The sequence below is a fragment of the Prionailurus bengalensis genome, chromosome E3, assembly GCF_016509475.1.
Source record: "Prionailurus bengalensis isolate Pbe53 chromosome E3, Fcat_Pben_1.1_paternal_pri, whole genome shotgun sequence".
Classification (NCBI taxonomy): domain Eukaryota; kingdom Metazoa; phylum Chordata; class Mammalia; order Carnivora; family Felidae; genus Prionailurus; species Prionailurus bengalensis.
In genome coordinates, this window is record NC_057357.1 from 10,368,582 (window position 1) to 10,509,463 (window position 140,882).

General features: G+C 47.0%; 4 protein-coding genes across 10 annotated transcripts; 2 read left to right on the forward strand and 2 right to left on the reverse strand.

Moving 5' to 3' along the window:
- Positions 1–1,360: 1,360 nt before the first annotated feature.
- POM121C (POM121 transmembrane nucleoporin C) lies at positions 1,361–55,167 on the forward strand. Of its 3 annotated transcripts, none has more exons than XM_043559838.1 (14): positions 1,361–1,431; positions 8,234–8,370; positions 30,765–30,980; positions 31,510–31,668; positions 33,320–33,400; positions 34,873–35,044; positions 46,395–46,486; positions 47,128–47,201; positions 47,638–47,762; positions 47,881–47,983; positions 48,414–48,590; positions 49,433–51,046; positions 52,334–52,456; positions 52,887–55,167. In XM_043559838.1, exons 3-14 carry the CDS (start codon positions 30,916–30,918, stop codon positions 52,982–52,984), a joined length of 2,883 nt encoding a protein of 960 aa, XP_043415773.1. In that variant the 5' UTR covers positions 1,361–1,431; positions 8,234–8,370; positions 30,765–30,915; the 3' UTR covers positions 52,985–55,167. The 3 variants fall into 3 exon arrangements, with proteins under 3 accessions (XP_043415773.1, XP_043415772.1, XP_043415771.1); XM_043559837.1 differs by lacking the exon at positions 1,361–1,431 and adding an exon at positions 1,697–1,889; XM_043559836.1 differs by lacking the exons at positions 1,361–1,431; positions 8,234–8,370 and adding an exon at positions 27,349–29,841.
- NSUN5 (NOP2/Sun RNA methyltransferase 5) lies at positions 55,164–68,399 on the reverse strand. 3 transcript variants are annotated; one of them, XM_043559840.1, is made up of 11 exons: positions 68,250–68,399; positions 68,033–68,155; positions 67,386–67,563; positions 67,176–67,284; positions 56,918–57,056; positions 56,720–56,835; positions 56,184–56,362; positions 55,789–55,999; positions 55,575–55,715; positions 55,378–55,483; positions 55,164–55,287 (listed from the first exon to the last, which is right to left on the reverse strand). In XM_043559840.1, the coding sequence occupies exons 1-11, from the start codon at positions 68,340–68,342 to the stop codon at positions 55,273–55,275; spliced, it is 1,410 nt and encodes a 469-aa protein (XP_043415775.1). In that variant the 5' UTR covers positions 68,343–68,399; the 3' UTR covers positions 55,164–55,272. The 3 variants fall into 3 exon arrangements, with proteins under 3 accessions (XP_043415775.1, XP_043415774.1, XP_043415777.1); XM_043559839.1 differs by having other exon boundaries at positions 56,720–56,859; XM_043559842.1 differs by lacking the exons at positions 55,164–55,287; positions 55,378–55,483 and having other exon boundaries at positions 55,600–55,715; positions 56,224–56,362; positions 56,720–56,859; positions 68,250–68,385.
- Positions 68,400–73,922: 5,523 nt separating this feature from the next.
- On the reverse strand, positions 73,923–82,780 carry TRIM50 (tripartite motif containing 50). Its single transcript, XM_043559843.1, has 7 exons — positions 82,630–82,780; positions 81,490–81,900; positions 78,320–78,415; positions 77,147–77,377; positions 77,034–77,056; positions 75,818–75,942; positions 73,923–74,898 (listed from the first exon to the last, which is right to left on the reverse strand). The coding sequence occupies exons 2-7, from the start codon at positions 81,886–81,888 to the stop codon at positions 74,309–74,311; spliced, it is 1,464 nt and encodes a 487-aa protein (XP_043415778.1). The 5' UTR covers positions 81,889–81,900; positions 82,630–82,780; the 3' UTR covers positions 73,923–74,308.
- A 5,076-nt stretch (positions 82,781–87,856) lies between these two features.
- On the forward strand, positions 87,857–116,254 carry FKBP6 (FKBP prolyl isomerase family member 6 (inactive)). Of its 3 annotated transcripts, none has more exons than XM_043559846.1 (9): positions 87,857–87,976; positions 88,070–88,187; positions 88,601–88,690; positions 89,420–89,622; positions 90,844–90,963; positions 99,458–99,652; positions 99,780–99,889; positions 101,217–101,309; positions 116,143–116,254. In XM_043559846.1, exons 1-8 carry the CDS (start codon positions 87,920–87,922, stop codon positions 101,305–101,307), a joined length of 984 nt encoding a protein of 327 aa, XP_043415781.1. In that variant the 5' UTR covers positions 87,857–87,919; the 3' UTR covers positions 101,308–101,309; positions 116,143–116,254. The 3 variants fall into 3 exon arrangements, with proteins under 3 accessions (XP_043415781.1, XP_043415780.1, XP_043415779.1); XM_043559845.1 differs by lacking the exon at positions 116,143–116,254 and adding an exon at positions 115,388–115,494 and having other exon boundaries at positions 87,877–87,976; XM_043559844.1 differs by lacking the exon at positions 116,143–116,254 and adding an exon at positions 105,789–105,912 and having other exon boundaries at positions 87,877–87,976.
- The last annotated feature ends 24,628 nt before the right edge of the window (positions 116,255–140,882 follow it).

Sequence of the window (140,882 nt, forward strand, 5' to 3'; positions counted from 1 at the left end):
AGATTCTGTGTCTCCCTCTCTCTCTCTGACCCTCCCCGTTCATGCTTTGTCTCTGTCTCAAAAATAAATAAACATTAAAAAAAAAAAGAAAGCATGCACTGGGGCACTGGGTGGCTCAGTCAGATGAATATCCCAACTCTTGATTTCGTCTCAGGTTATGATCTCACGGTTGGTGAGATCGAGCCCCGCGTCAGGCTCTGAGCTAACTGCACAGAGCCTGCTTGAGATTCTCTCTCAAAATAAACTTAAAAAAAAAAAAAAAGAAAGCATGCATCTACAGAGGAGTGATGGCATGATTCTTTGGTTTTCACCGGCAATGTTTAGAATCTCTGCAGCCAGACTGGAGAGAAGACACAGGCTGGTTTGCAAGGGATGGACATTGGCCAAAAGGGCAGAGTGAAAACTCACTGAGGTGAGAACTGGATCGGTCAGGATATCCAAGCCATTTGGGAAAGGAAGAGAAGCCCAGAGGGGGCTGCTGGTTAGAGCCAAAGAGACCTGGCTGCCATGAGGGTGAAAAGTCTATTCATAGAAGAACTGGAGAAATGTGAATTATGCATTAAAATGAAGGAGCAAGAGAGGTAACAGAATCATTTTATGGGAGGAATGAGAGATTGCAGAGTTTGACCCCCTCCCCTTCCCCCGGATGGCTTTTCTTTAATGCTGAGACTGGTAGAATAGGTGTTAGCTACTCAGTTTCCTCCTTGCGACAGAATGATTGTGAGGGGGTAATACCCCTCAGCTATTGTAAAGAAAGAAAAAAAAAGGTGCCCTTTGGGTCTGCCTTCAGTCTAATTGTGCCATTTTCCGGGCAGTCTTTACAAAGGTCTGAGTAATTTACAAGGGAACAAAACAAAAACCTGACAACTAGCCGTGGGAGATCTCCAGCTACTTGCCGGTGCTCTGTTCCTGGGGGTCCCAGAGAAACCCTGCACAAGCAAAGGGCAGAGCCGCAGGAGGATTTGGGTTCTCAAAGAGCCACACAGCCTGGGAGGCACACACCACCCTAAGGGACGCGGGTCACTGGACGTGAGCGGATTCCCTCCTCCCTTGGGAAAGAGTCACCGAATGGGATCCCGCAAGTCTACAAGGCGAGGACGGAAGGCGGGAACGACGGCCAGCAGGAGCTCTTCCCTTCCTGACCCGAGACTCCCGAAGCCCACTGCGGGTAGGGAAGCAGCCTAGAGCGGTTGCCCGGCAACCGGCTCCCTCGCCCGCTCTCGCGGGAGTCGCCCACAGTGACGCGAGACGCGCGTGGTGCACGGCGGGACCACGCGGCGTTCGCCTGCTGGCGGCGGGCTGGCTACGGAGGTTGGAGACGCGTCCTCACGGCCCAGGCTGGACTACGACGTGGCCTCCCGGGCCGCAGCCTCCTGGGCTGGCCGCTTGCCGGGGCCGTGGATGGGCCACCGCCTGGAGGTGCGCCGTGGGGTAAGCTCCTTCCGCGCGCTCTGGCCGCGGGACCTCGCGCGTCCCCGTCCTTGAGGCTCCCTTTGGGGCCGGCCACCAGCGCTTGCGACTCCCGCGAGGTGGGGGCCGCAGGACGCTGTGCGCCTGGGTGTGTCGGGCACGTCATAATGGAAAGGCAGTTCGGAGCATAGTAGGTGCGCGGCGTTTGCTGCTTAGCAGGCGCTCCAGCGGTCGATCCTGCGCCTTCTTCGCCGATTCCTGGGCCCCCGTGGGTTCCATGATGCCGCTCCTTCGATGACATTGGGTCTCCTCTGCCTGCTGCCCCTTCCTTGGTTTCTGCTCCTGAGCATTACGTCTCTGTTCAGGATTCCGTTCTTGGCGCTCTTTTAAGAGATGTTGGCCAGCCCTCCCGTCTCCCTGATCACCCAGGTTGTTCACATGGCTCCTAAATGCTGTCGTCGTCAGACAGGACTTCTCCTGTAAGTTCTAGGGCTGCATTTCATCTCTTTGTAGGGCAGCTTTGTGCCTTTTTCCCATATCGCAGACTCTGCCTGAATCTGGCCTCGTGATTTTCGCTTGTCTCCCAGTCTCCCTCCTCCTGTGTGTTGGCTGACTCAGTTCACAACAGTCACTAAGGCATGAAACCGTCAGATTTGACTCGTGACCAGCTCTTCAGCGCCATCATTCCGTGAGGTGGCGGATCCTCTAAAGCCGTCCCCATCCTTGGGTTCCCACGGGTCTTTTCGGGCCCTGTTCCATTTCTTCGTTTAGTTTTCTTCAAACCGGATACTTTCAAAGGACCGGTCTTCAAGTTTGCTGATCTTTTCTTTTACTTCTCAGATCTGCTGCTGAACCCCTCTAGTGAGCTGTTCGTTTAATGTACTCTTCAGTCCAGAATTTCTGGCTGGTTCGTCTCCGTAATTCTTTATTTTCATAGATATTCTCCTTTTGTTCATCTCTTGTTTTCCTGATTTCCTTTAGTTCTTTGGCCGTGATTTCCTGAGCTCACTGAGCACATTTAAGATGGTTGGTTTAAAGTTTGTGTTTAGTAAGTGCAATGCCTGGGCTTCCTTGGGGATGGTTTCAGCCAAATTCTTTTTCTTTTTTTTTTTTTTTCTTTTCCCTGGGAGTGGTCTGTACTTTCCTGTTTCTTTGTGTGTTTTATCATTTTTTTGGTGACAACTGTACATTCAAATGTTATAACGTGGTGACTTTCAAAATGTGATTTTCTTAGTCATCGGGGATTGCTAATTTTTGTTTGCTGAGAGCCGGGACTGTGTTACCTTTCCAAACTAATTTTGCAAAATGTGTATGCTTTGTTTTTGTATCATCACCGAAGTTTCTGTTCCGTTTTCTCTGCAGTCAGTAAGTAACCTGCCATAGATTTCCTTAAATGCTTGCCTCTAAGTTGGGAAGCAGGGGAAGGGAATGCTGTCTCTTCAGGTCTGATAGATGCTCCCCGGGGAAGCCGTTGCCGCCAAGAAGGTCAAATGCACAGTAAGTATCTGTGCTGGTCGTCAGGGATCTGTCAGAGTGTCCAAAACGTGTAACCCCAAATTTACGGAGGACGAGGTTTCCACAGCCTGCCCTGGGGCCAGCAGATTCTTCAGGAATGCAGGCTGCTACCCATACAGCTGCAGCATGTCTGTCTGAGGAACGGGGGATATTGGCTGGTTTCCACATGCTGCTCGCTTGCGAAGAATCAGCAACCTCTCCGTTCATTTTGGAAGGACTCCTCTGGTTGTTAAAAGTCTCTGGTCATGTTCCAGAATTCCAAAATAGTTGACTCTAATCATTTTTCCCAGTTCAGTGGTTGCTTTGGTGAAGGGACCAACCTTTAGAGCTTCCTACTCCTCCATTTTGTGTGCTGTCACGCTGGGTAGTTTGGTTTTTTTTTTTTTTTAATGTTTATTTATTTTTGAGAGAGACTGTGAGCTGGGAGGGGGCAGACAGAGAGGGAGACACAGGATCTGAAGCAGCCTCCAGGCTCTGAGCCATCAGCACAGAGCCTGACACGAGGCTCGAACTCATGAAGCACAAGATCATGACCTAAGCCGAAGTGGGACACTTAACTGACTGAAACACCTAGGCATCCCTCGTTTTGTTTTTTTTTTTTAATTTGACAGTCTGTGTTTTAAATTGGTCTGTTTAGATAATTTACGCTTAATATAAATTTTGATTGGTTAGGATTTAAGTCTGCAATTTTACTTTTTTCTATTTGTTCCCTCTGGTTTTTTCTGTACTGTCTTGCCTTTTTCCTTCCCTGTTGTGTGATATTTGAACATTTTTTTAGTATGCCATTTGAATATGTCTGGAGGTTTTTAAAAATTTTTTTAACGTTTATTCATTTTTGAGAGAGAGGGAGGGAGGAAGCAGGGGAGGGGCAGAGGGAGAGGGAGACACAAAATATGAAGCAGGCTCCAGGCTCTGAGCTGTCAGCACAGAGTGCCGTGCGGGGCCCAAACTCAAGAACCGTGAGATCATGACCTGAGCCGAAGTTGGACGCTGAATCAACTGAGTCACCCAGGCGCCCCTGTCTAGAGGTTTTTAATGTAGCTCTCATTTTATAGGTTTTAGTGGTTGCTTTAGAGGTTGTATTATACATACTTAGGATAATTTACTAGTATCAGTCATTTTACCAGTTCACGTGGAATGTAGAAATTTTACCACCTTTAGGTCCCTTTGCCTTCCTTTATATGAGGCTTTAGTCTTAAATATTACCTCCGCACACATTGAGAACCTCATGAGATGATGTTATAATTTTGCTTTCAGCCATCAAACATAACTAGAAATTCAAGAGATTATATTCACCCAGATATTTACACCAAAAAATGCTTTTTTCTTCATTTCTGTCTGATGTTTCAAGTTTCTGTTATTTCTTTTTCATTTGAAGAAGTTTCCCTTGATGACTTTAAAAAAAAAAAAAAAGGATTTTATTTTTAAGTAATCTCTACACCCAACGTGAGGCTCGAACTAACAACCCTGGGATCAAGAGTCGCACGCTCTTCTTTTTTTTTATTTAAAAAAAATTATTTTTAACGTTTATTTATTATTGAGAGACAGACACAGAGCGTGAGCAAGGGAGGGGTAGAGACAGGGGGAGACATAGAATCTGAAGTAGGCTCCAGGCTCTGAGCTGTCAGCACAGAGCCCGATGCGGGGCTCGAACTCACAAACTGTAAGATCATGACCTGAACCGAAGTCGGTCGCTTAACCAACTGAGCCACCCAGGCGCCCCAAGAGTTGCACACTCTTCTGATTGAGCTTGCCATCCACCCCCCTTGATCACTTGTTTTGGAGCCAATCTGATGGTGGCAGATCATTTCATTTTCCTTTATTTCATAATGTCTTTATTTCCCCTTTGTTCCTGGAAGATATTCTCACTGGATATAAAATAATGGCTTTTCAGTTCTTTTCTTTCAGCACTTTAAAAATATTTGCCACTTCCTTCTCTCCTCATGATTTCTGATGAGAAATTGTTATTCCTTTGCATTGTTCGTCCCCTGTAGGTAGTATTTTCCCCTGTCAAGGTTTTTTTCTTTATCTTTAATTTTCAGACATTTGATTATGATGTGTCTGGGTGTTGATTTATTTGGGTTTATCCTTTTACGGTTTGCTCAGATTCTTGAATTGATAGGTTTATGTCCTGTGCCAAATTTGGGATATTTCCAGCCATTATTTCAAGTATTTTTTTAACTTTTTTTTCTTTTCTTTTAATTTTTTTTAATTTCCATCCAAATTAGTTAGCATATATTTTTTTAACTTTTTTTAATGTTTATTTATTTTTTGAGAGAGAGACAGAGCGTGCACAGGGGAGGGGCAGAGAGAGAGGGAGACACAGAATCTGAAGCAGGCTCCAGGCTCTGAGCTATCAGCACAGAGCCGGATACAGGGCTCAAACCCATGAGCCGTGAGATCATGATCTGAGCTTAAGTCCGATGCTTAATTGACCGAGCCACCCAGACACCCCTCAAGTTTTATTTGTTTGTTTGTTTGTTTATTTATGAGAGAGAGTGAGAGAGCATGCATGCACATGCACAAGCTGAGGAGGGGCAGAGGAAGAGGGGGAGAGAGAATCCCAAGCAGGCTCTAAACCTAGCACAGAGGCTTGATCTCATGACCATTATATCATGACTTGAGCCAAAATCAAGAGTCAGATGCTTAACCAACTGAGCCACCCACATGCCTCTCTTCAAGTATTTTTGTGTCCTTTACTCTTTCCTCTCTTTCTAGAACTCCAGTAAAATGAGTAAGATCTTTTGTTATTTTCCTGTAGACACTTGTTCATTTTTTCTGTTTTGTCTCTGTTGTTCAGATTGGATCATTTCTACCGATGTATCTTCAGGTTCACTGATTCTTTCCTCTGTTAAATCTTCATTTTGTATTAAGCACATCCTGTGAATTTTTCACTTACTGTAATTTTTCATTCTGAAATTTCTATTTGGGCCTTAAGATATTTTACTTTGATGAGGCTTGCTATTTTCTGGTATCTTTCAAGAGTGTTCATAATTACTTCTGGAAACATTTTTGTGATAGCTGCTCTAAAATCCTTATTTAATAAATCCAACATCTTGTCACCTTAATGTTGGCATCTGTTGGTTTTCTTTTCTCATTTGAGTTGTTTTTCCTGGTTCTTAGTATGAGGAGTAGGTAATTTTGTATTTTATCCTGGGCGTTTTGAATCTTCTGTTTTGAGGCTCTAGTTCCTATGTAAATCTTCTATGTTAGCAGTTAGTCAGTATGTTTATATTCAAAATGCACATTCTGGTCCCTCTATGTAGCCTCTGGTTTGAAGGTAACTTTGTTTTTCAGAACCTTTGCAGAGCTGTTTTGGCCTGCCCCACTAGTGTGCTACCCAGAGGCCGGTTTGAACCCTCAGAGTATTCCACATTGTAGTTCAGTTCTCAGAGCTTCAGAGCTTTTGCTGTGTTGATGCTGGTGGGTTTCACACATGGGCTGCTTAGGGAGGCATGCCCATTACTTCATACCCATATTTAAAGAATCCCTTTTTCTAGATCCTCGCTGTCTACTTGAGAGGGGAGGGGGTGCCAGCTTTTTTAGTATTATTCAGTTAGTGCAGGTGGTGGATGATGGGGCTCCTCCCCAGTCTCCTCAGTGCCTGGTGGGGAGGGGAGAGGCTCTACCTCTGCTTTGTTGGTGCAAAGTGGGCCTGGTCTACAGGGCTTCATCCCACAGTCTCTGCAGTACCTGATGGGAGGGGAAAGGCATGGATTCTTTCCCAGTGTTTGCCTGGAGTAGGGTGGCTGTAGTCAAAAGGGTACCGTCCTGCAGAACTACCCTCTTCCTGGTCGTTTGGCTGGAGAGAGTGGGCTTTTCTTGGCACTTTCGTGTTTGGGGTTGCGGGGGTGGGGCCAGGGCCTGTTGGCGTATTCTGGTTGCAGACTGCTCTGTCACCAGAGCCAAGATATAGAGAAGGCAAAAGAGACAGACCACCCAGGGAACTCACCACTGGGTCTCCTCTCAAGTCCCTAGCCAGTCAGCCTTCTTTTTTCCACCTTTCAAGAGGTTTTTCGATAGTTGCCTCATGTATTTTAAACAGGAGTTTCGGTTGTAATTAGCAAAAGGAATGTGATGGAATGTCCTTACTCCTTCTTCTGCGGGGCCAGGAACAACATCAGGCGTTTTTAATTGTTTTCTTTATAAGTTTTAGAGTGTTACTCCTCATTTTAGCAGTGATACATTTGCTGCCGTGTGATGAAAATTCCTATCCATGTTGTGTGGGGGTGACGTCTCGTGGCCCCGTGCTGCGGCAGGCAGTGAAAACCCGACCCCAGTCCACAGTGTGCAGAACTCCACTCTCCAGCCCCTCTGCCTTTGGACCCTGGCCCATGGGACCTCTCCAGATCTCTCCCCTCATTTCGTCCATCCATTTGGGCCCTGTTCTCCCCGTGACCAGCCTCAGCCTTGTCACCCTTTGCTGGACTCGCAGTAGTAGGACTGGCAGGAGGAACAGGTGGATAATACGTGTCAAGCACTTAGAACAGCAGCTGGCCTGGGGAAGCAGTCATTACGTGGTGGTCGGTGGCTGTTACACCCTTCAATTTTGGCATAGTCTCCGCTTCAAGTAAAAGACAACCCAAAGTGTCTGTGCTCTCCCACTGAAGTAGGGGAGTCGGATTCTTGTTAGCTTCAGTTTGAAGATGAAATTTTCACTCCTCCAACCGTCTGCAGACATTTATTGAGCGCTCACGATGTTGTGCAGCCAAAGACGGACAAATAGTATATATGTGAATGTGCACAATAAAGTAAATAAATGCAGTGAGGGGTGCCTGGGTGGTTCAGTTGATTAAGCATCCGACTTGCACTCCGGTCACGATCTCACGGTTCATGAGTTTGAGCCCTGTGTCAGGCTCTGTGCTGATAGCTCAGAGCCTGACCTGGAGCCCGGAGCCGGCTTCAGTTTCTGTGTCTCCCTCTCTCTCTGCCCCTCCCCCGCTCACACCCTGTCTCTCTGTGTCTCTCAAAACTAAACGTTAAAAAAATAAATGCAATGAAATTAGTCTGTACTAGATAGAACGGGGACCCCAGGGCAAGCGTGGCCATATGTTTCAGGTTGAGGAAGGGTTCACAGAGGTGGTGATGCTCAGGTTGAATCTTAGAACATAAGTAGGTTTTCCCCATGTGAGTAAAGGCATTTCATGCAGAAGCAGACATCATTGTGGCAGGTAGTTTAGTGTCCACATAATCTGTGTCATGTCTTCAGATGGATTGAAATTGTACGCTTAGAGAGGCACACGAGACAGACTCTAACCTAATTTACGAGGTTATGATTCTGGTTTTATCTCTTATCATTTGCATACAGATATTTATAATTTTGCCTGATGGAAAGTATTAATACTTGCACAGTGATACACAGTAACCATTTGAAAGACAAACTTCACGGATCTGACTCTGCAGACAAGACCAGCAGCCGTACACGCATTCAGTCCCAAGTAGAAGGTGAGAAAAAGACCCACTGAGTCACTGATCTGAATGGAGGATGAAGGCAAGGAGTACGGGGTAGCAGATGCCTAAGTGATAGCAACTTGAGATTTTACTGCAGACGTGCTGGATCTCCCCGTAGCCACTGGGCTGCTGATACACCTGTGCGGTCTCCATTTTTAGCTGCCTCGAGCATCTGTTAGAGGCAGAGCCGTTTCTCCAGATTTCCATTGCTTTGTCTGGATACAACTTGGCCAGATTCCATTTTATCTTCCATGTGGGGGCCTCTGGGGTGGGATGGCAGCTAAACCGGGCAGCTTTCACCGCACTGTCACCGGTCTGCTGCTGTCCTCTCGAGCTTCTCTTTTCCTAGGACACTGCTGCCTGAAGGCTGCTGCTAATATCGGGGGGCAGCACAGAGGGCCTGGCCCAGAGGCCTCGGAATCTCCCCTGTGTATCTTCCTTCTGCACCACTTTTTCCTGCCTCTGCTTTCATCACAGCCTCTCTTTGGACTGCAGCCTCTCACATTCCTCCACCTGAAACTCTTCCCCAGGCTCCTCTTAGCCCCTGACCCCCTCTGCCTAGGACAAGACTTCCTCACTGAGGCCTTTGCTGGCTGACCTCTTCGGCTAAGTTGTGCCCCCACTGCCCACCCTCTGCTGTCATGACAGCCTGGGGCAGATTGTATTCTGCCCCAGGATACAGATATTACTTTGTGCCACACAAGATACAGCACCCCGCCTGCTCTTCTTACCATATAACCTTACTGCTGCTCCCGTCACATGATGGTGGCAGTACGTCTCTTCCCCTAGAACCTGTGCACATCTTTGAGATTGCCTTGACCAAATACAGGAGGACAGAAGTGATGCGTGGTACTTCTCAGGCTAGATCATCAAAATGCCATGCACGTCTACCTTTCTCGCCAGGAGTGCTCACCAGGAGTACGGCCAAGCTGCCGCACTCTGAGGAAGCTCAAACTAACCAGTAGGGAGAGACAACAGGCAGAAGAAGCATGTAGCTGTAACGGCCCACGGTTCAGCAGAGGTCCCAGCTGATGGCCGGCACCAGCCTCTAGTATGTGAGCTGTGATACCTCTAGATGATTCCAGCCCCCTACCGTCAGCCACCCCTAGCCTTTGAGTCTTCCTAGCTGAGTTCCCAGACATGGTAGAGCAGAAACAAGCCAGTCCCCTGGAATCACAGAATCCCTGAGGATCATAAAATGAGTGTTTTATAACCACTACGTATTCTGTTGGTTTCTTACGCTATTAGTAACTGAAGCAATCCTTTTCTTTTCTACTTCTGTACTTTTCGGTGCATTTCTTTTGGTTTAATGTATGCTCCTTGAGGGCCGGTACTGTGTCTGTAGTGGTCATTGCTGTATCTTGTGTGGCACAAAGAAGGTGGCGGGTGCACAATAAATAATGAATTAATGAATAGGAGCTATGTGTTTCTTCTTTTGATGTGGGTAGACACGTTGGTGTCTGTATGTGCAAGCAGGCACACACGTGTTTCTGCTTCCAGGGTAGCTTCTGGCCTGTGGTTCTGTGCTTAACGTGTTAGTCCCTCCCTCCCCAGGCATCTCCTCTCCCTCCCCACCCTGACTGATCTATTGGTGTGAGACGTACTTGATTGTTTCTGCCACCTGGTTTTTTTTTTACTTGACAGGTGGTGCCTGTAAAGGTTCACATCACCACTGCAGGGACAAGGGGAGAAAAGGTGAAGAGATAGGAGGCTAGGAGTTCCAGAGACAGACTGGACCTATTTCATAATTTTGTCAATGACTGTCTTGAGAGAATAGATACGAACCTTAGGTTATGTGGTATTTTGTCCTTCAGGGCTGGTCACAGGTAGTACAGACTGTGGGGTTAACAGCCATTATGGAAAAGCTTCAGCCTGCCCTCTAGTGGGAAGTAGCGCAATCCTACTGTAAGTAGGGAAGTCGTAAAATCCTACTATATTCCACTCCCAGGCAACCTGGATCTCGGAACAAAGAAATTCGAGTGTAGGGGCCAGTTCTGTCTTGCTGACGATAATCGGGGCCTACGACATTATCTGGCATTTAGTAGGAGCTCCACTAAGATTTCCTGAACAGACTAAACAACGTGCACTGTTTATGAATGCCAGCACATTTCTCAAGAGCCTCCTGTGTTTAAGACATTAAACCAAGCACTGTAGATGATAGAAATCAGGGCCAGGTAGTTAATATTTTGGGCGTAGAGGCCATGTGGTCTCTGTCCTACTCAACTCTGCTGTTGTGGTAGGAAAGCAGCCATAGACAATACATAACCTAATGAGCGTGTCTCTGTTTTAGTGAAATTTTATTTACAGAAACAGGTGGCCTGCTTGCAGGCCATAGTTTGCTAATCCCAATATAAATGATAGTATAAATAATAAAAATGGGGATGTTTCTAGTTGGGTTCACCAGTAACTCCCATTGCCAAATCCGCTAGATCCTTTAAAAATGTTTTTTTAGTATGAAGTATTTCAAATCTCAGAAATGTACAGAGGACAATATAATGAATACCTCATTCATCTATCACCCAGATGTACCAAATGTTCATATTTCTCCATGTTTCAAATCTTGAAAAATAACAATACATTATAGGTACAATCGAAATTCCTTTGCGTAGGCCAACTGGATGCCATTCTCTTCTTTCTCTTCCTGTCCGGAAGTGAACATAATGTTGAAGTTTTGTGTTTTCTTCCCATGCATGCAGTTACGTTCTTAATATATATGTAGGTATTCATATTAGGTATATTATTGTTTAGCATCCTTTAACTTCGCATGCATCGTTATGCCACTTTGCTTTTCCACTTACCATTGTTTTTGACATTGATCCATATACTATGTGTACAACACTGAATTATTTTCAATGGGAAGTGCTTTTTGCACACTAAGAAATCTTGGCCTCTCCCAAGGTCACAAAGATTATCTCCTATGTTTCCTTCTATATGTTTTATAGTTTTACCTTTTGTTAAATTTTCTGATCCATTTTTAACTAATTTCTACATCCATGTGGGGCTCGAACTCATGACCCCAAGATCAAGAGTCATATGCTCTACCAACTGAGGCATCCAAGTGCCCCTCTCTGATCCATTTTCAATTAATTTTTGTGTATGGTGTGAGGTAGGGGTTGAGATTAATTTTTCCCATATGGGTATCTTGTGTGGGCATTTTATAATATGTTTACAAATTCTATGATACCCCTGTCTTCAAAAGATAGAGCCCCATTCTCTTCTCTTAGGTGTGGACTGTACTTAATGACTTGATCTTAATGAGTAGAATGTGATAGAAATGATGTTATGTGACCCAAGATTAAGGCATAAAAGGCATTTTGGCTTCCCCCTTGCTCTCTCTCCTTGATGATTCACCCTGTGGGAAGCCAGATGTCATTATGGAGAGGTCCACATGGTGAAGAACTAGGCCTTCTGCCAATGGCTGGCAAGGAACTGAGGCCTTCTCTAAATGCTAAGTGAGTGAGCTGTCTTGAAAGCAAATTCTACAGCACTAGTTGAGCCTCCATATGACTGCAGCCCTCGCTGATGTCTTGACGCCCACCTCCTGGAAGATTCTGAGCCAGAACCACCTAGCTAAGCCACTCTCAAATTCCTGACTCACAGAAACTGTAAGATAAGAGATGTTTGTTGATTTAAGCCAGTAAATGGTGGGAAGCTATGCAGTAATACATAACTAATAGGTCCAATGTCCTAGCATCTTCCCCTTTGAATTACAATGGTGCCTATATTGAACACCAGTTGACTACATATACATTAGTCTTTTTCCTGGATTCTCTATTCTGTTCCAGTAATCGATTTGTCTGTGTTTATGCCAATAACATACTGCCTTGATTGCTATGACTTTTACTATAGTCTTGAAGTCAGGTAGTGCAAGTCCTCCAACTTTGTTATTGTTATTTCTTTTGTCAAAATTGATTTGGCTATCCTGGGTTCTTTTGCATATCCATATATATTTTATTTTATTTATTTTTTTAATTTTTATTCATTCATTTTTCGAAAGACAGAGAGAGACAGAGTGTGAGAGGGGAAGGGGCAGAGAGAGGGTGACACTGAATCCAAAGCAGGCTCCAGGCTCTGAGCTGTCAGCACAGAGCCCAACATGGAGCTCGAACCCATGAACCGTGAGATCATGATCTGAGCCGAAGTCGGACACTTAACCGACCAAGCCACCAAGGGGCCCCTCCATATATATTTAAAATCAGTTAGTCCATGGGGCGCCTGGGTGGCTCAGTTAAGCGTCTTTGGCTGAGGTCAGGATCTCATGTTTCGTGAGTTTGAGCCCCGTCTTGGGCTCTGTGCTGACAGCTCAGAGCCTGGAGCCTGCTTCGGATTCTGTGTCTCCCTCTCTCTCTGCACCTCCCCCGCTTGCACTCTGCCTCTCGCTTTCTCAAAAATAAATAATCAGTCCATTTTTACAAGAAAAAAAACCTACTGGGATTTTCATTGGTATTGCACCAAATCGATAGTTCAACATGAAGATAGTGGCTATCTTAGCAATATTGAATCTTCTAACACATGAACATATATCTCTCCATTTATTTAGATCTTCTTAAATTTCTCTCAAAAACACTTTGCAGATTTGTGTGATGTTTTAGTATAGAGGTCTTGTACATATTTTGTTAAATTCATTGCTGTTTTTCAAGTTTCTATGCTATTATAATTGGTATTGTATTTTTAAGTATAAAATTTTAATTATTGCTAAAATTGATTTTTATATATTGACACTTTTCATGTACTTTTGCTCAGTTCACTCATTAGCTCTAGCAGTCCTTTTGTAGATTGGGTAGGATTTTCTTGGAACACAAATCATTTTCTCTGCAAATAAGGTACACCTTTGCTTCTTCCTGTCCAATTTGCATGTCATTGTGTTCTTTTTCTTGCCTTGATTGCCCTGGTAATGTTGAATAGAACTGATGAGAGTGGACATCCTTAACTTGTCCCAGTCTTTCCTCATTAAGTGTAGGCTTAATTAAGTGTACAGCTCATTCGCTGTAGGCTTTCTAACATGTCCTTTATTAGGTTGAGGAAGTTCCTTTTTTTCCCTAGCTCACTGGGAAATATTTTTACTTCATCATAAATGGGTGTTGAATTTTGTCCGTTGCTTTTTACTGACTGGATCCTCTGCCTTTTAATTGGAGTGCTTCCACCATTAACTTTAATGTAATTATTGACATTTTAGGTTTGCTTTTATCCTCTTGCTGTCTGGGATTTGCTCTTTGTTCCTGTTTCCCTCTCAATTCTGCATTCTTTTGGATTAATCCAGTACTTTGTGTTATTCCATTGTCTCCTTTGTTGACTTGTTAGCTTAATTCTTTGTTTTGCTACTTTAGTGATACTTTAAAGGTTTTAGTATTCATCTTTAACTCATCAGAGCCTACAAGTAATAGGTGGGCACATCATATATATGGCTTAAAAACCTTTTTTCCCCTGTCTCCCCATCTTAAAAACTTTTTAATATTATACTTTCATCCCTACCTTTATGGCCCCTTGTGCTATTGTTATTATGTATTTTACTATTACTCATGATACAAGCCCCTCAATACATTGTTATTGTTTTTCCAAGATTTATTGAGATATCATTGACATATTGACAAAGTTGAAGGTGTACAAATTGATGATTTGAAACATGTATATATTGTAAAATGATTACGATAAAGTTAGTTAATACCTCCATTCCCTCACATAATTACCATTTGTGTGTATGTGTGGTGATAATATGTCTTAACAAATTTCAAGTATACAATACAGTATTGTTAATTATAGTCATCATAATATACACTAGATCACCAGAACTTGTTCATCTTACGGCTGAAAGCTCTGACCAACATCTCCCCATTTTCCTCACCTTCCGGGCCCTGGCAATGACCATTCTATTCTCTGGGAGTTTGATTTTTTAATATTTATTTTTCTATGTTTATTTATTTTTTTTTAATTTTTTTTTCAACGTTTATTTATTTTTGGGACAGAGAGAGACAGAGCATGAACGGGGGAGGAGCAGAGAGAGAGGGAGACACAGAATCGGAAACAGGCTCCAGGCTCTGAGCCGTCAGCCCAGAGCCCGACACGGGGCTCGAACTCCCGGACCGCGAGATCGTGACCTGGCTGAAGTCGGACGCTTAACCGACTGCGCCACCCAGGCGCCCCTTATTTATTTATTTTGAGAGAGAGAGTGCAGGCAGGGGAGAGGCAGGGAAAGAATCTCAAGCAAGCTCTGTATTGTCATCACAGAGCCCAGTGCGGGGCTCGAGCCCATGAAGTATGAGCTCTTGACCTGAGCTGAAAATCAAGAGTCAGACGCTCAACCAACTGAGCCACCCAGGTGTCTCTCTATGAGTTTGATTTTTTTTAGATTCCACATATAACTGTCTCTGACTTATTTCACTTAGCATAATTCCCTCAAGATCTAGCCATGTTGTCACTAAAAGCAGGATTTCTTTCTTTTCATGGCTGAATAATATTTCCTTCCCTGTCCATACCACATTGTCTTTATGCAGTCACCTGTAGATGGACACTTGGGTTATTTCCATGGCTTGGTTATTCTAAAGAATGCTGCAGGGAATGAACATGCAGAAACAGCTCTCTTCAAGGTCATGATTTCATTTCCTTTGGACATACACCCAGAAGTGAGATTACTGGGATATATGGCAGTTCTGTTTTGTATGTTTTTGAAGAACTGCCAAACTGTCTTCCACAGCAGTATTTGAGGGTTCTAATTTCTCTATATCCTCACCAACACTTACTTTCCTTTTTTTATTATTATTATTATTATTATTATTATTTATTATAGTCATCTTAGTAGGTGTGAAATGGTATCTCATTGTGTTTTCATTTACATTTCCCTTATGACTAATGGTACTGATTTCATGTCCTTGTTGGCCATTTGTGCATCTTTGGAGAAATATCTGTATGAGTCCTTTGCTTATTTTTTAATTGCACTATTCCTTTTGTTGTTGTTGACTTGCAGAGATTTGCTGTATATTCTGGATGTTAAACTCTGATCAAGTACCTGATCTGCACATATTTTCTCCCATTCTGTGGACTGGCTTTGCACATTCTTGATAATCCTCTTTGATGCACAGGGTTTTTTGTTTCTTTGTTTGTTTGTTTATCTTGTTGAAGCCCAGTTTAGCTCTTCTTTTGTTGTAATGCTTTTGGTATGAAAGCCAGTGTCATGAAGAATTTACCCCTTTGTTTTCTTTTAGAAATTTTATGGTTTTAGCTTTCATATTTAGAATTGATTTCTTTTCAGTATTGTTTTGCATATTTGGAACCCTTGCAGTTCCTTAGGAATTTGAGGATTGACTCTATTTCTGCAAAAAAAAAAAAAAAAAAAAAAGCTACTGAAATTTGGATAGGGATTGCATTGAATCTGTAGATTGCTTTGGGTAGGATTGCCATCTTAACAATAAGTGTTCCAATCAATAGGGGTGTCTTTCTATTAGTTTAGGTCTTCTTTAATTTCTTTCAGCAATATTTTTTAGTTTTCAGTATGCAAATCTTTGGTAAAATTTATTCCTAGGTATTTTAGTATCTTAGATTTTACTGTAAATGGAATTATTTCCCCAGGTTTTTTTTTTTTTTTTTGATTATTTATTGCTGATGTATACAAACAAAATTTAACACAATTGATTTTTGTGAGATCTTATATTCTACAACTTTGTTGATTTTATTAGCTCTAGTGACTCTTTTGTGAATTCTTTGGGATTTTCTGTATAGGATTGTGCCATCTACAAATAGAGATGGTGTTATTTCTTCCTTTGGAATGTGGGTGTCTTATTTCTTTTTCTAGTCTAGTATCTCTGGTTAGAACTTCCAGTTCATTGTTGAATAGCAGTGGCTAAAGGCTGCATCCTTGTTCTTTATTTTATGGATGCTTTCAGTCTTTCACCACTGAATATGCTATTAAATGTAAAGTTTTCATAAATACCTTTTGTCACCTTGAAGAATTTTCTATTTCTGCTTTATCATGACAAGATGTTGGATTTTGTCGAATGCCTTTTCTACATTAATGGAGATGAGTATGTGTTTTTCCTTTATTCTATGAATGTGGTGTATTACACTGATTTTCATATATTGAACCAGCCATACATCCTTAGGATAAATCCTACTTGGTCATGATATATAATACTTTTTATATGCCAGATTTGGTTTGCTGGTATTTTGTTCAGGAGTTTGGCATCTCTTTTTTTTTTTTTTCCAAGTTTTTATTTAAATTCTAGTTAGTTAACACATATGGTAGCATCTGTCTTCATAAAAGATATTGGTCTATAGTTTTCCTGTGATGTCTTTACCTGGTTTTGGTATCTGCCCTCTAGAATGACTCGCAAAGTGTTCCTCGTCTTCTGTTTTTTGGAAGAATTTGAGAATAGTTGGTGGTAATTTTTTTAAAAGTTTATTGTATTTTGAGAGACAGAATGCACGCAGGAGAAAGGCACAGAGAGAGGTAGAGAGAAAATCCGAAGCAGTCTCCACACTGTCAGCGTGGAGCCCAATGAAGGGCTCAAGCTCATGAACCATGAGATCATGACCTGAGATAAAATCAAGAGTAGGACGCCTAACCGACTGAGCCACCTAGGCACCCCATTGGTAGTTCTTTAAGTATCTGGTAGAATTCACCAGTGAAGCCATCTGGTTCTTGTCTTTATTTGTTGGGAGGTTTTTGGTTATTGATTCAGTCTTTTTACTTATTTTAGGTCTATTGAGATTTCTGCTGCATCTTTAGTCAGTTTAGATAATTTGCATATTACTAGGAATTTGTCCATTTCATTTAGACTATCTCATTTGTTGGTGTACAGTTATTCATAGTATTCTCTTATAATCCTTTTTCATTTCCATAAGGTTGGTAGTGTTCCCACTTTCATTTCCGATTTTAGTTATTTGTGTCTTCTTTTTTTGTCAGCCTGTCTATAGGTTTGCACATTTTGTTGATATTTCCAAAGAACCAACTTTTTGGTTTTTATTGATTGTCTGTTGTTTTCTATTCTGTACATTAATCTCCATTCTAATCATCATTATTTCCTTCTGATAGCTTTGCTCATAGTTTGCTTTTTTTTTCTAGTTCCCTATAGTATAAAGTTAGGTTATTGATTTGAAATCTTCCCTGATTTAAATTTTTTTTTTCAACTTTTATTTATTTTTGGGACAGAGAGAGAGAGAGAGAGAGAGAGAGAGAGAGAGCATGAACGGGGGAGGGGCAGAGAGAGAGGGAGACACAGAATCAGAAGCAGGCTCCAGGCTCTGAGCCATCAGCCCAGAGCCTGACGCGGGGCTCGAACTCACAGACCGCGAGATCGTGACCTGGCTGAAGTCAGACGCTTAACCGACTGCGCCACCCAGGCGCCCCATAAAATGTAGGCATTTACAACTATACATTTCCTTATGAACACTACCCTCACAGCATCCCAAAGATTTAATTATGTTATCTTTTCATTTGAATTTGTCTTTTTAAATTTCCCTTGTGATTTCTTCTTTGACCCATTGTTCAAGAGTGTTAATTGTTTAAGAGTTTAATTTCCACCAACTTGTGCATTTTTTCAATTTTCCTTCTGTTATTGATTTCTACCTGTGTTCCTTTGTGGTCAGAGAAGATACATTGTATTAAAATCTTTTAAAATTTATGGAGACTTAGTTTGTAGTCTAACTTATGCCATATTCTGGAAAATATTCCATGTGTATTTAAGAAGGATATGTATTCTGCTGTTGTTGGGTACACTGTAGTTTTATAGTATTGTTCAGGTGCTCTATTTCCCTGTTGAGCTTCTGTGTAGATAGTCTATCCATTGAAAATAGTACATTGACTGTTACTGTAGAACGGTCTGTTTCTTCCTTCAATTCCTTCAATTTTTTGCATCATATAATTCAAGGCACTATGTTTTTGTTGCATGTATGTTTATAATTATTGTATCTTCTTGATAAAATTGGTCCTTTTATCAGTAGATAAGGTCTCTTTGTCTTATAATAGTTTCTTAGTCTTTTTTGTGTGGAATTAGTGTGGTTGCAACTCCCAGGTCTCTCTTGGTTACTGTTAGCATGAAATATCTTTCCTTTCCAATCTTTGATTCTCAACCTATTTGTGTCTTTGCATCTAATGTGAGTCTTTTGAAGACAGCACCTAGTTGGATCATGTTTTTTCTCCATTCTGCCAAACTGCCTTTTGACTGAGATTTTTTATTTATATTTAAAGCAGTGACTCATAAGGAAGGCTTTCTTTTCCTTTTTCCTATTTGTTTCCTGTATGTGTTATACTTTTTTTTTTGTTCTTCATTTTTTCTCATTACTGCCTTCTTTTGTATTTAGTTACTTTCTTTTATAGTGAACCACTTTGATTCCCTCTCATTTCTTTTTGCAGGTATTTTAAAAATATTTTCTTTGTGGTCACCATGGAATTACATTCATCATCTTAAATGTATAACAGTCTAGTTTGAATTGATAACAACTTAAGCACACAAAAATTCTGCTTCTATACAGCTCTGCCACCCATTATTGTTGTCACAAATTACATCACTATATATGGTGTGGCCAATAACACAGATTTACAATTACTTTTTATGCATTTGTCTTTCATGTAAGAAATAAAACATGGAACTACAAACCAAAATACAATAAGGTTTTTGTATATGCCCATTTAGAGATCTTTGTTTTTTCATACAGCTTTAAGTTACTCATATCCTTTCATTTCCATCAAAAGGACTTACTTTAGCATTTTTTGTTAAATGGGGGTTTTAGCGTTATCAAATTTCCACAGTTTTTGTAACTATGAATAAGTTAATTTCTTTTTAATTTTTGAAGGAAATTTTTCCTGGATATAAAATTCTTGGTTGACAAGTGCATTTGTTACCACTTAAAAAAAAATTGAGGTGTAAACATAGAACACTGTGTAAGTTTAAGGTGAACAGTGTGTTGATTTGATGTATTTGTATATTGCAATAAGATTACCACCATAGCTTTAGCTAAGACTTCTGTCATGTCACATAATTAACACTTTTGGGTTGAGAACAATTAAGTACTAGTCTTTGAAGTTTATAATACAGTATTGTCGACTATAACCACTGTGTTGTGTGTTAGATCTCCAGAAGTCATTTTTCTCTTGGTTGCAAGTTTGTGCACTTAAAATAACATCTCCTTGATTCCTCCACCCTCCAGCGTCCAGTAATCACCATTCTACTCTGTTTCTAGGAGTTTGGATTTTTTTGGATTCCACATATAAGTAATATCATATAGTATTTGTCTTTCTCTGACTTATCTCACTTAGCATAATGTCCTAAGGGTGCATCCATGTTGTCTCAAGTGGCAGGATTTCCTTTTCTGATGGTAAATAGTATCCCCTTGCATGCATATACCACATCTCTTTTATCCATCCTTCCACTGATGGGCACTTAGGTTGTTTCTACATCTTGGTTGTTGTAAATAATGCTGTAGCAAACATGGGAGTGCAGGTATCTTTCAATGTACCATCTCTCTGCCTTCTGGTTTCAGGTGGTAAGTCAGCTGGTAATCTTACTGAGGATCTCTTGTACTTGACAAGTCACTTCTGTCTTGCTGCTTTCAAGACTCTGTCTTTTTTTTTTTTTTTTTTTTTTTTTTTTTGCAGCTTCATGGTTTGTTTTGGCCAAACTTTTTACTTAGTATTCTGTAGTTGCTTAACACACACTTAAATGGTCTTACTGGGGGAGGGGAAAGGGGAGGTTCTTGTAGATTCCCAAGGAAATGTCAGAAAGGCAAAATATGGCCAGCATTATCCATTTGCTTTTTTGGATTTACTGGGTGAATAGCACTTTCCTTACATAAAAACATCTGATCTCAGGTTTTACATACTGAGAACATGGAGATTTCAGTTTGAAGACACTCTGAAATCCTAAGAGTAGCATATCCCGACCACCCTCTAATAGCTAGCTTGTTTGTATAGGCAGAAGAATTCCACCTCTCCATTTTAGATGGCTAGATGTTTGTGGAAGGTCCTAGAATTGCTTGCCTCATTTACTGGGAAAAATCAAGATATAGGAAGTGACCTTTAGGGACACTTTTACTTGGAAAATTACAACACTAGTACACAAGTCAAGTCTTAAACACATTTAACATTTGCTTACTGAAAGCAATGTCATAAAGTCAAATAAGATTAACAGATTTTACTTTTTTCCCTCACAAGAACATAAAAATTATGGAAGGGGAATTTAACAGGAAATTTAAGAAAGGTAACACAATTTTTCCTTTTAGTAGTCCTTGGGTAGTTATGACAGACAGAAAAGGTTCCACTGTTTTGTTTGTTTCTTTGAACGGGGATTTTGGTCCAAAGTTTTGTTTGCTTTTAATACCTGCTTCTGCCTCCCCCTCTATCAGATCGGCTTCCTTCACGGCCACCACCTCTTGGTGCTCCGTGGCTTGAACTGCTGTAGGAATCACGTGGAGGAGGGTACCCCCTTTCCATAGAAGGGGGAAGCCCTCTTTCTTGTCTGCCAACCCGATCATGACCACTTGAAGACTCTTTGTCTTTATACAGTTTGATTATAATGTATATTGGCGTGCATCTTTTTGAGCTCATTTTATTTGGAGTTTGTTGACTTCTTGGATCTGCTGACTAATATCTTTCACCAAATATGGAAGGTTTTCACTATTACTTCTTCAAATATTCTTTCTGCCTTTCTCTCTCTCTTCTTTGAGACTCCCATAATGCATGTGTTCGTCTTCTTGTTTTTGTCCCACAGGTCTCTTAGTCTCTGTTTATTTTTTTCTCAATCTTTTTTCTTTCTGCTTCTCGAACTGGATAATTTCAGTCAAGTTTAGTGATTCTTCTGCCTGCTCACATCTGCTCTTGAAACCATCTAATCAATGTTTTATTTCAGTTAATGTACTTTTAGCTCCAGAATTTTTTGGGTTCCGTTTTGTAAGTTATCTCTTTATTAGTATTCTCATTTTGCTTAAACAGCATTTCCCTGATTTCCTTTAGCTCTTTGCCCATAGTTTCCTGTAGTTCTTGAGCAGATTTAACACTGTTCTTTTAAAGTCTCTGTTGGGGCGTCTGGGTGGCGCAGTCGGTTAAGCGTCCGACTTCAGCCAGGTCACGATCTCGCAGTCCGTGAGTTCGAGCCCCGCGTCAGGCTCTGGGCTGATGGCTCGGAGCCTGGAGCCTGTTTCCGATTCTGTCTCCCTCTCTCTCTGCCCCTCCCCCATTCATGCTCTGTCTCTCTCTGTCCCAAAAATAAATAAACGTTGAAAAAAAATTTTAAAAAAATAAAATAAAATAAAGTCTTTGTTAAGTCCAAGGTCTGGAAATTCTCAGGGCCAATTTGTGCCAGTTTATTTTTGTTACCTTGAGTGGACCACACTGTTCTGTTCCTTTGCATGACTTGTGATTGTCATCGAAACCTGGACATTTGTATAAAATGATATAGTAACTCTGGAAATCTGATCTCCCCCTGCCTTGCTGTTTGCTGGGGTTTGTAAAAATTAAATCACTGTTAAATCACTGAAGGTTGTAATAGTCCTCTTATTTAGTGTCTTTTCCAAACTATTTTTGCAAACTGTATCATTGTCATGTGTGATTGCTGAAGTCTGTCATGTTGACTTGTATCCAGCTAATGTTTTGACAGAGATTTCCTTGAATACCAGAAGCTAAATATGGACGGGAAAAAAAACCCACTTCTAGTCTTTGTGGATTGCCTCCATGCTGCAGCTTTTCTTCAACACTTGTCCAGGCCTACACTGATCTAGGATCAGGCCAAAGTGAAAACTTCGGTCTTGTCAGATACATTCTGAGCATGCATCTTGCCTTGGGCATGCATGTGGCCTTCTAAATCCTCTGTTATACATGGGTGGTTATGAATGCCCTGATTTCCCATAGAAACTCCCACAATTTCCCTCCCAAACTTTAGTCAGTCTGTATTCATCTGTTAGGGGATTGCCATAACAAAATACCACAGACTGGATGGCTTAAACAATAGAAATTAATTTTTACACAGTTCTTGGATGCTGAAAGTCCAAGATCAATGTGTTGGTAGGGCTGGCTTCTCCTGAATCCTCTTGGTTGCAGTTGTCTGTCTTCTGGCTCTGTTCTTACATGGTCTTTGTACACAGACATCCCTGGGGTCTCTACCTCTTCTCATAAGGACACTGGTCATGCTGGATTAGGGCTCCACCCATATGACCTCAATGAAATTTAATTACCTCTTTAAGGAACCTGTCTCCAAATAGAGTCACATTGAGGATTGGGGTACAGCATATAAATTTGGGGGGAACAAAATTCAGTCCATAACAGTGGTTCATTGTGTGTCTCAACTGTAACCTTTTGCTCCCATGCATCTGTGGTTGCTTGTTTCCTTTGCAATGTTTTCAAGCAGTGCCCGCTGTTTTTCCAGCCTGAATGAGTTCCAAGTTTGGCAAAATAGAGATGAGTTCCTGCATCATTCCCTCAGGTAGCCCCCATATAGAGCAGATATACATAGTAATTTGCAAATAAGGTCTGCTGTGCTTTGTGGAACCAGGAACCAGGTCCCCACACTAGGAATGCAGGTTTCTGTCTTGAAGATTACTGCCAAGATGGGGAGTAGGTGGGAGAAGGGCAAGTAAAAACATTACAAAGATTTCCACCACTTTAAAATTGCAGTTTTTGGGGCGCCTGGGTGGCGCAGTCGGTTAAGCGTCCGACTTCAGCCAGGTCACGATCTCGCGGTCCGTGAGTTCGAGCCCCGCGTCGGGCTCTGGGCTGATGGCTCAGAGCCTAGAGCCTGGAGCCTGTTTCCGATTCTGTGTCTCCCTCTCTCTCTGCCCCTCCCCCGTTCATGCTCTGTCTCTCTCTGTCCCAAAAATAAATAAACGTTGAAAAAAAAAATTTAAAATTGCAGTTTTTTTGATTCAGCATTTGTTTCATTGATGTAAACCTTTGATTGTTTTCCAGAGTGCTGATAAAGTTGGTTCTAACAGTTACTGCTAGTTTTGTGTTCTGTTTTGTTTTCATTTGTTTGCTTTTGATGTTTCTGTTCGAGGCTGGGAGCTTGAAGCTGTCTACTCTGCCATTTTGCTTATGTCACTCAATTATGTCTTAAAGAGATTTAAATAATGGGGGGGGAGTCATAAATATCTACCTATGTAGTTACCATTTCCAGTGCTCTTCATTCCTTTGTGTAGATCCAGGTTTCCATCTGGAATTATTCTCCTTCTCCCTGAAGCACATCTCTTATACTGTTTTCACTTGTTTATATTGTTTTACTGTTTATAACATTTCTTATACTGTTAGTTTGACACTGACACTAAATTATACTGTTAGTTTTGTATGTCTGAAGACCTCTTTTAAAAAAAGATATTTTCTGGGACGCCTGGGTGGCGCAGTCGGTTAAGCGTCCGACTTCAGCCAGGTCACGATCTCGCGGTCTGGGAGTTCGAGCCCTGCATCAGGCTCTGGGCTGATGGCTCAGAGCCTGGAGCCTGTTTCCAATTCTGTGTCTCCCTCTCTCTCTGCCCCTCCCCCGTTCATGCTCTGTCTCTCTCCCAAAAATAAATAAACGTTGAAAAAAAAATTTTTTTTTAAAGATATTTTCACCAGGTATATATATCACTCTAGATTTAGTTTTTTCTCTTAGTACTTTGATGTTGTTACTCTCCTGTCTTCTCTCTTGCATTGTTTCCAACAAGAAATTTGGTTATTACCTTTATCTTTGTTCCTCTGTAAGTGACATGTGTTCTATCTCTAGCTGTCTTTAGGGTCTTACCTGTGGCACTGGTTTTGAACAATTTGGTTATGATGTGACATTACCATGTGACTTGTTATAGTTCTCTTTGTTTCTTGTACTTGAGGTTGAGCTTCAGATGTGTGGATGTATATTTTTCATTATGTCTGGGAAGTTTGAGGCCATTATTTCTTATATTTTTCCATATCTGTAGTTATCTTTTTGAACATATGAAATACAGTTAAAACAACTTTCATTGTCCTCTGATAATTTTAACATGTGTGTCAGTTCTGGGTCAGTTCTGATTGATGACTCTTCTCTTGGTGAGTCGTGTTTTCCTGCTTGTTTATATTCCTGATAATCTTTGTTTGGATGCTAGACACTGTGAATTTTATCATGTTGAGTACTGGTCATTTTTTTATCCCTGTACATTTCTTAAACTTCGTTTTGGGATGCAGTTAAGATCCTTGAAAATAGTTTGATCCTTTTAGGTTTTGCTTTAATGATTTATAAGGTAGGTCCAGAGCAGTACTCAGAATAAGGCTGATTATTTCCCATCACTGCGGCAGCACCTTCCTAATACACCCCTAGCATTTAAAAGAAACTTAGTCATCTTCTAGCCTACCTTGTTTCTGATGGGAAGCTGTGTTATTCTCTTAGTTGCTTTGTTTTTTTTTTGTTTGTTTGTTTTTTAATTTTTTTTTTCAACGTTTATTTATTTTTGGGACAGAGAGAGACACAGCATGAACGGGGGAGGGGCAGAGAGAGAGGGAGACACAGAATCGGAAACAGGCTCCAGGCTCTGAGCCATCAGCCCAGAGCCCGATGCGGGGCTCGAACTCACGGACCGCGAGATCGTGACCTGGCTGAAGTCGGACTCTTAACCGACTGCGCCACCCAGGCGCCCCAGTTGCTTTGTAGTTTGTTCAACTTCATGGATCTTTATGTTACAATTTCATCACATTTGGGAAATTCAGACATTATCTTTTAAATATTTCCTCCTGCCCCAGTCTCATTTTTCCTTGTTACAGTCCAGTTACACAACATATGTAGACTATTTGATATTGTTTCATAGGTCCTGGAAGGTCTCTTCATTATGAGATTAGTTCTACTGATCTGTCTTTAAGTCCACTGACTTCATTTTGCTGTCTCCAATCTGATGTTAAGCTTATCTGGTAAAAAATTTCAATTATTGCTTAGTTTTAGTATTTGTTAGTTTCTTCCTTATAATTTCCATTTCTCTGCAGATTCCTTATCTGTTTACTCATTAAGACCATACTTTCCTTTAATTCTTTGGGTGTATTTATAATAGTTACTTTAAGATCTTGGTTGGCTAAATCTAACATTTAGACCATCTTGGGTTCATTTCTGTATACTGCTTTTTTTCTTTCTTGACTATGGATCTCATTGTTTTGTTTCTTTGTGTGTCTCAATGGCTTTTCATTGAATATTGTATGCTGTCAACAATACTCTGGAGTCTCTTATCTCTCCATGAGATATATGGATTCTTGTTTTGGCAGGTAGTGTAATTACTGGCTAATGACCTTATACTTGTTTACACTTGGTTTTTTGTTTTGCTTTTACAGATACGGCCCCACTAACTTGGTGAGACTCAACCTCCAAACTCATTGCTTGTGGATCTTGTCATGGTTTGATTTTAGAATTTATTAAGGCAGACCTAGAGTAGGTCTTACTCTAGACTGTGGTCCTTACCTCAAGTTGTAGCCTTTCTGCTGTTTCAGCTGGATGCTAAGGATGTTAAAAATGCATTTATGAGATCTCTCCATTTTGGTAGGGCCAGAACTCCCCTGGCAATGCTCTTACCCCAGGATTGCTCTAAGTCTAGTATTTCTGTTATAATCTTAACCCATTTAGTGCTTTGCTTTCTGGTAATCCTCAGGTGGTCTCTCTGTGCATATACAGCCCAACTATATTATTCAGGGTTCTCCAGAGAAACAGAGCCAATAGGATGGATACACGCGTGCACACACACACACACAGTATTATTAGGAATTGGCTGAGAAGTCCCAAGATCTATAGTCAACAAGCTGGGGGGACCCAGGAGAGCCAAGGGCATAGTTTCAGTCCAAGGCCAAAGGCCTAAGAAGCAGAAGAACTGATAGTGAGTTCCAAGTTCAAGTCTGAAAGTAGGGGAGAGAAGACAGACGTTCCAGCTCAAAGCCAGGCAGAAAGAATTCTTACCCAGGCCTTTTGTTCTATGCAGGTCTTCAACAGATTGGTTGAGGCTTACCAACCAATTCCCCTGTGGAAGGGGAATCTTCTTTACTTAGTATACCAATTCAAATGTTAATCTCATCCAGAAATACTCTCACAGGCATCCCAAAAATAATCTTTAACCAAATATCTGGGCACACTGAGCCCCAGTCAAGTTGAGACATAAAATTAACCATCACTCCAGCCTTCAGCCACAGATTTTTGGGGAACTCCCACAAAGACTTCTGGAACTCCCTGTCTGCATGACATCCTCCTTTCTCTTGCTCTGCCCAGTGGTTTCCAGCAATTTGAGCAATCCTGAAGTCTGATTTTTGCCTCCTCAGCCCTACTCTAGCTGTCTGCACTGAACTTGGGCAATTGTCCCCAAGTAGAGGAACTAGGTGGTTTTCAAGGCTCACTCAGGAGCGTCCTCTCAGGGATCAGTCTTGAGCTTTCTGTTGTTCTCTGTCTGACAGTAGTTGCCTCATAAATTTTGTCCATTTTTATAGTTGTTTATGGTGGGAGGACTGGCCTGGAATCACTTAATTATGGCTAGAAAGGTGGTTAATTTTTCAGCGGACTTTATAGTATTTTATGATATGAATTATACACTGTCCATCTGTTCTTGGGTTGGTAGGCATTAGACATTTAGGGTTGTTCAGATTGCCGGTAACGCAAATGATGCTGCAATGGCTGTCTTTGTACCCAGAAGTGGAACTGCACACTTAGGAGGTACCTGTTTCTTCACTCTTACTAGATATTGCCAAATTGCTCTCCAAATCATAGTTTTACGAATCCACAAACAGTATGTAAGTTCCACTTGTTCCACATTCTTGCCACAATTTGATCTTGTTGAACCATTAAATTTTTCTCCTTGAGCAAAGGAATGCAAAATTTTTACTACTGTAAAGCCTTCCTAGATTACTAGTGAGATTAAACATGTATGTATACATACATATACACGTATGTATACATGTACATATATATTATTACTACCTATTTGGGTTTCCTATTCAATGAATTAATTTTTATATCACTTGTACTTTTTTACATTTGAGTCTTTTTGTTACTGATTCCTTATAAATTTCATTTATGTGTTTTTTTATATGAGGTTTATTTGCTTATATGAGAGTGGTTTTTTTCCTCTGTCTTAATTAGCTTCTCTTTTGGCACCTGTGTTGTCTTTTCCCATACAGGAGTGTTAACATTTTAATGTAGTCATACTTATCTGTATTTTACTAAATGATTTGCAGGTTTTGTGTGTCCATTTCTTCGACTTGAAAACACTGGCGTGCCCTGGGGCTCAGGTCTCAGACCTCTCTCAATCTACATTAATTCCAAAGTAATCTTAGTCTCCCAACATGTATACACTGATGGCTTTTATGTCTGGCTCTTCCTCTGAATTCCAGTAATATATGATAATTTAAAGGACCCTTGCTGAGCTAGATACTTTCTTTTTCCTTAGTATCCCAATTCTTGAATGGGAAGTCTGCAGTCACTGCCTCCATTTCCTCGTCTTCCATTTCATTGTTTAACTCACTGCAGCTTGGCTTTTGTCCTGCCATTCCGCTGCTGCTATTGACATTTGTTCCTAAATAACAGCCCATCCCTTTGCTTGTCAAATGAAGTCTTATGTGAAATCAAACAGAAGCCGAATTGCCCTTGCAGTGGGTTGGGGAGAACTGCGTGCCTTTCTCATCTCTTCAAATTGCTCCAGAGGCATCTTTACCGAGTCCTGCCTATCTTTCCAACCTCTTCATTCCCTCAAACTTCCCAGTCTCCAGCCACGTTGAACTGTTCGGAGACTCTTGTATCATACTCCTTTCCATCTCTGTGCCTCTGCACAGTGCTCCCGTATTTGCCTTGAACTTGCTTTAGCCAGTTCTCTCCCCTCCAGTAACACCTCCCAGCCTATCTACTTCTTTATCATTCCCTCTCTCTTTTGTGCGTCTGTTACCACACTGGCCACACTGTATTGTAGCTTTCTACTTACACCTATTTCTTCTCTACTAAAGAGAAGGCTTGTAGAGATCAGAGACCCTGGCTTTTCCCCTTTCATCTCTTCAGTGCAGATTAGCAGTGGAGTGAATGAATGGTCCAGGAAGCTCAGCTAGTTCAAAATCTGAATTGGCAGACCACTAAAGGTTTCTTTGTTTTGTTTTCAGCGGTTTTATTAAGATACAATTCACATGCCATACAATTCACAGGATTCTGCAACAATCACCATAATCTAATTTTAAAAATTTTGTTGCCCTTCAAAAAGAAAACTCTACTTTTTAGCAGTCTCCATTTTCCGACCCCCAACACACTCCCCAGCCCTCGACAACCACGAGCCCACTTTCTAAGACCACCACATTTAACATAGGTAAATTGATCACAAATCCTCAAAATCTCCCCGATTCTGGACCCGATGTGAAATTTGGTAGATAACTGTACCACTGAAACAATTTGTACGGCAGCAACTCCGACTCAGGTCGCAGCTTAAGGTTTGATCCGCAATCTGTTAGACTCTTTGTTAGACTGCTTGAGCGGGAATTTATTAGAATTAGATGAACATTTAACAAGGGTGGTTGGTTTGGGTTGGTCTTGCATTTCAGTGTTGCTGTAGAAATAAACCCCCTTGGGCAGTAAACAGGGCAACTGAAAAAGCTCACTACCTCTGGTAACACTGTTCCGGGGACGTTAGTCCCCTAGAAAATAACATGGATCAAACATCACGTCGCTTTCCGGAGCTTTTATTCTTAACGCGACTCTTCCACAGGCTCACCTCGGTATGGGTGGGGTGCGGTGCGGTGCGGTGCGGTGGACGCGCGGAACCCGCAAGAAGACGAGCACCGCGTTTCTGCGAGACCGCCTTTGCCGAGCTGCGTCGGGTCTAGCGCGTTGCCGGGCAGCAGCGGCGTTGCCCGCGGCGGTAGCGCGTCCGGGTCGCGCGCGCAGTGACGCAGCCGGCGCGCGATGACGCGGCGCGCGGCGCGGTGCACGCTGGGATATTTAAGTCTTCTCCGCGGCGCGGAGCCGCGATGTCTCCGGCGGCTGCGGCGGCTGGCGGAGGCGAGCGGCGGCGGCCGATAGCGAGCGCCAGGGACGGCCGGGGCCGGAGCGGGGGCTGCGGTGGGTCGGCCGGGGCGGCGCTCCTTGGCTTGTCGCTGTTCGGCCTCGTGCTGTACCTGGTGCCGGCGGCGGCGGCGCTGGCCTGGTTGGCCGTGGGGGCCACCGCGGCCTGGTGGGGACTGAGCCGCGAGCCCCGAGGTTCGCGCGCCCTCTCCTCGCTCGTTCGGAGCGCGCGGCGTCAGCGAGCACTGCACGCTTCGCCTCCGGCCAAGTCGGCGGTGAACGGAAGTCTCCTAGAGCCGCGGAGCCCGCTCGAAGGACCCGACCCGGCCGAACTGCTCCTCATGGGCAGTTACCTGGGCAAGCCCGGCCCCCCGCAGCCTGTCCCCGCCCCGGAGGCCAGGGACCTGCTGGAGAGGCCTGGCCGCCGCTGCGCGTCCGCGCGCGCCGCGTCGCCAGCGCACTCGGCGCATCGCGCTCACCACATTCACCCTTCTCTCCCCACTCCTCTTCTCCGACCCTCGAGGAGGCCTTCCCACCGGTAAGATACGCTCACCTTCCCCAGACCCTCCTCTTTGTCGACCAGCTTTGAATTGAGGGCTTAACTTTTAAATCCGATTTTCTTTTTCGTTAAGTCAAAGTGGATTCTGTGTCGCTTTGTCCTCTTTAAACACCTTGGTGTGTGTCAGCCGCCTCCTGCCCTCCTTGAACCTTTGGGATGAGATGTGATGGCAGAGCTGTTTCCTTCCTTACAGTTTTTAAAACTTAATTTTAATACGGCATGGATTTCGCAGGATACTTAATAAGCTACTAAAATATCCCACTTCTGGTGAAAATATCTTGTTCTTTCAAGAATAGTTTAGATCGTATATTTTGTTACATTTTTTCCTTTCGACCAGTAAGGGAAGTACATCAAAGCGGTGTTCCCAGGAGACCCCTCTTTGATAAAATTTGATGATAAATATCAAAGAGGCATTTCCATTTAGTCCCAATAGCTGAGTGACACAAGGAAATCCAAAACTTTGGTGAAAATATTAGATTATGGATAAACACATGTAGTTGAAAGATCAACTTTAGGTGGTAAAAATGTTTGACTTTGGGTGTATATTACTTATGACTCAGCATAAAAAACTGAAATGCTTTGAGAATTCTTGAAAAGTGCCGCCTGGCATGCCCTAACATGCACTTTCCTTCCATTGTAGTTTTCCTTGTGTGGGCAGGGTTTTCAATTTCCCTCTCAAAATTGTTGAAGTCCATTGTAGGGACAGCTGTTCAACAGCTGCCACTTGCCACCCTTAGATGGAATGGGGGAACGTTGCCATAAAAATGCTGTTTTGTGTGGCTCAAAAAGCGGTCCGAGCTCTCTGGAAAATAACCGAACCCACGTGATGCTTTAGGAGTCTACGTTTTCTGCAATTCTTTTAAGCTTCTTTGATTCTGTAGTGTGTCTCCCATTCTCCATAGGGATTGTGGGACTTTATCAAACCGGTTTGTCATAACACCTCGAAGACGATACCCAATCCAGCAGGCCCAATATTCCCTTCTGGGGGTACTTCCTACAGTGTGCTGGAATGGTTATCACAAGAAGACTGTGCTATCTGCTCGTAATTCCAAAATGGTGTGCAGCCCAGTGACAGTGAGGATTGCTCCTCCGGATAGTAAATTGGCTCGTTCGCCAATGTGAGTATTACTGCTGGCAGAATGAACTCCGATTTATTTCCACTTATTCTTCTATAGCTACTCCTCTGATAAAACAAATGTAAAGCATAAAAGGGAAGAAACTGCTTATTTGAATGAGAAATCCCTAAATCTGGTCCTTGAACAGTTTTTTTATGTTTGTTTTGTTTTGGCCTTAGGCTGTAGCTTTAATTGCTAGGGGCAGTTTCTATCAGTGGATACGTTTGCTTATCGGTTAGCTTCTGATTTCCAGCGGCTGAAGTCTGTGCTGTATGGCATGATTATTTATTTTTTTAACGTTCATTTATTTTTTAAAGAGAGTGAAGGCGGGGGGGCAGAGAGAGACAGGGACAGAAGATCTGAAGCAGGCTATGTGCTGACAGCAGAGAGCTCGATGTGAGAGAGCAGAGAGCCCACGAACCGTGAGATCATGCCCTGAGCCAAGACAGAAGCTTAACCAACTGAGCCACTCTACTGTCCCTGACATGGTTATTAAAATGTGTTGATGCTAGAATATTATCTTTCCTTACAGACCAGAGCAGATAATCAACTCCACACTGTCCTCACCATCAAATAATGCCCCAGACCCATGTGCAAAGGAAACTGTACTGAGTGCCCTCAAGGAGAGAAAGAAAAGGACGGTGGAGGAAGAAGACCAAATATTTTTTGATAGCCAGGAAAATAAAAGAAGGTAACCAGCCCAGCAGAGTATTAAACAGGCCTCCCACATGGACTCCTGTGATTTGTTGAAATACAGATCATTGCCAAAAAGATACAAAGGCCAACTCCAGTTTGTGAGCTTTATATTTATAGTAGGCTTCTTTGGCTTCTGTGGAAGAGCTTGGTAACAAGGGCTTTAATGTTCTTAGTTTTCTAAGATACAAGTTAAACTTTATAATTTACCTTTTCCATAAGTGCCAGAGATAAGCGGACAGCTGTTAGCCATGTTAGCCTCATACTTTTGATACAAATGTGCTGAATCTTATTTTTTAGAGAGAATGCTAACAATCTTTCCCTCACCAGCTTGTGTTGTTCAGTTATTTGGGTAACCCCCATTTCAAATGTCTTACTTTTGCTGAAGAAACATTTAGCAGAGAAGGGTGATGACTGGAATGTGGTAGATTTATCAGTAATGAGAGTAAAACCAATTTCATTGTTTGATTTCTGATATCTTAATGAAAATGGAATAAACAGTCTGTCTCCTGAGTGTGGAAAGAGTAGAGGCTGAAGTCACTAGTTAGGATGCAGAACTGCTTAAGGCTTTCCAAGAATCAGTTCAGGATTCCAGTCTTTTAATTCAACAGATTGAGCACCTTCTTTTTGCCAGGGCCTACTGCAGGTACTGTGGATAGGGCAGCGAGCAAGATGGAGTTCCCATGGGACTTGGATAAGACGATGAGGAATTCTAGATTGTGTCTAGAGGTTAAAAAACAAAAAAAAAAAAAAAAGAAGAAACAACAGGGTGGATCTAACAGACTAATTAGAAGGGGGGTTTTCTTTATATTAGACAAGGAAGCACTCTGAGGAGACAGTGGACCCCATACTTGTTAAATATATTGTTTCTATTACCTAGACTAGATTTTTCATCTCCTACAAGTTCAAAGATGGCCATCTTTGATACTGCCAGTGGAAAATTAGGTAGGGAAATATTAATAAGTGGAAGTGTTTTATGTGATGTGGGAAGATATGATGGAGAGATGATTTACAGGTGAGCACTTTGAACTAATGTTAGCTGGCTAAGCAGGGGTGGCGAGTGGGGGTTGGAGGCAGGAGAAGGACTCTTTTTTTTTATATTCCCAGTAGGTCTCCCTTGTTCTCCAGTTACAATTTTTCTTCACCCCATGAGCCTATATAACTGAAGACCCTGTTATCTTTCTCACACTTGGAGTAAGTGGTGATTATGGGCACCATGCATAGGTCCTTCTTATGTGTGTTATATGACATTTTTCCCTAACGGATTTGCCATATTAACCTTTAGAACACTATGCGGTGTGTGGGTTGGTCCCTAAAGTGTTCATTGGTTTTTTGTTTTTAATCTGTGGATGGTAGAGTATCAAATTTGTGATTGTAAAACTTTGGAGAGAAGTTAGCAATTAATTGATACACCTTAATAAGGTCAAAAGGTCTTGAAGCATGTTTATACTTCCCTTGCTATGAGGACAATCTTAGAGTAAATTTACCTTTCAGAATCTTTAGGATTTGAAGCAACTTTTCCTTATCTAGCGTGGAACTTATATGCCATGGAACTAGTATAAGGTTCCAGGAATATGAGAAGATACTCTAAGAAAAAAAAAACAACAACAGTCATTTCATTTAATTGAGGGTTTTTTGATTTGTCACAGGCGCCATGATAGCAGTGGGAGTGGACATTCAGCATTTGAGCCCCTGGTGGCTAATGGAGTTCCTGCTGCTTTTGTGCCTAAGTAAGTGAGACTCTTATCTGAATGAGATAGACTGTTGGGGAAAGGGAACCCTCAGAGCTGTTTTCCTGTAGATTTTACTCTGTGCTTTTTTGTGATGCTTTATTAATTCAGGTTCAAATCTTTGAAATTGGAGAGGAACATTTTGAGTAATGTGCCACAGTATCATCTAATTTCTTCTAATATTTTTTCATTACTATGGATAAAATATGGTAAGGCTAAGAGTTTGTAAATGTATTTAACCACATATGTAAACAGGTTTGTGCAGTGGATAAAATGCAACAGTGTAGAATTTAAGATAAATGTTAAGTTTGTACGTGTGAGTTGAAGTATATTTAAGGAAGAATTGGATAGGAGGGAAAGTGGCTTAGAAATTGGTGAGGTACTTGGGGTGACTTACATGCTTATTGAGTTAGTAGTATGATAAGGCTGTCAGAAGAGCGGATGTGCTCCTAGTCTGTACTGACAAAAGAACAAAGATTAGCATGGAGCAGGTGAGAGGCAGTCCTGCTTCCCTTAATTCTGTTCAGATCATCCGTGCAGTGCTGTGCTTGCTTCGATGTCCTACACGGTAAGAGAAGATAAGCACAACCTGACATTCATTCCACGTGAAGCAATTATAAGATGTTAAGGGGTGGCGGTGGCACATGAATGGGTTTTTAAAGTACTAACCCAAAGGAGAAAAATCTCAAGGAGAATAAGGAAATGAGGGAGGGGAGGCTAATGGTCTTCAAGAACCTCAAGGACAGTCGCATGGAAAAAAAGAAGGAAAACAGTCGCTTGGTTTGGCTCCAGATGGGAGTCCCCTGGTGAAATAGGTGGACCTTAGGGGAAATACATTTCCTCCATCCCGTGTAAGAGTGGCTAACAGTCATCACTGTAGGAGATCGTGAGTTTTCTACATTGTAACAAATGTTGGATGACTATTCTACAAGAAAGATGTTTAGAGAATTTTTGTTTCGGTTAGAAGCTTAGAAAAATTGGTTGGTTCCTCTTAACTCTGATTTTTTTTTTTAATAGCTTTGTTGAAGTATAATTGACATTTATAATAAACTGTGCCTGTCTAAAGTGTACAGTTTTTGATAAGTTCTGACATGTATACACCTGCTAAACCATTGCCACAATCGAGGTAATAAACATAACTGTCACCTTCACAAGTTTCCCCGTGCCCCTTAGTAGCACCTCCCTCCAGTCCTGCCTCTATCCCCAGGCATCCACTGATCTGCTTTTTGTGCATTTTCTAAAATATTTTTTTTTCTAAAATATTATTTAAGTGGAATCCTACATTTCACTTTTTAAATATTTGGCTTTCCCTTCCTGCCTTTGTCAGAGATATTTAGCTGAAGTGGTAACAGTAATATTAAGAGCCTTATCCTTTTTTATTAAGTTTATTTAAGAAACATTTTATGGCCACGGATGAAAGCCTTCAAAGAATGTTGCCTTGCGCACCTCACTGTCCTTTTCTCTTGTATTAGGCCTGGCTCTCTGAAAAGAGGTCTCAATTCCCAGAGCTCAGATGACCACTTGAATAAGAGATCCCGCACCTCTTCCATGAGCTCCTTGACAAGCACGTACACAGGTGGCATCCCTAGCTCCAGCCGCAACGCCATTACCAGTTCTTACAGTTCTTCTCGAGGTTTCTCTCAGGTACGTTCATCCTGTGCTATGGGAGAAATGCGTTCCAAGCATTAATTAGTTGATTAGCCAGTGTTTACTAGGCACCTTCTGTTTGTCAGATATTGGGGTTACCTCTAAGCTAAACAGAAGATACAAACCCGTGAACGGTAACGGTAGACCCAGGGATGGACTAGAAAGCCCAGAAAGCAAGCCAGGGCATGTGGCACAAAACAGCCAGTATTGCAGACAAATAGACAAAAGGATGAAGAATTCCATAGATGATACTAATTTAATTGAAAAGGTAGATTCAGTCCCGACTGCACTGGGTCTTAGAAAAGAAATTCACCCTATTGTCATTGAGAATTTAGTGAAAGTTTTTTAAAATATTGTCATTAAAAAAATTTCTTTTTTAGAAAAATTTGCGATTCTTTCTTAGTAAGAGGAAGTAGTGTGGTCTAGGGAACAGAGCAAGCTTTGCTACCAGACAGACTTGCGTTCAAATCTTGACTCTTGACTCTTAGTCCCTATAGGGCCTTGGGCGGGTAAGTCACTTAAACCTTTTCATCTCCAAAAGATTATTACAAAGGTTGAGGGCAATGCTTGGAAAATGCCCATCACAGTGCCTGTCAGTAGTGGACACCCTATATATAGTAGCTAGAAAAAAAAATAAGGCATGTGTGAAAGATTTTTGAGAGGAGACCGTTTTTGAGATAAGATAATCCAGAAGGTTCTTAGGGTAATACAAATGAAAGATGAAGGCCTAAGCCAGAGCAGCCGTGGGAATACAAAGAATATTAAATAATAACCTTTACCTGGAACACTTACTCTGTGATAGGCCCTGTGCTGAGCACTTTACGTAACTTTCCTCACGTAATCATCACAACGCGCAGATTTAGGATAATTCTTAAGGGCCCTAGGATTTTCAGAACGGTCAGTGAGCACTGGCTTCAACTTGAAGTCACCAGCTGCATTCACCCGTGACAAGAGAGTCGGCCTGTCCTTTGAAGCTTTGAAGCCAGGCACCGACTTTATAGTTACAGAAGTCCTGGATGGCCTCTTCCAACGTAAGGCTCTCTGTACTGAAAATCTGTTGATTGGTGGAGCCGCCTTCATTAATGACCTTAGCTGGATCTTCTGGATAACTTTGCTGCAGCTTCTCCATCAGCACTTGCTGCTTTGCCTTGTTGTGCAGACAGCTTCTTCCCTTAAACCTCATTGAGTTGGCCTTTGCTGGCTTCAGACTTTGCTTCAGCTTCCTCACCTCTAAACCTTCGTTGAATTGAGGAGCTGGGTCTTGCTCTGGATGAGGCTTTGGCTTAAGGGAATGTTGTGGCTGGTTTGGTCTTCTGTCCAGCCCACTGAGACTTCCTCCATCTCAGCAAGAAGGCCTCCTCACTTTATCATTTGTGTGTTCCTTAGGGTAGCACTTCTGATTTCTTCAGTACCTTTTCCTTTGCGTTCACACCTTGGTTATTGGGTACGAGAAGCCTAGCTTTCAGTGTCTCGGCTCTTGACCTGTCTTTCTCACTCAGCTTGATCATTTGTAGCTTTTGCTTGAAAGTCAGACATGCGACTCTTCCTTTCACTTGGACACTTAGAGGCCATTGTAGGCTTGTTCTTGGTGTGATTTCCATACTTTTGTATCTCGGCAAATAGGGAGGCCCGAGGAAAGGGGGAGAGAGGGTGGGGGAAGTGCCAGTTGGTGGAACAGGACACATGCATTTACCAGTTCAGTTTGCCACCTTACACGGGTATGGGTTGTGATGTTCTAAGACAGTTACAGTTACAGTAAGAATATTGAGGATCACTGATCACAGGTCATTATAACACATAGGATAATAATAAAGAGTTGGAAATATTGTTAGACTTACAAAATGTGAGACAGAGACATGAAGTGAGCACATGCTGTTGGGGAAATGGCAGCAATAGACTTGCTAAAAGCAAGAGTTGCCACAAACCTTCAAGTTTGTGAAAAACAGTATTTTTTTTAAGTTTATTTATTTTGAGAGTGAGACAGCGTGAGAAGGGGAGGGGCAGAGAGAGAAACTCCCAAGCAGACTCCACACAGGTGCTCTTACCCCAGTAGTTTTTGATAAATAACTTCAGTGCTTTTTAACTTAAAAAAAAAAAAAAAAAAAAAATCCTTTGTGTACATTTCCAACTCAAACTGAAGTCTCTTTTTCAGACAGCCTTGGTTTCTTTGAGTTGGAAATGATATTTGTAGGTACAGTCTCTAGGACCATTAAGGTATGCATACCCTTTAGAAAGAGGACGCTCAATCGTTAGTTTGTACTGATATTTCAAATTCAGATTTAGGATTACAGAACTTTTTACGTAATTTCTTTGATTTTATATTTTTATGTATTCTTATACAAAAAATGTTGCTTCATGATTACTTATTTGATTGGTCCCTAGTACACACGATTTCAAAATAATGATATCAGTGCCATTACAAACAATAAGACAAACCAGCTTAAGAATTACTTGTGACTCATTTTGTTGTTAGTATATATTCTTGTATGGGTACTGGGGAATATACAATCAAAATACGTGTTATAAAGTAATGTGAATTCAGTGTTCTCATTTACAGCACCAACTTGATATACGGTAAGGTTTATTCAGTATATTTTAATGTTTTAGGGATTTCTTTTATTTTTGAATACAGTTTGCTTTTAATTATGTAAAATAAAATACTTAAATCGTCCGAAGAACGTGTGATAAAGCAAAATACACTCAGAAGTCCAGTTGCCACCTCTTTCTACTCCATGTTGTTCCCTTCCTGTTTTATTACTTTCTGATCGTCCTTCCACTGTTTTTTTTGTTTCTCCTCAAAACCATATGCAAATCCATGTCTATCTGTAAACCCCACCTTCTAACCTTTGAGGCAGTGATAGGTGCAAGTTTGAGCCTTGCTTCGTCTTTCCCTCTACACCTGCATAGTTACTCTTTCCCTTTGGTGACAAACATTGGGTTGTTTCCATCTAATGCTGGGACAGATGGTGCTGCAGGCAATGCTCTAGTTCATGTGTCATTTCACACTTTGGCCTTTACACTTTTAGGATAGCTTCCCCAGAATATAGATTTCCAGGCCAAAGGTTAAATGCATGTGTAGTTTTGCTAGATATTGTTAACTTCCCCTTCTTAGAGTATGTACCGTTTAGCATCCCCATCAGCATCGTATGAGTCACCATTTTTCCATAGTAATCAATAGATGAAGGTTGTCATAGCTTTGGATTTTTACCAGTTAGGTGAGGAGTAGTATTTGTGTCTCTTATGAGTGAGTTTGGGCGGATTTTCCTATATTGGAGAAACAGGATTTAAATGTAAAATAAAAGTCATGAAAGTATTTGTGAAAACGGTCTTCTTGTGCAGTGCTGGTGGGAGTGTCAATTCATACAGTTCTCTAGAGGGCAGTGTGGCAGGTAATTACCAATATTAGAGATGCAGGTGCCCTTGGTCCAGCAGCCTTGCTTTTCGGAGTTAATTCTACATATACACTGGAAAACATGTACAAGGATGTTGATTGTAGCATTTTAACAGCAGAATCTTGGAAACAATGTAAATGTGCCTTTGGGGGGGGGGGGGAGTTGAATGACAGTATTTCCATAAGTTGAAATACTATGTAACTATCCAAAAGAATAAGGTACCTTAATAGGCGCTGATGTGAATGATCTAAAAGATACATGACAAAAGCAAGGTGCAGAACTGTGTCTATGGTATCCTCTGTTGTTTGTGCTGCTGGTTTCTTTAATCTTTTAAAGTGCATAGAATAATTCTGACAGATTTTATAAAAAACTGGGAATAACTATTGCTGTAGGAGGGGAACTTTTTACTGTGTACTCTTTTTGTTGGAATTTGTAATACCTGCTGCAAGTAGTGCATTTCCTGGTTTCAAAAAGGTGTTCAGTAAAATAAAATTCCCCTGACCTGGGTGTCCCAGTCTCTGTCCCGTAGTACCTGTTAACATTCGTGCTATATGCAAACACAGATAATACACAGAATTATTGGTCTCTGTTACACAAATGGGATCATCACGTGTGCTTTTTTTGAAAAACATCCTTTTTTATCATATATTGCATAGCATTCTGTGTCATATGATCCATGTTGAAAATATTTTTTTAAATCAGAGTCTAATGTAGAAAAACAAGTATCGTGAGTGTTTAGCTCCATGTAACCACCACCCAGGTCAAGTAATGAATCATTTTCTTTTTATTTTTTTAACTTTGTTATTTTGAAAGAGCGAGAGCACAAGTTGGGGAGGGGCAGTGAGAGGGAGAGACAGAATCCCAAGCAGGCTCTTTGCCATCAGTGCAGAGCCTGATGCCAGGCTCGAACTCCAGAACCGTGAGATCATATCCTGAGCAGAGATCAAGAGTCAGACGCTTAACCACCTGAGCCACCCAGGTGCCCCAGTAAATTTTCAACGCCCAGAACGCCCTCTCATACTCATTCCTTCCTTCTTGAATATTAGCACCATATAATTTTCCCTGTTTTAAAAATTGATATATAAATGGAGACCAGAATATGTTTTCTTTGGTATGTGGCTTCTTTCACTCACCATTTTCTTTGTGAGATGCATCCATGTTGTTGCATGTAGCAACAAGTCTTTCATTTTCTTGCTGTGTTCATTTTTGTTATATGAATATACCACAATTGTTTCCTCCTCTTGTTGGGACATGGGGTTTCCAGTTTGGAGCTGTTATGCATAATGCTACCATGGACATTCTTGTATTAAATCTTTTGGTGCACGTATATAAAGTATGTGTATTCTCAGTTTTAGTAGATTATATTGAACTGTTTTAAAGTTATGTTTCAGGGTGCCTGGGTGGCTCAGTCGGTTAAGTGTCTGACTTCGGCTCAGGTCATGATCTCACGGTTCGTGGGTTAGAGCCCCGCATTGGGCTCTGTGCTGACAGCTCAGAGCCTGGAGCCTGCTTTGGATTCTGTCTCCCTCTCTGTCTGCCCACCCCCGCTTGAGCTCCGCCTCCCCCCCCCTCTCAAAAATGAATAAATGTTAAAACAAAAATTTTTTAAATAAATAAATAAATAAAAATTAAGTTTTGTTTCAAGGGTGCCTGGCTGGCTCAGTCAGTTAAACGTCTGACTTTGGCTCAGATCATGATCTCACAGTTAATGAGTTCAAGCCCTGCATTGGGCAATAAACTTTAAAAAATATATATATATAAATAAATAAATAGATGAAGGGAAGAAGGAAGGACGTTATGTTTCTGTTGATACTCTTACCCTTACCAGTGCAGTATGAGATTTTGTTCCTGTGGTTACACAGCCTCACTGACACTTGGTGTTACCAGTCTTTAATTACCCATTCCAGTGGGTGTGAAATAGTATTTCATTGTGGTTGTAATTTCCTAATTGTAATTTGTGGTTATAATTGTAATTGCTGATTGCTAATGAAATACAGGTATGAACTGTTCATTGGCCATTCATACTTCCTTTTTTATGAAGTACCTATTCAGGTTTCTTGGCTTTCTTCTATTTAGTTGTCTTTTTTTTACTGATTTATATACATTCTTCATATATTCTAGATGCAAGCTCTCTGAATTCTATGTATTGCAACAAATCACTGTCCTATTCTGTGTCTCACCACTTGGTTTTCTTCAGATTTACTCTTATGGTTAATGTATTGTGTGCACTGTTTAGGAACTTTTTGTCTACCTGAAGTCATGGTGGTGTTATGCTACCTTCTAGAAGCGTTATTATTTTTCTTCTCACATTGGGATCTATAATCCACCTGAAGTTGATTTTTGTATATGATGCGAGGTACGGATCAAAATTAGTGTCTTTCCACATAAATATCCATTGGACTTAGCAACATTTATTGAAAGGATGGATCACCCTTTCCCTCTTGCGCTGTGGCACTGCCTTTGTTATAATTTAAGTGTCCATATGTATATGTGGGTCCATATCTAGATTCTGTTCTATCGGTCTGTTTTTCTGCCCTGTACCTGTCTTCTTTTCTACGCTATGCCACACAGTCTTTTAGTTTTGGTGTGTAGTAGAATAAGTCATCCAACTTTCTCATTTCTTTCATTCCTCTTCAGAATTGTCTTCGATCTTGACCCTTTGCATTTTTCTGTAAGTTTAGAATTAGCTTGTTGATTTCCACCTAAATAAAGACCACTTGCTGAGATGTTAAGATTGCCTTTAATCTGCCAGTTATTTTGGAGAGAAATGACCTTTTTACAGTGTTGAATCTTCCAGTCCATGAACATGGTATATCCTTCATTTACATCATCTTTAACTTCACCATGTAGTTGTTTTACATATTAAACTTATTCCTAGATACATGTGTTTGATACTACTATAATGGTGTGTTAAAATCTGTTGCTGATGTATAGAAATACAACTGATTATTGCATTCAGGAAATTTGCTAAATCCCATAAGCATCTATATATTCTTTAGGACTTTTGTGTGTGCATCACGTTGCCTATGATAATGACAGTTTTTTTTCTCCCTTTGCAGTCCTTATGTTGTTTGCTTATGCCTTAGTACATTTGGTTAAGACCTGAAGTACAACGTTGAATAGAAGTGATAGCAAACATCCTTGTCTTTCCTCATCTCAAAGGGAGCGCTTTCCACATTTCCTGTTACATATGCTGTTTAATACAGGTATTTTGTAGATAGGTACTCCTTATTGGATTAAGGAAGTTCCTTTTTCAAGGTTATGTATCAATGAATTTTAGAAGTCACTCTGTTTTATGCTTTCCTTTTTCTTTAATTTCTGCCCTTATAGATATTACTTCTTTTTTCTTTTTCCTTTTTTTTTTCTTTTTTCATGTTTGATTTGTTGGGATTTCTTTCTGGCTTTTTAATCCAGATTCTTAGATCACTAGGGTTTTTCCATTGTTTTCCCTTTTCTAATATATGTATTTAAGGTTACACAGTTCCTACAAACTTAACCGTAGCTGCATTTCCACAGCTTTGTAATAGAGGAATTTTTCATATTCATTCTTTGATTCATGGGTTACTTAGAAATTCATTGTTTAATTTCAAAACCATTAATGCCTTGTCTTCTTTGTTACTGGTTTTTAGCTAAATTCCATTAGCTTACAGGATATACTCCTCTATCCATTCTTGTTTTGAGATTTGCTCTGTGCCTGAGTACATGTTTAGTTTTGGTAAGTGTTCCAACTTCACTTGAAAAGAAATTTTATGAAGTGCTCGTTCACAGTTTATATTCCTTGGAGTTTGTCTTGTGGCTTGATATGTTTTGAAAAACTCTCAACCTAATATTATCTCTTCAGATACTGTTCTGCCCTATTTTCTCCCCCCCCTCAGTGTTCTAGGGCACATGGTAGACCTTTTCCTTTTGTCCGTGTCTGTCTGTCTGTGTCTTCCGTCATTTTGTCTCCACCTCTAGTCTTCCTTCGTCTAGTTTACTGATTTACTTTAGCTTTCTGTCATCCACTGCCATGCATCTTAAGTAGTTTTGATTCTCTTTCTTACGGTTGTTGTTGGTGTGCCAGGATTCTCCATATTGTCATTTAAATTCTTGTATAACAGTTCTTCTAAGGTTTTATTCAATAATTCCAGCATTTGAGTCTTCTGGTCTGTTTTTGATGTCTGATTTTTTCCTCTGGGGTATTGGATAACTATTACTTTCTTACATATTTTTGTTGTTGCTTTATTTCTGTGTCAGACAAAAAAAAAAAAAAAGTAATGGTGACTTAAAGCTCTGAATGATGGTGTCTTCCTCCAGGGAGGTTTTGCTTTTTTACTTTACCTTGGGCAGTAGTTAGGATAGTGGCAGGTTACTTCTGTCCAGGTAGAATTGACATGGTTTTGAGTTGGTTGTCTGTTCTCGTTGGTTGTCTATATCCTCGTATGTAGCCTTTGGGATCCCAACCAGAAAGCTTTAGGTCTTATTAAGGACCCTCTACTTTGGAAGACCCTGAATTCATTTTTGTCTTTCCAGCCATATGAGACTGCCAAAAGCTTTTCCGTGCCTCTCAACTACAGCTTTTGCTTTTGGAATTGGCATTCACCATGAGAGAAAAAGTAGACTTAAATATGGGGGCTAACCCTTGGCTCCTCTTCCCTTGGCTCCACGATGTCTACTGCCCCGCTGGCTCTTCCGTACTGCCATACCTTCAAACACACGTAGGTCAGACCTTCAGCATTTGCTTCTTGTCTCTGGCGGGAGTGTTAGTGTAAAACAACACGGTCAGCCTTTGCCTGGAAGTGGGTCAGATTTTAAGCAGCCTCATTTGTGGTGGAGCCTTTGACCTGTTGCAGGAAATACACTCCCTGACACTAATAACTGTTTGGTATTGTTTTAAGTAGTTACTGGTCCCCTCTCTGCTTGTCCCCTGCTCACATGCATGCACTGTCTCTCTCTGTCTTTCTCCATCTCTCTCTGTCTCTCTAAATAAATAAAGTAATATTAAAGTTCCTTTTTTGTTTATTTATATTTAGAGAGAGAGACAGCATGAGCTGGGGAGGGGCAGAGAGAGAGGGAGACACAGAATCTGAAGCAAACGGGGAGATTATGACCTGAGCCATAGTTGGATGCTTAACCGACTGAGCCACCCAGGTGCCCCAATATGAACGTTCTTTATGTTTCTTTGGAAAAAAATGTACTGAGGTAGTGATCATCTCCAGTAATCAATTTCAGTGTCAGTCCTTACATTTGGTGCAGGTGGTAGTAGAGGTATTTAATTTAACTATATTTTTCCAGGGGAACACTAGTAAATATCCACATCTACAGCTGTCTACACTGGAAGTCCTAGCATTGATACAAAATCATCACAGATGTTACACTGGTACCAGTTATAGAAAAAGTAAACTGTCCTCTGACCTTTTGTGCGCGGCGTTGATATCTCCCTGTGTCTTACCAGATTTCTCATTTTCCAGAGTAGGCGTATGTATTTACCCTTGCCTTCAGCACTTCCAGACCTAACCTGCCTCTCGCCCTTGTGCCCCGTAACTATGTTCTATGTTGCAGCCAGACCGTGACATTTATTATCTACCAAGAGCACTTCCTACCTGCTGCCTTCCCTTGCTTTGTTCTGGTCTCCCTCTGGAATAACACGTCCATCCCACTGCAGGCACTCTTCAGGTGCTTTCTGTTAAGTCATGAAAGGCTGTCTTGTCTTTTGGCTGTTACAGTCGATTTGTGTTCTTTCCTCTTTTTCACACTGTAAATTTCTTGATGGAACCGTCTTGCTCATCTTGGCATTCTTTGTAAAGTAGAAAGGTCTAGAGCCTCTGTGAAGTGGGGACTCTGCAAATCAAAGTTGAGTTATAGCGCAGAACTAAATTGACTGTTAGAAGTATAGATTGATTATTTTTTTAATGACTCTCCTTGTTACATCTTTTGCCTGTTTTTCATTTGATATGTTCATTATATTTTTGTGGAGTTGCAGGACTTGCATTTTTCATGTTAAGGATAATAACTCTTCCTGAAAATATTTGCCTTTTAATTTTGTTTATAGTTTTTGTTTGTTTCGGGGTGTGTTTATTTCCAGCCTACATAGATTTTATTTCGATTTTATGGAAATGTGAGCATGGTGGAAAAGACAGATGGCACATAGAGTCTCCCTGCTGCGCGTGATACTTTTCCACAGAGAGGTTCTTTACGTAGCGATTTTATGTGACAGTCTGTCAGTTTTCTGTCTTCTGTCTCTGGCACAGACTTCTCCCTGGCCCATAGTATGGAACAGCTAATCTGGTTTTTTTTAGTCCTTTTGTGACACTTCTTACATGTAAACCTTGGTCACATCTGGATTGTGTGTGTGTGTGTGTGTGTGTGTGTGTGTGTGTGTGTGTCACCTGTGACAGACATAGTGGGGGTACAGTATTTCCCCTTAAGTGTTGAACCAGGTTGTCCTTAACCCTGGCTAAACATTGGAATCATCTTTGGTACTTTATTAAAAATGTAAGGTGTGAGGTCCAAGCGTTTAGTTTTTGTTTTGTGTTTCTTTCCCTGAGTGCACGAGCATTCCTCTCACACCCGTTCTCAGCCTCGGGTGTCCTAATACTGGTCTCATGGAGCTGCCCTGTTTCACCACTTTCGCCACCTGTCTCTGAGTTTAAATTCTTCTTTACCTCCTCAGACTTTTATTAAAGATTGCTGTCTGCTTGTTTGTGCTTATATAACTGTTACTGAGTAAGAAATCACTAGAAACTTCTGGAAGAATGTCTGCAGTGATAGGTTATTAGTATTTTTGTAATTAAGCTAAAGACTTCACGAAACTTTATAGTGCTTGCTCTTTGTCAGTTATCGAGGCTGCTTTGCATGAGGGGAAGGTGAGAACAGACCTTCGCTACCAAGGAACCGATTGCCTGTGTTGGAAGAGACAGGTGTCTGGATAATAATCATGTAACAGCAAATACCATAGATACTGCATAAGTCATAAATGTCATGATAGCACATCTTAAAAAAAATAAAGTTGAAGCAGGGGGCAGCTGGGTGGCTCGGTCGGTTAAGCATCCGACTTTGGCTCATGTCATGATCTCATAGTTTGTGAGTTCTAGCCCCACATCAGGCTCTGTGCTGGCAGTGCAGAGCCTGCTTGGGATTCTTTCTCCCTCTCTCTGCCCCTCTCCACTTGCTCTCTCTCAAAATATACCTAAAAAAAAATAAAGTTGAAGTAAAACAAAAATTAATAAAAGCAAGACTATTAGTTTACTGGCTTACCTTTGCTGTAATGGGTTTTTTGAGGCGGGGAGGGGGGTTGGGAAAGCTTCTTAATTGTATAATTTCTGCAGCCAACATAAAGTAAAGCTGGATGCATCATAGGCTCTAAACCATGACTGAATGTAACCTTCTACTTTTTAATATATGCAAAAAGTACATTGTTCCTTGTACTTTATTAGTTAGCATTTCCTTACTTGTTCAGATTTTTTCCCCGTAGTTAATACTGGCAACTGACTTTCCTTCAGGGGCCTTCCTTCACAGAGAAATGTTTTTCTTTATTTTTATTTTTCTAAATTTATTTTTGAGAGGAAGCTCATGCACCAGGGAGGGGCAAAGAGAACGGGAGAGAGAGAGAATCCCAAGTAGGCTCCACGCTGCCAGCAAGGAGCCCAGTGTGGGGTTTGAACCCACGAACCGTGAGATCATGACCTGAACCAAAATCAAGAGTCAGATGCTTAACCGACTGAGCCATCCAGGTGCTCCTTTTTTGTTTTAAAAGATCGTATTTTTAAGTAATCTCTACACCCAACGTGGGGCTCGAACCCACAACACGGAGATTGAGTCTCATGCTCCACTACGTCAGCCAGGTGCTCCACAAAAGATGTTTGTCACTGAGGAGGAGACCCTGTGTGTGGTGATGAACAGAATACAGAGTTGTATTGAAGGCGGATGTCACGCTGTCCAGTAGGGTAATCATGTCACTGCTTTTTGCCTTTTAGCTTTGGAAGAGAAGCGGGCCCAGCTTGTCACCGTTCTCCAGCCCAGCCTCATCCCGCTCGCAGACACCAGAGAGGCCAGCAAAGAAAATAAGGTAACGGGTCCTTGTTTGCACCGCAGACTAATGAGAGGGCAGGAAAGGAAGCACACGTACTTGGCTCTTAGGCCTCCTGCGGCTCCGATCCGGAGGATCCAAGATTGCCATCCAGAAGGACAGTGAAGTACCTGCCCAAACTGCTCTCGCCTCTTAAATGTCTTCTGTGCTGACCCTGGAGCCTCTGGCTCTCTTCCTCATCGTGCAGCACAAGTGACTGGGGTGTGAACGCAAAGGCCACAGGGTAGAGGGGGCACAGAGAATCATGGCAGGGGCAGGAGAGTTCATGTTCTGGACCCCAGCTAATCTCCAGGCACCAACAGGCGACTAGACAGCTGCTCTTAGGGGTCAGCTCTGTGGCTACAGCTCTCGGGAACTGGGCGAGGTGTAAGTAAGGTTGTGAAGGTTCTCGTTTCGTGCTTGTTGTGAGACAGAGGTTTCTCCGTGGCTTCCATGAACTTCTCCCTTCGTTTTGTAGGAATTTCCTTTTGATTTCTCTTATTTTTTGTCCTGGCCTGTGATCTTAAATCACAGTTGTTCTAGACTTTGGCCGGGTTGGTAGTTACGAGGCTGTAAGTAGTTACCCGATACTCTGTATCAGGAAGTCTTTCTAAATGCGCTTCTGCCTCTTCTGCCCTCAGAGAGGACGAGCTTTCTCACCGCTCCAGTTCTTCAACTCCTTTGGCAACAGACAAGGAGGCCCAGGGAGAAAAGGGTAGGTTGTGAAGCGCACAGGAGTGGCTTCTGGTGGTGGGAGTGTTTATGGAGCATGTGAGACCCCTGCTCATCCGGAAGCATGCGCTGAGCATCGCTGTGTGCAGGACCTGGTAGGTGCAGAGGTCTGTGGTCTGTGGCACAGGCAGCTACGGCACCGGCCAGTGGATCTGTGGGCTGGCGACGAGCGCTGGTGGGGGCCTCTGAGCAGCCTGGGTGACTACTGTCAGTAAGCACTTGTATGCCTGTGTTTGGAGCAGTTATCTTGATACCCTCCTGGCAGAAACCGTCTTGCAAACTCTCCAAGACCCCACCCACGGAAGACCAAATCTTTCAGACATAACCAGTGAGAATTCAGTGTTAAAAACCAAGTGGATAGACAAACTTGGCCATTTCTGGAAGAGGAGGAAGAAAACAAGTCCATGTTGTTTCTTTAGCTGCAGATACAACCACATGGAAGGCGCAGAACTCGTGGAGCTCCCCTCCCACACCTGGCAGCTCTGGGCAGCGGAAGCGAAAGATTCAGCTCCTACCCTCCCGGCGAGGGGCTCGGCTGACCCTGGTATGGCTTTGTCTGTCCACACCCGCCCACCCCAGCTCGGCATCCCCAAGTTCTAGGGTAGCTCAATACAGGTTTCTTCCAACTTCCCTGATGGGCCTCTCGTCTTTCTCTCTGGCAGCCCCCACCTCCCCAGCTTGGCTACTCCATCACTGCCGAAGATCTAGATTTGGAAAAAAGAGCTTCGCTGCGGTGGTTTAACAAGGCCTTGGAGGATGGGACTGGTAAGGAAGACTGACCAGCTTCAGGCTGCAAAGAGGAGTTTCCTCTGGTTTTATTTGGATCTTTCTCATCTGACAAATCCTTTTGAGGCCTCAGTGGAATCTGGAGAACAATGAGCATTGGAATCAAGGAGAAGCATTTCTTTCTTGCTTTTTTTTTTTTTTTTTTTTTAAGTTATTTAGAGAATGCCAAATGGGGGAGGGGCAGAGAGCGAGAGGAGAGAGAGAGAATCCCAAGCAGGCTCCATACCGTTCAGGGCTTGAACTCACAAACCGTGAATCATGACCTGAGCTGAAGTCAGTCCCTCACCTGGAGCCTCCCAGGTGCCCCAGGGGAAGCATTTCTAAATAAGCAGATACCGAGTCCGTGAGCGTCTCGTGATACGTGATGTGCCCCTGGAAAGAATTTCCCAGCACCTTTCTTTCTCCTTAGATACGGCTTCTAACTCTGGCACCGAGAAGCCCCCTACTACTCAACCTTCTTTGACGTTTACCCTGCCAACTACTGGGACCGCCGCCTCCCCAGCCACCCTCCCAGCCCCAAGCCCCAACCCGCTGCTGGAGAGCTTGAAGAAGAAGCAGAGTTCTGCAGGCCCACCCCCTTCCTCGGGTGAGTGGGCGAGCTCCATCTGCGGCGTCGCATGGCATCCGTCCATGGGTCACGTGGAGTAAAGGCGTCATGCCTGCCAGTCCCTGAAGGTCTTCGGGAGCTTGAACTCGCTGTGGCTCAGCAGTCCTGAGCTGGCGCACGCTTCCAAGCTTCAGAATTCTCTCATCAGGAGGTTCTAGGGAAGGGGGTCCGCGGCTTAGTCTTAGCAGTCGGAGGCTCTGGAGGCCAGAGCCACTCAGAGCCTTGCTGTTGTCCTCTGTAAAATGCACACGTTTACCTTTGAGGTGGCTCTGAGATGTAAATGTGATCCCATGGCGACCAAGTCTTGTCACATGACCACAGGCACAAGAGGACGTCATTTTTCCCTCTAGGTTTCCAAGGGTCCTTCATGGTACTGCATGTGCCCACACTCCTCTCGTTGCCCTTTAACGTAGAGTAGTCTATCCGGCATCAGCCCGTCCCAGGGCTCAAGGGCAGAGACTCTTCCATTCGTGGTTATGTGCCCTGCACTCAGCACAGTAGGCAAACAGGTAGTCTTTGTTGGACGAGTAGTAAGGTGCATCTGGGAAATTAACGGGACTGGAGTTCGGGTGATTGGGTTTTCCTTAGTTTCTACACATTACCCCCCAGTGAGGCCACATCCTATCCCTTCGTATCCTACGATCGGGGAAGGGTGGAAATAATGTTTCCTTGATTTTAAGGGGTGGATACTTCAAGGGTCTGTGGTGTGGATGTCGTCACAATTTGTTGACGGACTCTGAATCCCCAGCACGGTGCTAGGGAGAGAAGCGTTGAATGCCATCACGTTTGAGGTATTCAGAATTTACTCTCTGTTCTTCCAGAATCTGCTGGAGTGGCAACCACTGGGGCCCACACACCTCCGAAGACACCCAGCCTTCCGGCCCCTCTTGGGTCTTCACAGTCGGGACCCCTTCCGGGCACCTCCTCGGACTCCAAATCCACAGCCGCTTTCTTAGGGCTGACCCCTGCTGCTTCCCCGATCCCAGCCACTGACCCCACCAAGTCCCCTCCAGCTCCTCAGGCTGAGACATCGGCCCCGTCACCCACCCCGAAGCAAAGTCTTCTTTTGGGAATGCTGAGCACCCCACCTGCCGACCCCCCTACCTCCACAGCCCCCGCCGTGTCCTCGGCATCTCCCATGTTCAAGCCCATCTTTCTGGCCCCACCAAAAAGCGAGAATGAGGGCCCTTTGCCATCCAGCCCACCCAAGGTCACCACCGCGACCCCTTCCGGCTCTGCCCTCCCTGCGCCTGCCAGCAGCCCCAAGCTCACTTTCGAGCCGATCTTCGGCAGCATCGGGCCCCCTACGTCTGTGCCCTCGTCGGTCCCCTTCTTCAGTCAGACGGCCGTTCCAGCCACTGCCACGAGCACCCCTCTTTTCACCGGCCAGGCCGGTGCCACCTCAGCCGTGGCTCCCACGAGTACAACCAGCACGTCCACAGACTCTGCTTCGAAGCCCACGTTCAGCTTTGGTGTGAGCAGCGTGACCAGCACCACCACTTCCGCTGCCCAGCCTTTCCTCTTCGGGGCTCCCCCTGCCTCCGGTGCCAGCTTCACCCCGGCCGTGGGCTCTATATTCCAGTTCGGCAAGCCTCCTGCCGCGCCCGCCTCGACGACGGTCACGACCTTTGTCCAGTCCCTCCCCGGGGCCGCGCCAACGACCGCCAGCGGCAGCGGCACCACCGGCTTCGGCGGTTTCGGCGGTGGCCTCAGCACCCCCGCCCCGGTCACCAGCAGCCAGCCGGCGCCGACCTTCACTAGCGCCGCCACCCCGGCGTTCCACATTCCCTTCGGCTCGAGCACCAAGCCCCCCCTCTCTTCGTACCCGGGAGCCAACCCCCAGCCCACGTTCGGGGCCGCCGACGGGCAGCAGCAGGGCGCCGCCAAGCCGGCCCTCGCCCCGAGCTTCGGCAGCTCTTTCGCTTTCGGGAACTCTGCGGCCGCAGCCCCGGCTGCGACCCCAGCGCCCGGCCCGGCCCAGCCCGCCTTCGGCGGCACCACGCCGTCCGGCTTCGGCGGTTTGAAGCCCACGGCGTCTGCCTTTGGCGCCCCCGCCAGCACCCAGCCGGCCTTTGGCAGCGGCACGTCCGTGTTCTCCTTTGGGGCGGCCGCCGCCTCCGGCTTCGGAGCTACGACCCAGACCACCAGCGGCGGGACCGGTAGCTCCGTGTTCGGCAGCACGACGCTGGCTCCCTTCACGTTCGGGGGCTCGGCCGGCCCGGCCGGCGGCGGGGGCTTCGGGATCAACGCGGCCACCCCCGGCACCAGCTCTGCTTCTGGAGCGTTCAGCTTCGGCACAGGACAGAGCGGGACCGCCGGCGGCACGACGCCTTTCGGAGGAGGCTTGAGTCAGAGCACGTTGGGCGCACCCAGCCAGAGCACACCTTTTGCCTTCAGTGTGGCGAGCGCGCCCGAGAGCAAGCCCGTGTTCGGAGGTAAGATGAGGAACGGACTCGGGTGCTGCTCTGAGTGCTGGCCCCGGCCGCCCTTGGAGCTTTACGGTGTGGCGGTGACATTAGATACAGGGTCAGGGAGCTGTGCGTCCCGGGGGAAGACGGTCTGGTGGTCGAGGAGGTGGGCCTTTGAGGCAGTTTGAGCCAAGACTCCCCGTCTGTGATGCAGGGGTTGGGAGCATGGGTGGGTAGGCGTGAGCCAGAGCCCACTCTTCGGGCGCAGGAGAGCTGGCGCAGAGGCCCAGGGGCGGAAGCAAGCTCTGGTCACAAACAGCGAAAAGTGACGTGTGGCTAGAGGATCGAGGAACAGAAGTGCTCCAGAATGATGTGGGGAGGCAGAGTTGACGGTCACACGTGGCCCCGGTTAAGTTTGGATTTAAGTATTGAGGGAAATCCTGGTAGAATTTCAAGCAGAAGAACGAAGTGATCTGATCTGCCACGTGGAAAGAGACTCCCAAGGAGCTCTGATCCTGATAGCGTGCTTTCTTCAGGAAACGGGAGAGGTCTTGGGGAGGTCCGTGTACAGAGGAGGGCATCATGAAACGGTCGTTTGGAGAGTGGGGAAAGGAATGTAACGAGAACGTTGGAGAATCGCGGTTATGAATTTAAAGCGAGGCCGGCCGTTGTTAATCAGCGACATCCAGACTGAGGTGGAGAACGGGTGCAGGCGCGCCTGTCACAGCTCCAGCTGGTGCCGCGAGAGGGGCGGGGCTCGGCAAGGTGGGGGCGATACTTGAAGTGCTCGCGGTGGCCATCTGGGTGCTGGGCGGTCCCGGGCAGCGGTGAGGGGTGACGGGGTGGGAGTGGGGTGCGAGGTCAGGACTGGGAGCGAGGCGGCCGGCACTCCCTGAGGCCTGTGGGGGGAGGCGGCGGCAGGACTGGACTTTGAACGTGGCCATGGGAAGGCGAGAGGACCCACACTGGTGGGGTGTTTGGAAGGTTCCAGTTTCTGATGCCAAGGGACAGATAAACAGGGGGCAGAGGCAGAACTCAATTCGTCATGACAGAGGGAAGTAACCTGGTCCAGGTGGAGGCGAGGGGGGTGGAGGGCGTTGAGGGTCCCCAGGAATGCAGAGACTCTGTTCCTGAGGTGGCCAAAAGGCAGCACGGTGGTTAGCAGGCAGAGAGGCACTTCTACCACCGAGGGAGCCAGCTTTGGTGGTCCAGGGCTGAGGTGCCCTGTGGGGACACCCCCCAATTCGTTATCCCGGCTGTTATGCCCTCTGCCCACTGCCTAGTCGCTCGTTTTCTACGGTCTCTTCGTTCTAGGCACTTCCACACCCACTTTTGGTCAGAACACCCCTGCCCCCGGGGTGGGCGCATCGGGCAGTGGTCTCTCCTTTGGGGCATCCTCAACACCCACCCAAGGCTTTGTTGGAGTCGGACCTTTCGGTAAGCAGCCAGCATGACCCTGCTTCTTTCTGCAAAGAAGGAGGGCGGTGGGGGGCGGGGGGGAGGTGGAGGAGGGGGGTGGGTCTTGGCAGGTTCCTGGCTCTGGGGCTCCCTGGAAAAGATCAGGCTCACAGGCATGAGAAAGATGTGGCCTGGCTACGAGATTGGCAAAGCCCAGGTATGGAGTTGAGGGTGGAATGTTTCAGACCACTGGAAAGCCAAGGGCAAATGCCTTCTTGCTCGCTCTCAGGTGTTCTGGGATTCTGTACTTTCAGTAGCCACCACCCCCCCACACACACACAGCTGCCACTGTTTGGGAAGCCCGGTTTAAGTACCGGATTCTGTCGGCCTAACCTTCCAGAGATTAGGGTACCCAGGGAGGTGTCCCGGATAGCAGCTGCCCTGATGAGACCTTGTTGAATCTTTCCAGGATCGGCGGCCCCTTCATTTTCCATTGGTGCAGGATCCAAGACCCCGGGGGCTCGGCAGCGACTGCAGGCCCGCAGGCAGCACACCCGCAAGAAATAGCCTTTGTCCCCGTTCCATACCCCCCCCCCCACCAAGCCCCCTCCTTGCCCACATCTGGACCTCAGCACCTGCTAGGAAGAGCCTCTGACCCTTCTAGTTCCATAAAGCAACCTACCCCAGATCTCTGGCTTCCGCCACCAGGGAGGCGGTGGCAGCCCCGGTGGCCGGTTCCTGCTCCTTGAGGAAGAAGCCCCTGGCCTCTCGAGGGAGGGGGGTTGGGGTGCGCAGGGCAGGAGCCTGATCCCTTTACTTGAATGGCTCCGTGGTGAGGCTGGAGAAAACTGAAGAAACATCTGTACATACTGTCCTCGTCCTCCCCTGACTCTAGTCTGGTGTATGAGCTTGGTCAGGCGGCCTCCCTTCCCGCCTTGCCCCCAGAGCCATCTCTTCTCGCCTGGCAGGTCGTAGGCACGGCCCTACCCACACGTGCCGCCGCCGTGCAGTGGATGATGGGAGTCGGGGAAGTGGGTCAGCCCCGCGGCTTTACCTTGCTTGGCTTGCCTATAAAAAGCGGTTCTCCTAGGGTCCCGTTAGGGGACTCTGCTTCCCCAGTTCTTGCTGCTTCGTCCCTCCCTGGTTCCCCGCAGGCTCTACTCCTTTTTAAAGGACCTTGAATCTAGCTTTGCCTTGGAGACCCCAGTGGGGCTGCTCCTGCTGGTCCACTTCCTCCTGCCAAGTCTGAGTCCATGTTTGTCCTCAACCCTCTGCCAGTTCGGCCCCTAAAAGCTCGGTGGCTCAAGACTGTTAGCCTGGCAGCTGCAGGGGAGCTACCTCGCTCCGGGGGAGTGGGGGGAGCGCCGGGAGCGGGCAGGATGTCCCCCGCTGCCTCCTTGCCCGCCTTCCCCGCTGGCCTCCGTGGGGCTCGTCCGCCTCCTCCCCGGGGTTGTATGTTTAAAGCCTTGTCCTGTGTTACTGTCTGATGCTCACGTCTATTGCTCTTTGAATCGAGTTTGGAGGAAGAATTGAATTGTATGAGTGGCGGCATGTTGGTAGTGCCGGACTTAACTGTTTCAAGTTTCTGGGGCCTCGCTAATTGAATGTGGAAAGTAGCACCGCTTTATGGCTACACGTGCTGACTCCTGGATTTTCAAATGGTGTTTTGACTTTAAGGGCTGGCAGCCCAAGAGGATGGGGCCGAGGGGGAAGCAAAGTCCTCTTCCCTCTGCTGTTTCCCTCCCGCCTACCTGACCCCACCGTGGGCTGGATCCTCCCCAGAATGTTAGAAAACCAAAATTAACCAACCACGCTTCAAAATTCATCCCCCCCCCCCCCCCCCCCCTTCAGCAGAGCCTCCCCTCCGTCCCGTTCTTCCCCTGTTCCCAGATCACATACCCCAGGCCCAAGAGCCTTGCTGCCAATGCCCATCCTCTTTGGGAGAAGTATGAATGCGTGTGTCTAAATTAAAAGAAAAAAATATTTAAACATTTTTTAACGAAATAAAAATTTATTTTTGTATTTAAGCTAAATTGCCTTTTAAATTCCTTCAAGCTTGGTTCACTGAGGTGGTTAAGTATAAATGCTATTGACTAGGAACTAGCTGTATAGTTAAGTTATGCCTGTGTGGACAAGAGGCTCAGACTGTCCCAGGCAGCTTTCCTGAGGGACTAGAGCCCCTTCGGGACACATTCTATAAACCATAATTCTTATTTTATAAATAATGTGACGTAGATGTGACTTGTCCCCCCTCCCCCCTCGTGACTGAGGTTGAGTGTGACGCAGGGGACTGCTCCTTCCCACCCCCCAGGAAGAGCAGACAGTATTTACCTGTGTGTGGCGCCCAGAGGCCTGGACCTCGAGTCCCGAGTCCCTGTTAGGATTGGGGGGGGGTGGGGGGGTGGGCACGGGTCTAGAAACCAAGCTTCTAGCGATACCTTCCGGAAGGTAGAGCCTCGTTAGTGTTAGTGTTCCGAGCTAGTTTACCTCAGGTCCACAGGCAGGACACTTGGCCTGGGAGCCCACAAAGAGGGTGTCCCGGCGCGGCCTGAGTGTGTGTGTGTGTGGGTATGTGTGTATGTGTGTGTGTGTGTGTACACGTACGTGCACTGGACAGGAACGGGAGGCTGGGACTTTCCATTACAAATAAAGACTTAATTCCTGTGAGGCTAGTTGGAATTTTTAGTATGAATGTGAGATTTTTCTCCTTGCTTATGTCATTAAGAATAAAAAAAAAACTGTGATCTATCGTAGACCATGTCCTGCTTTTTATTTCCGTGGGCAGAGCTGTCACGAGCAAGAACACGGCCCGGGGAGGGGCCCAGGGGACAGGCAAGTCCACACACTCCCTCCAGCTACCGCTTTCCTTCCTAAAGCAATAAAAAGAAAAGAACCTTAAAACCCGCCGGCTGAGCTGCGGGACGGCGGGGTCCCCCCGCCCAAGGCACAGCTCTGCAGACCTGCTCGGTGCGGGGCGGCACCCCAGGGGCCGCCGCTCTGCGCCGTCTCTTCCTCCGCGGGGCGGCCTCGGGTGGAGGTGCCGGTGCTTCGGCCCGGGAGACTGAGCTAGAAGGAAAGTACCTAAGTTAGAGGTGCCCGGGTCTTCCGGCGTCTTCCAAGCAGCACCCCCCCCCCCCCCGCCCTGCCCCCCACTCACCTTGGCACCTCCACCCGTTCAAGTACGGCAACAAAGAAGCCGCCGGTGAGCGTGGTTTCAGGGGAGGCCCGGAGGCAGCATTCAGCCCCCGGAAAAGTGCCGAGGCCACGATGGGGCCAGGAGGGGAGGATGGGGACTAGCCTGTGGAGGTGAACAGACTTCTGGGTAAAAGACAGCAGCCCCCTTCCCCAGGACCCCGGCGGGTCCCCACTACCTGAAGGTCCCCGAGTTCTGCTGCAGGGCGTCCCGCACCACGTCTTCATTCTCCTCTTGGCAGAGGGAGCACGTGGAGTAGACCAGACGCTGCAGGGAGGGGAAAGTGAGCGCGTGGCACAGTGCTCGCCGCTGGAACCCAGCCAGGGCCTGCAAGCGTGCCTTGCTAGGTGTGCCCGCCCCGGGCTCCTCCAGCCGTCTGGTCGCCATACCTAGGGACAAAGCCTGTCAGCTGCAGATGGGCCTCGTTTCGCACCGAGATCCCTGCACTGCAGGGGACAACGTCTGCCCAGGGTCACCAGTATTAGACCGAGGCCAAAGCGAACCGCTGCCCCTTCCGCCACACGGTTGCCCCGCGTCTGCAGGTCCCGCGGCCAGGCTCTGTCCCCATCTCACCAGAGCCGCTACAAGAAGGATCCAGCAAGATGTACTGGACCTGACGGTAGCGCTGGTCGGAGGGCGGTATCGCCAGGAAGTCCTCCTCGGCCAGCTCGCAGCACGAGACCCCGGCCCGGGCCAGCAGGGTAGCCATGGACGCCAGCCGCCCAGCGTCCAGGTCAAAGGCAAAGATCTTGCTGGAGAAGAGGGGAGAGACGGGGTGAACTGAGAATCCACGGGGAACCTCAGGGCCCACAGTTCTGACACGAGAACATGTCCCTTCACAGGGACACAGAAGAGAAGGGACAGTGGTTAGAGGGACCTGACCTGGAGACTCTGCCCCAAGGGCTGAGGGATTCCTATCTTCGCACCGGCCACCCAGAGGGCAGCTGAGCTTCGGGCTCCGCCACCAACTGCTCTGGGTCCAGAAGCGAATATTTAAAGGGAGATCCTCCTTTCGGCCCTCAAGCCCCCACTGGGTCACAGTTTTCCTCATCTCGTCCTCCAAGTACAAGGTCAGACCCCAGCTCCCTCAGGCTGACCATGGCACTCACCCCTGGTTCTTGAGAAGAGCAGCCAAGTGACTGGTCTTGTTGCCTGGGGCAGCGCAGGCATCGATGACATGGGAGCCGGGGGGCGGGGCCAGCAGCACGGCCGGCAGACAGCTGGCCTGGCAGGCAGAGCAGGCCCTGGGCTGGCGCACAGAGGCCCGGCTCCCTCTCGGTCCTCCCCTTCCCACCCACCTGCCCTACCTTGTCTTGTAGAATGAGGTGGCCGGCCTGGTACAGCGGGTGGTCGTGTAGATCCGTCTGGGCTGGAAACACCAGCAGCTCTGGCAACAAGGGATCCAGAAGAAAGCACTTCCCTTTGAGGGCCCGGAGGTCCTCGAGGCTGCCAGGGAACAGGAAGCATCGGCACGTCTGAGTTCCTCCGGGCTATGCGCCAGGCTGGCCGTTTCACATGTTTCCTCACTTGAACTGTTCATTCACGCGACAGATGCTCCAGACCGCCAGGAAGCGAGGGACAGGATCGATTTGATACGAATGGGCAGCAGAGGGGCGCCTGGGTGGCTCGGTCAGTTAAGTGTCCAACTCGACTTCGGCCCAGGTCAGGATCTTGAGGTTCCTGGGCTCAAGCCCCATGTCAGGCTGCCAGCACCAAGCATGCTTAGAATTCTGTCTCTCTCTGCCCCTGCCCTGTGTATGTGCACACGGGCTCACTCTCTCTCTCAAACAAACAAAAAAACCACCTAACTTGGACAGAGGTCACTCCTGGGGAGGCGGGCACCGAGCTGACTGCTCAGGGGCAGGGGTCTCTTAACGTGAGGAGCGGAGACGGAAGCGTCATGTTCCAAACCCTCGCGAAGCGGGCCGACAATGATGCTCAGTTCGGAAAGCCATCTACAGGGGCAGAGCTGGAAGCCAAACCCAAATAGCCACTGCCTGGCGCACCGCCCGGCCTCCCAACCACGTGCTGCGGGCAGAAGGACAGAAGGACCGTCTACCACAGAAGGGGAAGGCGGACGCAGGGGCGGCTTCCCAGGATGAGGGGGATGGGAATGCAGGGGAGCAGCGGGGAGTGCACAGGAACGGTGGCGGGCAACGGAAGCAGTGGGCACAGCACGAGAGAGCCAAGGACGGTTTAGGCAGGGGAGATCTTTCTGTGGCCGACCACAAGACATGTCTGGAGGCGGAGAGACCAGGTCAGGGGCTGCTTCTGCCAAAGACGACGGAAAACCACGGGCAGAATGGGGGGAGGGGGCAGAAAGATGCCTCAGGCAAGGGCGTAAGTGACGAGGGCGAGAAGAGAAGCATTTCCGGTGACTGGGTTCGTGGCCTGACCAAATGGTTGCGTGATGGTGATGTCAGCTGCCAGGTTAAGAGGGAATGCAGAAGGGGCAAAGGTCAGGGATGCAAGGATGGGTTCAGGGTCCACAAAGCAATCCCCGTGCTGCGCGGCACTCACAACAGGAGGGAGAAAAATCCTGATCGGCTCATCTGACAAAACTCAACATGCACTGAGGATAAAAACACTCTCAGCAAAGCAGGTGCAGAAGGCACACGCCTCGCCACAATAAAGGCCGTATGTGAAAAGCCCACAGTTGACATCCTCGGTGGGGAAAAGCTGAAAGCCCTTCCTCTAAGATCAAGATCAGAGATGCCCACTCTCACCCCTGTTACTCAACAAAGCCTGGTGAGCATTTGGGCGAGATCAAGAAGAAAAAGGCGCCCACGTTGGAAAGGAAGAAGTAACACGGTCACTATCTGCAGATGATACGTATAGAAAACCCTAAAAACTCCCAACCAAAAAAACTTGTCAGAATTTTTTTTTTTTTTAAGTGTATTTGAGAGAGACAGAGCATAAGCAGGGGAGGGGCAGAGAGAGGGGAAGGAGAATCCCAAGCAGGCTCCTCGAGGTCAGTGTGCAGAGCCTGACTGGGGGCTCAAACCCACAAAACCGTGAGATCATGACCAGAGCCAAAATCAAGAGCCAGATGCTTAACTGAGCCACCCAGGTGCCCCCAAACTGTTAGAACTTATAAATGAGTTCAGTCAAGTGCAGGATACAAAATTCATACGCAAAAATCTGTTGTGTTTCTACACACTGACAACCTATCTGTTGGGGGAGGTCACAGAGATGTGACCACCTGTTGGGAGCAGGACCCGGGCAGTCAGAGGCTCCTCACCCCTGCCCCGGGATGAGCATCCTGCTTGCCTTCGCCCCTCCCAGAGGCTGCCTGAGGACACAGCCTTGAGAGAGTAATACGGTGTTGAGACCATCTGGAAGGTATGAGACAACCCATTAAGGCCTCTGTATAAACTGAAGATTCTGGCAGGCAGGTGTATGTTCCCTCGCTTATGAAACCTGCCACCTAGGGGCGCCTGGGTGGCTCAGTCAGTTGAGCCTCTGACTTTGGGTCAGGTCATGATCTCACAGTTCGTGAGTCCGAGCCCCGGACCGGGCCCAATGCTGTCAGCCCGTCAGCACACTTTGGATCCTCTGTCTCCCCTCTCTCTCCACCCCTCCCCTGTTTATGCTCTCAAAAACTAAAACATTAAAAAAAACAAAACAAAACACAAAACAAAAAACCTGCCACCTACCCAACCTTTGGTCTCTCCTTGCCCTCTGCATACAGGGGCCAGTTTCAGATCAAAGGCTGCAAACCAACAATGGATGAACAAGCCTGGAGACCAAAGACACGGGCCTTGGGAAAGGCGTCCACAGGGGAAGTCCGCAGTTGGCCGGCGACCTCTGCGTGGGGAGGCGTGGCCCATACGTCGGCCTGTGGATCGAGCACGGGGCCGCCCAGGGAAGGGCGGGCCGCTTTAACCACACGGATCCCACGGCTGGGAAAGTGAGGACGTGGAGGGCGCTGTGGCGGTGGACAGCAAAACAGACGAAGCACCGGGGCTGGCGGACCCCTGGTACAAGGGAAAGCAAGAACAGCCACGGCAACCCCAGCCAGCAGGGCAGTCCCCGGTTCAGGAGACACTCCTGATGAGAGTCTGCTCCTGCCGAGCTCACCGACGTAGCTGCCAAGCTCCAGCAAAAAGCCAGGGAAAGCAGCCAGGCGCAGCTGGTGTGGCCACGGGGCAGTGGCTTTTCCCTGACCACGCACGAGGTGGAGATGCCCTCCAGTCGGGGCTGCCTGGCGCTACTTCCTTCCTTAGACACCGGATTACTCTAGCCCGTGGGGAGGCTTGGCCCTGTGAGGGGGACCTCCCCGGGCTTGTGGGACCCTGGGAATCTAGAGAGGAGATATAACAAATTCTCAGGGGGGCTGGGAGCGAGATGGGCCATCTGCACCTGTCTTTGAAGGCTCTGATCAGGCCACATGATGGCAGGGAAGAAAGCCGACACGATCTCCAGTCCACCCCCAGCCCCGGGACGGGATGCTGGTGTCCACGCTGAGCCCACTTGTGCCACAAAACGCTTAGAATGGATGCTGGACAACGTGCTGCTGATCTAGGGGAAGCGGAGTGGTCCCGGGGACGAGTGTGGGTCGTGGGGAAGAGCCGGGCCTGAGAGGGAGCTCAGAAAGCCAAAAAGGCTATCCCAATGGGCCACGAAGGGTCTGGAGTAAGTAACCTGGAAGCAAATGTGATCTGACCGCATCGCTGCAGGGACCCCACCTGAACAGAGAGGTCAGCCCGTGGAAAGCCTTAAAACCCGAAAAACAATTCCGGTCAAGAAAGTCCCTTGACACTGCAAGCTGGGTGTTCTGCCCCTGCCCGCGAATATGGGGTTTCTCTCTCTCCAGTACGAGGGAACACACCGGGCACAGACATCCCACAGGGCTGAACTCTGCAAGCCTCTTACGGTGAATTCACGCTGGTGCTGAGGGGAAACGCAGCTGGGAACCTGTAAACCTGTTACCCCCACGAAGAGTGACTGTCCAACAACACAAGCCGCACAGGGAGACCGGAAGAACCACCTAAGATCTGTGCCGAGTGGGCACTGTGCGCCCTGCACATAGTCCTTCCAACAGCCTAGCAGGGCAGACAGAAGAGCCAGAAGGCTCCTGGTGGGTGACAACCAGGACCTCACAAAGCGTGAGATCACGACCTGAGCCAATATCAAGAGTTGGACACTTAACTGACTGAGCCATCCAGGTGCCCCAATGTTGGACCTTTCAAGTGCTCCCCCAAGGTCACCTGCACAACCCCACCATGTCATGGCATGGCAGCCAGAGACCTGTAAGATGGGCCCTCCACATTAACGCGATAATGGTCACATGTGCAGACCTGCCTCTCTCTCGCAGGACATCCTGCAGGCTTTGCTGGAGATCTGAGAGAGGCTGGGCAGTGAGCCCACGGAACATTCCAGGCCCAGACACTGCCCCAAGGTTTTGGGAATCGTTTGGTCAGGTAAGACCCGCCTTGTCACAGACGCCGTGATTGCCAGAAGGCACACTTATCCAGCCCCTAAGAACGTGGAAGATGTGTGTGAGCCTCTGCAGGGGTTTTTGGAGCCTGGAGGCCTCTTATTCCCTACCTGGCACAGTGCCGGGTCCTCTATACCGCCCGGTAAAGAAAGTGCACATGTGCGAGCAGGGATCAGAGAGCGGGCCACCTATGAAAAGGCAAAAATACCAGTGGGACAGATGAAAGCCCTGGGCGTCCCCCAAGCAGGGCTGCCACTGGAGTTCAAGGTGTCTGTGACTCTGGAAGGTGTGGGGCAGGCGCTGTGGCAGAGACAACAGACGGGAAGGGTGCCCCTGGAATTTGGGTCTCGGCTCTGGAAGGAGACAGAAGCCACGCATTCCGCCCCGTCCCCCTGGGCAGGGGGCAACAGCTTCTAGCAGTGTGCCCCACGCTGCTCCAGGCAGAGCCTCTCAGGAAGAAACAGCACAGAGAGCGTTCTGACTGGTGATCTCTCAGAGCCCTGGCCCTTAACCCTCCGCACGGGCAGCAGGCTGCGCCAAGGGCACTGGTCCCGCGGCTCGGACAGAGGATGGTGAATAAGCCCCTGTGCGGTCAGGGCATATGACAAGACCCGTGGTTCCCCTGCAGGAGCCCAAGGCAGGCCTCACCGGTCTCCACACCCCGGCTCCGAAGGCACTGACGCCCCCTGGCGGTCAAGAAACTAATGCCCTAGCTCAGGTACGAGCCCTAGCAATGCAACGCGGACTAGGCGCGGAGGAAGCCGACCCACCATCGCCCCCTGGCGGGGCGGCCTGCTGCCGAGGAAGCCAGATTGCCCCGCAGACGTGGTGACTTGACTTGGTTCACCCGGTAACACGACCTGTGTGTTCTAAATAACGCCCGAGGCAACTGCCAAAGGTGCCTGCGGCCATCCTCCTGAGCTCCCAACCCGTAAGGAATTGGCAAACTGACTGGACCGGCCCCTCCCTCCAAGCGAGGGTTCTAACTGCGACTCGGTTTGCGTGGTTATCACATCTGGCCCAACCTGAGCTTTCCTGGCCGCCGCACCAACTGGGCCGCCACCGTTGGGAGACTGAAAAAGACCGTGGAGAGACATCCTCATCGACCAGTGACTGGGGGTCACGTTTGAAAGGCCGTGACGTGCAAGACCGGGCAGAAGAACATGATACTGAATGGAGCATCCTTCACCCACACACCCTGCAAGCAGCAGGACCGGCAGTCAGGAAAAAGAGATGTTTAACTTTTTTTTTTTTTAACGTTTTTATTTATTTCTGAGACAGAGACAGAGCATGAGCAGGGGAGGGGCAGAGAGAGAGGGAGACACAGAATCCGAAGCAGGCTCCAGGCTCCGAGCTGTCAGCACAGAGCCCGACACGGGGCTTGAACTCACACGCTGTGAGATCATGACCTGAGCCGAAGTCCGACACTTAACCAACTGAGCCAGCCAGGCGCCCCGGGAAAAGGGATGTTGTAACAAGCAGATTACATCACTAACAGAAAACCACCTTGGCTGGGTGGACTAGGCACCGTCCCTGCCGTTAGTACGTCCGGACAATCCACCGGTAGGGCCTGCTGCCCCATATGCCAGACCGGGGACCCTGCCGAGACACCCAACACCATAAAGCAAACAGCTGCCGCCCCCTTACCGTGGAGCAATGTGCGGCCACTGAGCACGCCAGGCTCCACCACGCCTGGGAAAGGAGTCGCCCACTGACACACACGCTGGGATGTCCCACACCTAGGTGGGGAGCTACCCGTCTCCCCCAGGATCCCGCTGCCTTGCGGCAAGCTGCACCTGCAGAACGGCACCCCACCTGGAATGGCACACGCGTTCCTGGAAGAGGGTCGGAGGTGGGGGTCCCGGTCTGGCACATGCACCCCCCAGTCCCATCTCCTCATGGCGGACAGCACCGCCTCCCCCCCCCCGCGCCAACACTCATGCTGTGGTCAACCTGGTCAAGAAACTAAAGCTGCCAACCTCCCTCTCCTCGAGGCCAGATGGGCACAGTCTGTCGTCTGTGAGGATATGATCATTTGGATGGTGCCTCTGTTCCTTCCGTGAAACTGGAGGACATTCTAGCACATACAGAAGCCCTTATGAAATTCACCCAGCCCACTGTGAATGGCAGCCAGTAAAGCCGGTCCTTACAGAACACTGAAATGTCTCTAATAACAAAAGCTGCCCTCCAAAACAGGATGGCCTTGGAAATTATTACTGCCTCACAAGGAAGCACCTGTGCCATTATCCAAACAGAATGTTCTATGTTTGTATCTGATGAATCCACTAAAGTACCATCTTTACTAAAATCATCTAAGGACACAAGTAAATGCCCTGAGTGATCTGACCTCCAGCCTAGAGGATTTTAAGAAATCAATGGTTTGGATCCTGGGGTTCTTGGAGGAAGAAGTTATCACTGATTTGGGGAATGTCTGCCTTCATCTGTTTTCTTCTGCACGTGCCTGTACCGTTGCTGTGGCTTCTGCCTCCAGGGCAGCCAGCCAGCTACCAAAGGAGCTATCTCCGTGCTTGTGAGACCCTCACTGACCGCTCAGGGCACACTGAGGAAAACAGTCACGTAGGATTTTAAGAGCTTGTCACAGGGGTTAGTGTGGAGGGAGGTCACTGAAAGGACATGACTACCAGTTGACTTGTGAGCTGGACCCCGGCAATCAGAGGCTCCTCCCCTCTTTCCCTATCCTTGGGATGGGCATTCCCACTCGCCTTCTCCACCAGAGGATGCTCCAAGGACAAAGCCTTGAGACAGGGTCATGGTGTTGAGACCATATGGACAGTATACGGGTATACCTCATTTCATTGCATTTTGTGCTTCACAGATAAGTGCATTTTTTACAAACTGAAGGCGCCATTTTTCCAACGCTGTCTGCTCACTTCTTGTCTCTGGGTCATGTTTTTGGAATTGTCACAATATTTTAAACTTCTTCATTATTAATTATGGTCATCTCTGATTAGTGATTCTGACTCACCAAAAACTCAAGTGATGCTCAGCATTTTTTTAGCAATAAAGTATTTTTAAAATACAGTTTTGTTTTTTTTTTTTTTTTTTTTTTTTAGACATGATGCTCTATACACATACGAGATCACAGTATAGTAGAAACATAACTTTCATAGGCAGTGGGAAACCAAAAAATTCATTCCACTTGCTTTATTGCAGTGTTCTGGACCTGAACCTACAATATCTCCAACGTGGGGCCTGTATGTGACTGAACCCAATTAAGGCCTCTCAATAAACTTTCAAGATTCTGGCAGGTGGGGGCAAAGATGTACTTGCCTTCCAGTTACCCAAGACAAGCCTCGTATAGAAGTTCCCTTGCTTATTAAACCTGCCACCTATCAATCTGGAGCAGCCTGCCTCTTTTTTCATTCCCTCTCTGGCCCTGCCCTCTGTGGTTGGGGGCTGGTTTCAGATTATATCTGGGAAGCTCCCAACGAGGTTGCAAACCAACATTATCTTGAAAAAGAAATTAACAATCCCATTTACACTTGTATCCAAAAAAATTCAGAGGTGAAAGTCCTGTACTCTTAAAACTATAAGATAGTGGGGTGCCTGGGTGTCTCAGTTAGTTAAGCATCTGACTTTGGTTCAGGTTCTCATGGTTCATGAGTTAGAGCCCTACATCAGGCTCTGTGCTGACAGCTCAGGGTCTGGAGCCTGCTTCAGATTCTGTGTCTCCCTCTCTCTCTCTCTCTCTCTGCCCCTCCCTGCTCATGCTGTCTCTCTCTCTCAAAAATAAACACTAAAAAATAATGGTAATAGTAATAATAAAACAAAATTACCTATTCTTGAAAAAACAAACAAACAAAAAACCTCTAAGATACTGATGAAAGAAACTAAAGATGATACAAACAAATGAAAAGATAGTCCATTCTCATGGACTGGAAGAATAATGCTAAAATGTCCATACTACAAGCAAAGCAATCTACAAGTTCAATGTGATCTCTATCAATTCCGATAGAATTGTTTACAGATAGAACAATCCTAAAATGTAGAACCACAAAAGACCCTGAAGAGCCAAAGCAATCTTGAGAAAGAAGAACAAAGCTGGAGATACCACACTCCCTGATTTCAAACTATATTACAAAGGTATAGAAATCAAGACAGTATGGCATTGGCATAAAATCAGACACACAGATCAATGGGACAAAACAGAGAGCCTAGAAATAAACCCATACTTAAATGATCAATTTATGATGGAGAAGCCAAGAATATACAGCAGGGGAAAAAAAAAAAGTCTCTTCAATAATGGTGTTGGGAAGACTGAAGCCACACGCAAAAGAATGAAACGGGACCCCTACTTTACAGGAGACACAGAAACTAACTCAAAATGGATGAAAGACCTAAACGTGAGCCCTGGAAGCAGAACACCCCTGGAAGAAAACATGGGTGGTAAGCTCCCTGACATCTGTCTTGGTTTTTTTGATTTTTTGGATCCAACTCCTAACAAAAAGCAAAAGCAAAAATAAACAGGTGAACTATGCCAAACTAAGAAGTTCTGTAGGGCACAGGAAACCATCAACAAAATGAAAAAGCAACCTACCGCATGGAAGAAAATATCTGCAAATCACATATCTGGATAAGGAGTTAATACCTAAAATATGTAAAGAACACTAACTCAACAGTTAATGAAAAAAGGGGGCGGTGGGATTAAAACACACGTAAGGAATCTAAACAGTTGTCCAAAGACAAACAGATGGCCAAAAAGTACACGAAAAGGTGCTGAACATCACTAGTCATCGGGGGAAATGGAAATGAAAGCCACAATGAAACATCACCTCACACCTGTGAGAACGGCTATTCCCCAAAAGAAATAACGAGGGTTGGTGAGGATGTGGAGAGAGGGGAGTCCTCGTGCACTGTTAGAGGAAATGTTAACTGGTGCAGCCGCTGTGGAAAAACAGTATGGAGGCTCATCAAAAAAATTAAAAATAGAACTACCATATGATCCAGCAATCCCATTTCTAGGGATTTGTCCAAAGAAAATGGAAACACTACTTCAGAAAGATATCTGGACCCTGTTTACTGCAGTACTATCTATAACAGCCAAGATGTGGTCGACGTGTCAACTAAGAGATGAGCAAAAAAAAAATATGTAACTATATATACGTGTATGTGTGTACCTACACCTGTGTACACACACACATAGGAATATTATTCAGTTCCCTCTAAAAGAATAAAATCTTGCTATTTGTGACCACACGGATGGACCTTGAAAGTATTATGCTAAGTGAAACAAATCAAACAGAAAGACAAACACTGTATGTTCTATTGGGTGGACTCTCTTTTTAAAAAAACCAAAACCAAAACCAAAACCAACCAACCAACTCATAAATACAGAGAACAGATTTGTGACTGCAGACGGGTGGGGGGGCATGTGTGCAAAAGGGGTAGAGACAGTCAAAAGGTACAAGTTTCTACTTGAAGTCTTGGGGATCTAATATACAGCATGGTGACTAAGAAAAATACACTCTTGCATATTTAAAAGATGCTAAGAGATCTTAAAAGTTCTCATCACAAGAAAAACTTTCTGTAACTGTGCGGTAACAAATGTTAACTAGATTTCTTGTAGCAATTCTTTCGCAGTGTACATACATACAAAGTCATTAGCCATCTATCTGAAACTAATGTTATGTCAATTATAAGGGGGCGGGGACACTGCAAAATAAACCAACAGCCATGTGTTTAAGCATGTTGCTTTGGAAGGATTTCTCTTAAATCTTGAATTTTGAATAAACAGGATTTAGCAATGTAAAACGAAGAAGGTGCAAAGTTCAGAGGGGAGATGAATTTAGTATGACACACACTGTGACTGTGGGGTCTGTTTACCACTCATATGACCCCGAGGGTAGCAATACTGAGAGAAGTCTAGACTGCGAGACACAAATCATCAGGCGAGAAGCAGGAATTAAGAGTTCGAGAAATTGAGGGATGCATTAGAAGAACATAGGAGAGAACCACAAGAATCCATGTTTAAGGGACAGAGGAAGACAGGCCTTGGAAGGAGAGGAAGCAACTGCCGGAAAAGTCCAAGAAACGGATCCCTGTTTCCCAGTGCCCCCCGGGCACCTCCCCTGGAGGAGGGCAGCCAGGCGGGGTTCTCAGCTCACCTGGAAGCCCGGCCCTGGTAGGAGAAACCTTGTCTCTTGAAGTAATCAACCGCATCATCACAACAGGTCTTCAGAGTGTTCACCCGCACAAACCGAGGCACCTGAGAGGCTGGGAAGCAATCAGCAGTGAGCGGGCAGGATCGAGGCCTCTCTTCCCAAGGCCTGCGAGCTACCCTCCTCCACACAACTCCTTCCTGGGAGAAAGCTCACCTGGGCCAGGCTTGGATTCCACCTGCAACAGGTCCTCGTTCTTGCTCACACCTCGATGAACCTTGAGCCGGGCCAACTCAGCCTTCAGCCTTGCCTGGTGCCGGTCCAGTAAAGGTTTCCATCGGCCCCCACTGCCACCTTTAAAGCCCTTTCCCAGCAACAACTCATACACTAGTACCTGGGGATGAGGAAAGAAAGAGAAAAAGCCTTAAACGTGAATGTCTTGGAACTCCATAGTGTTGGAACCGCAAGCGCTGAACCAATCGCCTATCCAGACAGCAACAGATGAAAGTGAGGTGTCCCGCCCAGGATCACAACGGCTTTACGGCTGAGCCCTGTCCCGAAACCTGTCCCCAGGGCTGCTCAGCCCAGGGCTCTGGATCCCAACCTTCCTCCTTGTCAGCATCATCCATGTGTTTCGGCCAGTGTCCCTGCCAGGGCTACTTTGCACTTTCGTCCTTATTTCATCTTCCACTCGGCTCGAAGTTAAAGCACTGTCATCCCACCTCAAATAACCCGGCTAAAGAGTGCTCATCCTCATTTCAGAGGGGCGACTTGCCGAAGTCACACCGTGGACGGTACCGCGCGGCGACCAGGTCCGGAGGGGGCTCACAGCCCAGCCCCACCCCGCCCCCCGGCCCCGCTACCTTGGCCAGGTGCGGCCGCAGCTTCTTCTCGGCGCGGAGGAGGCCGGCGCTGGTGATCACGGCGTCCAGCACGGAGGAGTAGCGCTGGGTCTCGCACACCAGCGCGTACAGCTGCTTCACGTTCTGCTCGTGGCCGAGAGGACACCGGCTGAGGCAGGGGCCCCCCGCCCGGGCTCCCCTCCCGCCCCTCGCCGGCCCGAACCCCGAACCCCGCTACCTGGAAGCTGCTGGCATACACCAGCCCCTTGATGGAACCCCGCCGGCTCTCCACGCCCGCCAGCACGGACGCTGCCGTCGCGTAGAGCGCCATGCTCTGCTCCCGCGCCTTTACGGCTCTGTCGCGAAGCGTACCCGCCTCTGCACCGCCCTGTCTGCCTGCACTTCCGGAGTCAAAGGGCACGGAGGTTCCGACCCGGAAGCCCCAGAGCTCTTCCGAGGCTCTCGGGCGTGTTTGCGGCCGAACCCTGGGAGTGCGTTTCCCTGTTTCGTAGCTCTTCGCTTTTTTCCTAACAAATCTTTGCCAATCTCATAGACAATGGAATTTTGCTGCTGTTTTAACTTCCCTGAGGTTGACTATTTTCCTGTGCTTATTGGTCCTTCGTAATCTGTTATGGTAACATGCTAATGTCTTTTGGTCACTCTTACAGCATCCCTTAGTGTCCTTTCTATATTGACCATATATAGCTCGTCTTAGGTGTTATTTTTTCCAGTTTTTTTTTTAATTTTTTTAACGTTTATTTATTTTTGAGACAGAGAGAGACAGAGCATGAACGGGGGAGGGTCAGAGAGAGGGAGACACAGAATCTAAAACAGGCTTCAGGCTCCGAGCTGTCAGCACAGAGCCCGACGCGGGGCTTGAACTCACGGACCGTGAGATCATGACCTGAGCCGAAGCCTGCGGCTCAACCGACTGAGCCACCCAGGCGCCCCTCCAGTTTGTTTTTGCCTTTAATGTGGCTTATAGTTGTTTTGGACAACTGTAAATGTTTATGACAACATTTATAAAACTATAAAAAACGTCTTCACTTTTTACAAACTTTTATGGTGTCTGCCTCTGGTGTCATGCTTGGAAATCCCTTCACACCTTTATAATATAGAAATCGTGGCTTCATTTCTTCACACTTAAATCTTTAACCCATTTATAATTCAGTTTGCACATGATGTGAGGAAGAGCTCTTTGTTTCCAAATGGCTAGCTTTTCAGGCATTGTAATCATTCATTTACGGGAAAGTGTCCCCAGCCTGAACTCTAGGAGAACAGGGATTTTGCAGTATTTGCCTCTGTCCCAAGCCCACATGTGGTTAGTGGTACATATGGAGTGAACAGATCCAGTGCGTGTGTATCTCAAGCATTCAAGTAGGCCTCCATGGACCAGAATATTCCTGCCTGTATAGTCTCTGTATTGTCAGCAGCATGTCGGCAAGCATTTTGCAAGAAGGTTGACTCTACATTAAAATTGCTGAGTTGTTTAAAGTTCAACCCAGTCCTGTGCCTCTAGGTTGGTTAATAAGTGATCTTTTAGTGGACTCCCCCAACCCGATCAAATCACATAATCTATTTTATTTTCTTCATAGCATCTGTTCCATATGTAGCTATGATTTATCCTCTAGCTGGCTCCACGAGGGCAAATCCTGTTTGATTTATCAATCCCTACCTCCTAAACCGGTGTTTTTCTCACAATAAGGACCTAATATATCTGTTGAATAAGTGAAAGAGTGAATGAATTGAGCACAAATTGATGTGGACACGTGGACAGCTATGCCAGAGTTGACCCGTCCTAAATCCCAACCCCACTCCTTCAGGTGAGTGGTTAAAAGTGCAACAATATTGATAAAGTCCATAGTTGACTCAGATTTCCTTAATTTTTACCTAATGTACATTTTCTGTGCTTAAATACCAGGACACCACATTACATTCAGTCATCATGTCTCCTTAAGGCGACTCTTGGCTGTGAGTTTCTCAGACTTTCCTGGTTTTTGATGACCTTGATAGTTTTGAGGAGCCCTGGTGTTTTGTAGAATGTCCCTCAACTGGGATTTATCTGAGGTTTTCTTTCTCATGATCAGACTGGGGTTCTGGGTTCTGGGGAGGAAGACTCCCAGTGCCATCCTCATCAGATCTCATCAAGGGCATATAGTATCAACATGACCTTATTCACTGATGTTAACCTTGATCATCTGGTTATGGTCGTGTTTTTCAAGTTTCTCCACTGTAAACCTCTCTATCTTGTTCCCTCTGAAAAAGAAGTCACTATGCACAGCCTGCCCTTAAGCAGTAGGGGGTTATACTGTCCTTGAGGGCAGAATAACTACAGAAATTGTTTGGAATTTTCTGCAGAATGGTCTCTTCTTCCAGATTTATTTAATCACTTATCAGCATGAACTCATGGATATTATACTTTGAGTTGTAACCCAGTACAGGTAACCCCCGTTTTGAAAGTTTACATTAATTACACTGCTTCACTTTTACAAAAGACCTACATCAGTACCTGTTTTCGTTAATTGAAAGAAATCCTAAGAGGATTTTCACTTTTATGGAAAAAGGGGAGAAGTAAAAATAGCATCAGGGGTTGGTTTTGCTGCGAGCCCTGGTAGAGGCAGTGAGTACCCCAAGCAGTCAGAGTGATCCCACCAAGTTCCTTCCCCAATATCTCCACACATCTCAGCATCAACCTTCCATAGCTTGGAACTGTGTCTGTGAGCACCTGTGCTTTGCCTTGATTGACTGTGTTTGCAAGATGTATCCTAAGATAGGGGCACTTGGGTGGCTCAGTCGGTTAAGTGTCCGACTCTTGATTTCAGCTCAGGTCAATCAAGACCCGCATCCGGACCGCATCAGGCTCTGCGCTGGGTGTGGAGCCTGCTTGAGATTCTCTCCCCCCTCTGCCTCCGCCCCTCCCCCCCCATGTTCTCTCTCTCTCTCTCTCTCTCTCTCTCTCTCTCTCTCTCTCTCAAAAAAAAAAAAAAAAATGTATCCTAAGGTAAGAAAAGGTTAAGAGCAGTTAATTTTTTAGGTCTGGAAACACTAAAAAAATGTTTCCATATAAATTAATGGTAATTGCTTCTTCACTTTATTGCATTTCAGTTAATGAGAAATTTCATAGAAACTCTCTACTTTTTTATTTATTTTGAGAGAGTGCAAGAGAGTAGGGGAGAGGCAGAGAGAGAAACCCAAGCAGGCTCCGCCTGTCAGCACAGTGAGCCGGAACTCACAAACCATGAGATCATGGCCTGAGCTGAAGTCAGCCACTGAACTGAGCCACCCAGGTGCCCCCACTCTATTTTTTGATAGCAGGGAAACCTGTACTACTTGATTTTGTTGCTCAAATTCTTCCCATTTTGGCCACCGGGAGAGCTTTCAGTTGGCTCCCATGTCCCTGCGACAGTCCTCTATTTTTGCAGAGGTTTTTCCCACGGTTGTTTGGTTTTGAGCATTCCTAGCACTAGGAGACTCATGGCTTAGCTTGTGTATTTCCTCCCCCAGTCCTCGAAGCAGCCATTTCTCCAAGGACCCCTGGTTCCATTTCACTGGAGAATGGTATTAGGAGCCAAGATCTGGATGCCAGGTGACCTGTGCCTTTTAATGTTTAATATGTGACCACTAGAAAGCTTAAATCTACACTTGTGGCTCTTCTATTTCTGTAGGCCAACACTGTTTTAAGTCTCCTCTATCCTAAAAAAGCCTTCCCTTAATCCCACCTTCTCTCAAATTCGTGACCCAGTTCTCTTCTTCCCTTCCCCATCAAGCTGCTTAAAACAAGAATCAGCAGTCATTGCCTTTACTTCTTCCTCACGTGCTGTTTAATTCCCTGCAGTCTGGCTTCCACCCTAGTCCACTGAGATGGCTTCCTCCAAGGCCACCAAGAATCTCCTAATATTCCTCAGGCCTTTCCTGCTGAGGCTGGGGTTTCACGGCACTGTTGGCACACCTTCTTTGCTGGAAAGCTTTGGCTTCCGTGACCTTTGCTGCTGGTACACACACCCCCACCCCCAGTTCTCTGACCATTTCTACGTTTCCTTGGCAACCTTGTCTAAGCAGCTCCTTTAAGTTTTGGTGTTCCATCCTCTGACCTCCTTTCTGCCAGTCTAGTATTTCCTCCTGGGGCAGACTCCCTCCCTTCCACACCGTCATTGCTACAGAACAAAGTTAATATGCACTAAAGTAGCATCAATGGCCCTCCCTGGTCTGGCCTCCACCCCCTCTCCAGGTGCAGCTCCAGCCGCAGCACCCCTCGGTGGACTAGACCCCCAAAAGCTCTTCCCCTCTGCCTGTATTCCACTTTTTTTCAGCTAAAATGCCAACTCCGCATAAAGAATTCACTGCTCTTTCCTCTGCCTTCTCCATATTGGGTGGATCTTTCGGGTGCGAGCAGAAACACGAACTCTGGCCGGCCAAACAAAAGAAGGGATTTACTAAGTGAGCGCAGAGGTGTCTATTGGCACCTGGGGCTGGGGGGGTGGGGGGGAGCCGAAAGGTGAACGCACAACGGTAGTTGAGATGAGCTTAGAGAAGGGAGTATTTATAAAAGAATGGTCAGAGTTAAGGGAAATCATGAGATGGTGCAGACTCAGGGCTAGTGACAGAACTGCTCGCCGCCCGGCCTGAAGGAACAAAGGAGAGCAACAGAGGAAGGGACCCCGTTAGTGGTCTCTGGATGAGGAAAGCTGCCAACCCACAGCCAGGCAGGCAGGAAACCAAAAAATAAGTACCTGAACTCCTTCTCCTGCCCTTGGATCTCCTACCAGTCCCTTCCATCTGCTGACTCCAACAGGAAGCTAGAGGGTTTTGCGTTCCACCGGGGCCAGCCTCCCAGGACACGGAACAGGGGGGAGAGGTGGAGGGGAGTGGATGCAGAGGGTGACAATCTTCAGCCCAATCATGGAACTGAAGGAAGAGCTTCATAACCAAAAACCAGGTCTGCAAGGTGTCAAACGAGCAGGAGCCAGGGCCAAGGCCTCACAGATTCAGCCGGTAAAGATACAACAAGCACCTTTTGGTTCAGACAGCCGATTACTTACACGGGCAGAAGGAAGATCGGCCGAAGGTGCCTCACGGTCCTTGTTGCACACAACGGAAGGATGGCTGCAGTGAGGGCTGGGGGATCTCCTGTTGCTGAGAAGCCAGTTCTAGATGCAGCCAGGCTATTTTACCGTCTACAGCTCTATTCGGAAGGAGGTGGGGCCGGAAGTCTCAGACCTATCAGAGCCTGGGAGGTGATGGTTCCTGACTCTCCTGTGGGATAAGGTCAGTGGAGATGGCCTTGGGTCGGTGCCTCACAAGCCCCCCATCCTCTCTGGTTCCTGGAGGATCTCCCAGACAGCCTGCAGGTCAAGCCTTCGCCTGTGTGGCCAAGGTGAGTAAGTGCCAGGGGACCAGGACACAGCTGTTCCCCACAGAGGTCTCTCAGGCAGCTCCACAGACCTCAGTGGCACAAGGCTGGGGAGCTTCTCTCTAAAGCACCAGGTCTCAGATGCCTCGGCCCCAGCCACTCTCTCTTCCAATTTTCAAATTCTTGGCAGAGAATTCAGCTGTCCCAGCCTCGGTCTGGAATGGACACCATCAGCTGTCACCAGGGGCAGACTCACCACGGACAGAGAGAGGGAGGCTCTGAGCCACTCCTGTGCGCCCAGCAGCTTTCAGAGATAGGCCACACCCGTCTAGACCCTACTTGCTTCTGCTCTGAAGCAGTGTTATTTCCATCCCAAAGAATGGTGAGGGAAGTCGAGAGAGAGGCCTTTGAAGACAGCGAAGACAGAGTGATTGGCGCGACTCTAACCACAGCCCAGCCTGCACGGCGGAGGCAAGATCTGACCTGACTGGAAGCTGGAGCAGTTTTAAAGACCTGAGTGTAAAGCGGCTTATGTACAGTTGTTAACATTTGCAAATCATCTAAAGAGAAAGACGATATCAAATTTATTATCCTTAAGTTCACAATGACATGGAGAAATCACGTGCGGGAATGTTTCCAGCTTCAGTTAAAAGAGGAAGCAGAAAGTGGGCTTAGGAGGGACCAAGGGAAGCCTATCTTAACCCGTGGACACCCAGGCCTGGTTCTGCTGGTTTATGAGGAGGTGAATAACCCGGCAAAAGGTGAATCAATAGGCCCCTGGCTGTAGGGGAAGAGATTATGGTCCTTTTCTTCCTATCATTAAACGTTTCTAGGAACACACAGGCGTGAAGACCTTCCCACACGGTAAAGAACGTCATCTCTGCACACTGGACCCAGCAGAGCCCCGGCTGGGAAGAGCCCGCGGGCAGGCAGACCAACCAGCAGCCCTACAGCTTGGTGGGCTGCGTGGGGGTGAGGTGGGCAGGCCCGCTGGGCGGGGGCAGCACCAGAGGCAGCGCGTTGCCGCCCTTCTCGTGCCAGCATGTGTCCAGGATGGGGTAGAGCTTGCCCTGGAAGTCAGCCTGGAACGTGTAGAGCGGCCGCAGGTCATCGGGCCGGTCAGCATCAAAGAAGGTGAGCTCGCCACGCTCGTAGTGCAAGTAGACGCCAATGCGGTGGGGGTGGCCGGCCACAGGCAGGGGCACCCGAGGGCAGCCGAAGGCCTCGTACACCCGGCCCTCCTTCAGGCCAATGAGCCACACGCCATTCTCCGGGGACTTGCTCAGCCTGCCCTTGCGACTGGCCGTGCCCTTGATGACCCCCAGGCGCCAGTCGCTCTTGCTGCCCACCACCACCTCCCAGTAGTGACGGCCGCAGGAGAAGCCCCGGCTGGCCAGGACACAAGTACTGTAGTCAAAGCGCTCTGGCTGGCTGGCTCGCCGCTGGGCCAGGAGCCCACACTGCACCACCGTGTTGCCCTTGGAGAGTTCCAGGAGTGGGTGGGCGGTGGCGGGGTCCAGCTTGAGGGACTCCGGGGCTAGGAAAGATCAAAGAAGTGTGTTTTCCAGCTACACAGAAGGCAGCAGACCCTACCCCAGAGGGAGGCCCTGAGCTCCTCAGGAGAGGAACTGCAAAGGCCTCATCCCAGAATCGGAGGGGCCTTCTGAGAAGGGGCACAGAAGAGGCAACCCTGAGGGCTGCTGAATGAACAAACAATGCCTGAACGGTGGGAAAAATGGGGCAGCTGTGAGGGAGGCATTCTGGTAAGGGAAAGGGCACGCACCTGCCTGCCTAAGATGGCGGTGCAGATGGAAGGTCCTGGAAGACGGCCCGTCACTTGTGCACCACAGCTAAACTCCCCAGGAGAATCCTTATCAAGTGCAATTGTTTTGATATCCTACCAGCCCATTCAAGGACAAACTGTCCCAACTGACCTCTGGATTACCTGCCAACTAATCAATTTGCACCAAAACCACACAAACAACATTCACGGACCAGAGATCATCAGGTTTTTTCCTCCCCTCCCCTTTTTGTTTTACAATAAACCCTATTTTTGTCTTTGTTAGATGAAATCAGCTTATCGATTGATCTCCCTTATGTGCTAGTAACAAAGGAATTCATTAAATGTCTTCGTGTTATTTTTTGACAGAGCGATAGCTACCATTTATTAAACACGAAACTATGCACACACATTTGAATGTTTATAAACTACACAGCCCAGCAAGGTGGACTTTAATACCCCCTCCTTGCAGATGAGGAAGCAGACTCAGATTACAGGTTGGATCTTCAGCTAGTAAGGGACAGAGCTGTCTGGTGGAGCCCCAAAGCCATGCTCTCAACACTAACCTATGCAAACACCCTTCCAGTCTTCTGCACCCTAAACTCTGGCACAAGTGACAAACTGCTACCCACCCTGCATGGCAGCCCTCAGGGAAGAGAACGGGTTGGAGCCTTACCCGGCAGAACTTTTCGGAAGAGCCTTTTCCACACAGTCAGCTTGATGTCAGCCTGGTGGAGGCCCGGCTTGAAGGAGATGGGGCTGAAGGCGCCTTCCAGAGGCCGGGCCTGCTGGAGCTCTGCTCTGAGGGTGACAGTCCTACGTGATGACGGGGATGCACACCGCACACCCCAGCCCTTCACCCGTGAGCAAGTCCAACCAGCCAGTCACAGCTCAGGACACTGTGCACTCAAGAGGCCCATCATTTCCTCCCCTCCACCCCACTCTCAGAAGCCCCACCCCTTCCTGGAAGGAGAAACACTGTATCAGTGGTTCTCAAAGGGCATCACCTGGAGGCTTGTCAGAAATGCAAATTTCTCGGGGCCACCCCAGACCTGCTGAAAGCCATTACTAGGGCTCAGTGATGTTTTAAGGAGCCCTCCAGGTGGCTCTGACGCACACTAACATTTGAGGATCGCTTCTCGATATTGGGCGACCCTGGCCCCTGGCCACAGCTGGAGCGGACACCTGCTCCCAATCAGCTACACTGTCCATTCTTTTAAACCAATGCTCCTAACCTGACTATCCCGAAGACCAAAGGAAATTTAAAACAGACAAGGAGATTCCCATAATCAGGATCTGAGGAAGGCTAAGAACTGCATGGCTATTCATTTGTTGGGGCTGGAACATGGATCCAATCCCTTCCCACAACCCATGGTGCAGGATTCGAGGCCCCTCATCCTGGCTCTTGCCCACCTCTCCCACTCATCGCCCATTCTGCCCTGTAGCCTACATTTTACCCCATTCATACTGAGTTCACATTTCTCCCAAGTCTGCACACTTGAGCCTTTCAGATGACCCTTCCCCACTCTGCTTACCTGGCCAACACCTGTCCTCTGCCCTAAGCTCACCCCCTGCCATCTTCGCCAGTCCCGCCCCCCCCCGCCCCGCCCCCAACCTCAGTCACCTCCTCCTGTTATTTCTGTAGCCTGTGTGAACTTCTCTGGTCTTAAGTACCCACAGTGATCAGTGATGTAACCGGAGTTCACCATCCACCTCCCACCAGTCTTTGAGACCCTTAAAGGCAGGGGCATGACCTTCATCTCCCTGTTCCCTGTGCTCAGTACAGAGCCAGATGTGGACAGCTGCTGACAAGGCACTGGTGCAGCTACAGGCAGGAAGTAGGGTAGAGGAGCCACCAGATCCAAGCTGAGAGCTCCCTCCAAGGTTATTACCTGGAGGCCGTGGAGTGATACTTCTGGAAAACAAGACAGGTGGGTTAAGGCATGGGGGAGGCTCTTGGGACCCTGGGGACCTGGGCGTGGGTGACACTCCCTTGTCCACTCACCCGGATGAACTCATAGTGACTCTCATTACTGAACTGCTCGAGCACACGTTCAGCCTGGCCCAGCCGCTCCTGAGTGCCCTTGGCCTGCTCCAGCTGCATGTCCAGGGAGGCCACAAGGCCACGGGTATGACCCTCCAACCCCTCCAGGCAACGGGCCTTCTCCTCATCCACCAGGTGGTGCAGCTCCTGGAACTCGCGACGGATCACCCAGCTGAAGACGTCAGATTCATTCTGGGACGAGAAGGGGCTGGTCACGGCCAGAACCTCAGCCAGAACCGCCTGCCTCCGGCTGACCCCCGTGTCCTCAGGCCCAGGCAGCTTAGGCCTTCCTGGGCTTTTCCAATCCAAGCTGGTTCTAGTACTTGAGTTGCAGGCTGATTTGTGCGCTGTTCACACTGTGCCTGGGCACCCCCCGTGTGGCCACGGGGGACAGCAATACAGGCAGGGGACAGACTGGGCCCCAGCACCCATTTCAAACACAGTGGCTCTGCTTTCTTCGGTCCTAACTATTAAACGTGCAAGTAAGATTTTGCTTCAGTACAGGGTTCCACAACTGGAAAAGGTCTGAAAGGCCCTGGGAGGGCAGACTTCAGAGAGCCAGATTCCCTGTGTAACCCTGAGTTCAGCCTCCCTGTCAGGCTGAGGAAGGTTAACCAAGAGGACCCTCAGGGGACATGGGTCTCCTGCTTCTGTTTCACAACTGCCTGCAGGGCCTGGGCTCCACATGCCTGCAGCCCCAGTGTGCCTGTCATTCAGGAAAAGCAGAAAGCTACCAAGGGCTTCAGGCCTTTCTACACTCTGCTCCAAGCTACTGGGCAGGCTCCACAGACTGTCAAGGTCAAGCAGACACGGCGAGTCAGGCGTTGGGGGGGGTGGGGGGTGGGGGCAAGAGAGTCATGCCCACACTTTGAGCTGTTTACATCTGGTACTTAGGTTCTGTGTTATCTCAGTCCCAAGGACAAGAGGGACACAGCCAATTTGGACAGAGTCCTGACAACTGAGTTGATTCCCCTGAGGGGATTTGCCCTTTCCCCACTCCGCCGTGCAATGCTTTGAATTCTGGCTTTATATGAAAGCATGGGTTTCTGTAAAGGACAAATCACAACCGGGCTCTGCAGGAAAGGGAAGGTGACCAGCCCCAGGGTTAAGGGGACAGAGGGAAAGGGCACTCACGACAATCCGGGTCCTGTTGTTCACCAGCTTGGCAATATGCTCATCCACCTTCTTCTGCTCCTGCTTCAGGTCAGAGATGAGAGCCGCTAGCTCCTCCTGGAGGCAACGTACCACGGCCTCATGAGTAGCTGACCCCTGCACACTTTCAGCTCCTTGGGGCCAGCCCTGGGCTTCACCCATCCAGGGGACATCCCAGTGGCCACAAGCACTCCCAGTGGAACCAGGGAAAGGGCTACCCGGGTACTCTTGACTCCAAAACAGGTGAAATTATTCAAGAATATTCCACATCGAGGGCAGGAATTACCCAGACAGAAAAGGATCTCCAGGTCATTCCTCTGCAGGACATGGAGACAGACCCTAAACGTTGTTACAACTACCTGGAAGTCACCACACAACATCCAAGGGGGGGCGATGACCGGTCTGAAGCCCACACTCCCTGAACAGAACGCTGGATGACCACATAAACTGTCTGGTCACCAGCAGATCTAGAATCAGTGGGCATGTGATCAAGAGCATCACAAAAAGGCTGACTCCAAGTGAGGCCAATGGTGCATACAGTAGCCCAGGTTATACCTGGGGATTCCCCAATCCCTATAAAGACCTGACTCAATCGCTGGCAGGTTTGAGCCTCCCCAGGCTGAAGTAAACACACTTCTCCTGGCCTTCCTGGCCCCAAATCTGACGGAGTCTTAAAGATTCAACCAGGACCACCTAGACTCCCATCCAGCTGCACTACTCAAGTGGTACTGGTTTGTGCCCATGGAGCGTACAAGTCTTTGGCTTAGACAGTTCCCAAGCAGAAGTCAGCAGCAAGAGGGGTGCCTGGCTGGCTCGGTTGGAAGAGCAGGCAACTGATGATCACAGGGTTGTGACTTCAAGCCCCACATTGGGTATAGAGATTACCAAAAATATATAAATAAACTTAAGGAAAAGAAAAAAAGAAATCAGCCGCAAGAGGCTTTCAGGAAAGGAGCAGAGTAAAGAATAAAACTAGTGTAGGGATAAATGGACACAGAGTCTTGCTCTGGAAAACAAGACATCAAAAGATCTCATAACAGCCCGAGAACGAAATTCCAGTAGGAACTCTCCTGAGGCAGAGAGAGATGGGATTAGTTCTTTTCGTCAACTGGGTCACAGTGAGAGTAAACAGAAACACACAAATAAATAATCTCAAGATCTCAATCAACAGGAGGACAACAGGCATGCATAAAAGGGATCTAATAAAGGAACATAATTTAGTGGCATCACAGCAAAGAGCCTTGGGATCACAAACAGCCACATCCAAAACCAGGACTCAAGCCGTCCCCGGCTCCAAGCCAGAAATGATGAGCGAGCTCCTGTGTGTCTCCTTCTCTCCAGGGCTAATAAAACACAGGCTCTCGATCTCGCTGCACTGCAATCTGGCTTCCTCCTCCCACACTCCACTGAAACGACTCTTGCCAAGATAATCAATTCTTACTGCTAAACCTAACAGACTCTTTCCAATCCTCAGCAGGCATTTCACACAAGTGATCTTGTTCTCATTAAAACGCTCTGTCCTGATCTCCAGGAGGTCGTATTCAGCCAGTGTTCCTGTTCCCTCTGCTGATTCTTTCTGTCCTTTTTTGGGGTTCTTTCTCTACCCAAATCTTAAACCCTGGTGTCCTTTGGGGGCATCGTCCGTATCTTCCCTATCACTCTGAAGACTCTCCTGATTGGTCTTCTCCACTCCCGTAGCCTCAATTACCACCCATATGTAATTCTCCCAATCTTTTATCCCCAGCCTCAGTCTCCAGTCTACCCCCCAGCAGTGTTTGGACCACATCACCACTCTGCTTAAAACCCTCCAGAGACCCCACCATGATGGTGCTCTGAATAAACTACAGATCCCTTCACATTTCACAGAAGCCTTTGCAAGACCTGGCTCCTGCTTACCTCTCTCCAGAGCTTGACAGAACAACTTATAATTCTTCAAATATGTCTCCTGATCTTTTGCAGGGCTGTCTTTATACATGGAATGCTTTCCTCCCCTTTTTTTCCTACCACGTCCTCCTTGTGGTTCAGATCTTGGTTTAGCAGTCCACTTCCTCCAGAGAACCTTCCTTGACTACCTGAGAGCATGCAGGAGCTACAGTCCAGATGGCCTCACGATTGCCTGTATTTAACCTTGATGGTAGCACCCAACACATGGGGACCGTCAGACTCCCAGATTGTGAGCTCCCCGGGGCAGGCCAAACCACTTGCCCACTATTGTACCATGTGCTCTAGCATATCTAGCACAGGTTAAATGCCAAGCACACGTCTGTGGGTCAGAGGGTCTGGTGGATGGCCTGGCTGGTCCTGTGCACATTTCATACTTGTCTCCCAGGGTTCCAAGAGCAAAGAAACGCTGCTCACTCAGCCAGGAAATCCCAGGAACAGTGACAGGGGACCCCTCTGCCTTCGTATCTGGATGCTCTTTCTTTTTCCCCACCCCTATCACCTGTATTTTGTCATTCCTTACCTTTACTCTCCCTTCCTCCCGAACACTCTGCCAGGTGCCCTATAACAATTCACTTTCCAGGATCCTTCCTGCCTCTTTTTTGATCTGTTGGCAGTGGAAAGAAAACTGGCCAGTTTGTGTCCTACCTCTGCCACCGACAAGCTGTATGACCTTGGGTTAAGACCCTTGGCTTCTCTGAGCCTGTTCCCTCATTTGTAAAATATAGTGAGAACCCCACCTTTCATAAATCTTAGATCAGCGTTATTCATCTTAAATAATGACGTGCTAAATCTAAGTTCATGAGGGCAGGAATCCACTGTTTCCACAAATACATTTTGAGCTTTTACTACATGCTAGTCATGGCTCTAGGCATGAAAATACCCAAGGAAACAAAGTGCTTTCCCTCATGTGGAGTCTGGGAGAGCACTCAAAAAATGGAAGAAAGCTGCGAAGAAAAACCGAGCGAGGGAAGGGGCTAGCACTCGACAAGGACTCTCCATCATGCCTGTCTGCGGTGCCCAGCACCTGGAGATTGGAGCTGCTGAGAACACACTCTACAGAGTTCAGCTCCAGGACAGGGCTGCAGGGCGCCGGCATCCTGGCCTGGGACCCTTCTGTGCCAGGCGATGGCGCCAGAGAGCGCAGGAGCTGGGCTCCTTGGGCGCGCCCCGCGCCCCCCACCCCCACCCGCAGCAGCCTCGCAGCCCACCTTCATGCGGCTGTAGACGGTGGAGACAGGCGTGACGCGGTGGTGCTGGTGGGAGCCCAGCAGGCCGCAGAGGCCGCAGATGAGCTCCTGGTCCCTCTCACAGAAGAGGCTGAGCGGGTTCCGGTGGTGCTGGCAGACCTTGGGCTCCGGGTCCCCGGGGAGCTGTAGAGCTTCGATCACCCGCGCCAGAGAGACGTTGGGCGGGGAGCTGCTGCTATCCACCTCCTGCCGGCACACTGGGCAGCGGAGCTCCGAGTCCAGGTGGTGGGACAGGTTCACCAGGCAGCCCTTGCAGTAGGAGTGGCCGCACTGCAGCATCATGGGCTCCTTGAAGACCTCCAGGCAGATAGGGCACTGAAGGCGGTCCTCCAGCTCCGGCACGCTCACCTGCCACGCCATCCACGGTGCCGGCTAGAACACAGGGCAGCTTTCTCAAGTCTGCTCCCTCCACACTGTGCCCCCAATCCCCCTGCCAAGTGCCTTAGGGTCTCCAGTCCTGGATTCCAATCCCAATGCCTATGACCTTGGGCCTATTTCCTATCTTTATTTTCTTTTTAATTTATTTTTGAGATCATGACCTGAGCCAAAGTTGGACACTTAACCAACTGAGCCACCCAGGTGCCCCTTTCCTATCTTTAAAATAAAGGGCTTAATTGGGGGGGAATCACTTGTAGATATAGGATTCTACATTTTTCACCCCAATTTGTAGGTAAACGCAAAAGGGGCCGTCTGCTGGGTCATCTGGAGTGACACCAACAATGTGCCCTCCAGCCGCAGTAGGCGTACTGACTCAGAACTGGACAGCAAAAACAAGCAAAGGTCCTTCCCACCTTCTAGATCAGTCCTCAAAACTGGCGAGCAACTGTTGGAAGCACAATTACAACCGATTCCTGCGTCAGCCCCTCACACATATTCAGTGAGCCCCAGAAATCTGCATTTACAATAGCACCCTCCCTCCCCAAGGTCATTCTAAAGCAGAGAGTGCTGTCTTAACAACACTGTTCTGGAGAGTCGGAGACCGAGGAGGGTAGCCTCCTAAATTCGCACCCACTCCCTATGCAAGATGATCGGCACTGAGAGAGGACAAGCACCAGGTACAAGTTGGCCACGGACCCAGGAAGGGCCCCCACAACGAACTACCTGCTTTCTCACAATCCACTGAGACGTTCGCTGGATCTGCTCTACCTTCTCTTCTCCCCAGGTTGGGACAGAGGCACTAAGAGATGTGGGGATTGTAGCTGACCGCCTGCTCCACCCTTTGTCTCTGCCCCTTTCCTCCTCCCCTTTCCCAGCAACACTCCTACGTCCTCAAGGTCACCCAGAATCAGGTGGAAACTGGGCCACATCACGAGACGGAGGAGGCAGCCTCCTTCAGCTGGCAACGTTGATAATTCCAACATTCAGGCGCTCACCTTGGCCACGCTTCGGGGAAGCGGGGGAGACAGAGGACTGGTCCCCCAGCCACACCTTACAGACCCCAAACAGGAGTGGATTCATGTTTTGACACACTCTTTCTGAATCTATTTTTTTGAAGACATTTTTATTTATTCAACTTCTTGAGACAGGACCTCTATAAAGTACGCATATCTTAACTATACACTTAATGTACACATTTCACACATTTACTCACCCTCGAGATCAACACACAGAATGTTTCCAGCACCCGGAAGACACTATGTGCTCTCCAGTCAGAAGCCCCTGGCAAGGATAGCTATTCCCCTAACTCTTGTCATCGTAGATTTATATAGCTTTATTTTGACATTCAAATAAACAGAATTATCTAGGTTGTGCTCTTTCGTGTCTCACTTCCAATACAATTGAATACCATTAATACCATTACTCAATACCATTGAATTGGGAACCTTTTTATACAAAGCCTTTCAAAGGTTTAGGAGTTCAATGGCTTTTTTTTTTTTTAAAGCTAATTTACTTATTTTGAGAGAGTGTGCACATGCAAATAGGGGAGGGGCAGAAAGAGAGAGGAAGAGAGAGAATCCCAAGCAGGCTCCACGCTGTCAGCACAAAGCCCAATGTGGGGCTCGAGCCCACCAACCGTGAGATCATGACCTGAACCTGAAGTCAAGAGTCAGATACTTCACCGACTGAGCCACCCAGGTGTCCGTAACGACATTTCTTTATGCAGTTAATAAATATTACAGTCAGAAAATGCTACGCATATCATGGAGGTGGGATAAAAAAATTACTGATTTGAAAAGGAAGAGATGGAAGCAGGTCTCCAGGAGTGTTAAGAAACAAGGAGCTCAAGGGGCGCCTGGGTGGCTCAGCTGGTTGAGCGTCTGACTACTGATTTCAGTTCAGGACATGATCTCATGGTTCATGAGTTCAAGTCCCGAGTCAGGCTCTGTCTGTGCTCAGTGTAGAGCCTGCTCGAGATTCTCTCTCTCTCAAAATAAATAAACACTAAAAAAAAGAAAGGAAAGAACCAAGGAGCTCTAGACCAGTAAGACACAACTCGCAGAGACCTAAGCATCCCTGTCTGCCAGTAGGGGCCATCTCTACCCCATGACAAGCAAGACCAAAGTCTGGCACAGGCATGTTGAAGGCTAATTTGATTTGTTAATTCAACAAACATTTATGGAGCACCTGATACGTGTCAAGCAGCAAGCTGAGCATTAGGGAAACATCAGGGAACAAGACAGATGAGGTTTTTGTCCTTTCAAAATTTGTAATATAACCGTAGTAGGAGTGAGGTAGGATCATCAACAAGAAAACATCATCGTATTTAATGTGACGCAGGAAGGAAACAATGTGCTGAGAAAGAATGGCAGGAGGGAATAGGTTGTTTGAGGGACAGAAAGGCCACAAACAAGGACGGGAGAGAGGCCTCTGCAAGCGGAGTGTGGCCCCCTGGCCAATTCCCAGCAAGGATGTGGGCACCTCAGGTGCAGAGCCGCAAGGATCTAGGTTTACCAACATGAATGAGCTTTAGATTCTTTAGAAAGGGGCAGCACAGTGTCTTTGAGGATGGATGGTTGAGACCCGAAGGATACAACGTGCCAACTGCCTGAAAAACTACAAGAGGGCAGACCAGGCCTGGGCAGCAAATGCAAAGGCTCTGAGGCTAGAAAGAGCCCAGTATTTAGGAGATACACTAGAGAAAATCTAAGTAGCTGGAGTGTAGTGAGAGGGAACACCAGGAGAACAGGTCAGAGGGGCTGGCAGAGAGGGCCCTGGAGCAGGGCAAAGGTTCAGACTGAATTTCAAGGGCAGTGGGAGCTATAGGAGGATTTTAAGGCAAAGGAGTATCATCTGACATATTTTTAAAAGACCACTCCGGCCACTTGTAGATAATGGATCAGAGTAACTTCAGCGCCTGAGTGGATGGATTGTGAAGGCTGATAAGGAAAAGATCAAGGTAAAATGTACCTGGGAAATCTAGAGTCAGATGCCCAAGGACACCTGAGTAGCAGTGGTCTGCAGACTTCAGCAAACAACAGAATTACTCGGGGTGCTTGTGAAAATACAGACTTCTGGGCTCTAGCCTGAGTTTCTGATTCAGGAGCACAGGGATAGGCTCAGGAATTTGCATCTTTAACAAGTTTCCAGACAACACTGCTGCTGGTCTGGGGACTACACTTTAAGAACCACCAAAAAAGGCAATTGAGCACAGGAGCCTGGAGGTCTAGTGTGCAGGGGAGGCCTTAGGCTGGCCAGGTATATACCACCTGTTTACATCACATATTTAAACTTGTGGGAATGGCTGGGATCTCTCTGGGATTAGAACAGAGAAGGGCTGGGGCGCCTGGGTGACTCAGTCGGTTAAGTTCCGGACTTTGGCTCAGGTCACAATCGCACAGTTCATGGGTTTGAGCCCCACACACAACTCTGTACTGACAACTCAGAGCCTGGAGCCTGCTTCGGATCCTGTCTCCTTCTCTCTCTCCCAAAAGTAAATAAACATTAAAAAATAAGAAGAACAGAGAAGGGCTGGGGCACCTGAGTGGTTCAGTCAGTTAAGCATCTGCCTTTGGCTCAGGTCATGATTTCACGGTCATGAGTTCGAGGCCCACATCAGACTCTTTGCTGATTCAGATCAGACTCTCTGCTGAGCAGAGCCTGATTCAGATCCTCTGTCCCCCACCCCCTCCCCCTCCCCAGCTTGTGTGCTCTCTCACACATTCTCTCTCAAAATCAAAAGAAAAAAAAAACTTAAAAACAGGGAAGGGCAAGGGTCCAAGGATAGGGCCCTGAGGTTGTTAGTGTATACAGGTCAAGAAGATGACTGAGAAGAGACAGCCAGACAGACAGGAAGAAAATCAGAATATGGAAGCAGATCCATTTGACCCTGAACACTAGAGAACTTTCTCAGGCAAGAATCAGGAAGACTGAGAAGATTCGGCATGCTGTTGCGAACTCCAATGTGTCGAAAGGCCACGAACAAGGACGGGAGAGAGGCCTCTGTGAATGGAGTGTGGCCCCCTGGCCAATTTTCAGCAAGGATGTGGGGACCTCAGGTGTAGAGCCGCAAGGATCTAGGTTTACCAACATGGATGAGCTTTAGATTCTTCCCCGGAGCCTGTATTAAGGCTGAGGCCTTGAGTTTAGTTCATTGAGACTGGCTGGTGTCTCTGACCTACAAAATTTATGACAAATACATGAAATCATAAATATCTGTGGCTCAGAACAGCTAAATCTGTAGTAATCGATGGTGACAATAGGAAACTGATACAGAAGAGGACAAAACGCATTTAAAGAGGAACCAATTTCATCAAATGCTGACAAGAATCCAGGAATCTGAGGACACAGGACTATCTTATGGATTTAACATGAAGTGCAGTCTTGGTGACATGGAGCAGGGGAAAGTGGTACTGCGGTGGGTTGAAGAAAAAAGAGAGGATAAGGAAGTAGAGACAAAATAATTGAAAAACGCTCTATAGCAACTTAAAAAAATTTTTTTTAGTTTTTTTTAACGTTTATTTATTTTTGAGACAGAGAGAGACAGCATGAACGGGGGAGGGTCAGAGAGAGGGAGACACAGAATCTGAAACAGGCTCCAGGCTCTGAGCTGTCAGCACACAGCCCGACGCGGGGCTCGAACTCACGGACTGCGAGATCGTGACCTGAGCCAAAGTCGGACGCTTAACCGACTGAGCCACCCAGGCGTCCCCCCCAAAAAATTTTTTAATGCTTATTTTTGAGAGAGAGAGAGAGAGAGAGAGGAAAGAGTGCGAGCAGGGAAGGGGCAGAGAGAGGGAGACACAGACTCTAAAGCAGGCTCCAGGCTCTGAGCTGTCAGCACAGAGGCCCACACGGGGCTCAAACCCACAAATGGTGAGATCATGACCTGAGCCAAGCAAAGTCCGACGCTTAACCAACTGGCCACCCAGGCACCCCAACAACTCTTTTTGAGAAGTCGAGAAGACTAGGCATGGGACCACCTGCAGCAGGAGTGAGATGTGGGACAAAGGTGGGGGTGATTTTAGGAAACATAGAAGCTGAAGAAATGATCCAATAGTCAAGGCATGATGGGTGCAGGAAAGAGGGGCCACCTCTCAAATCCTGGAGTGGGCAAGAGCTGCAGGCCCCAGGGAAAAAGCAGGAGGGGGTGACGTCAAGGGCCATTCGTGCTTTGCACCCCCCGCCCCCACCACCGGGGAGCAGGTATGGATTCTGTGGATTTAGTGACCGCAACGTGAAGGACAACATTGCCTTGTTCTCTGACGAACGAGGCAGTTTGACTTGAAAGGCCTGTCTGCGTCTACATTTCTCTAGCACGAAAAGGTTGAGGAAAATTGAAAAAGTGGAGGTAACCCACTTAGCAAGGCCGCACACTTCCGGCAGCAGGCGGTTTCTGGAACTCCGTCCTCCCCAGCCTGCTCCCGCCTCGAGTCCCACCACAAGCCCCACCCCACCCACCAAGTCCCGAGCCACTGCCAGTCCCGACCACCCGCGTGGCCCATCTCCCGCGCCATCCCACGCGCGCCCCCGGCGCCCCGTCTTGCCACAGGCGTCCCCTTCACGCGCCTCCTCCTGATCCACTTCTCCCCGCCAAGGGGCTCCATCTCTCCCAGCGCGGCACTGCCCCATTTTCCATCACGCTCGCACACATCCGGCTCCGGGAGTCCCTGTCACGTGCCCATCAAGTTCCGCGCATGCCCTCCACCTGCCCGGTCACGCCCCACGCGTCACTTTCACGAGCCTGGTCCCGCCCCGCGTGTTCCCGCCACGTGCCCCATCAGGCGCCACACTGCCCCATCACGTGTCGCACGTCCCATCACGTGATCCACCACGCACCACCGGAGGCGCCAGGGCAGTTGGCAGCTGCTGGTGCGAAACGTTGAGCGCCTCCTCGCGGCCCCCGGACGCCACCGGCGGGAGTGGGCGGCGGGGTATAAAGGGGGTGGCTGGGCCACCGCCAGGTGGAGAACGAGGGGTTGAGGGCTCGTGCGCGTCGGCAGGCCACGTGGCGATGGGGGGCAGCGCGCGGAACCCGGGGGCCCTGCAAGGGGACAACGCTTCCGGCCAGGTGAGAGGCTGGGCTTTGGGGAGCCACGGGCAGGGGGTGCCGGAGTCGGGGTGCAGGCGGGGCGCTCTGAGGTTTTGTGTTTCTCCCCGCAAGTCTCCATACCAGAGGTTAAGTCGGAGGATGCGGGACATTTCCGGGGACCGGGGCGTGTTGAAGGATGTCATCCGAGAGGGTGCTGGAGAGCTGGTGACACCCGATGCTTCCGTGCTAGGTACCGTCATCTGCCACCCAGCAGGAGATGTGAAAGTACCGGTCATCAAGTGTTTTCTGCTTTATACCTAGAAAGGTGGGAGGGAAGGCTAGGTTTAAAACACACACAAAAGAAGGGTAGACCCCGCTCGCTTTATTACAGTTCGGGCTTTTAAGGGAAAGCGAGGGAACCCATCTTCCCTTTGCATGAGGCCAGTGTAAACAAGGGACATTCTGAGGCCCTTGAACCTCACAACCACGCTCTTGAATCTCACAGCCAAAGGGCAGGCATCTAAATGTTGACCAAAGATTTTCCTATCACTGTGGGTGGGAGGCGACTTGAGCACATCAAATTCCCTTTTTTTTTGTGACAGAGAATTGATATGGAGGGGTGTATGTTCTTGATTTTCCTTGTATTTTTTTTTCCTGTCCTAGTGAAATATTCTGGATATCTGGAGCACATGGACAAGCCTTTTGATTCTAACTGCTTTAGGAAAACTCCTCGCTTGATGAAACTTGGAGAGGGTAAGTTGAGATTAGCAACTACAAAAGGAGGAATTGTTTGGGGAAACTGTTCAGAGCATGGAGTCCTTGAGTTGGTTTTTCTGAGATCGGGCTTTGCTACACCAATCATGGTCTTGTCCGCATTTCCCCCTGAGGCCTAGGTACTTGGGAGACCTGGCAAGGTTACCTTTGCATCCCAAGAACTATTGGGCTTGTTCATTTGTCAGCTGGACACTTAATCAAGCAAGGGTTTAGTATCCATAATTCATGCTGGAAAGAGAAGAGATACTCAGATGATTAGAATATCTCCACTAACGTGGTGGAAGAGATTGATTGCATTCACAGAATTGGATGAGGTCCTGGGAGGTATAAGTAGTGTTGCGGGAGTGTTTAATGAAGCCACAATTGATTCCAGCTGGGAAGATCAGGGAAGGCTTCATGAAGGAGGGGGTATGTAAAATGAGCCCTGAAGTTTGAGTAAGATTTCAGTCAGGGTAGAAGCTGGGTGTGGGGTGAGGAAGCAGGAACTTCCTTGCAGGAAGAAGGAACACGAGCAGTGATGTAGAGGCCACGGAAGTCTTGTTGGCAACGGTGGGGGTGGCGGGGAAACACAACTGAAAAGTGAGTTGGGACCACAGTGCAGAACACTCGGAGTCTGTTGTGGAAAGATCTGGACTTTAGGAAGAAAGAAATTGATAACCTTGGATTAGGATGCTGGGCGAGCTTCAGATTCTTTGTCCCTTCTTCCAGATATTACACTTTGGGGCATGGAGCTGGGTCTTCTGAGCATGCGGAGAGGAGAGCTGGCCAGGTTTCTGTTCAAACCAGCCTATGCCTATGGAACGCTGGGCTGCCCTCCCTTGATCCCCCCAAACACTACTGTCCTGTTCGAGATTGAGCTGCTTGACTTCCTGGACTCCGCTGAGTCAGACAAGTTTTGTGCCCTTTCAGCTGTAAGTTGTGGAGCACAGATATCCATACTAACAGATAGCATGCACTAGTGTGTTTGGTAATTCCCCTACCTCGATCGTGATAGTCTGCCGCATGTCCCACCACAAGGCTCCTGTGTGGCGGTGGTAGTGGCGGCGGAGGAGCTCCCCCGCTTCCTGGTACACCTCTGAGTATGGGCAGATGTTCTAGGCCAATGCTGGGCCTTGGGTTTGTTCTGGACCCGCAGTTTGAGGTGATTTTTTTTAGTCATCATTTGCCTCGTTTTCCCTGCAAGACCATGAACATTGGCTTCTCAACATTAAGTTGGGTTTCTAACAAGTCAAGCATCGGTAGTGATCAGCTAGGGTGAAATATGGTTTCTTGGCCAACCCCGGATACTTGATAGCAGAAGAGAGTATTAACTAGATGGAATACCAGGACGTCAGGTGTAGATGGGGAAAGTCCCAGGCAAGTGGGAACACGTGACCGCTGCCCTCATAACTCGGATGTTGTCTTTTCTTTGTGGCCTCTCACTTCCCCCATCCCGTGGGTGCCATATGCACTCTCAGTCCTGCTCTCCCACCCTGTATGTGTGTCCTTAGATGTCCACCCAGGTTTGTACCTGGATATGATGTCTCGCCAGCTAAGCTGTCATTGCCTCAAGGGAGGGCCCTTCCCTTTTTCTGACCTTCCCTTAAAACCGGTTCTTGCAAATGCCTGGGGCCCACCTCTGGTGTACTGATTGAGAATCTCAGTGGGGGAAGGGGTGGATAGGGCCAGGACATCTGTGTTTAAAAAGAGACTTCGTGGGTGATTGACCTGTACCCAGGGCACAGCATTGTGGCCATGAAGGCCAGTAGGGCCCCAGGCAGACCAAAATCTCTTAAATGTTTGTTGGACAAATGGTGGTTGTGAGACCCGCTTTCTGTTTGGCAAGTTCCATCAGTTTCTGATTCCGTGAGACCGTGCTTCTTCAGGGAGCATCTCTAGAAGGACTGAGGGAGACCAGTGTGTGGCTCTGGTGTCTACGGTGGGAGTAGTAACAATAGCAACCCCCTTTGTCTTCTGCCGGGCATCACAGAGACGACCTCTGCAGGGGCACCAGGCCCAGTGCTTGGCACCCACACAGCAGTAAGCAGAAGTGCGTCATCTGAAGCAGAAACCCTAACATCTGTAAGAACGCTTGCACTGTGGTGTCACGGCTTTCAGTTTCCTTGTTGGGTGTCCTTGTCTTTTTTCCTCAGGAGCAACAAGATCAGTTTCCGCTTCAGAAGGTCCTAAAAGTGGCAGCTACCGAACGGGAGTTTGGCAACTATCTTTTCCGCCAGAGTCGTTTCTATGATGCCAAAGTGAGGTATAAACGGGTAAGGATGCTTCACAAGCATAAATTTAGGGGCGCCTGCCTGGCTTAGTCATAAGGGCACGCAACTCGTGATCATGGGGTCATGAGTTTGAGCCCCAAGTTGGGTGTAGAAATTACCAAAAATAATAAATTTTTAAATTTAGACCCTGAAAATGGTCTCTTTTTTTTTTTTTTTCTTTGAGAGAGAGCATGGGGGCCTGGGGGCGGGGGCAGAGAGAATCTTAAGCAGGCTCCGTGCTCAGTTAGACATAGAGCTCAGTCCCACAACCCTGGGATCATAACCTGAGCCAAAACCAAGAGTCAGACATTCAACTGACAAAGCTACCCAGGCATCCCTGAAAATGTTTTTACAAAGTTATTGGGGTGCCTTGATGGTTCAGTCAGTTGAGTGTCCAACTCTTGATTTTTATTTTGTATTTATTTTTTTTGGCTCAGGTCATGATTTTCGCCTCAGTGTAGAGCCTGCTTGGGATAGTCTCTCCCCCGCCCTGCCCTGTCCCTCCTCCCCCCTCCTCCCCAGCACATGCAAGCAAGCACCTTGTTGCGCATGTATGGCTCTCTTCCCATCTCTAAAAAAACAACCTAAAAACTTTTAAATGTTCCTGTTTGTTCTTATTTTTCATATGCAGTCTTTGAAAAAAAATCTCATTAAAAAAATCCTCATGCCGGGAATAATGACTGAGAGAGGGGACATGGGACTTGAGGAGCCCAGTAATGTTCTGTGTTTGTGTCTGGATGTGGTTACGTGGGTGTGTTCAGATTGTGAAAGGTTGTTGAACTGTCCACTTGTTTTACCTGTGTGTGTACGTTTGTGTGTATTTCAGTAAAAAGTCTTTAAAAGTTCTCATTCCAGGATTAGGTCCTACCAACTGATTTTTCCATCCCGCTTGCCATCTTCATTTCCTGTCTCTGACGGCGGAGCTTTCTCTAGCTCTCTGAGGTGACTGCATTCTCACCAGGCTTCTGATTGTGGTTTGGCTTCTTGCATAGGTTATGCTGACAGGAATTCACTGTTTGCTTTGTAACTCATTCAACAAATACTATAAGCATTTTCTGTGTGCCAAACTGTGCCCTAGGTTCTAGAGGCGAGTCTAGGGGTATTCTGATTTTCTCTCATTTGCGAAGGGAGCCTAAATCAGTCAGAATTTGTATTCAGCTGTAAGCAACAGAATCCTGAAAAACTTAAATCTCCAGACTTAATTTTTATTTAAATGAGAAGGGAGGCAGTCCAAGGGTGGTAGATCAGTTCCACAAAGCCATCAGGGATTCAGGTTCCTTTTGTCTTCCTGCTCCACTGCCCTTAAACATCTCCTTGTCTTTTTTGCCCCGAGATGGTCCTTCAACCTGTAGCATCACATGGTCACCTGGGCAGGAAGGAGGGAGAGGAGAAGAGTGTGGTGTGTTCCTGTTAAGAGCTCTCCAGAAGTACTCCCTTAACCCGGTGACTTTCGTTTTTATATCCTTGGCCAGACCCATATTCAGCGGACCCCATTGACTGTATAGGAAATGTAGTTGGCGTACCACTGCTTTGGGTGACGTAGAGGCGCTGCTAGAGGGGGAGGGAGATCGATATTGGGTAGGTGGCTAAAGGTATCTGCCATGTTTGGTCTCTGCGTATTGCTTGAGAGAGAGACACGGAGACTGGAGAATGCGTGTGTGTGTGCGCTTTCGGAATGCTGATAGAATCAGGGTCCTAAACGTGGAGGGTATAGGCTTGGGCTCATAGTTGGCTCAGATCGTGGATACTATTAATGTTGTAAAGTTTTTTGAAACCGAGCTTGCTCACATGGGAAAAAACTTCCCAGTGAACAGACCAGTCCTTCCATTGTTAGTCCTGTTTCCCGGGTCTGGTCCCCTGAGGTGGTCCCTCTTTAAGCCTGTTTGCTGCTTTTTCTGGCATTGTGAATTGATACTCGACATGCTTTAGTTCCTGTTTTTAACATCTCTTGCTTCTAGTTCTGGAATGTGGATCTCTAATTCCCGCTAGGGCTTTCCCTCTGGTCTCTGGTGTTCTGGTTCAGTGTTCTTATCCTGGGCTGCCCTGTGGTTCTGTTTGTGGACTTCCTGTTGTTTTTCTCCACTTGCCCCCTTGTGCTGATAGAGCACATCCTTACATTTCTAAAAATATTCTTGTAGTTCACACTTAGCAGTTGGCATCGGAGTATAGAATTCTAGGAATTCTAGCATGCAGCCATCATCCCTCAGATTTTGAAGAATATTGTTTGATTCTAGCTTTACAATGGCTGTCAGGAAGTCTGGATGAAATTTAGGTTCCTGTACCTTTATATGTGGCTTTTTCTTTTTCTTCTCTGTAAGGATGTAAGGATCTTTTTTCCTCTAGCGTCATTATAAATTTACAGTGGTGTTTGTGTTTTTTAAAATTTGTTGGTATTGAACCCCTGGTGCATCTTTCAGGAAACCTGTCCTGTGTTCTGGGAAACTTCCTTCATCTATTTCCTTGGTAATTTGCCCTTGTTTCTGTCTTCTCTTTTTTGGGGACTCTTGGTTGTCAGTCCTCCTGGATTGAGCCTCAACTTTCCTTTTTTTCTGTCCTTGCCCATCTCGCTTTTGCCATCCCACTGTCTGGGAGCTGTCCTGGACTCTATTTGCCATCTCATCTGAGGAACGGTTCATTCATTTGTTGTTGTTTTTTTTTTAACTTTCCCCAGCATTGTGTTCTTGTTTCACGCATACATCAGCTTTTCTTATGTTTTGAGTATTGGTTGTAATTTTCTTCTCTCTGCTTTTCAGATTAAAAAAAAAAAACCTCCATTCTTTTTCTGCCTGATTTTTTTTTTCTGCCCATTGGATATTGTCCATTTGTCTTAGGTTTGGTGGTAGGTCCCAGACTCCTATCATTAGGTCAGTGTTACTGTTTCTTATGTGAAAGGCTTGAGGTGAGTAAAGCAGGGCTGGTTGGTAGCTGTGCTCCGTAATGGTTTCCGATGCTGAGCACTCTTCCATCTCTCTGTGTTCCCATTTATAGGGCAGAGCTCTGGGCCTTGTGGTTGAGAATGGTGGCCTCTAAATTCCAAGCACCGGAGGGAAAAGAGAGGGCTGAGAGTATGAACCTGTGACCCTCACACTGAGTGATGTTTTCCAGAACCTTGTCTTTTGGCTATAACCAGCAGCTGCAAGAAAAGCTAGCAAATCCCTATATTCCGATTGCACGTGTGCCCAGCCAAAAATCCTGCTACTATGGGAGAGGGGAGGACAGCCACTGGGAGACAGGAGGCCGTCTCTTCCATAGAGGCTTTCCTCAAATGTCTTGGAATCTTCGGCTGCCCATTAGGATGGGAAAGAGGCATCGGAAGTGCTTGGTAGGGCGCGTCGCAGTGTGCTCATTTGGCCTCCCACGTGTCTCTGTTCACTTGTTTCCGCAGGAGCCACTCTGTTCTCCCATCGCCTGCCTGTGTCAATGCCTGGCTACCAGCGTGCTGGGAGCCACCGGGAGCCGAACAGGGGAACGGGACAGAGGGCCTCTCCGGCTGTTACTGAAACAGCCCTCTAATACCCCTGTTACCAGTTTACCTCCCTCCTGCCCTCTGCTGTCCCTGAATCGAGAACTCTTTTGGTTCTATTCCATTTCTCCAGAAGATAGACTCCATGATCCTGGAGGTGGTGGGGAGGAGTGGCCATCTGGATGCATAGGGACAGGGACTGAGTGGCAATGTTCAACGTGTCCTGTTTATTCAGCTCCACTTCTACAGTAGCTCTGATGGCTCGTTCTGTCAGTTCCTGGGGCTCTGAGCTGCAGACCAGCCCCTTCTTTATTGGTGCTCCCTTCTGCTGGGTTGGTCAGACTCTGCCATCTGTTCTGACATGTTGGGCTTGTTACCAGTTCTCTTGTTCTTTGTTCTTGTTGGATTGTGCCTTTCTTTTCCATAGGGCAGGAGAGACTAAAAGGTGAGTGTGAAGTCTGTCTTGCTCAGCCACAGGTTTTGCTACCTGCTCATGATAGAAATGTTCTCCGTCTTCAGAGCGGGGAAATTGGTGTTGATTGAGTGCCATTGTTCCCAGCCTTTTGCTCAGCTTCATGTGGGACGTGCCATCTAGGCAGGGTCCTTAGCTTCACATAATGGTAACATAGGTAGGGAGATCAAAGGTACTCCCAGTGACCAAGAAATCCCTGTAGTATCTAGTACTATAGCCTTTCAGAGGAGGAAAATCTTTGTGGGCTAGCCCATCTGGTAGTGGTTTCTTGGAAGCAATGGCACGGTAGCTGAGTCTAGAAGGATGAAATGGCAGAGAAAGAGGCAGAAGATAATTCTGGGCAGGAGAAAAGGATGAGCAAAGGTGTAGAAGTGAGAAGAGCCTGTTCAAGGGCCAGTTGGTGGTCACTCAGTCTACAGCACAGGTTACATTTGGAGAATACCAGGAAAATAGAGTTCAGGTAACCAGATTCAAGAAGACCTTAAAATGTGTATGGATGGGGGGCGCCTGGGTGGCTCAGTTGGTTAGGCGTCCGACTTCAGCCAGGTCACGATCTCGCGGTCCGTGAGTTCGAGCCCTGCGTCGGGCTCTGGGCTGATGGCTCAGAGCCTGGAGCCTGTTTCCGATTCTGTGTCTCCCTCTCTCTCTGCCCTTCCCCTGTTCGTGCTCTGTCTCTCTCTGTCCCAAAAATAAATAAAAACGTTGAAAAAAAATTTAAAAAAAATGTGTACGGATGGGTCTGGACTTGATGAAGAAGAAGGAAGGGGAGAGTGAGGTTATAAAAGTGATATTTAGGGAGGACGTGAAGGTTGGTAGCACGCAGATAGTGTGTAGGAGCTCGGGAGAGCCAATTGTAAAATGGCTCAGGAAGTTTTACGAGCTGGTTAATGTTACTTTGGCAGCTCGAGATCGGCCAGGGTTAAACTGTTTACACCACAGGAATGGGCACACCCTGCAAGGCACCCCTTCCCCAAGAGCTGATTGTTAAACATTTACCAGCACACCACCATATGCAGGACACGTTGAAGGGACAGACTTTTGTTAGTGAATTTTCCATTCCACGTGAGGCACTGCTTCAGGCGTGTTGCAGCTAAGCCTGTCACGGGGATCCCGGAATGTGTTTCAGAAGGTGGGAGTTGTGCAGATAAAAGTTTTGGAAATATTTTCAAAACCGAGTAACTAGACCTGATGATGATGTTTTATGAGTGACAAAGGAAACCAAAGAATAGACTTGCTTGAAGCTTTCTCATTTGAGAAAAATGTTTAAACAGGAATAACTGGCAAAGAGATGTATTAACTTCAGTTTCACTCACTGGTGAGAACAGCCAGATAAAGGTGGCCTGTAGAAGATGGTTTCTAGGTGGCAGATTGTCCCATGATTCCGTTTAGGAATGGGGCCAGAGTTTAGGGGACAGATCCAGGTCGGTGATAGGAGACCTGAAGCAATTCAGAAGGTGTGAAGGCAATGGACAGAAACTTCTGTGACAAATGCCTGGGGCTTGGAGATGAAAGGGGAGGCAAAAGAAGGCTGGTGGCTCTGTGCCTCCGGCACCATCTTGTCTGATGTGTTTTCCAGTTTGGCTGTCGTCTTCCAAATGGGGTCCTGCCTGTGAGTCACACTGACACTGCTCAGGCTTTGTCTTCATCGCTTTTCTTCCTTTGCTATTGTTAGAATTCACATACCATGAAGTTTACACTTTTAAAATGCAGTTTAGTGGTTTGTCGTGTATTCATAAGGTTGTGCATCTATCAACACGACATAATTCCAGGTCATTTCATCACCTTGAAAAGAAGCCTTGTACCTGTTGGCAGTTCCTCTCCTATCCCTCAACACCCCTTGATCACTCCTATTTTGCTTTGTTTCTATGAATTTGCCTATTCCTAGACATTGTACATAAATAGAATCCCCAAATGTGTGGTGCTCTGTGTCTAGCTTCTTTCTCTTAGGTGAACTTTGAAAATATATTGCCATGTTGTAATGTGTATTAATACTCTATTCTTTCTTTAAAAATTTTGTCTCAATTTTGATAAAAATGTGCAAACCTAAAATTCATCGTTTTGATTATGTTCAGGTATGCAATCCAGTGGTATTGAGCACATTCAGTGTTGTGAAACTGTCATTACCACTGCCCATTTCTGGAACTTTTCATTATCCCAAACATTGTTTAGCTATTAAACAGTAACTCCCCATTCTCCCCCTCCTCCAGCCCCAGTAATCTTTATTTCTACTTCATGCTTCTCTGAATTTGCCTCTCATGGGTACTCATATAAGTGGAATCCTACAATATTTGTCCTTTTGTGATTGGCTTCTTTCACTTGGCATAGTATTTTCAAGGTTCATCCATGTTCTAGCGTATACCAAATTTCATTCGTTTTAAGGTTGAACGATATAGTGTGTGGATTTAACTGGGTTTTGTTCATTCATCGGTTGGTGGACACTTGGGTTGTTGTTTCCTCTTTTTGGCTACTGTGAATAATGTTGCTTTTACATTGGCGTACAAGTTCTTGTGTAGACCGAAGTTTTCATTTTTCTTGGGTTTGTGCCTAGGAGTGCAAGTGCTGGCTCATGTAGTAACTCCCTTGGTTAACTTTTTGAAATACTGCCAAACTATTTTCCATAGTGGCTGCAACATTTCACATTCCCACCAACAATACAAGGGTTCCGGTTACTCTGCGTCCTCACCAATGCTTGTTTTCCATCTTTCAAATTATAGGCATCCTAGTGGGTGTGGAGTGGTATCTCATGATTTTGACTGCACTTCCTGATAACTAAAAAGATGTCGCCCATCTTTTTATGTGTTTATTGGCTATTTGTAGGTCGTATTTGGAGAAATGTCAGTTCATATTCTTTGTCCATTTTTTTTTTAACGTTTGTTTATTTTTGAGAGACAGAGACAGAGTGTGAGCAGGGAAGGGGGCAGGAGAGAGGGAGATACAGAATCCAAAGCAGGCTCCAGACTCTGAGCTGTTGGTTCAGAGCCTGACACGGGGCTTGAACTCCCAAACCATGAGATCATGACCTGAGCTGAAGTCAGACGCTTAACCAACTGAGCCACCCAGGCGCCCCTTCTTTGCCCATTTTTAATTGGATTTTCTTCTTATACTTATAAAAGTTATTTATATTGTCTGGGTAGTAGGTTCTTCTTAAATATGATTTACAGATATTTTCTCCAATTCTGTGAGTTGTCATTTTACATTCTTTTTCTTTTCAGGAAGGTACAAGTGTCTTTTCATTCAAAAATACAAAATCATCTATAGGCATACACAGCGACATCAGTAAGCCAGTGTGTTATTAGTTTAAACCAGTAAGTGATGGTTATAGTGACTTTTTTCAGTCATTTTCTTTGTTTTCTTGATAATATCCTTTGAAACACAAAAGTTTTTAAACTTGAAGTCCAGCTTATCTTTTTTACCTGTGTGATTTGTGCTTTGCATGTCATGTCTAAGAAACCATTATCCAAAGTCAGAAAGATTTATATCTGTTTTCTTCTTAGAGTCTTACAGTTTAACTCCTCCATTTAGGTGTATCATCCATTTTGTTAGCATTTGTATATGTGTGAAGTGGAAATCCAACCTCACTCTTTTGCATATTGACAACCAGTTGTCCCAGCACCATTTGTTGAAAAGACTACTCTTTCCTCGTTGAGGAAACCCTTGTTGAAAATCCCTTGTACCCTTGTACCCTTGTTGAAAATCCATTGACTCTACACAAGTGTAGGTTTGTTTCTGGACTCTCAATCTACGTTCTCCATTCTATTCTCTTGATCTGTGTGTGTCCAAACCACTCTGGCTTGCTTACTGTAGCTTTGTAATAAGCTTTGAAATTGAAAGTGTGAGTCTTCCATTTTTATTCTTGTTTTAAGTATTGTTTTGGCTACTTGACATCCCTTGAATTCCCATGCAAACTTTCAGATCGGGTTGACCATTTCTGCAAAGATTGTTGAAATTTTGGTAGTGGTTGCTTTGAATTTATGTATCAACCTTGGGAGTATTGCCTTCCTATTAAGTCTTATGATCCATGGACAGGGAATGTATTTCCATTTAGGCCTTTAGTTTTTTCTTTAAAAAAAATTTTTTTTAACATTTATTTATTTTTGAGAGAGACAAAGCATGAATGGGGGAGGGTCAGAGAGAGGGAGACACAGAATCTGAAACAGGCTCCAGGCTCTGAACTGTCAGCACAGAGCCTGACGCGGAACTCGAACTCACGGACTGCGAGATCATGACCTGAGCCGAAGTTGGCCGCTTAACTGACTGAGCCACCCAGGCGCCCCAGGCCTTTAGTTTTTTCAGCAGTGTTTTGTAGTTTCCAATATACAGTTCTTGTGTTTTAAAACTTTATCGTGACTTCATTTTGATGCTATTGTAAATGGAGTTGTCCTCATTTTTGGATTGTTTATTGTTGGAGTATAGACTTACAGCTAACTCTCCTGTGTTGATCTTGAACTCATTTTTTTTTTTTTTTTTTTTTAGCTCTAATACATTTTTTTTTCTGGATTCTTAGGGCTTTTAATAGCAAGATTACATACCTCCTCTTCACTACTTATTTTCCTTGTCCACAGGCCTTGCTGCTGCTTCACCGGCGATCAGCACCCCCTGAAGAGCAGCACCTGGTGGAAGCAGCCAAGCTTCTTGTCCTCCTTAACCTGTCCTTTACATACCTGAAGCTGGAGCGGCCCGCCACGGCCCTGCGTTATGGAGAACAGGCTCTGATCATTGACCGGAAGAATGCCAAGGCCCTCTTCCGGTGCGGACAGGTGTGTTGGAGGGCAGGGACTGGGGAACGAATGCCCAAGAAAAGGTAGTGGTGATGTTCAACTTGGGCCCTAGAAAAACACTGTCTTTCCTAACCAAGTGTGTTTTTAAAACTCCATCCTTTGACAGGCCTGTCTTATCATGACTGAGTATCAGAAGGCTCGAGATTTTCTAGTCCGAGCCCAGAAGGAACAGCCCTTCAATCATGACATCAATAACGAGCTGAAGAAACTGGCCAGGTGAGACCTCTGTTTGCGGGAGTGCGAACCAAAGAGAGAGAGATGAGCCTTGGGGCTGCGGTTCATGTCTGTCCACCTGGCGAAGGACTGTTTGGCAATGTTGTGTGGCACGTGTTACAAGGCAGTGCCCCCTAGAGCTGGCTTTAAGAAGTGCTAAACCAACAGCTCCCACTGAGGAGCCTGGGACAAACTTCAAAACTGCAAATCCGGATCCTATCCCATCTCCCTATTCCCCACCCCTTACCCCCAAAGTAAGCACTCTATAACAGGCGGGCCAGTGTAATTTTTTGAAAAGGTCTTGTTCTTCAGATACTTTCCCCTACTTGCCACAACTGAAAACCACTGTTCTTAACAGAATGCAGAAATGTGTCTTGTAGATCCTGGTTTGATCTGCAGTGGATCTTTCAGGTCTAATTCATACCCAGAGGGTGACTTTTTGTTATCCAAGTAATACCAGTACCAGTCTTTCAGTAGTGTAGCTTTTTGTGATTACAGAAGTTACTTTCAAAGTTTTCTACTTTGACTATATCAGCATATAAATAAGAGTTGTCCATAATAATCTGTCCAGTTTCTTAGGTATTATTTTTTTGTTCTTCTCTACTGGTAAGATTCTCTACTCCTGTTGACATTAAACATTTAACCTGGATTGCTAGTTGAAGCCCCTTGATGTTAAAAAAAAAAAAAAATCCTGTGTGCACCCCTTACACTTGAATCCATTTGTTGTATTAAAGACCTTTTAAGACTGTCCAGAAATCTCTTTTCTGATTGTTTTTAAACTGAAATATTTATTACATAATTAGACTAAGTTCTACACCCAACATGGGACTTGAACTTACAACCCAGAGATCAGGAGTCACATGTTCTACTGACTGAGCCAGCCAGGCACCCCTCTTCTCTGGTTTTTAAAAGTATCCTGTCCCACCTAGGTGCCAAAAATAATAAGTGTATCCTTTGAAGATACTTACAAGTCCGATGTAGACATTTTGGAATCTGACCATTATTTAGCAAAGAAATCTCAAGATAAATCAGAGGTCACCGAGTATGAGGCCATTTGGGAAGACTCAGCCTGGCAGCCCTTACAGTGGCTCCAGCCTTTAAGGTTGTCATCTTCTCAGATTGTGGGCTTCAGGTTCTCCATGCGCTTCTTAAACAGCCCTTCCCTGGGAGCCTCTCCTGGTTCCCCTACCCGTCCGGCTTCCATCGCCTCCAAATTCAGTTCAGGGCATGCTGAATTTTCAATGTTTCTGGACCTGAGTGGAGTATTCTAGCCACCAGATGTCACCTCCTACAAAGACAGACTTTCTCTAATGTGTATTTTTGTCTCCAGCTATTACAGGGACTACACAGATAAAGAGAAAGAAATGTGTCACCGAATGTTCGCTGCTTATGATAATGGCTCTACAGTAGGAGAAAATTGAAGGTAATCAAAGGGCTGAAGCATGCAAGGCTTCAGGATTTTGTCCAGTATATGGAAGGATGGTTGTTCTCCTCAACCCACTAGTGAATAGTGGCTGTCTACAAGTGAGTATAGATGGGAGGGGTAGAAAGTTCTGTGGGAAGCTAATGGCACAGTGACTGTGTAGAGTGCACATAACATGGGCCTTCTCATGAAGATGATCATGGTGAAGATTGGAAAGTTCCAGAGCTGGAGGTTCAATTTATAGGTGGAGGCGGTCTTAAGCCTTAAAATTAAAAACTTTTCCCATGTTTTATGTTAACCTTTCCCTCCCAGTAGCTCGGAACATGAAACTGTTGAGTATAGTCATTAATGTGATGGTTTATCTGGGCTTTGCAATGAAGAGTAATGCCTTTCTTAATCTGTTTTTTCCTGGAAGCCTCCAGCATCACTTTATGTCTAACACATTGTTAAGACAAAATCCAGATGTTGGGCAGTAGGGATGAGCTGTGACTCTTAAGTTCTGCTTACTGTCAGTTGGAGAGATTTGAAGGTGTTGGAACCACCAGGGATCACAACCTAACTTTCCTGCTGCAGCAGATGCCTTGTGATATAGCAGGCACAGGGTTAAGGTTCCCCTGTGAGTTCATGAGATAATTCTCTAGTCTGGTTTACTATTACTTAAGAAAATTAATGGAAACAAAATCACCTGCCTTAAACACCTGCTTTGCTGGGTAGATAACTCAGCTCTCCTGAGAGAAGTTAAACAAGGAGCAACAAGAAAACAGCTGCCGAATGGGCTCATGGTAATAAATCTCTCCTTTGTTGCTACCTACATCTCTCTACAAAAGAGATTGGAGAGAAGAAGGCAGTGAAAAGGCCTATTCATCCCAGACATTTTCGCAAGTGATCTAAAAGCTGTTGTTCTCTGCCCTGTCAAAAACAACCAGTCGGTATCAGAAGTAAATGTTGCCTTTATCACAAGCTCTGACCCAGTGACCCTGGCCTTTGGGTCTTTCGGGGACATTGAAGTATTAGTGGGTTTTCTGAACCGAGACGTGAGCCAGAATACTTCTCCTATTTGGCTACTGTTAATGTCCAGCAGGAAGAGAGGTTTGCTGGCTTTTTGCCAGACGTTTTGGACTGTCGTGTCATCTGGCATGTCGTACCATTTAGTGGAGACCCAGTCCTTCCAGGGTCTGTCCTGGAAACAGATCTTGGAAAATCCAGCAGGGCAGCTCCTCATCGTTGTCTCTAACCCCCCAGCTTTCTCCGTCTCGAAGGTGTTTTGGACCTGATGAGTTTTTAGATGGTTTCCCAGATATTCCTAAGTTTTGGGTGTTTTGTCAAATTGGGAATGACTGTGTTTGAGTCTAAAATGATTGGGAGGCCTGGGTGGCTCAGTCAGTTAGGCATCGGACTTCAGCTCAGGTCACGATGTCACAGTTCGTGGGTTCGAGCCCAGTGTAGGGCTCTGTGCTGACAGCTCAGGGCCTAGAGCCTGCAAAATGGCTATATTTGTCTTACTGCCACTACTGTTGAGATTGTGACATATTTTGGCTTTTCGGTCTTCAGTGTTCTATCACTTAACAAGTTTTAAGATTCTTTCGACAACCTAGTTTTGACACAATTGGTTCTTGTTTTCCAAGATGTTAAATACTAGTGATCTGTCTGCATCTTGTCTTACAAGACGTTGGTCCTCCTGGTGGAATGAGTGTTCTCTTAATTACAGTCTCGAAGTTTCCACTTATAACAGACTACATTTTTGGAGATCAGAGACCGTGTGTTTTCTGTCTTTGTATTTTCTAGTGTCTGGAAGCTTGCCCAGCACATAATTGGCACTCAGTAAATGTTGGTCGGATCAAGTGTAAAATAGCCGAAATGCTAAACCAGCCTTTTTGAAACCATATCCTCCAAGCTGGCTCTTGTATTGGCTGTCAGGACCCTCATTATTGCCAGGGACAGAAACCTGTCTTCAACGAGCATCAGCTAAAAAAGAGATTTGCTGAAGGGATTTGGGGCACTCACAGAATCGGAGTTGAACAGCCAGTACTTGAGCAGGTGGACACCTGCGGTTCTGAAGGCCTCGACAACTTTGTCTCCTCTGCTTCATGCTCTCCTACTGTAGAGTGCCCAAGTGTCCTTTCGCAGCCTTTCTATTTGAGAGCGGGCTCTTCCCTACCCCTACCCCTTCCTCTTCTTCCTATACCAGCCAGGGCTCCAGCTTGAAAACTCCTGAAGCAGGACTCTGGCCTGTTACCGTGTGTTGAGTGGCTCCCTTCTTAGCGCTGCGTAGTAGGGCGGGGGAGCAATGACTGAAGCAAGGAAGCCACTTGTCTCAGAACACAAAGGGGAGGAAGGGGAGGGGCAGATTCGAGGGAAGATGCCCATCAAGGGTATTTAGCTGTTGCAGCTCTCACTGTTCTGCGGAGTGTGACTTCTGTCTCACTCTAGCGGAGGCAGCGGGTTGAACGAGGCATCTCTTTGCAGCTGCTGCTCTGCTGGCATCTCCACGGTGCAAAGGAGCAACACGGCATTGCCGTCGCGGCACCCCTTTTCCTCTGGGTGGATCTCCAGAGGGTATGTCGACCACACACGTACTTCTGGATGGGCGTATTCTTGGGGTGATCTAAGAGGTCAAGATGGAAGTCAGCCTTTCGACTCCTGCACTTTGGAAGGCCTGAAGGTTTATAGCAAACCCCGAGCTGGTGTAGGATAAGCTGTTTTGAAGCTGCAAACAAACCTGTGGTTTGCAGTGCAGTGGATGCAGTGTTCCTGCACGTGTACTTAACGGTGTTCAGACTTTGACAACTAGACGTTTCCTAGCTACCTACTCGGTGGAGACCTCCCATAGCTCCCTCCCGAGTACCAGTGGTTTCACTGGGGCCACCAGAGGGCTTTCATAACAGGTGCCGACCCAGTTGGAAACACTTGGGGTCGTGTTCTAACCTTTTTCCTAGTTCTGTTTCTGTGCCTTGTGTTGCTCTCTTCAGTTAGAGCTCGAGTGTGTCCTTCTTGTCCTGACACACTGGCAGCATCTGAGACCGTTGCCGTACTTCCATCGTGTCTGGAAAAGAGATGTAAAGTGAGCAACGTAGCTATTTTCAGCTGTTTAAATGGTTGACCTAAAATAGGTGAATTCAGGGGTGCCTGGGTGGCTCAGTGGTGTGTTCATTTCCTTATTTCGGCCCAGGTCATGATCGCAGGGTCACGGGATCGGACCCAGCGTAAGATTCCACACAGAGCACCCCCCAGATTCCCTCCCTCCCTCTATCTCTGCCCCTCCCCCCTCCCTTGTGCTCTGTCTCTCTCAAAATAAATATTGTTTCAAAAATAGGTGAATTTAGGGACAGTATCACCTATGCTCCCTTTGTGTGATAAGAATATTACTAACTGAAAACCCAATGTAGTGTGTGTGTGTGTGTGTGTGTGTTTGTTTTTAAGAGCTTTTGTTTTCCCTACAATTTCTAAATGCCTTTGTTTTTGTTTGTTGAACTGTTTGCCTTTATCCTTACCTCTTTAAAACTCTGGTACCAGGGGTGCCTGGTCAGTTAACTTAGTTAAGTGTCTGACTCTTGATTTTTGGCTCATGTCGTGATCTCATGGTTTGTGAGATCAAGCCTCTCATTGGGCTGTGTGCTGAGAGCTCAGAGCCTGCTTGGGATTCTCTCTTTGACCCTCCCCCACTTGTGCATGTGTTCTCTCTCAAAAAATAAACTTTAAAAATCCTACATATTAAAACTCTGTGATACCATTTAGTCTGGGACTTCCCTTTCTTCTCAGGGACCTCCCTCTTAGAAATCTCCCATTTTGTGTACCAATCCGTTGAGAATGTTCCATAGGCCTGATGCATAACTGCCATTCTGAGATTTCTTTTATCTGCTGGGCTGAATCCACTATTTACTGGCTCTCTTTTCTTGGTTTACTTCCTTGTGTGGATATTCTCAAATAACATCCAAAAATTGGATGTATAATAGATAAATTTTTCCACTCCTTCTGTGTCCAGTTCACACTTGATTACACACTTTATAGCTTGGTATAGATTTTAGAACGAAAAGAATCCCCTGCCTAGTTAGAACCTATTCCCCATTTCAAAGCTCCCTTCCTCATTAGAAACGAGCCCCCTGTTAGGACTTGCCTCCCACAGTAACTATCCCCACCCTCAGACCCCACTTACAAGATCTCCACTCTAAGACTGTGCATCCCTCCCGACTTAGCCCTCACAGCTTTCCCCTCAGGCACCTCCACCCCCAATGCCACTCCTGTCAGTAGTCCTGCCCCTTCTCCGAGCTCCTCCTCCTCAACTCCAGATGCTGGTAAAAATGTATCTCTTTATTTATAACTCCTCTAAAATTTCAGTGTGTGTCCAGGTGCCCCCAGATGCTCAAGTCCTTCACATAGGTACCTTAATTCTAGAGGTTCATGTTCTTGAGAGCTAAGAAATTCTTCTATATTTCCTTAATGACATTTCCCCCCTTCTTTTTCCCTCTCTTCTTGTTCTAGGACTCCTGTTGGTTGGATGTTAGACCTTCTGCAGGGATCCTCTATATCCTTTATGTTTCTTTACATTTTTTAAAATATTTATTTTTGAGAGAGAGTACAAGCAGGGAAGGGGCAGAGAGAGAGAGAGAGACACGGAGACACAGAATCTGAAGCAGGCTTCACACCCTGAGCTATGAGCACAGAACCCAATGAGAGACCATGGAACTCCCAAACCATGAGGTCATGACCTGAGCCCAAGTCGGACATTTATTTAACTGACTGAGCCACCCATAAACCTTTACGTTTCTGTAAAATTGTCTCTCTTAACTCCCTCACTGCCCTGCCTCCTGCCAGGAAACATACCTCATTTCCAACTCTCTCCTGTTGGCTTTTTTTCATTTCAGCAAATATTTGAAACCACGAGATCTTTTCAGATTTCCCTCTTTTATAGTTTCCCTCTCTCTCCACCTTTGTATTATGAAATATCTCAAACTTAGACAAGTAGAATAATAGGATTTCCCCCATGTATGTATTCAGCATTCAGGTTTAATAGTATCAACATAGAACCAGTGTTTCCATCTGTGACCCCACCCATTTCTTCCCCACCCCTAGCACTGTCGGGGTAATTTGAAGTGGATCCTAATAATACTGTCATTTCATCCACAAGGATTTCCCATTTCCTTATGTACCTCTAAAAAATAAGGACCATTCTTGCACATTTTCTTTTGTTCTCTGAAATGTTTATTTTTCTGCTTACTTGCTTTCATCTTTCTCTTTTCCATGTTTCATGTTGCAGACTTTCCACAGTTGTTTTTTTGGTTGCCTGTTCACACTTTAGAACGTAGCAATAGAAAAATTGATCAGGAGTTCTGTTAGGGGAGCCTGGCTAGCTCAGTTAGTTAAGTGTCAGACTCACGTTTTCAGCTCAGGTCATGATCTCATGGTTTGTGAGTTTGAGCCCCGCGTCGGGCTCTGTGCTGATGCACAGAGCCTGCTTGGGATTTTCTCTCTCCTTCTCTCTCTGCCCCTCCTCCACTCATGTTGTCTCTGTCTCTCTCAAGATAAATAAATAAACTTAAAATAAAAAACTTCTGTAAACCCGGGCAGGATATCCACTCACTCACTCTTAAGGCTGAGCAGGTGGGAACCAATCAAAATGCTTTGAGATCCTTAAATACCAGAAGGAAGGGGATTTGCACTGGGCCCCAGCTCTTAACAATAGTTTCCCCCCAAATTTTTTCCTCAGGTGGATTTTTCTGGCTGAAACAGTGGACACAAGTGCTACATTATCTTAACTGTACATCGCCAATTTCTAGTGAAGTTGAGCGGCTTTTTGTGTTTTTAATTGGCTCTCTCTACTGTTAAAGCAACTTGCCTCTTGATCTCCTTTGCCTGCTCTCGTTTTGGGTCTTTATATTTGTAAAAACCCTTTTTTATGTGAAGGATGTTAATTAAATGTTATGTAATTTGGAATATTCTCCTAGCTGTTTTGCCTATTGATATAGTTACACATGTCACTGTTTCTGTATGGCTTTTGGAATTCACGTTATGCTTCTGTCTGACCTATGGGAGTAAGGCCGAGCTCCGTAATGAGCTAGCAGGAGTGCCCCAAGTGAAGGGTTTTCAACAGTTCTTCCTGGAGTCCGAGCACTATTGTAGGTCTGTTCTCAAACCCATTCATCTTTCCGACATTCCTGAGGGAGAAATGATTGTTTCCACTTTACAGATTGGGAAAGGCATGAAGCTCAGAGAATTAGACCCTTTCCCTGTGGAGGTCTTTGTGCTTATGAATAAACAACTCTGACCATTTTCATTGGATTTGAAATCTAAACCCCAGATGATATCTGAAGCTTTAAATATATTCAGCAGCTCTCTTCAGTTGGAGTGTTACCACCAGGTGCCCATGGATTTTTCTCCCTCACTTAGATGTTTAAGAATTTCTTCCTTTTTTTCCTGCTTTCCATACTTAAGCTGAAGCCTTTGAGCTGTAGAATTAAGAGGATTGAGCCATGTTGTGTGGCCAGCCTCAGGGAAAGAGTATCTTAACAGACTTAAAAAGAAAAAAAAAGAAGAAGAATGTTTTCTGGGAAGCCAGAGCAGCTCCCAGGAGGCTCAGGTGGAAATAAAGGCCATGCTGCAGAGAATACATTCCTGTTCGCTGAAATTCTGAGATTTCGTCCTGCTTCAGAGAGTTGGCCTGAAGTGAGCACTAAAGCAGCAGGCCCCACAGAGCTTGGTGCCACCACAGAAGCTAGAGATGTCCTCTGGGGTCAGGGGTTCCCTCGTTCCAAAATAGCCTTCCTGTGTCCGGCCGGGCTAGTCCGTTGCCAGGAAACCCTAGGAGTAAATCATCTTTTCCCCGTATCCAGTATGTGACTGGATCTAGATGGGGAATCTCTTTGATCCCCCTCTTCCCAAAGAGATTAAGAAGAAACTCACAAATCGACGCTTGAGTCTATAAGGATGTTTCATGCCTCCAGTTAGACTCGTCTGAGTCCTGAACAAATAACTCATTTAAAGGTATTTTTGTAATTTTATATATTATTATTCTGACTTTATTCCTCTGAGTCTCCACTTTTTTTTTTTTTCCTCTGAATCTCCAACTTTTTTTTCTCTCTCCTCAACATGTAGTTGTATTTTCCCCAGGGTAACTGGGCCAGGCAGGCGCTCCCTTGTTGTCAGATGAGGGCCCTGTCGGTTTTTCAGGCAAACTGTTAGACACAGTCCCTTGATCTTTGGAATATCTGTGAAATGCCTTTTCTCCCAGCTCAGGAGGTATCACTGAAGTCATCCCTTTGTTGTGTGACTATAAATAACTCCACTCAGGTTGGCACCTTTTCATTCTACCCCTGCCTGGGAAAGCATTTCCCCTGGCAGAGTTTCTTTGGCCCCTTCACTCCTCTTCACATCCTCTCTTGGCACCTGTGATGGGCCTGAAACCTGCTTCCTCCTAAGGTTTACTTCAGTCCATTCTGTGCTCTCTGTGCATGAGGTATCAGTGAGGGCTATTTAATTAAATTGCAAGAGATCACTAGGTTCCTTTTTCTAATTTTCAAAATCTGCAATTGTGGAAGTGCCCTTTACCATTCACTGCAGGGTTGATAAATGGGAAATTGGGCTTCTCCGTCTTCACTCCCTTGCTGTGACTGTAGCAAAGTCCTCGAACCCCTCTGGGCTTCGATCACACCATGTGTAGGATGAAGTGATCGGATCTGTAGGGTCACTGTGTATTTCCTGAGGTTCTGTCAGATGTTGGCTTAGTCCGTTTTAATTTCTTGGGTTCCTAACCCGGTTCATAAACCCTGCCTCCAGGCATATGTAATCCCAGACACCGATCTAGGTGAACAAGGGTACAGGCGCACATAATGAACGGAGAGAGGCTAAGCGATAAGGAATGAACATCAAGTGTCTTAGTGTCTTGGGACACCTGAGGGAGAAGACAGTCTTAGCTGGTTTTCCTGGCTGCCCTCCTCAGGGTTTTGCAGAGAAGCTAGAAACATGGGGGTGAAGCTGAGAGGAACTGGGATGAGCCCCAAAGTTTCAAGAATCCAGTGAACAGTTTTCAAATCTAATAGACAAAGGGAGGGAGCTATGAGCAAAGATCACCTCTAGCACAGAGGACACAGTCTGCCCTGTTGTGACCACACCCACAACGGTCATTTTCACACTCGAAACCAGAAAGGCTGTGAGAGACAGATGCAGGCATTTTCTCTACAATTCTTGTTGGCATCCTGATCTATCATAGGGCTTGTTTGTGGTTTTCTTTTTTGGGGCAGGGGGTAGGTGAGTTTATTGTGATATCCATGAGGATAGAGCAAATTCCTCTGTACTCCTATTGCCACTAGAACAAATGGCCCGTAGAGGCTGCTTGCATTCCTTGGCTAGTGGCCCCTTTCTTCATCTTCAAAGCCGTCAACATAGCATCTTCAGTCTCCCCCTGCCATGAATCTCTCTCTCTCTATCCTTCCCTCCTCTCTTCTTCTGTCCTGTTCTCTTCTCTTTTTCTGACCCTCCTGCCTCTTCCTGCCTCCTCCTTGCAAAGAAGAATCCTTCTGAATGTGCTGGGCCCACCCAAGTAATCCAGGTTAATCTCCCATCTCAAGATCCTTAATTTAATGGTCAAGTTCTCCTTGCCACTCTAATGGTAGCATACATACATAGTGTGAGGTTCCAGATGTTAAGACATGGACGTCTTTGGGGGATGCATTTATAACAACAACTGCTGGGAAACCACACATCTCTTTAAGATAACTCACAATCCTACATCCTAAATGTTCTGCATTTAATCCTTGTATCCCAAATAAGGTCACCGTAACAGCCTTCTTTGGAATCTTTCCTCTCTCGTAGTAATCCCTTCTGGTGGCTGGGGGAATAATGGAGATCAGGGGGAAACCCTGGGACCAGGAGACTGCCACAGCCAACCTCACAGCTAGCAGATGAGGGCCTGAATGCAGATACGGGGTGAGTGGAGAGAGAAGAAATTCAGGGACTGCTTTTGGTGGCAAGAATCACAGTTTGGTATTGCAGCAGGGGAAGGAATCAAGAATGATCCCCAGATTTCCAGCTCCAATAACTGGGTCCGTGGAGGGGTTAGCAACTGAAGGAGTTTTAAGATGGGGATCTTTTGTCTGGGACTTGAGGAATTTGAGGTGACTACAGGACATGTAGGTGGGGGTGGCTAGCAGACAGCTGGAGGGCTGGAGAGCAGGTGGCAGCCACAAGTATCTGCAGGGCAGTATGCCCAGGAATGGGAATGAGGTCACCCAGGAGGAGGGGTAGAAAGAGGAAGGAAGGCCAGGGTTGGACCCCGGAATACCAGCTTTGAGCTGAGAAAAGAGGACAGAAAGCAGGAGGAGAATGAGCCACTGTGAAAACAGCAAAGTAGAACAGAAGGTTTAGTCAGGAGTCTATGGTGGGCATCATGGCATCCACGAACCCCCGAATAGCTGTGTGTATCCCCAGAATCCATGCCTGCCATCACTTCTCAGAGGGCCTCTGACTCCAGAAAAGGTGCAGACCGACTAGGGGCTCGGATTTCAAAGAGTAACCAGCAGGGTCAAATCTAGCAGCACAGAGGACTCAAAAGACCAGGACTGAAAAATGTTCATTGGATTTGCCAGTGGCAACTTACGGTGACCCGGGCAGCAGTGGAGAAGTGGGAACAAAGGGCAAGAGCACTGTGGGTGTGGAGTGAGCAGGAGTGAGAGGGTAGAGTGTGAGCACAGCTTCCAGAGCTTCTGGTTCCACAGGGCAGTGGGGCCTGAGAATTTAGGGTTCTAACATTCCCAGGTCATGTGGATGCAGCTGGTCTGTGGTCCATGGCAGTGCAGGCCTTTTCTCCAGACCTTTTTGTGTGAGGAGAGGGGTTGGATGGTACTAGAAACCTCACATGTTAAATGATATAAACCTTATTTTGAAACAAAGGTAGCGGTTGGGTGGCACTTTTTACCCCTTGGACCACATGCCCTGCTGCTTCCACATTTGCACCGTGGAGGTTGATGGCCATAAGCTCTGACAGTTGTCATCGGAAGTGCAGCAGGGCTATGCTGTGGGTCCTGGCCATCTCCACTGGACTGGGGCATGCTTGGTTCAGCTTAGCCTAGAAAGGGTGGGCTTGGAGGGACCACTCAGAGCTTGAAAGGGTTCCCAGTGGCAGGGAACACCACTGTATGGCCCCTGACTCAGGCCGGCACTAAGAAGTAGAGGAATGTGGCCCAGGGAAGGGCAGATTGCTGAGCTGGAGGACCACCAGGGAGGCCAAGAGGCCAGCAATAGTAGGAGTCAGCATGGAGCCACAGAAGCAGGGGCAGTCGAAGGAGGGCCCAGCAGCGAGTGTCTGCTTTGAACAGCCGCTTGGCAGGGTGGCAGGAGCAGGAGTGGCAGATTGGAGGACCTTATAGGCCAGATCAGCACGTCACAAGAGTGTGAATGGGTTCTGGCTCCTTCTAAAATAATTCTCCCCACCATGGAATTACTTGAGATACCCAGGCTAGGTTCTTCCGATGGGCTGAGTAATGCTTTTGGAGAAAGAGAACCAGTTAAACAGCTTCCAGGAGGATCTGTGAATCTTCACCTTTACGTGCAATGTTTGTGCATTGGCTGGGATCTTGAAGAGGGATCCACAGCTTTCATCACTTTTTTCAACGACCCACCATTACAGGTGTATCTCACAGATGCCGCTCAAGGTGGGCTCTTCACTCTGGTTCCCTGAGTGGCACTAGACAGAAGTGCTGCCGGAGAGGGCAGGGAGACCGGGTGGGTCTGGCACCCGACGCCGTGGGAACCCTGCTCACCCTGCCCAGCCCAGGGCTTTGGACTCCCGCCTCCAGCCTCCACATCCTGGGTTCTGCAGCCTCCGGCTCGGGCTTCCAGGATTACATCACCTCCCAGGCTCCTCTGTTACACTTTCACACTCTTCTCTGGTTACTGCTCACTTTTGTGTGCAGCTATTGTAGACACCGATTGTATCCTCACTTGAGTCTCTCTTTCACATTGACTGCCTTTTCCCCGGGCCTGGCTCTGCGCTCCTCGGAAGCCGCTTGTTGAGTATGAATGTATTCAGCGGGCGTCCGCTTGCTGGAACGTGGTCTGGGTTCCCTGCCTAAGTGGGGCCGCTTTTGTCTTCGCAGGTCTCTGAGCTTATCTTTCTGTGAGCCCTGGAGACATGCTGACCTTTTCCTCTGACTGTGCCTCCGTGTGCTACGAGATTTGGTTTTGCAAAATGTGAACTTTTCTATTTTGGTATCTTTTTATTTGTGCTCAAGTGTTACTTTTTATTGGTTCCAGTGTGAAAATTCTACTACCTGAACCTCCTAAAATCCCAGTGTCTGATCTTGGCGGTTCTCTCTACCATCCGTTCCTGGGAACGTGTTCACATTGAATGAATATTGATCAGAGTATTTATGTCTGAAGTCACTGCACAGGATACGAACTAGATTGAGACGGGGTTTTGTTTTTTTTTTTTAGTTGATTATTTTCAAGCTATAATAATAATAAAATGGAGATTTTCAAACCTATTTAAAGGTAGCAAGGATGGCGTGTCGACCTCCCCATGTATGCATTACCCATCTGACCATGATCAGTATTCTGCGTGCTGCTTCCTCTACTCACCCCACCCATACTGACAGCTGTGTGTCAGTAGTAAAATTTAAATTATGAAAATGCTACATGCTTATAGGCTTTTTTTTTTTAAAAAAAAGGTTGAGAAGTAAAAGCTCTCAGTCCCCAAGCCCACACTCCAGAGGTAACCAGTGTTGACGTTTTATATGTGTCCTTCCTGAAGGTTTTTTGTGAATATTTGAGAATGTGGGTGTATATGCAGTGTTTCCCACAAATAGAATTATGTATTTTGTATTATGTAATATGCATTTAAATACATTTCAAGGGCCACCTGGCTGGCTCAGTCAGAAGAGCATGTTGCTGTTGAATGGAGTTGGGGGACAGGGAGTGAGACTACCTGTAAGAGGGGCCTCATCGGTTTGTCTTCACCTCCATTACTCTCATTTGTCTGTTTATGCTTCCCCTTGGCCAGCAAGTAATGTCTTGTTTCCTTCTAGTATTTTTATAGTTCTTTTTTTAGGTTTAGGGTTCTAAACTATTGGCAGTTTATTTCCATCCTTAATTTGAATTGGGGATATACATCTTTATTTTTTATTCAAATGTCTAAAGTAGTTTTCCTCAGGGGGCGGGGGGGAGTGGTGCCTGGGTAGCTCAGTCGGTTGTGTCTGACTCTTGGTTTTGGCTCAGGTCAAGATCTCACAGTTCTTGGGTTTGAGCCCCGCACAGGCTTTGTGCTAACAGTGCAGAGCCTGCTTGGGCTTCTCTCTCTCCCTCTCTCTGCCCCTCCCCCACTAGTGCTGTCTCTCTCTCTCACAATAATAAATAAATAACAGATAGTTTTCCCAGCAAGCCTGGCCAGCTTAGTCAGAGGAGCAAGCGACTCCTGGTCGTCATGAGTTTGAGCCCCACGTTGGGTGTAGAGTTTACTTAAAAATAAAATCTTTAAAAAACAGTAATAAATAGTTGTACCCAAATTTCTGTTTATGGACTCATAATACCCAGAACAAAGGGTTCACATCTATACAGGGTAAATTAACTGCTTCTTACACTTTAATGGTAGACTGACTCTTCATGTTTGTACAACAAACGGTAGCATTCATAGTGGAATGACTAAATCATGCTCCATGGATGCTCTGGTGGGTTTCCCTCTCCCCTTACTGATTCTGGGGCTTGAGCTCTGTCTTGTTTCATCAGTAGATTCTGAAGTCCTGTTAGGCCTCAAGCTGGACAGCAGTTGCAAGTGATCAGAGGTGATGTCAGATTGGTTTTGGCCCCACAGCTAGACATTTCTCGGTGTGATTGCATCAGAGGTCCTCATGAGATTACTGCCAGCCTATTGTTTCTTCATAACTTCGCTTGGGTTTGGACAGGAAAGTGCTTTTGATGTTTCTGCCCTCACGCATCCTGTGTGGTCCCACCCCATCCCTCCCTTGTCTCGATGCCCGGCAGGGTGCAGCAAACGCCTCCTACCTCTGGGGCTGTAGAGAAGGGGCCTCATTCTAATCAGGCACGTGTGTGGACTATTGACTGGAGCCCACACGTGGCCTGTCCAGTGTGACAACCTTAGAGTGGTTGCTCTGGTGTGGCAGCTTGGGTTTGTGGAGGAATACATGGGGATACATGTTGGGCAGCACAGCGCTGCCCAACAGAAGAGTGAAGCTGCCAGTCTCTAAGGCCTGGACCCGCTTTGCAGCTCCCACCTCAGTGTGCTGGGCAGAGCAGCCTGAGAGCCTAGGTTAGAGAGCCTTGCTCTCCCCATGCAGTTCTCATGCCCCTTCAATCTCTTCCCCACAGGGCAGCCACAACAGTCCCTCTTTTCTTAAAAAGCTTCTCCAGGGGCACCTGGGTGGCTCGCTTGGTTAGGCATCTGACCCTTGATTTCAGCTCAGGGCATGATCTCACAGTTCATGAGTTTGAGCCCTACATCAAGCTCTGTGCTGACAGCATGGAGCCTGCTTGGGATTCTCTCTCTGTGTCTCTCTCTGTGCCTTCCCCTCTTGGGTGTATGCTCGCTCACTTTTAAAAATAAATAGGGGCGCCTGGGTGGCTCAGTTGGTTAAGGGTCTGACTTCAGCTCAGGTCATGATCTCACAGTTCATGGCCATGTTTTTACTGGTGCCATGTTTTTCTGTAATTTGGGATAAAGGTGGCCAACAAAGGCTTATAATGAGAAGAGTTCCACAGTATTTATAGGAACAAAAAGCGTTCTTCATAGATTTAAATGAGAGACAAGATGGACAACTGGAGGAGGAAGCATTGGCCTTCCCCTCCCTGCTCTGGGCTGCCGCTCCTGCACCAGGGGGAGCATCCCACGCGGGCTTCTTCTCTCCTCAGAAACTGCTGTCCTGCATGAAGGGAGTGGAGGCAGTATCCTTACTGGCACATCTGCTTGCCCCAGTGCTGGGAATGCACACCCAGCCTCCCAGCCCTCTGTGTACCCACATTCTGCAGCTCTGGGGCCAGTGTTTAGTGCCAGGGGATCAGGGAGGAGGGATGGTGGGCAAAGACTGCAGAACCATCAGTAGTTGTTATAATGGCATCTGTCACATGCCCTCCTTCAGATAACTGTCACGATCGTACCAGCTTGGTGAAGTTCATATTATCGTGCACGGTCTATAGATGAGGAAACAGGAGCACAGAGCAGAAGTAGTGGCAGCCAGGAGTTGAACTGCAGTCTTCTGGTTCTGGATAAACCGCCACCCTGTCTCTTTGCACCAGTGTGGAGTGTGATGGCGGTTGTGCCATGGAGCTGCCTGGGAAACGTTTGTCCAGGCTCTTAGTGTGGTGACATCCTGGTGGCTCGTGCTGCCCAGTGTGTTTTACAGGTCTTTGGTGGTATCCCACTGAGAAGCAGCTGCTTCTATATTGGACTCTTCGGGGTGTTTTTCACATCTTTAAATGGCTAAGGAAGTGTCACTCCTTGTGGAACAGTTGAGAAACTCTAATGAATAAGGCTCTACCTGCATTCAAAAATTAGTCTTTTATTTTTGGGGCTTCATTTGAAAAATGAAGTTGAGCTGGATGAAGTGAGGGTCCTTTCTGTTCTGATTTTTTGAGATTGTCCTGTGTTCGTGATTTCGCCTTTCAGAGCCGCCATGTTAATCGGTTACCGTTTCCCAGAGCCCATCCAGTAGGGGCTCTACAGCCATGCATCTGTTCCCCGACCCCGTCTAGTGTCGTCACCACAGACCTGGGACCGACCGGCTCTGGCTCCTTCTGATGGGTGGCTGTGACCGCCTGTGGCCCTTGCAGCTGAGGGCTCAGTGTGGGGCAACTGAGCCCTGTTGGATTCCTAACTGCTGTGCCTGATTCCTAGGTTCTCCGACTAAACTTCAAACAAGAGGAGCCAGGCTGCTGGAGTTGTCCGTCGTCGTTGGGGGCGGGGGGCTTTTGGGAAAGAACTGCCCAGGGCAGACTGTGTTGCAGGGACCTGCTTGGAAGTCGGGGCAGGAATTCCCCAGCCCTGGGCCATTGCCTCATCTCTGCCTGGCACGGCCGAAGTGTGTTTTCACAGGTGCTGTTTTCTGTTTCACGTTTTCATACACGGAGTAGGGGGAAGTGTAGCTACTGACAAGCAGGAAAATGCTATTTTTTTTTTTAATTCAGTTTCTTTTTTTCTTTTTCTTTTTTTTTTAATGGAATTAGTCCTTGGCTTTTCTCCCAGTCTCAGCCCCCCTTCCGGCTGTTAATGTCCCTGGGTAAATACAGATAGAGATTGCTTTGTGTATTTTATGGGGTTTTCTGTTTTAGAGAGAGAATTATGTTACACATGTTTTCGTTGTCAATAAATAAAACCTTTCCCTGTCCTGGCAAGATCCAGTATACATTGTGTGAATTCAACTAAATTTGTGAAGTCAGTAGGCGGGGTAGAGGGACCGCTGCTCGTTAAGACCAAGGGGATCGGCAAGAGCAGAACTGGGTCTCTTCTCCAGAGCACTTCTTCCTGACGTACCCAGGAATGAGATGCCCACACATTGGGACGGGGGTTCCCTTGAAACCTCCCTTCTGTGGGGAGGTGCTGCTGTGAGACAAATCCAGTAGAAACGCTGGAGCCGGCTATCCCCCATTTGGTTCCCCCTGGGCTGGGGCCTGGCTCCCTGCGGGTGCTGAGGCGGGAGGTGCCCCGTCCGGGCTCTGGCCCTGAGCCCCGCAGGCCACCCCACAGCTTTGTCTGGGTCTTCACACGAATGTGCCGGGCCTTCCCACCGCGGCCACGCTGCCCCCGGGTCCTTCTGTCAACCCTGTGCCCTCCCTCCTCACCCTTCCCGACCCTCATCTTCCTTCCTGGCCGACCTTCCTCAAGGGTGTTGTCTACACTGGCTTCACTCTGGCTGCCAGTTACTCCCCAGCCCACTGCCTTCCCGGTGTCTCACCCTGACCTGTGGGGCAGTCAGATCCAGCGGGCGTTTCCCTCTTAGGCTCTTCCCTGAATTTCCGAGCTGGAAGCTCTTGATTTCTTCCCAACCCTCGGGCAGCCCTTTGGTCTCACTCTTATTACCACGCCCCACCCCTCACTCTTCAGAATCACTCCCGGAATTTCACATGTGTAGTCCACACAGCCAACGGCCAAGGCCTCACAAGTGGCCCAGCCAGACCACAGGGCCGGACATGTTTCCTGACCCAAGAGGCACCTGGCCCGTGTCCCCACCCTCTGCAAAAAGCCAAGTCTTCCGGGGCAGGCTGGGCCCTCCCACTGTGCCTGGGGAGAAAGGGTGCTGAGAGGCCTCCCTGGGTGACCCCTCTGGTAGCCTCAGAAGAACGGTTTTCTCGAGAAGCCGCGGAAACCTTGCCGATGGTTCCCAGATCAGCTCCAGACCTCATGACCGTGACCTGGGATCACCTGGAGTCAGACATCCCTCAACCCCTCCAGACCAAAACCACCCCCCCGCCCTGCACGAGCACCTCCCCCAGCCCTGCCTCCGCACCCGGCAAGGCCATCCACCCACCTGCGCTCTCCTCTTTGGCCTCTGGGGTGGCCGCACAGCCCCGCTGTCTTAAGTGCCACTCTGGTGTCTTCACTCCTCATTCTTCACCGACCTCCTCTCCCTCAGTTCTTGCCGCTTAACTCCTGTCCCAGCCTTGCCTGCACCCCCCACAGCGTGTGCACACACGTACGCACGTGTGTGGTGCACACAGCACCCTGGAGCGGTGGGAGCCGCCCCATCACCGCCTGCTCCCCTCTCGGCCTCTTTCCCCAGCTTTTCCTTTTGGGATACTCGCTGAAAGCTTTAGCAGAGGAGTGGTCCCAGGTGGGTGTTTCAGGAAGGTCACTCTGGGCTGAAGCCTCTTGGGAAGACCGTTTGGAAGCACGACGAGTTGGAATACACACTCTTCGACCCGGCAGGTCCCACCTGTAATAAATCCTCTGTCCTTTGAGGCCACTTACGCTTGCAGACTAAAGGCGCGTCTCCTGTGCCACTGGTTGGGGCCGTGGCAAAACTGGAAGCAACCGGAAGTCCTTCGAAGGGGAGTGGCGAGAGAGCTCCCAGTGCCGCTGTCCTGGGGACACTTTGTGGCTTCGACCAAGACGGAGCCTGGAGAACGACACATGGCAGTTTGAATATACGTATGTGAATGAGAACTGGAAGCACTTCAGACTTCCCAGTGGCCCTTCTGGCAAGTGCAGGCGTGGGAGACAGGGGGCTCCATGTTGTGTTCTGAGGGCTTCTGTATGGTCTGCGATGTGTCCGTGTGTGGCCAATGTGGTCCAATGCTGAGGGAACGGGCTGCGGTGCCAGCCGGCGGCAAGGACAGAGCTGGGACTGTAGGAACGGGGTGGGCGTGACCGTGCGCGTGCCAGCGGGACACTGGGGTCTTCTCTTTCTGCCAGGGGGACGTGTGGCCCCCGAAGGGCAAGGAAACCAGCCCGAATGTGGCTGATCTCTAAAGAAACTTCGGAAAGGGCTCCTCGGGAGGCCAGCACGAGGCAACTAAGGTGCAGCCCAGGTGGCACTGGCCCCATCCGGCCGCGTCACGCAGTTGGTGCTCGGGAAACCACTCTTTCCCTCACGTGGATTTGGCGGTTTAGGCTCCTTTGTAAGTTCAGGTTAGACGTAATTACGCCCCACGGTCAAGGCACGCCACCACCGGCCCATGCAGGGCCCCCCCTGTTTCCTCTCCGTCGTCCCCGTGTCCTCTCGCGCGCAGACAGCCGGGTTGACGGGCCGCGTGTGCGGCTTGGTCTTTGCGTTCTCGCGAGAGGTGTGCGTCGGGCAGCGTTACGAAGTCAGCCTCCCCGCGGCCCGGCGGGCAGTGTGGCGGCAGGGTAATGACGGGACCCTCGCGGCCTGGCTTCCGTTCATTCCTGCCGCGGCTCTGGGAGGTGAACTCGCCAAGGAAGGAGGAAAGTGGCTTAGGGAGGTTCCGAAACTAACCGGGAGCGGCCCGCCTCTTCCACGGGGCTCCCTCCGCACAGCCCCAGCTCGGGGAGCCTTGCCCTCCCCGCTCCAGCCCTGCCAGCACCCGCGGCCCTGGGCGTCGTCGTCATCGGAGAGAAGGTGGCCGAGGCCCAGGGGAGGAAGCGCTTGCCCCAGGCCGTGCGGCCGGAGCCGGGCGAGGACCTGGTTCCAACTTTCCACCGGGTTGTCAAGAACCTCTCCCTCTCTGTCTCCGCCCAGGGCCGGTGCCGTCTTCAGAAGGAGGGCTTGAGTTCTTTCCCTTCTCAAGCCAAGCCCGAAGGAAGGCCCCGGCTGACTTCTGCCGAGCAAACCAGGCGATAGGTGGCGACATAACCCGCCGCATGCTTCCCCAAGCGAGCCAGGCGGCCCCAGAGAAACTGTGGCCCACCTCAGCCACAGCGAGTGGCCTGCGCGGCCCCCCTTTATGGGAGATGGTGACCTGTTGAGACGGGCACCCGGCCCCTCTCTGCCCACGTCGTCAGCACGGTCGCTCAGTAAAGACTGGCCTGTGCCGGGTGCTGGGACCGGGCTCCGAGAGTCCGGCCACTGCTCTCAACAAGGAAAAGGCAGCAGGCACCGCCGCACGCGCTGCCGCCAAGGCCAGGGAGGCCAGAATGGGGCGGTGGTGGGGAGCTCCAGGGAGAGAGGAGGCAGGAACACAGCCTGCCCTCGGGTTTGAGGAGAGTGGGCAGACCAGACCCCGGGGAAGGCTGTGTGACCGGCCGAGTGACCCAGACCCTCCTGTAGGCCACGGGGAGCCCAAGGCGCTCTTTTCCCAGGGAAAACCTGCCACGCGCCTCAGTCTCTCACACCCAAGGGGCCAGGCTGGCTGCAGAGAGAGACCTTGCTCTCCTTCTCCTTGCTCACCTGGTTAAGAGGCTTACCTTGACCTCTCTAATGTCTGGTCAACTCAGTCATGTAATGATACAACGATGTGAGCAGTCTGATTTAATCCAGAGTATCAGTTAAGCACAAAATGCCCGTGTGCTTGTGTCTGTGTGCGTGCGTGCATGTTTGCACACGTGCACTCATGTGTTTGGCTTTGGAGGCAGACATTCTAGAAAAAGAAATGGCAGCAGATAATACAATAGGACATAAATGTTGTAATAAATCAAAAAAGTTTTTCTTATAAACCCAATACTCTTAATTCCATTCAAACCAAAAAGCACAGCTGTGGGTAGGGAGGGAGTTCACCCAGACCCCAATTTCCCCGTCCTTCTCCCTCCCGCTGACCTTCCCGCCCCCTCCCCCTGCCCCGCCACCACACCCCTGCACTGCTCACATCAAGGTGGAGACACCCTGAAACATTCACACGCAGAAAGGGACAGGACTTGGGGGTGAGTGTGGAGAAATCCCAGGACACAACAGCACCCAGGCCACAGAATGCAGACAAATGGCTACTTAAGAAAATAGGGGTTCCAGAAAAGGGGCCACGTGACCCCAGAGGGAGCCCCAGACTTATTCCTGCCAAGTGACCAGACATCTATGTAGCAACCCTTTGGGGCCTGTGCCAGGAAGGTGTTCACTCAGCGGTGGGTTCTCCTTATACCCTAGCAGAATCTGAATCCAAATTCCTTCTGGGAAACCTCGTGTTGGTTTCTAAGAACCTTTTTTTTTTTTTTTTTTTTGAGATTTTTATTTATTTTGGAGAGACAGCACGAGCAGGGGAGGGTCAGAGAGAGAGAGAGAGAGAAAACCCAAGCAGGCTCCACGCTGACAGGGCGACAGGCCCCTTTAAGAACCTTTTGACGTAGGGGCGCCTGGGTTCAGTCGATTCAGTGGCCAACGCTCATGTCATGATCTCACAGTCTGTGAGTTCGAGTCCTGTGTTGGGCTCCGTGCCGACAGCGCTGAGCCTGCTTGGGATCCTGTCTCTCCCTCTCTCTCCGCCCCTTCCCCGTTCATGCTCGCTCGCTCTCTCAACAAACAAATAAACTTTAATATTTTTTTAAAAAGAGCCTCTTGAGGTAAATTGTGAGGTGGGGCAATGAGAGACTGTGGCATCATTGATCTTACTCATTCAGTTTGGCTTCCCAAACTCATTCGTGTTTGCTCGGTGTGGCTTGTATTGGCAGGACCCCTACATAGCTCCTGAGACCCCCCCACACACACACACCCACAAAACGTACCTCAACACCCTCGGCAGAAGGGAAATTAAAATCATTTCCCTCAATTGCTGCTGCTCCTGTCCCCTCCCCTGTTCCCTGAGCCAGACTCCCAGGGTCCTGCTGTTCTCCCTCCCACTCAGCCCATGTCTGCAGGGCTGAGAGTTCTGCCCCCTTAATGTCCCTTGTGCCGCCCCCAACTCTTCATCTCTGCCACGCTTGGATCTGACCCTAACCTTGATCGCCCTCCCAGCCAGCCTCCCCGGTCCAGTCTGGGCTCCACTATCCCTCCTCCACCTGCTAGCTCTGTCCTGCCCCGGCTTAAATGCTTCAGTAGCTCCCAGTAGCCTCTGAGATAAAGTTCAAACTCCCTGATTTAGCACAGAAGGCCTGGCTCCCCTCCAGCCACTATGTGCCAGGCTCCCTGCCTTCCAGCCACACTGAGCTGCTGTCGGGCCCTTACAGCTCACACCATTCCGCATCTCTGTGCTGCTCTAACCAGACTCCTTTTCCGGAACTCAGTTTAAGATAGGGTCTCTGGTCAAAGTCCTGGTGGGACCCAGAGTGAAGACACACGTGTCCCCAGTTACCATCGGCGGTCCCAGTAAGCATGGCAAAGGGGCCACACGGCACGAGAGTGGATTTCTCTATCCCCCAGTCCATCAAACAAAATCACAGAGACTTTCTTCTTTCTTTGATATTAAAATATTTCTCATGTTTTTAAAAACTGTTTATTTTGAGGGCACCTGGGTGGCTCAGTCGGTTGAGCGTCCAACTTTGGCTCAGGTCATGATCTCACGGCTCATGAGTTCGAGCCCCGAATCAGGCTCCGCACTGACAGCTCAGAGCCTGTAGCCTGCTTCAGATTCTGTGCCTCCCTCGCTCTCTGCGCCTCCCCCATTCATGCTCTGTCTCTCTTCCTTTCAAAAATAAATATTAAAAAAATTTTTTTGATAAAATCATTTAAATTCCTTTATGCAAAACCACGCGTGTAAGGTAGTTAAAAATGCATGCATAAACCTAGAGAGAGGGAAGAAAACTTATCTTAAGCCCCATCTCCTCCAGGCAGCCTTCCCTGATCACTCTGACATAGCTACCTCTGAGATGCTCAGTCCTAGGTCCGCATCACACCACAGTCCTCAGATGGTCTGGCCCGACCTCCCCAAGAGTGAGAGCTTCTTGAGGGCAGGGACAATGTTTCACCTGACTTTGGTTGTCCATTCTTCAGCACAGTCTGACAGGATCCCCAGTTTGTCCAAGGCGTACACAGATCTCATTATGAACACTTCATGGACAAGTCAGATAATGTGGAATAGGTGGCTTGGAATGAGGTCCGCAGCTGGTTTCCTGTGGGAAAAAACCTGGTTCAAGGACCCTTGATGAAAAAGAAAAGACAAACCCTTTTTGTCTGTGACTGACTGGGAGCTCATTGGGGGCAGAGGGTGGGGCACGGTGACTGCTAAAAGGGCAGGACAGATGCTGATGGGTCAGGCTTGGGAACAGCACCCATACAGCAGGAGGGGGCCCGTCGTTTGAGCTGACTCACACCCCAGCCAGGGACCCCAGGCAGGTCTGCAGGCTGCAGATTGGAGGACAGTCACCAGCCCAGAGAAGGGCCAAGGGCACGTGGACGAAGTCCTGCTCTGTGCCTGGCTTCTCCATCTTCTTGAACGACTACCTCCCTCCATGCTGTTTGTTGAGAGTCCAATCCGATGGCATCCCTGGGTGTCATGGAGAGCCCTTGGGGCCACAGCAGGCAGCAACGAGGTGGCTGGAAATGCAGTGAGGGTGTTGAACTTTGATTGTGAATAGTTGTCAAAAACGTGGCATTGGCTGGGAAGGTCGGAGACCACAGCATTGGCTGAAGTCCTGACCATTCAGTCCCCGCCCCACAGATGAAGCGACTCCCCAGAGCAGGGGCGTCTCCCTTGGGCACCATCACCCGTGTTCCTTTGCAAGCGCTGTGCACCTCTACCCCCACGACGTCCTCCCCGCTCAGTGACAGTGATGCAGACGCCCAGGCAGGCCGACCCCTGTATGGCCGCAGCCGATAGCTACCAGCCATCAATAGCACAGTGTCCCCAGCACACAAAGAGCCTCACTCAGGCTCCAAGGAATGGATGTGAAAATCACCAAAGTGCCTTTCCAACCTCAGCATTACTCAGCAGCCTCTCGTGCGTCACTGGTTCCTTTTCTGATTCCATGAGGAGGCCCTTCCCAACCTCACCATGATTCCCAGACCCCCTCCTTCCCTTCCAAGCACCCCCACTCTGCTCTCTGGCCCCAGAGACCTGGCCTCCTCCTCCACAGAGACAGTAAAGGCCATCGGGCACAAAATAAGGCCCCCCTCTCTCCTCACCCCTACCTCTTCTGTATCTTTGCCCTTCCTGCCCCCTCCCCTGTGTCCTGGGGGATAGAAGGGTGCTGCCCCTTGCCCGTCTGTGGTCCGTGTGATTGATCCTGGCCTCATGCGGATCATCCGCCATCCTCTGTGCTCCTCCTATGCTTCTTCCCTCCTGCCTCTGCACACAGCCCCGCCTCTGATTCCTACCAGAACATTCCTTCAGTGCCGCCCCTCTTTTCAGCCACAGCCAGACTGCTTTTATTTTATTCTATCCATTCACCTCTTGAAACTCATCCATGCAGTCAACTGTTGCCCCTCATCCCATCCCCAGTCCCTTCTCCTGCTCAGGCAGGGGAGTTCACAATTTTTACAGGAGAATCTCTTCGTATAGTCTTTCTCCTTTGTTGAAAAAATGAAAAGTGATTCACTTACCATGAATGTCACTCTTTTGAAATATACAATTCCGGGGCGCCTGGGTGGCTCAGTCAGTTGAGCAGCCGACTCTTGGTTTCAGCTCAGGTCGTGATCTCAAGGTTCGTGAGATGGAGCTCCAGTGTTGGGCTCTGTGCTGAGAGTGGAGCCTGCTTAGGATTCTCCCTCTCTGCCCCTCCCCTGCTCATGTTCTCTCCCTCCCTCCCTCTTTCTCCCTCTCCTTCTCTCTCTCTCTCTCTCAAAATAAATAAATAGACAAAAGTAAAGTATACAATTCAGTGGGGGGTTTTTTAGCATGATCACAAAGTTCTCCAACTCTCATCCTATCTTAATTCAAGAATATTTCGATCACCCCAAAAAGAAACGCCATAGCCATCTGCAGTCGCTTCCCATTCCCCTCTCCCCTTAGGCTCTGACAACCACCCATCTATTTTCTATCTGTGTATTCTGGAGATTTCATATACGTGCAGCCATACAACGTTCGTCCTTTTGTGTCTGGCTTCTTTCGCTAACCATGATGTTCATCCACGTGGTAGCATGTGGCAGGACCCCAGTCCTGTTTACGGATGACCAGTATCCTCTTGTGTGGAGACACAGCCTTGTGTTCATCATTCATCAGCTGCTGGACATTTGGCTCGTTTCCACTCGGGGGCTGTTACAAATAATGCTACTGTTAACGTTCATGTATACTTTTGTGTGAACACTTGTTTTCACTTCTTTTAGGTGTATACGTAGGAATGGAATTGCTGTGTCCTATGGTAATTCCGTGTGTAAATTTTAGGGGAACAGTTACACTGTTTTCCACAGAGGTTATACCATTTTACATTCCCACCAGGTATTGTATGTTCTAGTTTCTCCACATCTTTGCTAGCACTTGGGTTTTTTTTGTTTTTATTTATTTATTTATTTATTTATTTATTTTTAATGTTTACTCATTTTGGAGAGACAGAGTGCAAGCAGGGGAGGGGCGAAGAGAGAGGAAGACACAGAATCCGAAGCAGGATTCCAGGTTCTGAGCTGTCAGCACACAACCTGACACAAGGCTCGAACTCACGGACCGAGAGATCATGACCTGAGCCGAAGTCACACTTAACCGACTGAGCCACCCAGGCGCCCCATTTTTTATTAAATTTTAAATGTTTTATTATTTATTTTTGAGAGAGTGCAAGTGGGGGAGGGGCAGAGAGAGGGGGACAGAGGATCTAAAGCAGGCTCCATGCTAACAGCAGAGAGCCCAATGCAGAGTTCCACCTCACAAACCGTGAGATCATGACCTCAGCCCAAGTCAAGAGCCTGCTTAACCAAGTGAACCACCCAGGCACCCTTTTTTGTTTCTTTCTTTCTTTCTTTTTTTTTTAAGATCTTATTTTTAAATAACCTCTACACCCAGCGTGGGGCTTGAACTCACCTGAGGTCAAGGGTCTCAGTCACCCCTTTTTTTAAATCTTTTTGAATATAGCCATCCTAGTGAGTGTGAAATGGCATCTCATTGTGGTTTTGATTTGCATTTCCCTAGTGACAACTGAAGTCAAGCATCTTTTAATGTGCTTATAAGCCATTTGTAAATCTTCTATGAAGAACTGTCTATGTAGATCCTTTGACCATATTTTAATTGGGTCACTTGAGTTTTTATTGTTGAATTGTAAGAGCTCTGTATTCCACAAGTCCCATATCAGATTTATGATTTACAAAAATGTTCTCCCATTCGGTAGATTGCCTTTTCACTTTTTGCTGGTGTTCTTGGAAACACAAAAATTTTGATGCAGTTCACATATACCTATCTTTTGTTGTTACTATTATTATGCTATTGGTATCATACACAAGAAACCATTGCCACATCTAAGGTCATGATGATTTACCCCTGCATTTTCTTTTAAGGACTTTATAGCTTTAGCTCTTATATTGAGGTTGTCGATCCATTTTGAGTTCATTTTATATATGGTATGGATATCCAGTTCAAGCATCATTTGTAGAATAAATGATTCAAGACCCATTGAATGGTCTTGGCCCCCTTGCCAAAAATCAATTGGCCGTAGATACATGGGGTTCTCTATTTTACCAAACTATGTATTTTGAAGTCTATATTCTTATGCCACCAGCATACGGTCTCGATTACTGTAGCCTAGCAATAAATTTTGTCGTCAGGAACTGTGAGTTCTCCAGCTTTGTTCTTTTGTTTGTTTGTTTGTTTTAGCTATTCCAGGTTCCTTGAATTTTTCCGTATCAGTTTTAGGATCAGCTTGTCCATTTCTGCAAAAAAAAAAAAAAAAAGCAGCTTTTGGGGAAGCTTTGGTAGGGACTGATTTGAGTCTATAGACCAAGTTGGGGAATGCTGCCATTTTAACAATATGAAATCTTCCAATCCATGAACATGGATGTCTTTCCAAGTCTCCTTTGCTTTCTTTGGTTCCACTCCGCAGCTTTCAGCGTGTCCTCCCCCTGCCTGTTAAGCCCGCACCAGCCAGGCTTTGGCTCCCTTGTCTGCACTTGCTCTCTCAGCGCCTCCTCCATTGGTCACCCCTTGGCCTGTTACTGTCACCGTTCTCCGGACACCACTCTGACCTAGGTCCTCAGTGACCCCTGAATTGACGGTCTGGTGAGCGCGTACCTCCTGGAAAGGTTCCCACAGATCTCTGAGGTCTTCTGCCAGTTTCGAACACTCCTTCGTTAAAATTCCTTCTTATGCCACTTTTGCAAACCACTCTCCCGTGCTGGTGCTAGGTCTCTCTGCCTCCTTCGCTGACCCGCCTCCTCCCCTTCCTCCTGCCCCTCCCTCCCCTCCCTCCCCTTTCCTCTGTCCCTTAAATGTTGGAGCTGTGTCCTGGGTATTCTTCTCTTCCATATGAATGAGTTCATCTTGGGCAGACTCATTGGCTTCCAAGGCCTCAGCCTCCCTCTTTACCTCAGAGCCTCCCAGACCTTCTCCTCCAGCCCCATCATTTTGGAACCTTCGGTGCTGTATCCAGGGACCCTGAGACCACCACTCCCTGGTCCCTCTTCTCTCTCATGCTCCTGAGGCTGGCTAGTGGTAACACCCCCACACAGGCACAAACCTAGGGGCCCCCATGCTTGACTCCTCTCCCTTGTCTTCACTCCCAAATCTCATCCACTGCCACATCTTACGGCTTTTGCCCCCTAAATATCTATTTTTAATGTTTATTTATTTGGGGGTGAGGTGTGGGGAGGGGGGCAGAGAGAGAGGGAGACAGAATCGGAAGCAGGCTCCAGGCTCTGAGCTGTCAGCACAGAGCCCAAAGCGGGGGCTCAAACTCAGGAGCCTTGAGATCATGAACTGAGCGGAAGTCCAACGCTCAACCGACTGAGCCACCCAGGCGCCCGGCCCCCTAAAGGCAGGTCCAAGGTGGCACAGGGCAGGCTGTGCGCAGCCGAAGCAGGGTGGGAGTGCAGCAGTCCAGCCTACAGCGTCAGGAGCACAATGACCGCAGGCAGGCTGCAGGCTCAGAGAAGGGGCCGGTAGGTGGGCACACACTGAGGTCAGCGGGGAAGGCGGAGGGAGTTCCAGAGCCGCACAACGGTGGAGACCCCCCGAGTGTGGGTTCAGGAACAGTCTCAGGCAGTGTGGCTGGGAGGGCGCAGGAGCACCGAGGGCGAGAGGCGGGGTGCCATGGTCCTAGACAACTTTGCACTTCATCCTCGTGCCTGTGTGACCTCAGGTGCGGCATTTAATACCAAAGCCTCGGTTTCCTTGTCCAGCACGTGGCTTGTGGTGGCATCACGTCCTATCTGGCTCGTGAAAGTCCTCTGTAAATGGTAAAGTGCTGGGAGAGTGTAAGACCACTCAGGGCCAGAGAGGGAAACAGGTAGCTCATTGTGAAGGCCGCAAATACCAAGTGAAAGCGCTCAGGCTTTACTTCAGCTACGGAGAGGATATTAGGCGCGACCTTTTAAGATTCCAAATGACGGAATGTATGGGGCAGGGCTGTGTGGCTTTCCCAACACTGATGAGAGGGCCCAGTTGGCAAACCATTAGGCTGCCCATCCTCCAACAGAACCTCCAACAGGTCCGTTCAGGACCAGCACTGGGCATCCGGGTCCTGTGGTAGGAGTGGGTTCTTCACCCCACCACCACGTTTGGGGGTCGGGGGAGGCTCGCACTGGGCTGCAGGAGGGCCACACCCTGTCGAGGGCTCGGACCTAAGGGGATTTGGGGGCGCGAGGAAGGCCCGAGAGAGTCCAGCGCAGGGATGACCCAGGCAGGCTTCACGGAGGAGGCGGCCTTGAGCCCCCTAAGCGCTCCCGAGGCTAGGCGGCGGCGGACGAGCAGCCCACGGAGCGGAGGGGCCGTTCCAGCGAGGCTTGGCAGGCAGGGGTGTGGCCCGAAGCCGGGAGCCGGCCGCCCCGGGGGTGAGGGGGGGGGGGGCGCGCGCGGGTGGAGCTCCGGGGACGCCACGCCCCGAACCCCGCCCGGCCGGGCGCTCTCCTCGAGCGGCTCCCGGGGTCCCCGCCGCCTGCGATTTCGGCGCGTCAGCAGAGCGGAAGCGGGAGCGGCGCCAGCCCCGGATCGGCGGGGACGCGGCCTGGCAGCGCGGCCGGCGGCTCCGCAGGTTCTGTTCCGCCCGCGTTTGTGTTGGCAGCTGCCCGCGGCGCGCGGCCGGCCGCGATGAAAGGGCCTTCTGTGTGCGCCGAGTGGCCCCGCTCGCCTTTCATTCTTAATATAATCTTCGCTTCATTTTCAGCCGAGCAGAGGTTCTCTTGGAATGTTTCTCCTTCTTCCAAAAATACATTCGCGTGCGCGCGTGTGTGTGTGTGCGCGTGTGTGTGTGTGCGCGCGCGCGCGCGCGCGCGTGTGTGTGTTTGCAAAAGTTCCTTCACGGTGAGGGTCGGGATTGTCCTGGGGAGGGGAAGTGCGAAACCCGAGGCGGGTTCAGAGCGAGACAGAAATGCCTTTCTTCCTGCGCAGGGGCCTCCCCGGGGGTCGCCGCCTCCGTTGGGGTGTCCGCCCTCGAGGCCCTGGGGTCTGGGGGAGAAGGATGGGGATTCTTCTCTAACCACGGCCCACAGCCTGACCCCAGGATGAATGGGCTATTTGGAGAGGAGGTCAGTGAGGAGGGAGTGAGGTGCCTTCTCAAGGGGTCCCTGCCCAGGGCTGGTCAAAGAGCACTGCCATCAGGTGGGGCCAGCCCCGGACTGTCCTTACAGAAATGAACAGAAAAGGAGACGAGACCTCTGTGTCCCGAGTTGTGATGCCCGCTGTGTGGGCTTGAAACAGCCTGCAGCGGTGCCTGGGAAGTGTCACCGGTCAGCCACCATTCACCTGGCGGTGCAGAGCGGCATTACACCTGAGAAAAATTTCAAGATTCTACCGAAGACAGACACCGTCGCCCAGGCCAGGACTTTTCCCTACGTGGTTCCAGGCCCAGGGCGCTAGGTAGGATTATCCTAACTTCTTGTTCGGGAAAAGGACGGCTCAGAGAAGCTACGTAACTTACCCCCAGTCCCAGAGCATGAGGGTGCCAGGACTGGAAATGTGGAAGCAGGTGGCAGAAAGCCTGACTTCTGCCTTGGGCATCACTGGTTTCCAAGCTGTGTTCTGCCAAGCTTCTACCTGCTTGGAGGGCTCTGAAAATGTACAATTCTGATTCTTGTTTAAAAAAAAAAAATTAGTTCGTGTTTAGATTGGGACTTCTGTTTTGAGCAATAGAGTGGATTATATAACCTGAAAACCATCCGGCTCTGAACACCTAGAAAAGCCAGGCTGAAACCAAAACAGTCAAACAAAAGAAAACTACCAACAGCATCCTTTCCAATCCAAGAAGTGAAGAAACAAACCACATCCTTTTAAGTCCAAGAAGTGAAGAAACAAAAGGAAATTCTCCAACCCGAAATGAAGTTGGCCACAACTGCCCTCGCCGGGGGACCAGGGAGTGGTGAGGGCACAGGCAGAAAGTGGGGACCGGTTGTCATCCAGGGAAGGTGAGGCCTTGGACCAACCGAAGTGGGGGTTGAAGCAGAGACCCCAACTAGAGCCGAAGCTGTGGGGGGTGATACCCTCAGTGCAATCATGTGCTGGGGAAGAAGGAAAAGACCTTTAGGCACAGAGGACAAGAAGGAAATTTGCCTTTCCAACCTGGCTGGTAGAATTTTTAAAAATCCCTCGTGATAGTTTGTTACCATGAGCCAGTGCTTATACAAGTTTTAGATTCGCATTGACTCTACCCTGCAAAACCTAAAACTGAGAGATTAACATATCTGTTGGTCCCAGGTTTAATGAGAGACAGACTCCAAACTTGCTTTAAAGGAACAGGACGATGGGGTGCCTGAGTGGTTCAGTCGGTTAAGCGTCCAATCTCGGCTCAGGTCGTGATCTCATGGTTTGGGAGTTCAAGCCCCATGTCAGGCTCTGTGCTGACAGCTAGAAGCCTGGAGCCTATTTCAGGTTCTGTGTCTCCCTCCCTCTGTCCCTCCCCCACTTGCACTCTCTTTCTCTCAAAAATAAATAAAAACATTAAACTTTTTTAATAAAAATTAAAATTTTAAAAAGAAGGAAAATAATACCAGAAGGAAACCTGGAACATCGGGCTTGACAAAAAAGCAATAGAAATGATAGATGTCGGGGCGCCTGGGTGGCGCAGTCGGTTAAGCGTCCGACTTCAGCCAGGTCACGATCTCGCGGTCCGTGAGTTCGAGCCCCGCGTCAGGCTCTGGGCTGATGGCTCAGAGCCTGGAGCCTGTTTCCGATTCTGTGTCTCCCTCTCTCTCTGCCCCTCCCCCGTTCATGCTCTGTCTCTCTCTGTCCCAAAAATAAATAAACATTGCAAAAAAAAAAAAAAAAAGAAATGATAGATGTCTGGGCAAATACAACAGACTATTCTAAGTTTCAAAAACTATGTCTGACAGTTGAAAGGAAAAAGCTATAACATTGTTTGGTGGGATTTTCAGCGTAGGTCCACGTAGGATATGACCACCACAATGTAAAGGGGAAGAGGAAAGGAACCTATATTATGGTAAGGTTTCTATATCCCATGTGAAGTAGTAAAACATTGATTCTAAATAGACTGGAAAAGTTAAGTCTGTATGCTCCCTAGAGACACCACTAAAAAACTATACAAAAAGATACAGTCAGAAACACAATAGATAAAACAAAATAGTAACAAGCATGCAAACAACCCAAAAGACAGGAAAGGGGAAATAGAGAAACATACAAGGGAAAAACGGAAAATTGATAAAATGGTATATCTACATCCACACAGGTAGATAGTAATCCTAAATGTAGATAAACACACCAACTAAAAGAAAGAGATTGTCAGAAAGGATGGAAGGAGAAACAAAACAAGACCTAACAATATGCTGCCTACGAGAAACTTACTTCAAATGTAATGATACACATAGGCTGAAAGTAGAGGAATGGAAAAAGAAAACATTCAAAAGAAAGCTGCAGTGGCTATATTAAGATCAGGCTAAGTAGACTTCTGAGCAAAGAAATTTACAAGGGACAAGTTCAATTTACCAAGGACACCTGGCAATCTTAAACGTGTACGCACCCAAAAACAGAGCTTTGGAATACATGGAACAAAGGCTGGCAGAAACGAAAGGAGAAACAGACAAATTCGCAATTGCAGAGACTATAGCACTTTTCTCTCAGCTGAGTGGTAATAGTCCTGGAAGACAGAAAACTAGAAAGGCCATTGAAGAAAGAACAAGACCATCAGTCAACTGGATCTAACATTTATAAAACACTCTATACAACAACATCAGAATACACCTTCTTTTCAAGTGCCCACGGAACATTCACCAGGATAGCCTGTATTCAGTGTCCTAAAACTAACCTTTACAAAGTTAAAGAAGTGAAACTATACAAAGCGTGACTATAGTGCCCCGAAACTAGGCATCCGCAACAATAACACAAAAAAATATTCAAACACCTGAAAATGAGACAACATACTTCTAAATAATCCATGAGACTGAATACCCCGTATTCATTGTACGTGGCCCGTATTACCCTGATATCAAAGCCAGACAAAAACATACAACGGAAAACTGGAAACCAATAGCCTTTATGAATATAGGTGAGGAAAAAAAATCTCAACAAAATACCAGCAAACTGAACTCAATGGCATATAAAAAAGATTATATACCATGACCAAGTGGGATTTATCCCAGAAATACAACAGTACTTCAACAAACAGAAGTCAGTCAAAATTAACTCAAATTGTATCAAAACGTAAGAGCTAAAACGATAAAATTCCTATAAGAAAACATAGTAAATCTTCATGACCTTGAATTTGGCAATGGTTTTTTAGAAATGACATTAAAAGTGGGGCGCCTGGTTGGCTCAGTCGGTTAAGCTTCCAACTTCGGCTCAGGTCGTGATCCCTCAGTTCATGGGTTCGAGCCGGATGTGAGGCTCTGTGCTGACAGGTCAGAGCCTGGAGCCTGTTTCAGATTCTGTGTCTCCCTCTCTCTCTGATCCTCCCCCGTTCATGCTCCGTCTCTCTCTGTCTCAAAAATAAATAAATGTTAAAAATTTTTTTAAAAAATACTAAAAGCATGAGCAACAGAAGAAAAAATAGATAAATTGGACTTTGTCAAACTCAAAAAAAAAATTATGCTTCAAAGGATACTACCAAGAAAGTGAAAAGATAACAAAACAGGAGAAAATATTTGTAAATTATATCTCTGATAAAGAACTAGTATCCAGAATATATAAAGAACTCTAAAAACTCAACAATAACAAGACCAACAACCCAATTTAAAAATGGGTAAAAGACCTAAATCACATTTCTCCAAAAAGAGATATACAGATGGCCAATAAGCACATGAAAAGGTGCCCAATATCATTAGGCATTAGGGAAATACAAATCAAAACCCAGTGAGAAACCAATTCGTACCTACTGGAATGGCTATATTTTTTTTTTAAAAAAAAGGAAAAAAACGTTTGCAAGGATGTGAAGAAATATGGACAACACATTCATGGTTGGTGGGAATATAAGATGGACAGCCTCTGTGGCAACAGCTAACCATATTGTTACCATAGGACCCAGCGATTCCACCAAGAGAACTGAAAACATGTTCACACAAAAATATATGCATGAGTATTCATAGCAACAGTGTTCACAGCAGCCAAAAGTTGGAGGTAAAATTGATGCCTGAAGAAATCAAAAGTCCAAACCGACCTCTAATTAAATAGATGGAACTAGTAGTTTGACATCTTCAAAAATGAAATACTCGGACGCCTGGGTGGCTCAGTCAGTTAAGCGTCCGACTTCAGCTCAGGTCATGATCTCACAGTTGTGGGTTTGAGACCTGCGTGGGGCTCTGTGCTGACAGCTCCGAGCCTGGAGCCTGCTTTGGACACTGTGTCCCCCTCTCTCTCTGCCCCTCCCCCCTCATACTCTGTCTCTCTCAAAAATAAACATTAAAAACATTTTTTTAAAAGATTCTCTTCCTCTCCCTCTGCTCCTCCCTTGCTATAAATACATACATACATACATACATACATACAAACACTAGATTTAGGTGGCTTTTTAGGTGAGTTTTTCCAGATATTCAAGGAACATAAAATATAAATCATGAACAAAATATTCCAAGGAAGAAAAAAGGAGAGAATGTTTTACTGACTCATTATAAGGCTGATAACAGTATCAACCCAAACACCCAACAAAAACAGTAGGAAAAAAAGGAAATTATAAATCATTCTCTTCTAATAGCAATGAATATGTCACAAATGCAAAAATTCTGAGTAAACTTAGCAAATTAAATGTAGCAGTAAAAAAATTAGGACATTATGACCAACTTGCAAATTATACCAGGTATACAAATAATGTTCAGTATTATTAGGAAATATATTAATGCAATTCACTGTATTACCAGTTAAAGGAGAAAAGCCATGGGGCGCCTGGGTGGCTCAGTCGGTCAAGCGTCCGACTTCCGACTTCCGCTCAGGTCATGATCTGGCGGTCTGTGAGTTCGAGCCCCAAGTCGGGCTCTGTGCTGACTGCTCGGAGCCTGGAGCCTGCTTCAGATTCTGTGTCTGCCCCTCTCTCTACCCCTCCCCGGCTCACCCTCTGTGTCTCTCTGTCTCTCAAATAATAAATAAATGTTTGAAAAAAGAAAAGAAAAGCCAGATGATCTTCTCAATAAATGCAGAGAAAACAATTGAAAAAATAGCATTCGTTTATGTTAAAAATAAAAACCCTCAGTAAACTACAAACACAAGGGCATTTCCTTAATCTGAGACTGCTGTGCACACACCCCTACATGTTCTTCCCTCCTTTTTTGCCAATAGCATTTTTAGCTGGGCATCTGCACCGCCAGCAGAAGGGTTAACCTTCCCAGCTTCCCTGGCTGTGGACTCTGTTGCAGTGGGGTCTAAGGGCCGATTTCTGGGAGCCTTACTTACCAGACAGCTACTGTGCACCCTTCGCCTCTGTTTCATCTTTTCCTTCATCCTGGGTAGAACTCAGAGGCCACCTTGGGCCATGAGGACCAGAAAGACTGTGGAGCAGTGAGCAGAAAGTAGCTCGAGTCTCTGAGGGCTTCTTGTAAACGAGATGTCATACCAGCCTCTGGTTGCCGACATCTGAACTGTTTTATCAAAGAGAGATAAGTGAGGCGCCTGGAGGGCTCAGTCGGTTAAGCATCTGACGCTGGATTTCGGCTCAGGTCGGGATCTCATGGTTCATGGGTTCAAGCCCCGCATCGGGCTCTGTGCTGACAGCGCGGAGCCTGCTTGGGATTCTGTCTCCCTCTCTCTCTGCCCCACCCCCATCCACTCCCTATTTCTCCCTCAAAATAAATAAATAAACTTAAAAAAAAAAAAAGAGAGAAATAATTTTATCTTAAGTCACCGTTATTTGGGAATTTTCTGTTACAGCTGAAATTAATCTTAAATGGGCAATACTGATAAAGGATGTCTACCAAAAGCCTAAATGAGAGGTGCCTGGCTGGCTCATTCAGAGGAGCAGGTGACACTTTTCTCCGGGTTGTGAGTTTGAGCCCCATGTTGGCTGTAGAGATTACTTAAAAATAAAATCTTAAACAAACAAAAACACACAAAAAAACGGGTGTCTGGGTGGCTCTGACACCAGTTGGGCATCTGACGCTTGATTTGGGCTCAGGTCAAGATCTCACAGCTGGGGGGCTCCAGTCTGGAGTCCAGCTCTGTGCTCACAGTGTGGAGCCTGCTTGGAATTCTCTCTCTCCCTCTCCCTCTGCCCTTCTCCCCCTTGTGCACGCACACTCATGCTCTCTCTCAAAATAAACTTAAACACACACACACACGCACGCACACACACAAGCCTCAATCAGTTGTCATACTTAATAGTGGAATATTAGAAACGCTCCCTTAAAATCAGCAATTCTGTTTCAATTCAGGATTGTCCTGAAATTCCTGGTCAATACAGTAAGATCAGGAAATAAATACGACACTCTTCAAAGTGAAGGGGAGTCGCATGGTTTCCCCACCTTATCACCCAACAATTCCAATTCCATTAAGTATCCAAACTCTTGCACATATAAGGAGACATGTACAGGAATGTTCATGACATCATTGCTTTCGATGAAACTGTGGGGTCAGCCTAAGCACCCATCAGTAAGTCAGTGGTCAAAGAAATCAAATTATTTTCCCCATGTAATCACATTTCATGTAACAGCCAAAATAACAACCAAAGCTACATGTACCACATGGATAGATGCAAGATACGCTGTTGATTTTCTAGGCCGTATCTTTCTCTGTTGGAAATATGTACTGCAATTTTTACAGATGAAATTTCATGGCGTCTGTTTTGCCTTAAAATAAGTCAGAAGAGGGGCTTCTGGGTGGCTCAGCCAGTTAAGCAGCTGACTCTTGATTTTAGCTCAGGCCACTATCTCACTCTTCGTGAGTTTGAACCCTGAGTCAGGCTCTGTGCTGACAGCACATAGCCTGCTTGGGATTCTCTCTCTCTCTCTCTCTCTCTCTCTCTCTCTCTGCCCCAGCCCCACTAGTGCTCGCTTGCTTTCTCTCGCTCTCTCTCAAAATAAAAAAGAAATCAACTTAAAAAAAAATGATTTAAAATAAGTCAGAAGAGTGAGAGGGAGTAGGTAGGGGGGTTAACAAAGCACATGTAGCCATAACTGATTGTTGCTGAAGTTGGTATATGGATACACAGGGGTTCATTATATTATTCTCTGCTTTTGTATACATTAGGGAAAATAGTGTGAAAAGAAGGCATTGAGAACAACATACTCAAAATGACAGTATTTTTACATAGTTTAACTTTTTTTTTTTTTTTTTTTTTTTTAGAGAGAGAGAGAGAGAGAGAGTGAGTGGGAGAGGGGCAGAGGGAGAGAGAGGGAATCCCAAGCAGGCTTCCCCCTGAGCTCGGAACCCCACACGGGGCTCAATCCCACGACCCTGGGATCATGACCTGAGCTGAAACCAAGAGTTGGATGCCCAATTAACTGAGCCAGCCAGGCGCCCCTGCATAGTTTAAAAGTGCGCAAAACATCACTGTATATTGTGCAGTGATTACATATATAAGGTTTTAATGTATATATTTTTATATATGGTTTTAAAATACATATATGGTTTTTAAAAACATTCATAAGAGTGATAAACACTAAATGCAGGAAGATAGAGGAATTAGGATGGGGAAGAGTTGCATAGGAAACTTCAACTGGTTTTGTGATATTTAAAAATTTTTGTTAATATTTATTTATTTTTGAGAGAGAGAGACAGAGGGCTCGAGAGGGGAAGGGCCAGAGAGAGAGGGAGACGCAGAATCTGAAGCGGTTTTGTGATATTTTATTTCTTAAAAGAAAATCTGAAGCAAATAATGCAAAATGTGCAGATTTGACAAAGCTGGATTGTATTAGCTGTTGGTTATATAATTTCTGAACTTTTTTTTCTGAATGCTTGACACATTTACTTTTAAAAACAGTTTTAGCTGTTTGCAGAAGAACAACATGCCTACTCAAATGACTTTTAAAGTTCATTTATTTTCAGAGAGAAAGAGAGAGCACAAGCAGGGGAGGGGCAGAGAGAGACGGAGAGAGAGAATCCCAAACAGGCTCCGCACTGTCAGTGCAGAGCCCGACATGGGGCTTGAACCCACAAACCACAAGATCATGACCTGAGCCGAAATCAAGAGTCAAGCGCTTAAACGACTAAGCTACCCATGCACCTTTCAAATGAATTTTAAACCAAATGCTTACACATTTGCAATCACCAAAGCGAAATTTATGACTAAACTGAATTTAATAAATGATTGCTATTGTTAAAAAGTAAATGGGGCGCCTGGGTGGCTCAGTTGGTTAAGCGTCCAGCTTCGGCTCAGGTCGTGATCTCACAGTTCATGGGTTTGAGCCCCACATCAGGCTCTGTGCTGACAGCTCAGAGCCTGGAGCCTCCTTCCGATTCCGTGTCTTCTCTTTGCCCCTCCCCCGCTCGTGCTCTGTCTCTGTCTCTGTCTCTCTGTCTCTCTCTCTCGAAAATAAATGTTAAAAAAATTAAAAAGTAAATAAATTTGACACTATAATTATACTAATAAAATATCATTTCTATCTGTTCTGTATACTGAGAATCTCATACAAAAAAAATAACTTTAAAAATCTTATTAGGAATTGCATCATAAAACAACTTTGTCCAGATAGAGTTCACAAAACATACGATTTAAAGTGTACAATTCAGTATTTTTAGTACATTAACAGATAATGTACGATCATCACCACAGTCAACTTTAGAACTTTTCAACACCTCCAAAACAATTATAACCGTGTAACCTCTCCCATCTCTCCCAGACTTATGCCAAAACTAGTCTACTTGGTGTTTTCTAAAGATGTATCTACGGGGCGCCTGGGTGGCGCAGTCGGTTAAGCGTCCGACTTCAGCCAGGTCACGATCTCGCGGTCCGTGAGTTCGAGCCCCGCGTCAGGCTCTGGGCTGATGGCTCAGAGCCTGGAGCCTGTTTCCGATTCTGTGTCTCTCTCTCTGCCCCTCCCCCGTCCATGCTCTGTCTCTCTCTGTCCCAAAAATAAATAAAAACGTTGAAAAAAAAATTTTTAAACAAATAAAGATGTATCTATATTGAACATTTCGTATAAATAGTATCATATAATATGTGGCCTTCTGTGACTGGATTCTTTCATTTAGCAAAATGTTTTCAATGTCCATCCATGTTATAGCATATATGAGTACTTCTTGCCTTTTTATCTCCTTGGCTTTTTTAAAAAATTTTAATGTTTATTTATTATTGAGAGACAGAGACAGCGCGTGAGCAGGGGAGGGGCAGAGAAAGAAGGAGACAGAATCTGAAGCAGGCTCCAGGCTCCAAGCTGTCAGCACAGAGCCTGATGCGGGGCTCGAACTCACAAACCATGAGATCGTGACCTGAGCCAAAGTGGGACACTTAACTGACTGAGCCACCCAGGCACCCCATCCTTTTTATCTCCTTGTATGGAACCACCAAATATTGTTTATCCACCCATCAGTTGATGAACATTTGGTTTGTTCCATCTTTTGGCCACTATGAATAATTCTGCTATAAATATTCATATACAAGTAGTTCTGTGGATGTATGTTTTCATTTGTCTTGGATGTATATCTAGTAGTAGAATTGCCAAATCATATGGTAACTGAATGTTAAACTGTTTAAAGAATTGCCAGGTGGTTTTCTCAAAGCAACTGTATCATTTTATATTCCCACCACCTGTGCATGAAGGTTCTGATTTCTCCACATCCTCACCAACACTTGTTATTATCTGACTGTTTGATTATAGTCATCCTAAGGGTGTGAAGTGGTATCTTGTGGATTTCATTTGCATTTCCCTAATGCCTAATGATGTTGGACATCTTTTCATGTGCTTTTTGGCCATTCGTATATCTTCTTGAGAGAAATGTTTATTCAGATCCTTTGTTCATTTTTAAATTGGGTTGTTTGTCTTTTTATTGTTGAGTTGCAACTGTTCTTTATACACTATAGATACAACTCCCTTTTCAGATACATGATTTGCAAAAATTTCTAACATTCTGTTAGTTTCCTTTCACTTCCTTGATAGTGACTTCTGAAGCACAATTTTTTTTTTTTAAGTTTGATAAAGTCTAATTTTCTATATTCTTACTCTGTTGCTCATGCTTTTGGTAACATATCCAAGAAACGTGCCTGGTCAAGGTCATGAAGATGCATCCCTATGTTTTCTTCTAAGAGGTTTATAGTTTTGGCTCTCATATCTTTGATCAATTTTGAGTTGATTTTTTTATATGCTGTGAGACCAGGAGCCAACTTCACTTTGCATGTGGCTCTCCAGTTGTCCCAGGAACCATTTGTTGAAGAGACCATTCTTTCCCTATTGGATAGTCTTGGCACCTTTGTGAAAAAAATCAGTGACCATAGACACATGGGTTTTTTCCTAGACTCTCAATTCTATTTTACTGATTTATATATCTATCCTTATGTTAGTACCACCCTGTCTTGACTACTTTGCTTTGTAGTAAATCTTGTAAACAGGAAGTTTGAGTTCCCCAACCTTTTTAAAAAAATTTTTGAAGATTTTTTTGGCTATTCTGGGTGCCTTGTATTTCCACATAATTTTAGGATCAGCCTGCTCATTTCTGGTAGGGAAAAAAAGCAGTCATAATTTTTATGGGAGTTGCACTGAATCTTTAGGCTAATTTAATAATAAGCCTTCCAATCTCTGACTTAACAATATTATTCTGGATCTCTTAACTTGTTCCTGTGGATTCACATTACTGTCTCATTTCCTTAGCTTGGCTTCCACTCATCTCTTCTGTGCTGTTGTTAGCCAAAAATACAAGTCAAAACAACAACAAAAACCCATTACATTTCTATATGTTATAGGCTCAACAATACATTATATGCATGTTGTTTTATGCTATTGCTTTTTAAATCAGTTTAGAGAAATAAGAAGCAATGTGCATTTATATTGCCTTTTGGAGTTACATAATTACCTGTGGCTATTTTTTTTCCCCCTTCTGTGAATCCTGTCACTTGTTTTGGGATCACTTGATCTCAGCCTGAAGAACTTCTTTTAGTACTTCTTATAAGGCAGTCTGGTTGCAACAAATTACCTCAGTTTTTGTTTATTTGGGAATGTCTTCATTTTTTCTTGATTTTTGAAAGATAGCTTTGCTGAATATAAGGTTCTTGGTTGACAGGTTTTTTTTTTTCTTTGAGAATTTTAAATATGTTACCCCAGCACCTTCTGGCCCCATCGTGTCTAATGAGAAATAATCTATCTTATTGATGTTCCCTTGTAAGTGACCAGCTGTTTTCCTCTTGCTGTTTTCAAGATTTTCTCTTGTCTTTGGCTTTCGGCATTTACACTATGATGTGTCAGTGGATGGGTCTGTTTGTGTTTATACTATTTGGAATTTGTTGAGGTCCCTGGATGTGTAGATTAATGTTTTTTCAATTAGTTTGGGAATTTCTCAGCCATTATTTCTTCAAATATTTGTTCTGCTCATTTCTTCTAGTGAATTGTTCACTTTAATGACTGTAATTTTTAACTCGAGAATATCCATTTGATTTCTGGTATAATTTCCATCTCTTTATTGATATTCTCAATTTGCTGCAACTTAATCATCACATCTCCTTTTACTTCTCTTGTCGTAGCTTCCCTTAGTTTTTTTGAATATGTTTATAATGGCTACTTTGGGGCGCCTGGGTGGCTCAGTCAGTTGAGCATCCGACTCTTGATTTCAGCTCAGGTCACGATCCCAGGATCATGGGATCAAGCCTCATGCCGGGCTCTGCACTGAGTGTGGAGCCTGCTTAAGATTCTGTCTCTCGGGGCGCCTGGGTGGCTGAGTCCGTAAAGC

Coding starts and splice junctions, on each gene's coding strand:
- POM121C (XM_043559836.1), top strand. CDS start 29,270: ATGTCTCCGGCGGCTGCGGCGGCTGGCGGAGGCGAGCGGCGGCGGCCG. Junction 30,981..31,509: donor AAATTGGCTCGTTCGCCAAT/GTGAGTATTACT, acceptor CTTTCCTTACAG/ACCAGAGCAGATAATCAACT. Junction 47,984..48,413: donor GGCCTTGGAGGATGGGACTG/GTAAGGAAGACT, acceptor CTTTCTCCTTAG/ATACGGCTTCTAACTCTGGC.
- NSUN5 (XM_043559839.1), bottom strand. CDS start 68,342: ATGGCGCTCTACGCGACGGCAGCGTCCGTGCTGGCGGGCGTGGAGAGC. Junction 68,156..68,249: donor TGTATGCCAGCAGCTTCCAG/GTAGCGGGGTTC, acceptor GGCCACGAGCAG/AACGTGAAGCAGCTGTACGC. Junction 55,716..55,788: donor CAGAACTCGGGGACCTTCAG/GTAGTGGGGACC, acceptor TCACCTCCACAG/GCTAGTCCCCATCCTCCCCT.
- TRIM50 (XM_043559843.1), bottom strand. CDS start 81,888: ATGGCGTGGCAGGTGAGCGTGCCGGAGCTGGAGGACCGCCTTCAGTGC. Junction 77,057..77,146: donor GTCACTATGAGTTCATCCGG/GTGAGTGGACAA, acceptor CTTGTTTTCCAG/AAGTATCACTCCACGGCCTC. Junction 74,899..75,817: donor CTTCCGAAAAGTTCTGCCGG/GTAAGGCTCCAA, acceptor GATCTTTCCTAG/CCCCGGAGTCCCTCAAGCTG.
- FKBP6 (XM_043559846.1), top strand. CDS start 87,920: ATGGGGGGCAGCGCGCGGAACCCGGGGGCCCTGCAAGGGGACAACGCT. Junction 90,964..99,457: donor CCAAAGTGAGGTATAAACGG/GTAAGGATGCTT, acceptor CCTTGTCCACAG/GCCTTGCTGCTGCTTCACCG. Junction 99,653..99,779: donor CCCTCTTCCGGTGCGGACAG/GTGTGTTGGAGG, acceptor ATCCTTTGACAG/GCCTGTCTTATCATGACTGA.